Genomic DNA, 144,179 nt, shown 5'->3' with positions numbered 1-144,179 from the left:
GATAGAGTTAATCAGCTAGAATGTTTTGCTCAACCATTACTTTTCACATGCCCTTGGAAGAAATTAAGATAAAACAGAACAAACTAAGTTATTTATATAGTACACAATTTGTATGATTACAACACACATTGGTTTAAAATCATGGCTCCAGAAAGACTAAAATGTTAACTATTAAACCCCTTCATACACATAGGCCAAAACCACATGCCACTAGTTCAATATCCAAACATTAAAGCATATCGTATTAATATTTATTAATTCAACTATTTATATTATAAAATCAATTTGACCATAATCTAAACTAACTTAAGCAAAAATTGTAGCAAACTACTGTCACAATAATGTGTATAAGCCAGATATTTCTTTTATTGTTGAGAAACCAGTTTTGTATCCTAGCAAGCTTTATTGGTAAGAAACTAATTTTCCATATGTATTTACAAAGTATTTACAAAATAGAACTCAGTAGAGATGTGAAGGGTTGAGGACAACAGCTACTTTGGCTGAAACCATTCACTAATAAATTCAAATCATAGTAATAAGGTTAATAATAAATCCTGTAGAGTTTAGACAATCAAGTTCCATAAGAGATGTGAAATCTCCTTATTCTTTTTTAATAAATGGAATGAATTGTAATTGCTACATATTGTAGGGTTGTGTAGTTTTTTTTACATAAGAACAATGATTATGAAAGGGCACAAGGAAAAAATTATCCTTCTGTAGACCAGGGTGCATTTTACAGTTTATTAAAAATAACAATATCTAACAGCAGCATGTGTAGTGATGCGATAACACTTTTCACTCTATATATAATTAACAGTTTCGACTATATGTATGTGAAAATAGCAGTAAATTGCAAGCACAGGTGATTCTGATAATACTATTTTCTTTGCATTCCAACAGGCATGTTGTCAAGTGTATGGTACATGTGATGACAGATCAGTAATAATCAGTCAAGTTAGATGCATTTTTATTTCCACTTTGATTATATATCTATGGGTGGGCTATAAGATAACAACTGATAACTGAAGAATGTAGGTCGCTAGTTTTATATCTAAAGGCAATGTTATGTACATTGTTTTCAACTCTAAGATTACATCAGTGCAAATATGTACTAAACGGTTTTGTGTCATTCTGGTGTTGTATTTATTCATCAGTTGTGAGTTGTTTGTCCTCCTTAAATAAAGGTGAAATCCAGAATGCTTAATAGAACTGTGTTAAGAAACCTTTTGATTGATTATGATTGTACTAAATATTAAAATAAAGCAATGCAAGCACCCAGGCATTATACTTTTGTAAAATATCAATTGGTAGAGATTATTCATTGAATTACGATGCACAAAGAAACCCGATCCAATAGGCCCTGCAAAATCTTCCTCACTAATATCAGGAGACTGGGGCAAAATTCAAGAGACCTATTTTACAAATCTGTCAAAGATTTATGTATATCAAGCAACACTCTAGAGGTTTCTAACACCATCCCTAGGTATGCCCTGTTACACTGACAGGACAAATTATCCAAGAAGGAGAATATGTGATATACATCTGGGAAGGAATGGCTTTGGGAGTCCTCAGAATTGTAATCAGATCTTATATAGTTTATGACTTCAGATGAAATGACTACTGTCTTCCTTCACATGATCAATCAGTACTCCATGGTAATGTAACCTAAATAAATACGAAGTTGGCAAGGACACTGAAAATATGATGGATGGGGGTCTTGATATCTATAACTTTGACTTGATTAAGCAAGTGAGGAACTAAAATATGATTGAATGTGGTTAGTTGCAAATGTTTTCTGTAAGGAGAAAGCCATATGTTCTAGGCCAATTAATGTCACGGGTTTATGGTTTGATAGTTGTTCTATGGCTCAAGCTAACATAAATAGTTAAAATACTTTGAGGTAAAATCCTTTTATTTCATTGTATGACTATGTTTTAAAATGGCTCAGTTTTATTGCTTGAAGTTTGTGATAGGCCTATGTATATTAGTTTTGCTTATTTTGACCTTGTGATACATATCAACAGTTGTTGTGGAGTCACACATAACTGAGTTTTATCAAAATTGGCTAAGCATCAATTTTGAGGATGTTCATGGAGGGATTCTCTCCTTGAACTCGAGTGAGTTATACTCACAATTCTCTACTGCTCAAATTATTATATATTCTTCACACCTCTCTGGTGCCACCCTCATGCAATTTGGATTAGCACTTGAAATGTGGGCCAATGTTACCTGTGTAGACCCAATGAGCCAAATAATCTCTTCTATAATGTATGATCCTATGCTACTTTTGGATTTCTGGACAGCTGTGCAGCTGAGAGGGAACCAACACACAGTAGTAATGTATTTCACTTTGTACTCGTCAATTTTCTTGTTGCAGATGTGAATGTACATAGTAGCACTTGTGATGTTTGACATCCACCTTTACTCTGAGGACAATCATCAGTGTGCTGTGTTGCACCACTTCCCTGCTAAATGGATGGATTCAGAATAGACTAAGGAAGATGCAATTAGGTTTGCCTGAACTGCAGTGACCATTAATCCCAACAGAGTTGTATATCACCAGAATTTAAAACATCAGGGCCCAACATATTACTCATTTCTCCATCATCAAACCAGATGACCAAACTTGCTTCTATTTTTTTCCCTTTATATTCATTCATGGGATGAGAGTGTCACTGGATAGGCCAGTATTTATTGACCATCCCTAATTGCTCAGGAGGCAATTAAAATCAATCAGTTGCTGTGGGTTTGGACTCACATGTAGGCCACACCTAGTAAGAATGGTAGTTTCTTTGTCTGAAGAACATTAGTGAACCAGATGGGTGTCCAACAATTGACAATAGTTTCATGGTCATCATTAAACTCTTAATTCCAGATCTTTTTTATTATTGAATTCAAATTCTGCTGTAGCAAGATTCAAATCTGGGTCTCCAGAATATTATTTGAGTTTCTATTAACAGTCCAAAATAAAACTACTAGGCCGTCACCTCCCCCTTTAAATGTGAAGTGTAAAAGTGTATGACAAGTGCAGCACTATCTTACTCAGAAAATAGAAACATGTGATTAAAGGAATGGTAGTAATTTGTATGGATGATTGATTAAGGGACGGTGGGAAATGGATGTTTTACTTACTGGAAAGAACTATGCAATGGTGATCCCCAGAGGTCTGCTTTTCCTTGCTTTATGTAAATGTTCTAGACTCTGATATCGTGAGTACAATTTTGAAATTTATGAGGGATATAAAATTTGACAACACAATAAAGAAATGGACAGGATATTGCTGGACATCAGCAGGACATAGACTGCTGTAATTGGCAGGCATATTGCGGGTGTAATTTAATGGCAGCAAGTGTGAAGTGATGCATTGTGAGAAACAACATGGTGAGGCACAATGATCTCAATGGTGTATTTTGAGAGTCTTGGGGGTGTGCATTCATAAATACTTGGAGATGACACAGCAAGTTAATACTAGTAAAGGAAAAGGTGGCATAAATGTAATGTCACTGAATCAGCAATCTAGAGGTTTAGGCTAATACCCTGAGGCCAAGAATTCAAATCCCACCGTGGCAATTTGAAGAATTTAAATCAATTAATTTAATTTGTTTGAGACATCTGGAATTGAAACACCTGGTATAAATTCCCGTAAAAAATCAATTTGTTTCACCAGTACCCTATAACAAAGGATATCTTTGACCATTATCAAGTCTGGCCTAGTTAGTGTTGCTCCAGATTTGCAGCAATGTGGTTGACTCTTAAAAAGTTTGTACAAAGCCACTGGAGAAAAGCTACAGAGGAATAAAACTGGATGAACCACCTGACATTGATGTAGGGACAGGAAATAATAATGACAGATCCTGCAAAGTCCTCATTACTAACATTTGGGGACTTGAGACAGTTGTCTTAACAATCTACAGACTTCAAGAGCAGCCTGACACCATCAAATGACATCTTATAGCTAACACCCTGGACACCATCACCATCTCTAGATACATCTAATCCCCCTAGTAGGATACAGTAACACAGCAGCATACGGCCAGGAGGGAGTTTCCTTTGGAAGCCCTCAACAGTCCCTCTGAACCACAGCATCAAGTCAAATATGGACAAGGAAATCTCCTGCTGATATGACTGACTACTCCCCATCAGGTGATGAATCAATACTTCTTCATGTTGAATATCAAGAAATCAACACACTGATTCCATGAAGAATGCTTAGCAGCATCTAAGAGCTGGCACTCAGCACAGGTAACAGAAAGATGTCAACCTGATGAAGATACTGCTGGATTACTTGCATGCCAAATAACAGAAGCAGCATTAGTTGACAGAGCTAAGCAATCCTGCAAGCAATGTTAAAGAATGAATTATCAACTTATTGTTATTGGATCAAAATCCTCGAACTCCCTTCTTAACAGCATTATCAGTCTACCTGCACTAAATTTGCCATCTTCTCAAGGGCAGTTAAGGATGGGTAATAAAATATCCACTTTGACACCAACATCCACAGAGAACAAAATATTCTGAAAACAGTTGTGAGATTGGGCTTTGTAAATAAAGGTAATAAGCAGAAAAAGAAGAAGTACCTAGAAACACTTTGCAAATCATTGCTTAGGTCTCAGGGGCAATATTGTTTGGTAGTAGCACACTCAGGGAAGATTGTCATGGACTTGGAGAGTGTACGTAGGAGATTTACCAGAGGAAGATACCACTGAGTAAGTTCTTCAATTACAAAAATTAACTCACAAATACTCTGCTCGCTGATGCTCAGTTTGGGTTCTGCTCAAACTGCTTGGTTCCAGATCTCGTTATAGTTTTAGTCTAAACATGGACACCAAACATGAATTCCAGGGTGAAATGAGACTGATTGATTTCGACATCAATATAACATTCAGCTGCTTATGGCATCAAGAGAGGCTGGTAATATTGACGCCATTGTAAGTTAGCAAATACTTCTCCAGTGATTGGAGTCATATTTGACTCAACGTAAAGTAGTTGCAGTTATTGGAGTTCCAGAACATCACTGGAACAATTCCTCAGAATAAAGTCTTATGGTCAATTGTTTTCAGCTCCATCATCATCATTATGATTACATACTGCTCAACTCTGTTCATATTTCTCTAGATAATGAAACAGTCAATGCATACATACCACAAGACTTAGACAACAATGTACTACTAAATGCCAACTAATATTTGCACCACGTAAGTGCCAGGCAATGATAACTTTGAACAAGAGCCTCCTTAACCATCTTGCCTTGAGATTCAATTACATTGCTATCAGCAAACTTCTCCACTGTCACTACTGACCAGAAACTCAACTGGGCAAGCTGCATGAACTCAATGAGATCTGTACCTGGTTATTCTATGGGCACTGGTCACTTTGATTCCTAAAAGCCTTTCAATTACCTTGATCATCTGCCCCTCACAGATTTGTAGCCTTCATTACCAAAGAGTCCAAGGACAGATGCTGCATTAGAGCATCTGCACCTCAAAGTTCCCCACTGAATCACAAAACACCCTGATTTTGACATATATTAAAACTCCTTCACCACTACTGAATCAGAACATTTCATTTCCTTATGTAGCAGTCATGCAGGTACAGTTTCACCACAAAGGCTGCAGTTACAAAGCAAAATTTTTAGAGGATCAACTATCTTCTGATATCCACAATTAACTATGTTAGTACAATCACCAGGTGTTGTGGTCTAACTTATCCTTTAATGGTGTGAACACTGGTAGCCTTACTGTTGGTTTAACTGCAAAAATCATACCTTTACATTTTGGATAGAATTGGAAAACAATAAGGATGATTTCAAAGCAATTATCGGGCCAAGGAAACAAGGCAACTGAATTTACTTGACATTTGGTACATGATACCATTTACTATTTTGTAATTATTTGCATCAGTCCACCATTTGCAATTTGACTTTGAGATTTGAGTCTGTGTTATATACTCAACAACTTCCTTCATTCCTACAACCTACTGAGACCTTCAGAGTCTGGCCATTTGTACATCCATAATTTTTAACAATTACATCATTAATGGCCATGCTATCAAGGCAGTTGTCGTTTCGATCCACCTATATGGCTCAAAACTTCGAATGACATATATGCCACCTTAATGCCCTTGATAAGTACCATTAACTCTACTGAGATGGAGTCTCTCTATCAGGTTGGAGGTCCTGTGCTTTAGAATTTTCTGCCAAAGATTCTCTGCATCTGTAGCTCTCTCTCTTCTGCTTTGAGGCACCCCTTAAACCATATTTTATTTGTCTTAATTTTTTTATGTGGTTATATCAAATTTAATTTAAAAACTTTTCTGTCATATTAATTTCACTGCATTAAAGAGTGTATCTAAGGTTTACTAGATTGATTCCTGCATTTCAAAGGTTGTGCTGTGTCATGGTTGTCAAGAATCACTTGCTAACAAAGTATGATTGTCCACCTAGGAAAGCTCATGTCACTGATCCTGGCTTCTGTGTGCCCTTGTGTGGTTGATAAGGCCAATCCAGCTGTCATCTCCGCCCACACATTTGGCTGGTGTTTTTGGGAGATGGAAATAATACTTGGCCTTCAGATCATTGGCATTCCTTTCTCTGGATTTTTTTTCTATACTTCCTCTTACCAAGAGGTGTTCTCAAAAAAATTGTGTTTCTTCATGCAGAAGAGTCCTCCAAATTTTTTCTGAAGAATCCTCCTTTATTTCCCCCACACGTTGCATTTCTTATAGGAAGCCTTCTGGAAGTCTTTGAAATGCTTCTTGTATTCTCCTCATGTTCAAGTACCTCCCTTTGAAATGGGTGAAAAATATTGTTTTGATATTCCAGACTCAGGAATCCTAGGCATGTAGCCAGCTCAGTGAAGTTGGCTTTGGATGACTAGGGCCTTGACGCTAGTGCATATTTCTTGCTTCAAGGACGTTTAGTGTTATTATGCCTGTCTTCTCACCTGATAGAGAGACTCCATCTCAGTAGAGTTAATGGTACTTATCAAGGGCTTTGAGGTGGCATATATGTCATTCGAAGTCTTGAGCCATATAGGGGGATCGAAACAACAACTGCCTTAAACACAAAGATCTTGGTATCAACATGGATGTTATGGCCATTGACAACTACATCCTTGGATGCCTGAAAACAGTGCTCATGGATTGGTTGTGGCATTGGATCTCTGCACTGATATCGGCCTTTCATATGAGATTTGGCTCCACAGCTAAGGGAAATGTTCCATGTTTGAGAGGATTTTTCCACTCATCTTAATGAAGGGATGGACCAGGACTTGACCTGGGAAAGGTTGGTAAAGTATTTGAGTCTTCTTGAGATTCAGGCTAAGGCTCTTCAGTATGCTTACATAAAGATGTTAAATGACGTTTGAAGATTCTCTTCTGAAAGAGCAGTAATGACTTGTCACCTGCATTCTGAAATTCCACAGGTAAGGACAGTGCTGTTTTCTTCTTGGATTTTGACTAATTGAGATTGTTTTCCATCCAATGTCTAAACCACAGGGTCGTTGTTCTTGACAAGATAGAGAATGATAGTCATGAAGATGGAAAAAAATGGGGTGATCCCTGCTTGACTTCTGTCTTGAATTCAAACATATTCTGTCTTTTACCATCAGCAATGAGCATTGTTGGCATGTTGTTAAGGATCATGTTGATGACTTTTGCCGGTCTTTGACAGGGTCTGCCACATTGCTCCTTAACTAACTGAGTTGAAAACCATGGTCAGATTGATGGAAAAGCACAGCTGGTCACGCAGCATCCAAGGAGCAGGAGAGTCAACATTTTGAGCATAGGCTCTTCATCAAGAATGTGGGTGGGAGTGGGAGGGCTCAAGGGGGCTGAGAGATAAATGGGAGGGGGGTGGGGCTTGGGAAAGGTACCTAGGAATATGATAGATAGATGAAGGTGGGGGTTGATGGTGATAAGTCAAAGAGGAAGGAGTGGAGAGGTGAGACGGAAGATGGACAGGTAGGACGGTTCAAGAGGGTGGCGCCGAGTTGGAAGTTTAGATCTAGGGTAAGGTTTGGGGAGGGGAGATGAGAAAACTGGTGAAATCTACATTGATTCAATGAGGTTGAAGAGTCCCAAGGTGGAAGGTGAAATGTTCTTCCTCTGGTCATCAGGTGGCTAGGATTTGGTGGTGGAAGAGGCCTAGGACCTGCATGTCCTTAGCAGAATGGGAGGGGGAGTTGGAGTGATCAGCTACAGGGCAGTAGGATTGTTTAGTGCAAGTGTCCCAGAGATGTTCTCTGAAACGTTCTGCAAGTTGGCGTCCTGTCTCCCCAATGTAAAGGAGATCATATCAAGAGCAACGGTTACAGTAGATGAGGTGAAAGTGAGGACTGCAGATACTGGAGATTAGAGTCGAGAGTGTGATGCTGGAAAAGCACAGCAGGTAAGGCAGCATCTGAAGAGCAGGACAATTGACGTTTCGGGCAAAAGCCCTTAATAGGAATGAGGCTGGAAGCCTAGGGGGTGGAGAGATAAATGGGAGAGGGATGGGGCTGGGGGGAGTGTAGAGCAGATAGGTGGGAAGGAATGTGGACAGGTAGGATGGACAGATAAACCAGCAGACAAGGGGTGTGCAGTGGTAGTTTGGCGCACTGATCTCTACACCGCTGAAGCTAGGCGCCAGCTTGAAGCCACCTCTGCCTACCGCCCCCTCGACCAAGACCTCACCTCCCATTACCAAACCATCATCTCCCAAACCATACACAACCTCATCACCTCAGGAGATCTCCCACCCATAGCTTCCAACCTCATAGTTCAGGAACCCCACACCTCTCGGGTCTACCTCTTACCCAAGATCCACAAGCCAGAGTACTCTGATGGACCCATCGTCTCAGCCTGCTCCTGCCCCCCCAAATCCATCTCCACCTACATGAATACTGTCCTATCTCCCTTGGTCCAGGAACTCCCTATATGCTTTCGGGACACCATCCACTCTCTCCACCTCCTCCAAGATTTCAATTTCCCCATCCCCCAATGCCTCATCTTCACCATGGACATCCAGTCCCTCTACACCTCCATCCGCCATGACCAGGGCCTCCAAGCCATCCATATCTTCCTCTCCTGATGTCCTCACCAGTACCTTTCCACTGATACTCTAATTTGTTTGGCTGAACCGGTCCTCACCCTCAATAATTTCTCCTTTGAATTCTCCCACTTTCTCCAAATGAAAGGGGTAGCCATGGGCACCTACATGGGCCCCAGCTATGTCTGTCTCTTTGTTGGCTGCATGGAACAGTCCACCTTCCATAGTTACACTGGCACGATTCTCCACCTTTTCCTCCACTACATTGATGACTGCATCGGCGCCACCTCCTGCTTCCATGAGGAGGTTGAACAGTTCATCAACTTCACCAACACATTCCACTCCGACCTAAATTCACCTGAACTATCTCAGACACCTCCCTCTCCATCCTGGACCTTTCCATCTCTATCAACGGTAATCGACTCAACACTGACATCTTCTACAAACCCACCGACTCCCACAGCTACCTGGACTACATCTCCTCCTACCCTGCCTCCTGCAAAAATGCTATGCCTTATTCCCAATTTCTCCACTTCCACCCCATCTGCTCCCAGGAGGACCAGTTCACCACAGAACACACCAGATGGCCTCCTTCTTTAAAGACCGCAGTTTCCTTTCAACATGGTTGATGATGCCCTCCAGTGAATCTCATCCACTTCCAGCATTTCCACCCTCGAACCCCACCCCTCCAACAGCAATAAGGACAGAAGCAAGGTCCTCACCTTCCACCCCATCAACCTCCATATACATTGCATCATCCTCCATCATTTCCGCCACCTACAAATGCTACCCCACCACGAGAGACATATTTCACTCCCCATCCCTATCCACTTTCCATAAAGACCGTTCTCTCCGCGACTCCCTCATCAGGTTCACCAACCCACTCTCACCTGCCTACACCTTCCCCTGCCACCGCAGGAATTGCAAAACCTGTGCCGACACCTCCTTCCTCACCTCCATCCAAGGCTCAAAGGAGCCTTCCACATACATCAAAGTTTTACCTACACTTCCACACGTCACTTACTGTATCTGTTGCTCCCGGTGCAGTCTCTTCTACATTGGGGAGACAGGACGCCTACTCACAGAGTGCTTCAGAGAACATCCGGGACACCTGCACCAATTAACCCCATTACCCCGTGGCCAAATGTTTCAAAGCCCCTCCCACTCTGCCAAGGACATGCATTTCTGGGCCTCCTTCATCACCACTCCCTAACCACCCGAAGCCTGGAGGAAGAATGCCTCATCTTCTACCTCGGGAGCCTGCAACCCCAGGGCATCAATGTGGATTTCACCAGTTTCCTCATTTCTCCTCCCCCCACCTTATCCCAGATCCAAACTGAGATCCAAACTTCCAACTCGGCACCGCCCTCATGATCTGTCCAACCTGTCCATCTTCCTTCCCATCTATCCGCTCCACCCTCCCTTCTGACCCATCACCATTACCCGCATCTATTGCGCTCTCAGCTGCCTTCCCCCCAACCCCACCCCCTCCCATTTTTCTCTCCACCCACTAGGCTCCTAGTCTCATTCCTGACGAAGGGCAATTTCCCAGAATGTTGATTCTTCTGTTCCTCGGATGTTGGCTGACCTACTGTGCTTTTCCAGCACCACACTCTTGACAGTAAAGTCATAGAGTCATAGAAATGTACAGCATGGAAACAGACCCATCAGTCCAACCTATCCATGCTGACCAGATATCCAAACCCAATCTAAACCCTTCCTATTCATATACCCATCAAAATGCCTTTTAAGTGTTGCAATTGTACCAGCCTCCACCACTTCCTCGGCAGCTCATTCCATACACGTACCACCCTCTGTGTGAAAATATTGCCCCTTAGGTCTCTTTTATATCTTTCCCCTCTCACCCTAAACCTATGCCTTCTAGTTCTGGACTCCCCGACCCCAGGGAAAAACTTTGTCTATTTATCCTATCCATGCCCCTCATAATTTTGTAAACCTCTATAAGGTCACCCCTCAGCCTCAGACGCTCCAGGGAAAACAGCCCCAGCCTGTTCAACCTCTCCTTATCGCTCAAATCCTCCAACCTTGGCCAAATCCTTGGAAATCTTTTCTGAACCCTTTCAAGTTTCACAACATCTTTCCAATAGGAAGGAGACCAGAATTGCATGCAATATTCCAACAGTGGCCTAACCAATGTCCTGTACAGCCGCAAAATGACCTCCCAACTCCTGTACTCAATACTCTGACCAATAAAGGAAAGCATACCAAATGCCTTCTTCACTATCCTATCTACCTGCGACTCCACTTTCAAGGAGCAAGGAACCTGCACTCCAAGGTCTCTTTGTTCAGCAACACTCCCTAGGATCTTACCATTAAGTCTGTAAGTCCTGCTAAGATTTGTTTTCCCAAAATGCAGCACATCGCATTTATCTGAATTAAACTCCATCTGCCACGTCTCAGCCCATTGGTTGAATCTGATCAAGATCCTGTTGCAATCTGAGGTAACCTTCTTCCCTGTCCACTACACCACCAATTTTCATGTCATCTGCAAGCTTACTCTTACTTACATCGTATGCTTGCATCCAAATCATTTATATAAATGACAAAAAGTAGAGGACCTAGCACCGATCCTCGTGGCACTCCACTGGTCACAGGCCCCCAGTCTGAAAAACAACCCTCCACCACCACCCTCTATTTTCTACCTTTGAGTCAGTTCTGTTTCCACCTGGCTAGTTCTCCCTGTATTCCGTGAGATGTAACCTTGCTAACCAGTCTCCCATTGGGAACCTTGTCGAATGCCTTACTGAAGTCCATATAGGGCACATCTACCACTCTGCCCTCATCAATCCTCTTTGTTATTTCTTCAAGATAAAAAGATGAGGTGTTTGGATGTACAGGAAAATCTCTGCTGGATGTGGAAGAATTCTATAGGCCCTTGGATGGAGGTGAGGTGGGAGGTGTGGGTGCAGGTGTTACACCTCTTGCAGTGGCAAAGGAAGGTGCTGGGAGTGGAGGGTGGGTTGGTGGGTGCCATGGTCCTAACAAGGGAGTCGCAGAGGGTCTCTGCGAAATGTTGAAAGGGATGGGGACGGAAATATATCTCTGGTGGTGGGTTCTGTAGGTGACAGAAATGGCAGAGAATGATGCATTGTATACAGAGATTGGTGAGGTGGAAAGTGAGAACCAGGAGTCTCTCTCCTTGTTGTGGTTGGAGGGATGGGGTTCAAGGGCAGAGCTGCGGGAAGTGAAAATGATGCACTGGAGGACATCGTTGACCATGTGGTTGGGGAAATTGCAATCCTTGAAATAGGAGGCCATCTGGTATGTCCTGGAGTGGAATTGCTCCTCCTGGGAGCAGATGCGGCGGAAGTGGAGTAATTGAGAGTAAGGGGTAATTTTTTTATTGGAAAGTGGTGGGAGGAGGTGTAGTCCAGGTAGCTATGGGAGTCGATGGGTTTGAATTAGATTTCCATGTTGAGTCGGTTGCCGGAAAGAGGTCCAGGAAGAGGAGGGAGGTATCTGAGATGGTCCAGGTGAACTTGAGGTCAGAGTGGAAGGTGTTTGTGAAGGAAATTCAGACCAAAAGTGTAGCCATGGGTACCCGTATGGACCTCAGCTATGCCAGCCTCTTCGTCAGGTATGTGGTACAAATCAACTAGGTAAAAGTGAAGACTGCAGATGCTGGAAACCAGAGTTTAGATCAGGGTGGTGCTGGAAAAACACAGCAGGTCAGGCAGTATCCCAGAAGTAGGAAAATTGACATTTTGGGCAAAAGCCCTTCATCAGGAAGACAGGCAGGGAGCCTCCAGGGTGGAGAGGTATGTGGTACAGTCTATCTTCCGCAATTACACCAGCACCATTCCCCACCTTTTCCTCAGTTACATCGATGACTGTAACGGCACCACCTCGTGCTCCCATGAGGAGGTGGAACAGTTCGTCAACTTCACAAACACATTTGAGAAGAAAGAGATGTAATTGCAATTGAAAGCCTGACATTTTTGGGTTGAACCAGAAAGATTACTTCCTCCAGTTTGGTCGTCTAGATTTAGAGAACATAATCTCAGGATGAAGATTTGAAAATTAGCTCAGATGGTTGTGAATCCTTGTAATTCTCTGCTCAGAGGGTTGGCAGGTACTCATTTAATGTGATTATTCAAGATTGATGAATTTGGGGACACAAAGGAAATCATGCAATATCGGATTAAGATAGGAAAGCAAAGTTGGTATACTTGCTCAGCCATGATTCTATTAAAAGACAAATCAAATTCAATATGTTGCCTGGCTTACTCCTGCTTCTACTCCTTACATTCTTATATTTTTAATTTGTTGCGTAAAATACTTAAAATATGGAAAATGCACAAGTAGGATTTCTTCATTAAGAGCACTGCACGCATTTATTCTATGAAGCCATTTAAGTTAGTGTGGAGGGGTAGAAATGATACGAGGCATAGGTTCATTGTAATTGACATCAAAGTTATCACTGAACCAGTGAGGATTGTTGAAAGCAGGCATTACTGGTACAGCTCTGAGCTGATCACAGAAGCTTATCTGTGGATCTGGACTGCGAGAGGAGAAGCTGGTGCATTTGTACATAAATGATCTGCCTACTTCTGTTGCATAAGGTTGGCATAAACTACTTCCTGAAGATTTGTTTTTGAAAAATCTGTTTTGTGGATTATTGTGATTGAGCAGAACATGGAAGGTTTAATTTGAAGCAGATGAACGGTGGGATTTATTTTAACAATGCAGTAGGTTTTGGGAGTGGGTGACTGGTGGAGGTGGAAAATGTCTAATACACTGACACATGATAAATTTATGTGATCTGCTTAGTGACAGAGTGGGAGCTGTGATGTGGAAGATTCTAATTAAAGAACAGTGTGTTGGATGTCTGATTGTTTGGCAAGGTGCTGCATGGATAACTAGAACTAATTATGCAAGCAACGAAGGGAAAAATTGCATTTATTCCATACTTTTGCACTTATTTATGAGATAAAAAATGTTGCTTCTTAATAAAGAGCATTAATTTATGTAAAATATTGAAAATTCCATTGTGATATATTGCTATACTTTCCAACCCATTTCTTATCTGTAGCGTCATCTAGTGTTGACAACGTAACAATCACACATTGCAAATTCTTTATCAATTTGCATTGATGTAACAGATGAGCTGTCGTTCAAATAGCTAGTAATTTAAAAATCTCAGTATGCATTTTAAAACAAAAGATATATAATGTATATTTGCATAATTCAAAGATAATTACAAAAAACGCAAATTGGATAACAAATACTAAATTGAAATATTTGAGGTAAGAATAAGTAGTTGGTAATTGTAACCACATTTTAGAAAACCGGCTGGAAGATTTATGTTAAATTTTCTGAAGGTGTAATTTCCCTTCTGCTGTTTTTGAAAGAACTGAAACAATTACAGATCATTTTCTGTGAAAGTGACAAACTGAAGATTGAGACATTTCCTGGTGTGATGGTGGGCTGCTAATAATTTCCTGTGGTTCTGCAGCAGATGGACAAGCTTTCTGGCAAATGCATCTGTTCTGAGCTTGTGTTGTGTTTGGCATCAACCATTCCTGCAAAGTAGCTGAATTTAAATAAAAATAAAGCTTCATGAAAAAGCTACATTTTATGATCAAAAACTTGTAAATTTCTAGCATTCCATGAGTTGGCCTACAAGAATAGCTTTTGTTCTGTGTTATGCTCACCACAGTTGCAGAATCTAGAGACAGAAAACTTTTAATGGGAAAAAGACAACTATGGGGCTGCACCATTGAATGACATAAACTGGAAAATAAAGCAGACTGCATTAAAATTCTGTACATTATTTATTTGTAGAACTCGCTATGGATATTTTTAATCAACCTGTTCAGAGATGGTATGACACATTTCTGGAGTAGGTGGGACTTGAACCCAGACCTCCTAGATCAGAAATAGAACTCACAATATGCTTTTTGTGAAACATGTATGCTATTATTCTAACAATAGCACCACAAATAGCTCATGTTAACAGGAGCAAAAAGGTACCACATCCTGCAACCACTGAAAGCTGTGACTGGAAATTGTATCCATATAAAAGGTCTTGGATGTAATTTTCCCCTTTCTGAGGTAGCACAAAATAATGAGGAGTGAGATGACAATTTAATTTGACTCAAACAATTGGATTTTCACTGTCAAGTTAAAAATCTTGCAATTAAGTCCTCACACCTGGGATGGCAAACTCAAAATCTCACTGCCGGATGTTGACAAACCTATGTGCATGCATTTGTATCTCATTTACAGTTTAACTCACTGTATTAAGATCATAGCTATTGCGACATTTGGAAATTTAGATGGATGCAAAAATTCAACCAGGAAAGCATGGTTTCTTGCCAGTGCCTATTGCAGCTTGTGTGATGCCTGCATCAGTCATCTACCTTCCCTTCACAAGGAGCAGCTTCATCTGCAGAAGCTGCCTCAATGGTCAATGGGCATATTCCTCCAAAGCCCTTCATCCATTCATTAACTCAGCATCGGCAAAGCAGCATAGAGTCTTGGAGATGTACAGCATGGAAACAGACCTTTCGGTCAACTCGTCCATGCTGTCCAGATATTCTAAATTAATCTAGTTCCATTTGTCAGCATTTGGCCATATCTCTCTAAATCCTTCCTATTCATATACCCATCCAGATGTCTTTTAAATGTTGTAATTATACCAGCCTCCATCAGTTCCTCTGGCATCTCATTCTATACACATCACTTTCTGTATGAAAAAGTTACCCCTTAGGTCCCTGTTAAATCTTTCTCCTCTCACCCTAAACCTATGCCCTCTAGTTTTGGTCTCATAATATAATCTTGCTTGTCCTTGGGCCAGTCTAGCTATGGCTTGAGGGCTCCAAATAACTACTTTGGAGCTGAATAAGAACTGGGACTTGGATGTTTGTGCCAGTTTCTTTTATATTGAGGGAAAGCCAGGCATCTTATGAACATCTTCATGACCTTTAGTGCTGACATGGAGTCAGGCATCTTCTGTTTCTTAGCTCATATTTTAGCACAGGTGGTTACTTAGTCTGATTTGGGGGTATTCTGTTTCTAATTTAGCCTGATTCTTTGAGAAGAAGGAAAGGCAGGTGTGTTGTGGCAGTGGAGAGTACCACAGATTATATGTTTCAGTCAGAGCAGGGTGAAGATGTCACTGTATGGTGTGGTGCTGTATCAACTTCAGAACTACAGCAAGGTGCCAGGAGCTGATGTAGCAGATACACTGCATGGGCTTGTAGAAAATGGCAATGTGTGAAAATTATAGTGGAGGAATGTTTAAGGATAGACTCCAGTCAGTCAGGGTGAATCTCCACAGTCAGCCCAATCTGAGACCAGTCCAGGGGGTGGCCAAGGTCAGTCAGGTGCATGACCCTACAAATCCAGGGATTCATTCTATTGTAAGCTAGGAGGTCATCAAGGTCAAGTGAAGCAGTGTGAAGGTCACAGGCAAGTCAGTCAGGGTGCTGTTGTGAGATCAATCCCAGGGGTGGGCCACAGTCACTTCTCAACATTATGTTGTTAATTGTCAAGAGGCTTATCAAGGTGGAGCCAATAGTGTAATGGGGCAGCTCAAATCCTTCAATAGGCCTCATTATATTGGGTCATTGAGGAAATGGTGATAGAGATTGGGAATAATTGGAAACAGGGTAGAATGTGATCATGCGTCAGAGGGAACTGAAAGTTCTCAAAAGCGAGGGAGGGGGGAATCAAGCAGAGAATAATTATTCCGGTCACTATATGGGGATGGTGTAATGGCATTGGGGCATTCAGAGTCATGGGCTCTTGAAGTAAAGGTGTCATACTAATAATGAGGTAAAGGGGCTGAATTGAAATGGAGAGAGGCTGATCCGGTTACAAACAATGTTTCCTAAGCGTGGTTGCATACACAGCTGCTTCGATGTTCTGCGCACTATGATATCATCAATCCTCATCTCATCTGTGGGACAGCACTGGTCAACTAATCCATGAAAATTCATATAATGATCGAATCTCAACAATGCAGAAAGAGGACATTTGGCCATCAAGCCTGGACCAATCATCTGAAGAGCATCCCATCCCAACCCAACTCCCCCCACATCCTAACCCTGTAACCCCACATTTAACATGGTAATCCATCTAACCTGCATATCTTTGGGCTGTGGGAGGAAAGCAGAGTACCCAGCAGAAACCCACACAAACATGGGGAGAATGTGCAAACTCCACACAGACAGTCACTCTGAAGATCTGGACCCATGGGGTGAGGGGTGGTCTCTCTGCTCCATTATCGGTCAATAAACACTAGCAATTCAGTCTGGTTCTGTAAGATTTCACACTTTATTGAATCTTGGCAGGACCCAAGTTGTCCAGTAACACAGAGGTTAATCGCTTCCATCTTCCTCGAAGAAACTGCGCGCATGTCTTAAGACAAAGACATTTTTATACCTTTTTTGAGAGAAGTACAGGGCATCATTACAGAACACATTCAGACAATTACCAGTTAATTTTAATGAAATTACATTATTGACAGCAACTTAGCCCAATGATATTTCCTGGGAACCAACCTCGTTTTCCAACATTCAAGTACTCCTATCTCACGAACCCAGTCTCTGCACCTGCACTTGCAAGGTCAGTTAGGATGGCTAGTAATGTCTTACCTAGTCTAGTTATTTCTATGCTGTAAAGGAAACATTGCCAATCCTTGTTGAGACAGACTATGGTTAGTTCAGCTTTTAGCATTGTTAAAAGCCATTTTATGCAGCGTTAAGCAGAATTGTCCATTTGCAACCTAGAAGCCATTTCATCATGTTATTTGCATTAATAAGCCATTTTATTGCTGTCTATTTTAGTAAGAGCATGTATTAAATGGTTGTTTCTGACTACAACTAGTTTCTTCAGCTTGTATTCAGATTTCTGATACTCATCTCCCCACTTTGGTCATTCCATGACCACACCATAGGATGGGAGGATAGAGATTAGATCAGTCCAATTGAATGGACAATAGAGACGGCCATACTTTTCTCTCCTCTGGGGGGGAAGTAGGGGGAGGCAATCTCATCTCCTCAATCATCATTTGGGTGGGAAAGAAGCATTTTCTGGGGGATCCGATGCTGTTAAAGAAGTTATTAGCTAGGCAATAATGTACTTTACAATAGCAATACCAGCAAAAAGACAACCTAAAACAATACCAATCTACATGGCCAGATTTATCAACCAGTTGTGCCATGAGGCAAAGCCCCAATCTCCCCATCCCTGTCATTTCACTGAAGAAGGTGCAGATGTTATCTACATGCCTGGTAATATTCCCAATGAGGTCAATAACCCCCATCATCCACTTGCCCTTTACTATGGCTCAAACCACACCCTCTTTTACGAGTAGGTAGTCGAGGGCGTACCGGTTTAGTTGGGAAAATAGGAGTAATTCTGAGAGCATGTCCTTAACTCCTGCTAAGGCCACGCCATCTTGTTGCCCAAGAGGGTGAGGCTGCAAATGAGATAATTTCGGTTTTGATGGCTAATAATTCCTCAGACCCTCTAAGGAAAACATTCTAAGAAATGCTTACCCCACAGACTGAGCTTTAGTGATGCCCAAAGCCTTAGCATCCCTCCATTGTGCATAGAATTCAGGTGAGACTGAACGTTTGACAGGGAAACCCCAATCTCATTCCCAGGTAATTGGACAGGGCACAGTAGTCAGGAAAAGTGTCCCTACAGCTTCAGCACGGGGAGTACATATTTCATTAAGGACAAGGAAGTTGGTTGCTTTGCCTTGGCTGAAAAATAGAAATCAGGTTAAATATAGATAATGGAGGGAGCTTCCCAATAAGAAGCAGGCCTATCTTTGTGACTTCCCTGAACATATGGGTATTCCATGGCTACAAAGTATGGTCGTCCTAAGCGTTTATGGTGAAAGCTGCTCAATAAAAAGACATTGGTCTTTCGATAAGTGATGCGGTTATTATCCCAGAATGGTTTCTTCCATCCCACAACTGAGAAGATGGAGGTGCCATTAGGGGTCTCACAGTGAAGGGAGGTGGTGCTGTTACCCATACCACAAAGAGCCTGAATACCAGCAACAATAGAAACACACTCCTCCAAGAGGCATTCGCATGAGATGCGAGGTCCCATAGGGGAGCGGTAGTGGTTGCTATATTTGATCATAATGTATGGAATAGTCTTGGTCACATTCACATAAGTGTACCCCCATTCCTTACCGTTGTAATAATTTGGAGGGAGTTCACAAGCAACTAGCAGGTGGGGATGAGTAACAGTCAAAAGAAATATTATGTCCAGTAAATGCCTTAGAAGCATTCCATGCTCCTTTGTTGGGATTCAGGAGGGGGAAAGGGGTCAAAGAGTCTTTTGCTGATGTAAGGGCGTAGCAGCCCACTTCATCCCGGCTGAATATTTTATTATGACTCTGAAGAAACAGATTGTTAGTGAAAGATAATATTCCCCCTTTTCTCTTTTGCAGAGTGCAGATTTAGCCCTATTTGAATAGGGACAAAGCTTACCACGGCTGCCCATAGCACAACTGAAATCAAACTGGCACACAACACCCTGACAGGGTAAAGACCATTGAGACTTGTCCTGTAAATGAACTGTCCAATCTTCTTGATACAGTTGACCATTGCGACTGTAGGTCTTGGTAACGTTCCATGCATCAAGGGAATCAATACACTTAATGGTAAGATCCTAGGGAGTGTTGCTGAACAAAGAGACCTTGGAGTGCAGGTCCATAGTACCTTGAAAGTGGAGTCGCAGGTAGATAGGATAGTGAAGAAGGCATTTGGTATGCTTTCCTTTATTGGTCAAAGTATTGAGTACAGGAGTTGGGAGGTCATGTTGTGGCTGTACAAGACATTGGTTAGGCCACTGTTGGAATATTGCATGCAATTCTGATCTCTTTCCTATCAGAAAGATTTGTGAAACTTGAAAGGGTTCAGAAAAGAATTCCAAGGATGTTGCCAGGTTTGGAGGATTTGAGTTATAGGGAGAGGCAAACAGGCTGGGGCTGTTTTCCCTGGAGCATTGGAGGCTGAGGGGTGACCTTACAGTGATTTACAAAATTATGAGGGGCATGGATTGGATAAATAGACAAAGTCTTTTCCCTGGGTTTGGGGAGTCCAAAACTAGAGGGAATAGGTTTAGGGTGAGAGGGGAAAGATAAAAGAGACCTAAGGGGCAGCTTTTTCATGCAGAGGGTGGAATGAGCTGCTAGAGGAAGTGGTGGAGGCTGGTCCATTGCAATATTTAAAAGGCATCTGGATGGGTATATGAAAAGGAAGGGTTTGGAAGGTTATGACAGGTGGGACTAGATTGGGTTGGGATAGCTGGTCAGCATGAACGAGTTGGACCGAAGGGTCTGTTTCCGTGCTGTACATCTCTATGACTCTATGACTCTCGGCACACAGGACATCTTTTCAGCATAAATGGTACACAGCCTCTGGTTGTTCAAGACACACAGGTAAACAGTGCCTTCTTGAGCTCCAATGCCAGCGATGACAAGTCCATATAGCAGGGTAATTTCTATCTTCATCATCTCTCCCCTTGCAAGGGGCTCATCTGATGACTTTACAATGATGGAGGTGCCCGGAGACGTTATCAGCAGTAGGGGTGGAGAGGCAAACCTGGAAGGGCCCCTCCAATCAAGGTTAGAAACCACAGCTTGTCCGTTGTAATAGAGTACAAACCATTCCCTCTTGTCCAAGTGTGTACAAAATGCACAGAATCAACTAAAATAGGCAGCAGCAAAGAAGGAACACAAACTTGTCCAGCAGGGGTTACCCACATTTTGGTTTGAGTATCGAGGGAATAAGCGCTGAAAAATATGTTGCTGGAAAAGCGCAGCAGGTCAGGCAGCATCCAAAGAGCAGGAGAATCGACGTTTCAGGCATAAGCCCTTCTCCAGGAATGAGGAGGGTGTGCCAAGCAGGCTAAGATAAAAGGTAGGGAGGAGGGACTTGGGGGAGGGGCATTGGGAATGTGATAGATGGAAGGAGGTTCAGGTTCAGGTGATAGGCCGGAGAGGGGGTGAGGGCAGAGAGGTCGGGAAGAAGATTGCAGGTCAAGAAGGCGGTGCTGAATCCGAGGATTCGGACTGAGATAAGGTGGGGGAGGGGAAATGAGGAAGCTGGAGAAATCTGCATTCATCCCATGTGGTTGGAGGATTCCTAGGCGGAAGATGAGGTGCTCTTCCTCCAGGTGTCGTGTTGCTATGGTCTGGCGATGGAGGAGGCCAAGGACCTGCATGTCCTTGGCGGAGTGGGAGGGGGAGTTGAAGTGTTGAGCCACGGGGTGGTTGCGTTGGTTGGTCCGGGTATCCCAGAGGTGTTCTCTGAAACGTTCCGCAAGTAGGTGGCCTGTCTCCCCAATGTAGAGGAGGCCACATCGGCTGCAGCGGATGCAGTAAATGATGTGTGTGGAGGTGCAGGTGAATTTGTGGTGGATATGGAAGGATTCCTTGGGGCCTTGGAGGGAAGTGAGGGGGGAGGTGTGGGCGCAAGTTTTGCATTTCTTGTGGTTGCAGGGGGAGATGCCGGGAGTGGAGGTTGGGTTAGTGGGGGGTGTGAACCTGACAAGGGAGTAGCGGAGGGAGTGGTCTTTCCAGAACGCTGATAGGGGGAGGAGGGGGGGAATATATCCTTGGTGGTGGGGTCTGTTTGGAGGTGGCGGAAATGACGAAGGATGATACGATGTATCTGGAGGTTGGTGGGGTGGTAGGTGGGGACCAGTGGGGTTCTGTCCTGGTGGCAATTGGAGGGGCGGGATTCAATGGCGGAGGAGCGGGAAGTGGAGGAGATGCGGTGGAGAGCAGCGTCAACCACGTCTGAGGGGAAATTGCGGTCTTTGAAGAAGGAGGCCATCTGGGCTGTTCGGTATTGGAATTGGTCCTCCTGGGAGCAGATGCAGCAGAGGTGAAGGAATTGGGAATATGGGATGGCGTTTTTACAGGGGGCAGAGTGGGAGGAGGTGTAATCGAGTTAGCTGTGAGAGTCAGTCGGTATCGAGGGAATACCCTACTTGAGGCCATAGTTTGAGTTCTTCAGCAGGGGCCTTCCCCTAGAATTCCTATACCTTACCCAGGTCTGGTATACCTATCCCTATATTGTCTCTATCCAGGTTTTGCTGGGGGCCCAATGGAACCAGATGTTTGGGGTGTAAGGCTGCCTGTTTCCATTGCTTTGGAAACTGTATCAGTTGCCTCAGCGTGAGCCAAACACCTTGATAACTGTCAATTTGACTGGACAAAACAGCATTACTACAACGCTGCACCATGTGGATTATAACTCCTTTATGTTCCCACAAGGCTCCAAAATCGTGGATCACATCAAGAGCACAATGAAAAGTCCGTGTATATTAGCAGATTTTCCTTTAGGTAGGATGCAAGCATGTTGATTGCCTACGTTAGCTCCAGGGTAACATTAAAGACACATCACTCCCCAGTGGCTACATTTCCACAGTTAAAGCAAGGGCCAGCCATTTGTCCCTGGGGGATTTTGCTGTCTTGTTCTGGCCTACCTGTCTCCATTTTCAGAGTTCTTTCGGGAAAAGCTTATAGCATAGCCACAGCATAATCTTAAATCATTGTAGGTGTAAATACTCTTAAAAAGTATCTAATGTCCTAATCTGAGGCTTTTTAAAAATCCACTGCTCTTTAAATGTGAAAGAAGCAGTCTTAAACTCTCAATGCAGGTTGAAACAAAGCCTTTGCATTAATTGATGGGTGTATTTGCGTAGGTTTAATAAAATCTGGTGACCCAGGCTTAATAGAGTTCTTTGTTGCCATTTCCCCACTGACTACTATTATTTAACTATGAATACTTGGCTGAGTTTCAAAAGCCACAATCATCTCAGCTGTAGATTCTCAGTCTGCAGTTTGATAGAGAGTTTAATGTGAATGTTAGATAAGTATCTGTCTTTGTGGGGTCAGAATAAACATATTTTGATTAAGATTTAAAAGCTTTGCATGGATTTATTAATTGAGAATTTCCTTTCAGTGTAAAGTGTGAAGGAGTGAGGGTTGTATTAGACTGAGGTGTTCCTGTGGTGTAGTCATATTGGGTAGTGGATGAATGACTATGGAGCTGTCACGAGAGTGTGAAGGGGCATTTTGAGTGACTGAGACTGCCAATGAGGTGGTTTGACATGAGACTTGAAGTCTGAAGGCTGAGGGCGAAGTGCCTATCAGCTTCTAAAACAATAGGGATGAAGTCCCAGAAAACTGAAATATGCCCTCTTATCAGCCCGACTTGGCACTCAACTATCCCAATGACGACTGAGAATTGTTGTTTCCACTGAAGCTGGTCTTCAACGCACCCCTTCCTCTACACAGCACAAATTGAGTTGGCACATCTGCAAGCAAGTCAAACTGAGTATATCCATCTCATTAGTGAATAATAATTAGCTTTTGTTTGACCTCAAGATATATCTATTATGGTTAAGTTTTCTACAGCAAGAGTAGGTGAACAGAGATGCTTAAGCACAATCCAGGTTTAGCAAAGCTCTACATCAGTAGCTAAAAATCACAATTCTGCTCTAGTCAATGTGAATAAATATATTACATATTGTTAATTGGTTAAATTGCTTGTAAACTGTCTCCAAATTGTTATTTCGAATCTTAATTATGTTCCAAATGCAGAGTGCACCTCATTAACAGCCATGATTATCTGGACAATGGGTTATTGTCTGGTACAATACAAAATCAAGTATACCAGACTTGAAATACAATTAGAAAGTGCTCAAAATGCAGAAAATTTGGCAAAATCTATGGAGGCAGCAAGAGTTAAATGTTTCTGATTATTTTTCAGTAACTCAAGCATAGTTTCTCATGAACTTGTTCAGAGAAGTTATAAATGTTTCTGAAAAAGATAGGACTTGAACCCTCCCTAGCTCAGACATAGGGATTCTACCACAGCACCACATAATTTCCCGGGCATCATGTTGATACTTTGTTTACTGATATCTAGTGAGGCAATTAGGATGTTACTACTGGTTTGCACTAAAGAGCATTAGGATGAGGAAAATGTAATCATAACTCTCATGTTCTGATTTTTATTCAAGTAATAAGTGCACATCTGGGACCAGGAAATTTTAGATATTAGCCTGATTCAGAGATGCCAGTTCCCACCTCAGCAGCAGGTAGGACTTGAATCTGTGTGTCTCCTCACTTAGAAGGAGACTATCATTGCACCACAAGAGCCAAACATATGCAAACTGCCAATTTAAGGTATTTTCTAATCAACCTGTTCAGAGATGTTATTATATACCTCTAAAGAAAGTGGGACTAGAATCTTGGCCTCAGACTCAGAGATAGGGACACTACCACAGCAACCCCAAACATGTGGGAAATGCAGCTTAGAACTGAATTAGTCTCAGCTGTGAAGACTACTACAATCAATTAAACAAGTGTCACTACTGAGAGTGATGTACGTGAGATTGAGCATGTGTTTTTGGGCGTAATATCTGCAGTGCTCACTGAACTGAAACAAAATGCTTTAGATGAGGGCAAAAATTGGCAGCAAATCTAGGAAACAAGTGAACTACAAGGATGTAACTGAGAAAATAACATCATGATAGAGGTTTTAATTATGTAGAGGCATGACTTGCATGCAAGTGTTTAAAATGCTTATTTATGTTGCTTCTGTTTTGAGTGGCAGTGTTTTATCCTTTAGAGTTATAGAGTTGTACAACATGGAAACAGACCTTCAGTCCAACCAGTCCATGCCGAAAATAATCCCAAACTAAACTTATCCCACCTGCCTGTTCCTGGCCCATATCCCTCCAACTTTTCCTATTCACGTTTCTATCCAAATGTCTTTTAAACATTGTAATTGTACCTACATCCACCACTTTCCCAGGAAGTTCTTTCCACATGCGAACCACCCTCTTTGTAAAAACATTGTGTCTTATATCTTTTTAAAATCTCTCTCCACTCACCTTAAAAATGTGCACCCAGTCTTGAAATACCACATTGTAGGGAAAAGACAACAACCATTAACTCTATTTATACCTCTCGTTATTTTATAAACTTCTTTCAGATCGCCTCTCAATCTCCTGTGTCCAGTGAAAAAAAGTCCCAGCCTATCCAGACTTTCTTTACACCTCAAACATTCCATACCCAACAACATCCTGGTAAATCTCTTTTGAATCCTCTCCAGCTTGACAATAACTGGCTGTCCAGAACTAAACACAGTATTCCAGATGAGGCCTCATCAATGTCCTATATCACTTCAACATGACTTCCCAACTCCTATACTCGAAGGACTGAGGAATGAAGACAAGTGTACCAAAAATCTTTTTAACCACCCTATATATGTGATGTAAACTTCAAAGAATTATGTACCTACACCCCTAGGTCCCTCCGTTCTGCAACACTACCAGTTGGTGCATTTCTGTTCTTGGAGCCGAGATTGATATTATTAAATTGCTTTTGCTACAGACTGACTCTTCAGTCTGCTGTGGATACTCCCTTTTAGCATCAGCTATGGGTGTAGATTACCATTAATCTTTGTTAAATATTTTGATTTGATTAGCTTTTATTCCTTTTAGAGTGGCAAAAATAGGCATGTGTCTCCTCCCTCATTTATACCATTATCTGAGGGCCATAGGAATAATGTGATCAAGGATAGTCAGCATGGTTTTGTGAAGGGCAGGTCGTGCCTCACAAACCTTATTGAATTCTTTGCGAAGGTGACTAAGGAGGTGGACGAGGGTAAAGCAGTAGATGTGATGTATATGGATTTTAGTAAGGCATTTGATAAGGTTCCCCATGGTAGGCTACTGCAAAAAATACGGAGGTATGGCATTGAGGGTGAGTTGGAGGTTTGGATTAGGAATTGGCTGGCTGGAAGAAGACAGAGGGTAGTAGTTGATGGTAAAGGTTCATCTTGGAGTGCAGTTACCAGCGGTGTTCCGCAAGGATCTATTTTGGGACCATTGCTGTTTGTCATTTTTATAAATGACCTGGAGGAGGGGCTAGAAGGTTGGGTGAGCAAGTTTGCGGATGATACAAAAGTTGGTGGAGTTGTTGACAGTGAGGAAGGATGCAGCAGGTTACAGTGGGATACAGATAAACTGCAGAGCTGGGCAGAAAGGTGGCAAATTGAGTTCAATGTAGGTAAGTGTGAAGTGATTCACTTTGGTAAGAGTAACAAGAAGATGGGGTACTGGGCTAATGGTTGGATACATGGTAGTGTGGATGAGCAGAGGGATCTTGGTGTCCATGTACATAGATCTCTGAAAGTTGCCACCCAGGTAAATAGTGCTGTGAAGAAGGCATATGGCGTACTGGCTTTTATTGGTAGAGGAATTGAGTTCCGGAGTCCAGAGGTCATGTTGCAGTTGTATACGACTCTGGTGCGGCCGCATCTGGAGTATTGTGTGCAGTTTTGGTCGCCATACTATAGGAAGGATGTGGAGGCACTGGAACGGGTGCAGAGGAGGTTTACCAGGATGTTGCCTGGTATGGTAGGAAGATCATATGAGGAAAGGCTGAGGCACTTGGGGCTGTTTTAATTGGAGAAAAGAAGATTTGGGGTGACTTGATAGAGGTGTACAAGATGATTAGGGGTTTAGATAGGGTTGACCATGAGAACCTTTTTCCACGTATGGAGTCAGCTACTACGAGGGGGCATAGCTTTAAATTAAGGGGGGTATGTATAGGACAGATGTTAGGGGTAGATTCTTTACTCAGCGAATCGTGAGTTCATGGAATGCCCTGCCAGTAGCAGTGGTGGACTCCCCTCTTTATGGGCATTTAAACGGGCATTGGATAGACATATGGAGGATAGTGGGCTAGTGTAGGTTAGGTGGGCTTGGATCGGCACAACATCGAGGGCCAAAGGGCCTGTACTGCGTTGTATTTTTCTATGTTCTATGTTCTATGTTCTATGCATGTAAGATTTGTCCTCAATTTGCTTGTCATTGTTTTAGCTTTTGTTTTCAGTATCTAAGCCTTGCTTTTGAATACTTGGATATCATATTGCAGTAAGTCAATGTTTCTATTATTAACAAAAATAATTTGCAATTTCAAGGTAAAATTGATCACTTCTTGCCTTGAAAAGAAAAGATTGTGGGGGGGGGGTCCATTTGAGCAGTACTAGTTTAGAAGGAATGTATGTATTATTTCATAAACAATGATGCCCCAGAACAAGATCTAACAAAGGGCTTTCTCTCTCTCTCGCAGAGTGATACTAAAAATAGTAATCAACTGAGAAGCATCAACAAACTGCTAAGAACGATAGGAAAGAAAATTAAGAAATTTTCTTCTTGTACTTTCAGTTTTTACTTTAGTGCTACGTTGAAAATTTGCTCATAATGCATGGCAACCAGTTAATAAAACATTTTGATATATGATTAAATGTTTTCTTTCTAAGAGAGAAAGGGAGATTCCTGTTGCTGACTGTAAAAAATTGTTTTTTTGTAAGATTTTTATTTTACTCCAGCAGAATCCAAATAGTTATTATCAAAGATGCATTTTTTGTTAGTTTATTTAATAATAGACCACGTCTGATGTAATATGAAGTGCGTAAAGCTTTCTATCTGCAATATGAAACAAATATAAATATAACATTGAGAATATAATCAAAAGGCTTACAATAACTGAAAGCTGTAAGCTGAAAATGTTTTATGTACTAAATAAATTACTCATTAAAGCCTAGAGTTTCACTTTGACAGTCTGACATCTTTATTCGAAACCTGGTTGGTTTAGAAATTGGTCCTGTCTAAGCCCATTACATAAGTAAAATGCAAGGGTAACAACCAGATTAGCAATGTGCTCAAAGGCTGTTTGATAAACATCCAATACCATATTGGCCCAGAATGATTCTCAGGAGGCCTGGGCAGTTGGTTAACAGTTGGCTATGGCAGGCATCAGCTGCTTGCCTGTGTGATTAAAATGAAGCCTGAGGTCCAATTTCATGTAAGCCCCAAGCCTCTGGCATACACTTGAAGTCGTTTTATATTTTGGGCCTGAAAATGAGCCAGAACCTGTTTCTACCTGATTATGTTCAATTTGACAAAATTACCTTTAATGCTGTGGTACAGATGACTCACTGACTGGAGTAAATTAGACACGCAAGCCAATATTGTCAACCAAAAAGACAACAGAATTGGTAAACTATATGTATTTTGATTCTTTAAGGCCTACACTGAGATATTTCACAGGCCACAAGCATGATTGGCTAAATTGTCTCCTTCAGTGCTGTAAATTTCTGAGTCTATGAATAAAAGTGATTCATACTGTATTTTAGTAGAGTTTTCTCAAAACTTTCTTCACTAATTTTATGGGTGGCACGGTGGCACAGTGGTTAGCACTGCTGCCTCATAGCACCAGTAGACCTGGGTTCAATTCCCACCCCAGGTGACTATCTGTGTGGAGTTTGCATATTCTGCATGGGTTTCCTCCCACAATCCAAAAATGTGCAGGTTAGGTGAATTGGTTGTGCTAAATTGCCTGTAGTGTAGAGGAATGGGTCTGGGTGGGTTGCATGTTGGTGTGGACTTGTTGGGCCGAAGGGCCTATTTCCACACTGTAAGTAATCTAATCTAAGTTTTTATCCATTGTCAATTGATTGAAAAGAGATGAGTAAGGATAATGCTGGTTTGTTTTTACACCCAGTGTCACCACTCGAAGGACAAATAGGTTTGATGCAGAAGCATATCTTATTTTAGTCATTTCCCAATAATGTGATTAAATGTTGACCTCAAAACCCTCATCAGTGTTACATTTTTGGTTCTGATACTACACTACTTTCTGGGCATACACTAACTTAGATAAAACATGAGGGTTTTGATGTTGCCTGGCCTCTGTAATACTGTCTGGATGAAAATCCCATAAAGATGTTTCACATAGTAGGTAAAACCAAGGGGCAAATTTACTAAGCACGGAATCATATTTTTGCTGCCTCCTGATTATATCTGTCAATATATTTGAAGTTTTGTACATAATATGCACTTCATATAATACACTCTGCTCATCACTTTTTTCTGAGAGAGCTTCAGTCATTTCAATCTTCAGGGATGAATTTGTAGATGTCATTGTTTATCAAATCAGCTCTGCAACAAGAGAAAAATACTAATTGTACATTGCATATGGTATTAATATATTAAAACAAACTGATTTTAATGCAATCTGGAAATATTCAGTGACTGTTTTAAAAACATATTAAGCAGCCCAACAAAGATGACCACATCTGTAATCATGCGATTAAACTAAGCAGTAACTTTCCAGATACTGCTCAGAAGTCAAAATAAGCTGAACAATCAACTCCTCTTGCACTTCCTGATGGGACTGGAATGCTAACTATAGTGTTATAAGCTGCCACAGATACAAACTGTTTCCAAGTCTCTTAAGCCATAAAATTAGAAGCTAGTCAAATAATTTAAAGTGTGTTAATAATTTTTCACTTAACATCGGAGATGGGTCATGGACACTTATCTATCCACAATGCAAGCCCTGTGTCAGTGATAACTGCTGTGGTTGTGGGTTTGCTGAGCCAGGAAGTTGATTTACAGACATTTCGTCCCCAGTCTGGGTGACATCTTCAGTACTTCTAAGCCTCCTGTGAAGCGCTGCTGCTTCCGGTTGCTGGTTCCGATAGTTCATTGCAGTGGTTCGTATATTAGGTCTAGGTCTATGTGTTTGTTGATGGACTCAGTAGATGAGTGCGATGCTTCTAGAAATTCTCTGGTTTAGCTTGCCTTATGATTGTTGTGTTGTCCCAGTGTCGAATTTCTGGTATTTGTCACCTGTGTGTATGACTACTAGGGACAGCTGGTTGTGGCATTTAGTGGCTAGCTAGTGTTCATGGATGCGAATTGCTAGTTGACTGCCTGTTTGTTCTCTATAGTGTTTTGTGCAGTCATTGCATGGAATCTTGTAAATTAAATCAGTGATGCTTATGGTGGGTGTAGAGTCTTTTGTCATAGTGAGTTATCTGAGTGTGGCTGTCAGTTTATGGGCTGTCATGAATTTGAGTGGTTGGAGAAGTCTGGATGTTAGTTCTGAGAGTTTTTTATATAAGGTAGTGTGGCGAGTGTGTCAAGTCATGGCACGTCCTCATCATGTTGTTTGTCTGCAAGGCATCTGCAAATAAAGTTGCAGAGGTATCTGTTCTTGATGAAGATTCTGTAGAGATGTTCTTCTTCTTTTCACAGGTCTGGGGTGCTGCAGTATGTTGTATCTGCTTTGAACAGGGTTCCAATGCATCTTCTGTTGTGTGTGGTATAGTTCAGGTTCTGGTCCATGTGTGTTACTTTTCTGTACACTTCTGTGGTGCATTCACTATTCTGTGTTCTTTCTACCATCACATTTCAGGAATGAGAGTTGATTGTTGGTTTCCTCCTTTCTCATAAATCTGATCCCTGTGAGCATAGTGTTGATAATCCAGTGTGTGTTCTTGATTTTCATTCTCTTAATAATTACAAAAGTGTCATCCACTTATCTGATTCAGAGTTTTGGCTGGATTTGTGCGAGGGCTTTTGTTCCAGTCTTTGCATCATCGCTTCTGCTATGAGCTTGGAGATGGGTGAGCCCATAGGTGTCCCATTGATCTGTTCACATATTTGGTTGTTGACTGTGAAGTTTGTCGTCAAGCACAGGTCTAGTCGCTTGAGTATGCAGTCCTTGTTGATAGGTTCTCCTTCATGTTGTCTGTTCTGTTTGTCTAGGAAATTGGCAATTGTGTCTCTGATCAGAGTTTGGTCAATTGAAGTGAACAGTGCCATTGCATTAAATGAGACTATTGCTTCAACCTTGTCTATGTTTATGTTCTTGATGTTGTCTAGGAATTCCTGTGATGATTGTATGGAGTGTTTGGATCTGCTGATAAGAGTTTTCAGTTTTTGTTGAAGTTCTTTTGCCAGTTTATGTGATGGAGTTCCAGAGTGTGCCGCAATGGATCTAAGTCTGGTTTGTGTACCTTGGGTAATCAGTAAAATATTGGGGTGTTGTTGCTTTCTGGTTTCATCCTTTGTAAGTTAGACCTGGTTATCAGCCTTTTTTTGTAGGTTCCACAGTGTGTTGTTTATTCCATTGGTTAGCTGTGGTGTGGGATCATACTCCCTCTATAGGTAGGTGTCAGAATCTGCAAGTAGTTTCTCTGTTTTCTGAATATATTTGGTCTTGTCCATAATGACCATAATTTTGCCTTTATCCGCTGGTACTATGATTATGTTCTTATCCTTTTTGAGTGTGTTGAGGATTTCTCTCCTTAGTGTTGAGATTGTTCATTTTTTCTTTGTGAGTATAATGCTTGCTGTGTCTCTTAGGTTAGTCCGTTAGTCTTGAGCACACATTCTAGTGCAGCTAGGACGTCTGTAATTTTTATGGCCTTGTGGTTATAGTTGGGTCCCTTGGCTAGTATGGTTTTTTTCTGTGTCTGTGAGCTGTCTGTTGGAGAGGTTTCTTACCCATGTGTCTGTCATGTTGTCTTCTCTGCTGTTAGCTAATTTAGTCATTTTGTCTTGTAGTGCTGTTCTCTTTTTATATGTGTTCCGTTCTGTCCTATGGTGATGACCTGTTGGATTATTGTGGTCCCCTTATGATTGGTTGTTTTTAAAACTAACAATTTTTGGCATGCAGTTTCTTGTCTGTACCTGTGTAGTTTGTTGTGTGTGTCCATAATCAGCTGTACCTAGTAGCCATACACACAGACGACATAGATCACAAATTTGACTGGGACAACATATTGATCATAGGACAAGCTAAACAGAGGACAGCCAGAGAATTTCCAGAAGTATGGCACTCATCCACAGACTCCATCAACAAACGCATAGACCGAGACTCAATATACTGGCCACTATAACAAACTACCGGAACCAGCAAGCGGAAACAGCAGGAACAGAACTAAATAAATTCCGGAAGGTACAGCATGGCAGCACTTCACAGGAGGCTTCAAGGCACTGAAGATGTCACCTAGACAGGGGATGAAACATCTGCAAATCAATCTCCCAGCTCAGCAAACATACCCACAACCATGGAAACTGGCACCAGAGTTACAAGTCTTGATGTAAACCTTCAATGACAACTCTTCACCACAATGCTTGGGTAATTGCCACAATGCTGAACCCAACTGCCTTTTAACCATAAAATTTTGAAATAGCCATTAGTTAACAGGTCAGTGCTGCTTCATCAACTGACAATAGCAAAATCATAACTTTGAGCTAAAAAAGTAAAGTCTGCAGTATATAGAAAGCAAGCCAATAACCTTTATTTAAGCTCTCTGCAAGTAATACACCTTCTTTGGTCAAAACAGCAAATCAATATTCCTTAGAAGATGTTCCAAGGAATTTCAAACAGAACAAACTGTCTTAAACTCCATTGACTGAATGTTGGACAACCAATTGATCTCTGACATAATGGAATTTTGGTTGCCAAAAATTGATATATAGATATCCTTTAGTTATTTTGTACTCAAGTTGTTGCTAATTGAATAATCTTTTTATCCCTTTAGATTTGGTCTCCGCTTACATGTTTATGAGTGTACCTGTGCTGTGAAGCATATCCCCCATTGCATCAATAAGTGTTTTACACTGTTCCAGTGTTGTTGCGATCCTTATAAACTCAGAGCCCACAAACAGCCCACATTGTTCATAAGCATAACTTTCTTACACACCGGTAATGACAAAAAGAGAGATTTGTTTTATAACTTGCAATCTATTCACAACACTTTAAACATTGTACCAAACTCTGATAAGAAGAGTCATTTGACCTTCTATCATGACCATTTTCACTGTGCTAGTGAAAGGAAGTAATTTAAATTTATTTAGTGCTTTTTAGATTCATAGATTGTCTCAAAAATATTTCATGCCAATCAACACTTTTTAATGACTGAAGTATAGGTTATATAAGAATCATTTTCAAAGATGAACAAATTAAAAATAATAATGAGATAAATGACCAAATCGTGTTAGCTGTTTAATGGTCACGGAGTGCCAAATATTAGTTCTTTGATCATCTTTACGGAAGTGTCTTGATGTAGAGTCATAGAGTTATACTGCTTGGAAACGGACCTCTTAGTCCAATTCATCCATGCTGACCAGATATCCAGAACTGATCTAGTCCCATTTGTCAGCATTTGATTCATTTCCCTCCAGATCCTTCCTTCCTATTCATGTATTCATCCAAATGCCTGTTGTGATTGTACCCCTCATGCCCTCCTTCACCAGCTCTTCTGGCAGCTCGTTCCACACAGATTACCTTCTGTGTGAAAACGTTGCCCCTTCTAAATCCCCCCCCCCCATCTTAAACGTATGCCCTCTAGTTTTGGACTCCCTTACACTTTGACTATCCACCCTATCCATACCCCTCATGATTTTATAAACTTCTGTAAGATCAGCCCTCAGCCTCTGATGCTTCAGGAAAAATTACTCCAATCTATTCAGCCTCTACCCATAATGCAAACTCTCCAGTCTCAGCAACATCCTTTAAATCCATTCTGAACCCTTTCAAGCTTAATAACATCTTTCTTATAGCAGGGATACCAGAATTGAATGCAGCATTCTAAAAGTGGCCTCACCAATGTCTTGTACAGCCGCAACATGACATCTCAAGTTATACTCAATACACTGACCAATCAAGGCAAGTATCGATATAGCTTGCACTTTCAACTAAACAAGCAAATATTTAATTTGACACCTCATCCAAAAGACAACATCCTCTGCTTCCTCCCCATTTGTAGTACTCCTTCAACAGCAACAATCATTTCAAATTGAGAGGGGGAATCTACAATTGGATCTACACAAATGATTGGGAATCATAAAACTTCTCAAATTTCTCTCCCTTGGCTTATTTGCATATTGTACAGAACCTTTTGCCAAGCCCATCTGGAAGGCTGAGGGGTTAAGAGAGGTGGCTATCCTAGGTAGCAAAGGCATGCACGACAAAGCCTCCCTGTACATGGAAAAGCATTGCTGGCTTCTGCTCAGACGTGTTGGCATGTACTCATGAGAGTCTGCGAGTATGAACTGGTCAGTAGCCAAGATCACTCAAAATGAGAGCAATTGATTGATGCTTTGCTCCACCACCATCAGGTCAGACTGCATGAAGACACTGGTGATAGGAAGGAAGCACTAGCGCATGTACTAAAAATGGGTCTGATCCACTAATGTCCTTTAGGGTTGGAAATCTGCCATCCTTACCTAGTCTGGCCTATATGTGATTCCAGACTCAAAGCAATGTGGTTGACGGGAAACTATAGACCTGTGAGTCTGACTTCGGTTGTGCTTAAATTGTTAGAGGTCATTATAAAAGATAGGATTTATGGACATTTAGAGAGGCAAAAAATGATTAAGGATAGTCAGTGTGGTTTTGTGCGAGGATAATTGTGTCTCACAAATTTGTTTGAGTTTTTTTTGAGGAAGTTACCAAAAAGCTTGATGATGGCAGGACAGTAGGTGTTGTTTATTTGGATTTTAGTAAAGCCTTCGACAAGGTTTCGCATGGTAGACTAATTAGTAAAGGTAGGGATGGGATTCAGGATGAGCCTGCCAATTGGATACATTATTGGCTTAACAGCAGGAGACAGAGCGTAATGGTGTCTGGTTGCTTTTCACACTGGAGGCCTGTGATCAGTGGTGTTCCACAGAGATCAGTTCTGAGTCGTATTTTGTTTGTCATTTGTATAAAATTACTTGGATGAGAACATAGAAGGCATGGTTAGTAAATTTGTGGACAACACTAAAATTGGTGGCATTGTAGACAATGAAGAAGGCTTTCTAAGATTACAAAGAGATCTGGATCAAATGGGTCAGTGGGCTGAAAAATGGCAGATGGGAGTTCAATTTGGATAAATGCAAGGTACTGCATTTTGCTACAACAAACATGGGTAGGGCTTATACAATTAATGGTAGGGCCTTGAGTAGTGTAGAAGAGGGACCTAGGGTTGCAGGTACATAATTCTTTGAAGTCTGTGTCACATATTTATAGGGTAGTTAAAAAAGTCATTTGGCACGCTTGTCCTCAATGCTCAGTCCTTTGAGTATAGGAGTTGCCAAGTCATGTTGAGGTTGTACAGGACATTGGTGAGGCCTCTTCTGGAATACTGTGTCCACTTAAAGGAAGAATTTATCAAGGTGGAGAGGATTCAGAAGAGATTTACCAGGATGTAGTCTGATATGGAAGGTTTGAGTTATAAAAAAAGGCTGAATAGGCTGGGACCTTTTTCACTGGAGTGTAAGAGGTGATCTGAAAGAGGTTTATAAAATAATAAGAGGTATAGATAGAGTTAATGGTAGTTGTCTTTTCCCTAGGATGGGGTATTTCAAGACTATGGGGTACATTTTAAGGTGAGAGGAGAGAGATGTAAAAAGACATATGAGGCAATATTTTTCACAGAGGGCAGTTTGTGCATGGAATGAACTTCCTGAGAAAGTGGTGGATGCGGGTGGATACCGGTCTCATTCCTGAAGAAGGGCTTATGCCTGAAACGTCGATTCTCCTGCTCCTTGGTGCTGCCTGGCCTGCTGTGTTTTTCCAGCATCACGTTTTTAAACTCAACAATGCGGGTACAATTTCAACATTTAGAAGACATTTGGATAAATCCACAAATTGAAATGGATTGAATGGATACGGACCAGGAGCAGGCAGATGGGACTAGTTTAGTTTGGGGCTGAAAATGTGTTGCTGGAAAAGAGCAGCAGGTCAGGCAGCATCCAAGGAACAGGAGATTCGACGTTTCGGGCATAAACCCTTCTTCAGGAATGAGTTTACTTTGGGATCATGATCGGCATAGACTGGTTAGATCGAAGGGTCTGTTTCCATGCTGTATGACTCTATGACTCAGAAACTGTCCGTTGGGCAATAAATGCTTGCTGAACGAATGACACCTGCAACCCATGATGAAGAATGAACATTGTGTCCATTCTGATACGCCTTGAATCATGAATAATTCTGAATGTCTCTGCCTGATGGCACGACTACACCTAGGCATTCTGTACATCACCCTGCATCCTTCCCAATGCCTTCTAGATCTGCCAAATCCAATTCTGCTCCCTCGTTGTCGTGTGATGTGTGTACCCCTTGGTACATATCCATTGCATGGTCATATGACATTCAGGGAGTCTGCTCGACCCCTCCCCCCCAACAACAACAACACATGGAAATCACCGTGACTGCGCATGTCCCGCCTGGGTGACATGCGCAGTGCGTAGTGGATGTGTCGGGAAGATGGCGGCGGCCGGGTCCCCGGGGCGGCCAGAGCTCGGTTTGGTAACGCTGTTACTGTTGACCGCGTGGGCTTCAGTACTGGCCGTACAGGCCCAGAGGAGTCCAGTCAAAGTCATCACCGATCACAACTGGAGGGAGATCCTGGAAGGAGAATGGATGGTGGAGTTGTGAGTGACGGGGGGTGGGGTGGTGATGGGGAGTGAGCCTCCGGGACTGGGCGGTTCTCCCACGTGCTGTTTGCAGCAAGTTGTGTTCCTGGGACTGAGTCAGTGAAGGTTAAAAAAACCTCCGAAATTGAACCACATCCGGACCAGTAACCATCACCCAGGAAGGGCTGTCACTCTTAACAATCACATCCTTACCATCTTTAAACTTTTCTGAGTTACGATGTCTAAAATAACTTACAGATGTTTTGCTACCCAAACGATTTCTAAAAGTAAGAGTAATTTAAAACAAAAAAGGGGGTTGGGTTGCAGTGATTCGACTAAGTAACTATGCTCTTGTGTTAATCTGTATGTCCACTTTAATCTCCAGCTATGCCCCCTGGTGTCCTGCCTGCCAGCAGCTACAGTCTGAATGGAATGAGTTTGCAGAGTGGAGTGATGATCTGGGTGTTAACGTAGCCAAAGTGGATGTAACTGAACAGCCAGGTAATTTTCTGCAGTAGTGTCATTGCACTCAAATAATATTTTGTTGTGGGGAACAAATCCTAACTAAAATCTCCTGTAAAGAATGAATCTTCAGAAGTTGTGCAAACTAGAAGGACTGATTATTATTTCCACTCTTGAGAAGAATGTGATAGATTTTCACACTTGAGGGAGGTTTTTTTATTTTTTTATTCCGTGTTCAATAATTGCAAAAGCATTTCAGCTGAATGGAATATTTTGTTATTGTTCTCTGCACAAATGTTTCAAATCTGTATAATTGTGCCCTTCTGATTTTATGGCTGCGTGCTTTATTCTTAGATTTGATTAGATTACTTACAGTGTGGAAACAGGCCCTTCAGCCCAACAAGTCCACACCTACCCGCCGAAGTGCAACCCACCCATACCCCTACATTTACCCCTTACCTAACACTACGGGCAATTTAGCATGGCCAATTCACCTGACCCGCACATCTTTGGACTGTGGGAGGAAACCGGACCACCCGGAGAAAACCCACGCAGACACGGGGAGAACGTGCAAACTCCACACAGTCAGTCGCCTGAGGCGGGAATTGAACCCGGGTCTCAGGCGCAGTGAGGCAGCAGTGCTAACCACTGTGCCACCGTGCCGCCCACAAATGGTGTAATTGTAATTGTAATAATCTATATGAGGAGTATTTGTGTTTTGCATATGGAGGTAGTTGCTACATAAAGTGACAGGGATGTAGTTTTTATTCATTTTGTACTGGGGCAAGTGCCTATGTTTGGTAAGCATTGTTTTTATCAAATCTGAACCATAAATCTTTGGTCTTTGAAATATTGTGCATGTTTGTCACTTCAGAAATATCAATTTTAGTATTGCTCATCTGCAGAATCCAACTTGGAGTCATAAATATGAATCCAACTTGGAGTCATAAATATGAATCCAACTTGGAGTCATAAATATGAATCCAACTTGGAGTCATAAATACCTTCCAATCTGTATGAGTTATGTTGAAATAAAATTTTCAGTTTATCTGCTGAAAAATAAGAAATATATAGTAAGCTCTGCTTACCTGGGCAAACTGACTGGCAACAGTTAAAGACCCCTTTCTTAAATGATATTTAGTACTTTTTTTAATCAACTCATTGTTTTGTTCATAATTGATACAAAGGTTTCTTAATTATTTTGTTTTAACTGAGAATCCATTTTGTATTTTAAAATAGGTTTGAGTGGCCGTTTCATTATTACTGCTCTTCCTACAATATACCAGTGAGTATATAATACTTAGCTACAAATAGCACTGAACAAAATTATAACGTACAGTATATTTACTTATATATAAGTTCTTTTTATATCATTTTAATATCCACAAATACATAAATCTTTAAACATCATGCTGATCCTGTAGAACACATGATTGAGACTTTTGCCTTTTTCAAAACCATTTAAAATTACTTTGATAATGAGTTTACACTCCTTATGAATAAAAATGTGATTTGTCATACACATCTTGTGGTAATGTAGCATTGCCTGAAACTGTAATTACAATTCTTTCCCTTTTCTTAGGATATCAGATACGCATCTTTAATATGGATTACAAATCAACTTTTTTCCAAGTAAAAGTTAGACATTTGCAGGAAATCAATTTGGATCCAAAGGGTGTAAGCATCTTGGTAACTCTCAATGCAGAATTTGGGCTAATGCATCTGTAATGTGTTTAATCCACAATCTTTGTGTTATGAAGCCTTTAAATAACCTACTTTATTTAATGAATTATGTATAACTTGTCAAAAATGCATCTACATCTCATTGTCTGGGAAAGGTGCTCTGAGGCATTCCCCTGTACCCAGCGATGATCTTTTGAGATCTGTTCCAGTCAACTGACCTAGAAGATAGAAGATTCAGAAATCCCTACAGTGCTGCAAGAGGCCATTAGGCCCCTCGACTCTGCACTGACTTTCGAAGAGCATCTCACCCAGATCCACCCTGTCTTCATAACTACACGCTTCGCATGGCTAATCTCTCTAGCCTACTTCCCTGGACACTGTGGGCAATTTAGCTTGCTCAGTCACCTAATTTGCATATCTTTGGACTGTGGGAGGAAACCAGAGCACCCGGAGGAAACCCGGCCATACCCTGGGAGGCTGTGCAAACTGCACACAGACGGTCACCCAAAGATTGAATTGAACCCAGATCCGTGGTTCTGTGAGGCAGCAGTGAAAACCACTCATGAAGGAAGCATTTTGGAAATGGTTGTCAATGTTTGAAAGATGCAAATGTATTGGTGGTCTTTTGAGTAGCTGACTCTGATGGCCTTGCCACAAAGAATGGGGTAGGTATTTGAAACAACTCTTCTGGTGACAAACAACTATGCTTGTAGAGATTTAGTAGTCAGAATAGCTGAGATTATTGTTTATCCTCACCTGAGGTAAGAAAATATGAAAGATCTTTGTTACGTCATTCCAACCATAGAATAGGACTTTGAATTAATTGCCATCCAAATGATTAGTCTGCAATAAACAAAATGAAAATAAGCAGATCTCATAAATGGATGATTAGAAATACAAAGCTGATATTTACTTTGACAAAACTATTCATTAAAGGATCTTCTGAAGTAAGATTTGCTTAAGTATTTCGACAGAACTGTGATCATATTCATTGCTTATTAATGTTAAATGTTTTATTCATTTCCTGTCCAGTTTGTAGCTATTCCTACAAGGAAATCTGCTTTGCCATGACTAAGTATGGGGTTTATATTGTATGTGGTCCCAGGCTCCTCAGAGGTGACTGTCCACATTGCTTTACTAAACATAATAGCTGCACCCTAAATGTGTTACAAACATTACTCATCTGTGTCTTCTGAATCATTGACCTTCTGACTTGTTAGCATCATCTATGTTACCTGCCATTCCTTGTATTCATTCACTTTAATGGGATGGTATCCTGACATCACAACAGGTATGAATGATGGGCTGCTCATTTTGTTTTCTACAACTGTTGAATTGAGATGCCTAGTTATGGCCACAAGTGTACACAACCAGTTATTTGGAGTCAAAAATACATGTTGTGCAGCAGCCACTACACTACCCACAATCTTTCTGATTGCGTTGCTTATCAGGGGGATCAAGGGTATTAGTCCTTTCAAACACTTCTGAGATGTCTCAACATGATGTTATCATAAAAAGCAAAAGAAAATTGCTTTTGCTACCATAATACCAAAAAAACCTTTTAATATTACAAGTATGGTATGGCTAAATACAATGAGTTAACTTTCATTGTAATTATAAACCAACGTGTATGTTCACAAATAAAATGAAACTTCTTTCATATAAAGGTTTGAGAGCAGGGTTAAAAATAAAATTCAGATTCTTGGATTATAGCTGTTTTAAATGGCATTTAATTTGCTTAACTTTAACAATTGTACTAGTTTTGTTCATGTACAGATTAGTGAAAAGGTCCCTTTACTTAAGTGTTTATAGTTGCTTTTTGTTTTGTTTTTCAGCTGTAAGAATGGAGAGTTTAGAAAATATCAAGGCCCTAGAATGAAGAACGACTTTATTGACTTTATAGATGGAAAGAAATGGGAATCCATCGAACCAATGTACTCTTGGTTACAACCTTCCTCATTTTTGTAAGTTTAAGTAATCCAGATTACAATATAGTATTAGTTTTCTAATTCTGAGTAAGTTATATTTCTTAGTTTTGGTGTTATTTATTATTTCTTAATATTGTAAGTTACTTTACAAAATATTATTTAAAAAGTTTGACACCAATTAAAATTACTGAGGTCTATTTTATTGTTTCCCAGGGTCTAATCAGTATTTGAACATGATCCGAAACACTGGTTTTATTGTGACTGATAGCATTTATTATCATTCCTTAACTGTGCTTGAGAAAGTGGTGGTGAGCTGACTTCTTGAACCCATGTTGTCCTTGGGATGTTAGGAAGTGAGGATTTGGAACCAACACAGTGAAAGAATGAATGGTGTGGATGGCTTGAAGGGAAATTAGCAGGTGGTGGTGTTCCCATATATTTGCTGCCCTAATCCTTAAGTGTTGGCAGAGGAAACTTGGTAATCTACTGCATCTAGTAGATGACATACACTGTTGCTACTGACCATTGGCTGTGAAAGAAATTAATGCTAAAAGTGATGGTTGAGGTAAAGGTAAGCAGGTTCTTTATTCTGGATGTCGTCAAGTTTGTTGTGATTACCACTGCATCCATCCAGGCAAGTGGAGAGCTTTGTATCATACTCCTAACTTCTACCTTGTAGATGGTGGAACGATGTTGGGAAAGCAGCAGATGGATTACCTGCATTAGAATTTCTAGACCCTTACTTGATCTAGTACATTTAGTGTTTTTTTTTTGACTGGTCTAAATTCAGTTTCTTTTAACTTGTATCCTCCTCCAGGATGTTGATAATGGGATTTTCAGTGATAGTAGGTACTTATCATTTGCCAGTCCATGTCTGGATGTTGTCCTGATATTGCTGCATACAAACACTGGCTTCTTTGGTATCTGAGGTGTTTGTAATGGTGCTATAGATTTATGCAACCATTAATGAACATCTCCAATACTGACCCTATGATGGAGTGAAGATCATTGATGACGGAGCTGAAGATGATTTGGCCTAGCACACGACCCTGAGAAGCTCCTGCAGTGATGATCTGGGCTTTGATGTTTGACCTTCAACAAGCACAACCATCTTCCTTTTTGCTATGTATGATTCCACCCACCCGAGATGCTTTCCCCAGATTCCTCCAGTTTTGGTAGGCTTCGTGGAGTGCAATTGTTTTATCCATGTTTGGACCAAGATTTGGCCAGGAACTGAATGGGCCTTGTGGAACTTATTGTTCCTTTGCAAATGGCACTTGATAGCATTGTTGATGAGGAAGAGTAAACTGCTAAGATGGTGATTGGCTAGTTAGTTTTTGCTTGCATTTTGTGCATAGCACATTTCTGGACATTTTACTACATTGTTGGGTAGACACTGGTGTTGCAGCTTTACTGGAACAGTTTATCTCAGTTGTGGCTAGTTCTGGAGCACAAGTGTTTAGTCCTGTTGCTGGAATATTGTCAGGGCCCATAGTCTTTGTAATATCTAGTGCCTTCAGTTATTAGATTAGATTAGATTACTTACAGTGTGGAAACAGGCCCTTCGGCCCAACAAGTCCACACCGACCCGCCGAAGCGCAACCCACCCATATCCCTACATTTACCCCTTACCTAACACTACGGGCAATTTAGCATGGCCAATTCACCTGACCCGCACATCTTTGGACTGTGGGAGGAAACCGGAGCACCCGGAGGAAACCCACACAGACACGGGGAGAACGTGCAAACTCCACACAGTCAGTCACCTGAGGCGGGAATTGAACCCAGGTCCCTGGCGCTGTGAGGCAGCAGTGCTAACCACTGTGCCACCGTGCCACCTCTTATCTCTTGTGATCATGAAACTGACCTCACCATGTGCTGTTTTTGTCTGTTCCTCACCCTTTTCAATGTGCCAAATGGAGGATGGGAAAAATTTCTGGCTGTAACAGGCTGCTCTTTTTTTTTGAGGTATTTTAGGTGGTGGAAGTGATTTTCTTGAATTACAGGAGCAGTAATTACTGTTTTACAAGCTTTTGCATTGTTTTGGAACTTCGTAGGAAAAAAAAGTCAAAACAACGTCACTTTTAAAAGGGTAAGGTCAGTGCAGGAGAGACACAGAATGAGAGAAAGAAACCCACATTGCTAACTGACACAGCAGTGAACCTGCGCAGTTACTGCCTTTGCTGTTGAATTCATGTATCACTGGACATCGGAGTGCATCTGGGAAAATTAACAGACAGTGCAATTCACAACTGATATTGGAGGAATCTGTTTGAGAGAGTCACAGCACAGAAACAGATATGTGAATGGTTTTGCTGTAAGTGTCTTGCTGTAAGTCTGCAGTAGTGAATAGAGTGGGTTCTTTCTTGATTATATGTTTTATTGAGATATGTCTCGATTAAACTTAAAAATATGAGCCATTAGTATTAAGTTAACCTGGAACAGTGTTTTGTAGAGGAATAAGACGGTGCTATTTTCTGCTTCTGCAGATTGGAAGAAGCAAAAATGGCCCTTGGTAGAGTGGTATGCTCTTTTTGTCAGATGTGGGAGTTTAGGGAGAGTTTACAGGTTATTGAGGATTATATCTGCAATAAATGCCATTGGTTGCGAATCCTATCAGATCAAATTGAATGGTTGGAGCGACAGTTAGAGGCAATGAGGAATTTACAAGACCTGGGGGGGGGTGTGATGGATGGCAGTTATAGGAAAGGAGAAAAGTCGCAGATACAGTCACATCGATGGGTTAACTCCAGGAAAGGTAACAGAGATAGACAGGTAGTGGAGGAGGTCTTCTGTGGCTATCCCATTTCAAACAAGTATACTGTTTTCAAAAATTTAGGGGGTGATGGATTCTCAGGAGAATGTAGCATGAACAGCCAAGTTTCAAGTATTGAGACAGGCTCTAATGCAATGGTGGGTATGTTGGGTTCCAAGAGATCGATTGTAATAGGGGACACTCTAGTCCGAGGCACAGCCAGGTGTTTCTGTGGCCAGCAGCAAAAAAATCAGAATCATATATTGCTTTCCTCGTGCCAGGATCAAGGATGTCTGAGAGGGTCCAGCAGGAGGTCATTGTAAGCATTGGAACCAACGACATAGGAAGGGAAAAGGTTGAGATTCTGAAGGTAGAATACAGAGAGTTAGGCAGGAATTTAAAAAGGAGGTCGTCGAGAGTAGTAATATCTGGATTACTCCCAGTGCTACAAGCTAGTGAGGGCAGAAATAGGAGGAAGAGCAAATGAACATATGGCTGAGGAGCTGCAATATGGGAGAAAGATTCACATTTTGGGATCATTTGGAATCTGCTGGGGTAGACGTGACCTGTACAAGAAGAACAGATTGCACCTAAATTGGAAAAGGACTAACATACTGGCAAGGAGATTTGCTGTTGCTGCTCGTAAGGCGATCTCAGCCATCTGTAAGAATAATAGGGTGATTATGGTTGGGGATTTTAACTTTCCAAACATATACTGGGACTGTTACAGTGTTAAGTGTTTAGATGGAGAGAAATTTGTCAAGCATGTACAAGAAAATTTTCCGATTCACTATGTAGACATACCTACTAGAGAAGGTGCAAAACTTGACTTACTCTTGGGAGGTAAGGCAGGGCAGGTGAATGAGGTGTCAGTGGGGAAGCACTTTGGGGTCAGCGATCATAATTCTATTTGTTTTAAAATAGTGATAGAAAAAGTTAGACCAGACCTAAAAGTTGAAGTTCTAAATTGGAGAAAGGTCAATTGTGACGGTATTAGGCAAGAACTTTCAAAAGCTGATTGGGAGCAGATGTTCGGTTGGAAAATGAGAAGCCTTCAGAAATGAGATAATGAGAGTCCAGAGACAGTATATTCTTGTTAGGGTGAAAGAAAAGGCTGGTAAGTATAGAGACTGTTGGAAGACTAAGGAAATTGAGAGTTTGGTTAAGAAAAAGAAGGAAGCATATGTCACGTATGGACAAGATAGATAGAGTGAATCCTTAGAGTATAAATGCAGTAGCAATATACTTAGGGAAATCAGGAGGGCAAAAAGGGAACATGAGATAGCTTTGGCAAATAGAGTTAAGGAGAATCCAAAGGGATTTTACAAATATATTAAGGACAAAAGAGTAACAAGGGAGCGAATAGGGCCCCTCAAAGATCAGCAAGGTGGCCTTTGTGTGAAGCTGCAGGAGATTGAGGAGATTCTAAACAAGTATTTTACATCGGTGTTTACTGTGGGGAAGGACATGGAAGAAATAGAATGTGGGGAAATAGATGGTGACATCTTGAAAAATGTCCATATTACAGAGGAGGAAGTCCTGGCTCTCTTGAAAGGCATAAAAGTGGATAAATCTCCAGGACAGGATCAAGTGTGCCCTAGAACACTGTGGGAAGCTAGGGAAGTGATTACTGGGCCTCTTACTGAAATATTTGTATCATCGATAGTCACAGGTAAGGTGCCAGAAGACTGGAGATTGGCTAATGTGGTGCCACTATTTAAGAAAGGTAGTAAGGACAAGCCAGAGAGCGATAGACCAGCGAGCCTGATGTCAGTGTTGGGCAAGTTGTTAGAGGGAATCCTGAGGGACAGGATGTACATGTATTTGGAAAGGCAAGGACTGAGTTGGGATAGGCAAAATTGCTTTGTGCATGGGAAATCATATCTCACAAACTTGATTGAGTTTTTTGAAGAAGTAACAAAAGATTGATGAGGGTTGAAAAATGTGGTGCTGGAAAAACACAGCAGGCCAGGCAGCATCCGAGGAGCAGGAGAATCGACGTTTTGGGCATAAGCCCTTCTTCAGGAATGAAGAATGAAGCTTATGCCCGAAACGTCGATTCTCCTGCTCCTCGGATGCTGCCTGGCCTGCTGTGTTTTAAAGCACCACATTTTTCAACTCTGGTACTCCAGCATCTGCAGTCCTCACTTTCTCCTAAGGATTGATGAGGACAGAGCGGTAGACGTGATCGATACGGACTTCAGTAAGACGTTCAACAAGGTTCCCCATGGGAGACTGGTGAGCAAGGTTAGATCTCATGGAATACCAGGCGAACTAGCCATTTTCATACAGAACTAGCTCAAAGGTAGAAGACAGAGGATGGTCGTGGAGGATTGTTTTTCAGATTGGAGGCCTGTGACCAGTGGAATGCCACTAGGATCAGTGCTGAGTCCACTATTTTTCGTCACTTACATAAATGATTTGCAGATGACTCCAAAATTGGAGATGTAGTGGACAGCGATGAAGATTACTTCGGATTACAACGGGTTCTTGATCAGATGAGCCAATGGACTGAGGAATAGCAGATGGAGTTTAATCTGGATAAATGCAAGGTACTGGATCTTGGAAAAGCAAATCTTAGCAGGACATATACACTTAATGATAAGATCCTATGGAGTGGTGCTGAACAAAGAAACCCTGGAGTGCAGATTCATACTTCCTTGAAAGTAGAGTCGCAGGCAGGTAGGATAGTGAAGGCGTTTGGTATGCTTTCCTTTATTGGTCAGAGTATTGAGTAAATTAGTTGGAAGGTCATGTTGGGGCTATACAGGACATTGGTTCGACCACTTTTGGAATATTGCTTGCAATTCTGATTTTCTTCCTATCAGAACGATGTTGTAAAACTTGAAAGGGTTCAGAAAGTATTTACAAGGATATTTCCAGGGTTGGCGGATTTGAGCTGGAGGCAGAGGTTGAATAGGCTAGGGCTGTTTTCCCTGGAGCGTCAGAGGCTGAGGTGTGACCTTCCAGAGGTTTGTAAAATCATGAGCACGTATAGGATAAATAAACAATGTCTTTTCCCTGGGGTGAGGGAGTCCAGAACTTGAGGGCATAGGATTAGAGTGAGAGGGGAAAGATATAAAAGAGACCTAAGGGACAACCTTTTCACACAGTGGTGTTTGTTTGTGTGTGTGTGTGGAATGGGCTGCCAGAGGAAGTGGTGGAGGCTAGCACAATTGCAACATTTAAAAGGCATCTGGTTGGGTATATGAATAAGAATGGTTTGGAGGGATATGGACCGAGTGCTGGCAGGTGGGACTAGATATCTGGTCGCCATGGACAGGTTGGATCGAAGGGTCTTCCTCCGTGCTGTACATCTCTATGACTATGTGGAGTGAATTGAATTGGTTGGAGACTATAATCTGTAATACAAGGACCTCCAGAGGATCCACTTGTCCATTCTGACTGAAGGTGGATCAAAATATTTCAGCCTGGTCTTTTCCAGTGATGTGCTGGGTCCTCTCATTGTTGTGACATGGGATATTTATGGGGCCTTAACCTCTTATTAGTTTAATTTTCCATAGCATTCACAACCGAATGTGGCAGGACTGCATACACTTGATCCATTGGCTGTGGTATGCTGAGGTCTGTTTATTGCAACTCTTAATTCATTGTGTGTGATTCTTTCTTACAACAGAGAACAAAAAATGTTTGAGCGCAATCCTGAATGGTGGGTAAGCTTCTAAAAGCTAGAATGTGGCATATGCGTTGCACACGTCTGGAAAAAAGTGAATGTAATGTACTTGGGGATAAGAAAGCAACTTTAAAAGGTTTCCCTTTAAATTTATTTTGTGGTATGCTGTCATTACATCCACCTATCTGATTTGTAATTAGGTAAGAGCATTGATTGTTTAATGAAATTTGATGGGAGGTATATTTTTTGCCAGATGCTGTTCCTTATAAACGTCGGTGTCTTCAGCTACTTTCAGATGTTGTTTTGGAGCTTATGCATAATATTGAACTGTTTATCGTTCTCAGCATTTGGCAATTGATAGCTTTCCTCTGGTAGAATTCAAAACAAATGTTATCACAAATAGAATTTCTGTTACTATATGAATGTAGAAGGACTAAAAGAGTCACTGGACCAGAAGTGTTGACTCTGATTTCTCTCCACAGATGGTACCAAACCTTCTGAGTTTTCTAGCAATTTCTGTTTTTGTTCCTGATGTCTAGCATCTGCAGTTCTTTCTGTTTTTTTTAACCTAATTTATTAATCTCAGCCTTTTCCAAGGTGAGATGTGTTTGGTAATTGGCCCACATTCCTTCCTGAAGAAGGGCTCATGCCCAAAATGTCGATTCTCCTGCTCCTTGGATGCTGCCTGACCAGCTGCGCTTTTCCAGCAACACATTTTTCAGCCACATTCCTTTTACCAATTTATAGCCCACAAGCCGTTAATGCTACTGGAGCTTGACGTTAACCTTTCAGACTTCTGTATTTTTTCTAAATTTGTTCAAGTTGAATGACTAGCTATTTCTTTCTAAAATGTTTTAATCTTAATTGACAATTACTGATATCCTTGCTTTGATTTCCATTGCAGGATGACTGGCATGTCAGCATTATTTCAGCTGTCTATGTGGATTCGTGTAAGTTTTTAAAAAATTTTTGCTTCTACTATTAACAGTTGTACTGTTTAATACTGAATCATGGTTCTTACAGTTTGGATATCTTTTTTCCTGTACATTAAATTATTATGATTTGTGTGCATGGAGAGCTCAAATCTCTTCTCTCCTCCTGGTACCTTGCCATTTAAAAAATATTTCAATTTTTTGTTAAAGGATCTGAAGTCGATAATCTTGTACTTTCACATTATAAGCAAACGTTATGTTGCCCAAGCCATTGTTAAAGCACGTATAGTGTAATGCTAGGCCCTGGTGTGGATTTCAACAGCACTTGTCAGAGAATATTCCCCTTTATTATACCCTGACATTCTTCTCTCAACCTTCTACCAAGTTATTATCATTATTGCTATAAAAGATTTCAGTTGAAGGCTAAAATAGTAATCGTGTATTTTAAGAAATACAGAGGAATCTCGATTATCCGAATACCAATTATCTGAAAATTGGATTATCCAAAGGAGATCTCGAGGTCCTGATAGAAACATTACATCAAAGACTTGTTTACAACAGATTGCATCTTTTGCTTACAGTGATTAAACAGGCACTGTCTCCAAATGACTGACTGCCGGCCCTCACTCTCTGCCCAAACCTTCCCTGGAGTGTTTGGAGACTTATCCCACAAAGGCAGCTGCAGCGGTCTTTTTGTTGGTGTCCAGTCCAGCTGCCCTGGAGAGGGGGTGGTGCTGGACAGGGGGGTGGGCGGGGGAGGTTCCAAGGGGCAGTGGTGGGCTGGGTAGGTGTGGGCGGGGTTGGGTGCGGTGGGGCGTTGGACGGGGTTGGGGAGTGGGGGTTGGCGGGCCAGACTTGGGGCAGGGCCTCGTGCGCTGTGTGCTGTTGCAGTCTCCTGAACGGGGAGCAGGCTATTAAAAACTCCCAAGCCCCAGAAGAAAAGCATTTAATCGATTAACTGAATGATCGATTATCTGAACGAAATAGTGCCCGCCCATCTCGTTCAGATAATTGAGGTTTCCCTGTATTTTGGTGAACTGCAGTTGATATTTATATACAATTGGCCTCTCCTAATTTTGTTAACTCGTTAACAGGAGCGATCAAGACTACAACTGAAATGATTGTGTTTTTGTGTATAAGAATGCATGGCCCCTTTTGATAATATGCTGCTCTTTAGCAATTCAAATAATTTTAAAAATGACTCCATCGTTATGGGAAATAAATCCAGGCATCCTCCTACTTTTGTGTACTATATTCTTGTATTTGGGGGCCTTTTTTTTTATGTCATGTTTGGCCTCTGTCATTGCCACTAACTGATTTAGTTATATGCTTCGATGGATTGTGGTTGCGATTCAAAATTGCATTGGCATGTTTGTTTATTTTCTAGCATTGTCACAATTACTTCACGGAAGTTATCGGCATACCAGTTTGGGGATCATATAGCATTTTTGCTTTAATAACGCTTATTTCTGGTCTTGCACTTGGATTGGTAAGATTTACTAATTTGATTTTTACAGATAATCCCTCTAAATCATAATTCAGATATGCAAAACATTTTCAAATTTTTGCTGAAAATGATGTCAGTAAATGAAATTGTCCACAGAACTAAAGTGAAAAAGTTGATGGTAAACATATTATGTTTCTGCTTTGTTCCTATGGTTTCACAGGTTTTCAACTTCTGAATGGTAGCATCATATATATATCAGAAATAAGCATTTTACCATTAAAGAGTTTAATTGTCCTGGTGAACTGATGTCAGACTTGCATTAGTTTGACTTTTGGCTGTGACTGGAATTGAGAGGAGGTTGATTTTCAGTATTTCCTTTATCATGCAAACTGCTCACCTCAATGGGAAAAAAAGCTGTTCATCCTGAAATAATATTTAAATAATTTGGAATCAACTTTCAACTCCATTTGCTTCATATAGTTGTCGCTGATGGCAACTATATAAAGTAGACTTAGTGGTGCTTGTTTAATTAGAGGCATTTTATCTTGATGCCAATGACCATTGGCTACTGTGTGTGCAATTTATCAAAGGTTGCCAATTTCAGTACAGTCGAGCTACAAGTGACTGAAATTGTGGGCTGTGTGTGGATTTCCATAAAAATGGGGCAGATCACACCCTGATTGTAAGAAACCAGTATCTTTGCATTCATGCATAGGTAGGCAATTATCATTCTAAATTGTGACATGGACAGAGGATATTAGTCAACAAACTAGCTATATGGCAGAAGCAAGCCTGGCTTGGATAGCAATACTTCAGCAATGCAAATGAACACTTGAATATCATTTAATGCAGTTAAGTTATAGCATACCATAGAATTGTTAGCAATTGTCCTTTAAGAAAATAGTCAAACAAATTTGTGCAAACGCCATATCATAGAGTGCTATCTTGACTAAGAGAAACTGAACTACGTAATTTAAAAAGTGAGTAACTTTTGTTATGGTTCACCAGTGTAATTATTTGACGATAATTGGTTATTAGATTGAATTTTGTAAAAAAAAATCTGCTTTATTTTAGGTTCTGGTCTTCGTGGCAGACTGTGTGTTGCCATCACGACGATATAGGCAACAACCACATTGTTCCCAAAGTGAGTTTATCTTTTCTGTTTAACATACTTGCAGTAATGTTTGTGACTTTGAAGTAGCTGACTGTATAGTAAAGTCTCAAGTTCATAATGTTTGTGTAAGTTCACTAGAGGAGATTGGTTTTTGAAAATTGGTTATCTTTCAGATCTGGTTATCTTTTGGTTCCATTATGAATATCGTTAAAGATTCTCTAATAATAGCATTTAGATTTACGCATCCAAGATGATTGTATTTTGCCAACCACTTCAGATCTGAACCTATTGCGCTTGTTTCATTACCATCATCTCCCCTTGTTGTTATTCAGTATTTGTGCCCTTCATTTTATTTCCCCCTCATGCACTTTGTTCCCAATCCCTATCCCAATGAAGGCCTTGTGGCTATTGGTATAATTCTTGCCTCTAAACCAGAAGCCTGGGGCTTTGGTCTCACCCCTTGATTTCTTGGCTGTAGCAGGAGAGGTTGTGACATGGTTCAACAGTTTGATATCTTTCGCATGATATTCCAAAGGAGGAAAAAATGCATGTGTCTCATCACCCTTTGTAAGCACACACATTAACAACCAGCAGTTTTTTAAATCTCATTATTGAGAATTTAGTTCAATACAGTGTTTTTGACTACAAGTATTTCGAAATCCATTGTTTAGGTTAACTGAATGTGACAGCAGCAGCAGCCATAACAAGAGTTTTTTTTACAACAGACTTATTCTGGTCTTAAAACCACTTGCAGCTTTTTGACTTAGCAGAAATGGTTGAAGGGAATGCAGAATTAGGGATGCAATTACAATAAACCTTGGGGTAGAGGGAAGTGAGAATGCAGCAGAAGTAAATTATTGGGTAACCTTAGCAAGTCCGGCTGCATCTGTGGACTGTGGAAGAGAAAATATTTCAAGTCCAGTGTGATTCTTCTTTAGAACTCCATACAGAAGCAGAGTCATATCGGACTCAAAACATTAATTGTGTTTCTTTATCCACAGATTCTACCAGGCCTGAGTTTCTCCAACATTTCCTAGATTTCCAGCATCTGCAGTATTTTGTTTTCATTGGCTAGCCTCAGTTTAAATCTTAAGTCACTGTCTTTGCATTTATGGAGAATACAGAAGAGAAGGAGTTGAAGAATGAGGTGGTAGTGAAGGAAAGAAGCCAGATTTGTCTTTGCTCTCCAGGATGATCCCACAGTGATGATCAGTTTTGATGAGAAAAATAAGGTCCATGTGGCACTTCACCTAGTGACATATACAGAATGAAGTACCCTTTGTACTTGAAGGAGTGAAGTTGATGGATATAACAGGGTGGTGGAAAGTAAATATTCAGTGCAAGAACATCAAAGGTACTCATGAGTGAGTTGATCAAATACGGTTTTGAGAAATAAGTGGTAGTTCTTGTTGGGCCAAATGGCCTGTTTTCACACTGTAGGAAGTCTAGTCTAATCTAATGAAAGTTTCAATCATAGATAAGGATATGGGATTAGGGAGCACACTTGAGATGGCATAGAGAGGGGTGGCTGTGAAAATTAAGAAAATTAAAAATGGAAGAATGAGGACGTGGTAGTGAAATCAAGAGAAATAAAAACCCTGGTGAGTTGAAGTGAAGATCACAGTGGATGAGGAATTGCTCAGTGCAGAGGCTAAGTGAAGAAAAGGAGAAGGAAACCTCCAAACAAAACTAAGAATAGGTCAAGGAGAATGGAGTCATGTGGGATTATTGCAAGAAAGCAACAATATTAACTTATAAGAAATAATAAATAACTTTGAACAATATATTGCATGCAGTCTATGGTTGTATTATAATCAAACACAACTTTTGTTATCTCTTAGTACCATGATTTTGTTTCTTCAATTTTTTCTGAATGAAAATTTTACAATTTTTTTTGTTAGAAGGAAAAATGCCACCAACCAAGCTAGTGAAGCCAAAGGATTGGCAGTTTCAGGAAGAGGATGATGAAACTGAAGATGATCTTTGCTCACAAGCAGACGAAAGCAGTAGTAAAACATTTGAGAAGGCTGTGCTGAATGATTGTGGAGATTACTTGAAGCAGAATATCAGAAAACGTACTAAAGAGCACACTGAAAGAGCTGAAGACTCCTGATTTTAACAACAGACTAAAATGTAAGGTGACTGAAGCTGTAATGCTTTTGTAAGGCATTGACGACATTTGTTTAAGCAGTGGATTTATGAGCCAAGGCAACTGTACATTAAAAACTTGAGATCAGCTGAGATGGGTAATAATATTGTACTAAGATTGCTTTTACCGCTGCAGGCTTAACCACAAAATTGAGAAGCTTAAGTTGTGAAAACAAATTTTGCATGCTATTTTGAGTCTTCCACACTTTCTTGGTTATACAGCCAATTTGGTACTGAGTCCTTTGTACATTGTTGGGGAAGGCTTGAAGTGGAGCAATTATAACAGTACTATTATGGTAGTATCCTTGATGTAAATCTAAAAATGCATATCTCCCAAACTGCTTGCTAAATGGTTTTGTTTTCCAAAATGGCAGTTTAAAATGTGACCTATTAACTAATTATACTTGCTCATTTAGCAACTGGTTTCTGCCTTATTACTGAAAGTAGTTATACTATATGTTCCAGAACAATGCTATGTTTTTTCTCTGTTAATTTTGCTTTCTTTTATTTCAAACGATAAGCTGATTTTTAAAAAAAAACTCAAAAACAGCTATTGATAACATTTTTGGAATTTCTGCTTATTAACCAATAATTGGCTTTAAAAAATCCTATAATCTTGTATTTCAGTTGGGTCTAAACCTTTTATCTGTCACTGCCTCACATTTATTTAAATTTGCTATCCTAGGTTCAAAGTTTCTGTTCGTCAGTCGTTAATTGTATTGAAATTTCTTTCTCTCGAACCTTTTATTAATTAAGTCTTTGTCATAATATAAACACTTGGTAAACAAACCAGCCTATTTATCAATGTATGTTCAACTCGAGAAGCAAATTGGACATGAAAAGATAAGTTGGTTCATCATACCTGATTATAAACAGGTGACTATTTTTTAGAAATTATGTCAAAATAATCATTGGTGGCCTAAATTTCACTGAATTCTTGAAGTGTTGGTTGTAAGGGACAGGAGTTTTAATTTTTTTTTAAAAATGAGTAATAGCCCTTATGTTTCAATGAGCAAATAGCCAAAGTTGCACTGCAGTGAGCTCTTTAAATCAAGAAGGACCCTGGTCTGTGGTGAGTGACCTGACCTGTATGGGATTTGAAGTTTTGGTTTGATTAAGCACCAAAATAAGCTTCAGTGTTCCTTAGTTAGGGAGGATAAAAATTAGCCCAGCTTTCTCTCATGACTGCTACCAGTGATTCCAAAATATCTAGACTAATGTGGACTTTTATCCTAATGGCCTATGCTATCAAGTAACCCCATGATACTCAGGGTTCAACCTCAGATGTGGAAATTGGCCACAAATAAAAATTTTAGTAGAATGCTGAGGCCAGTAGAAATATATTGAGCATGTTACTGAGAGTCATAATGAACGAACCTTTTGATTAGGTAAAAAGTGCTGCATTTTAATCTACTATTTAATAAGAGATGGGATGCACAAAAGACCAAAAGTTTCAGGTATTTGTACTCCCATTGCCTGTTTATAAATAGTACCTTCTCGTGTGGGAACTCATCGTTTTTTTTTAAAATTACTGTAGTTTGAAGAGGGCTTGTGGTTTCAATTAGGAACCTGAGGTTCGCTATCAAAAGCACCAACTAGTTTACAGTGTTTTATTTGTGTACAGAAATATTTTCAATGGGCATAGAATTTGCTCTTAAAATGTTCTTTTTCTGTAAAATTGGTGAAAAATATGCCTTTTTGTACTTTTGGTTTAGAGTTAAAACTCTTTAACAGTGCCATTAAAATCTGGTACATTAGTGCTGTAGTTTTGAATGCCAGAAAGTAAATTCTGTTGCTAAAATTACACACTCAGTATGCAGACAATAAACATCTGTATGAATGTGATACATACACTGGATTCACTGTAAGTTTTGTTTGCTGTGGTATGACTTTCTTTAACCATGTCAGATGTATTTAGCTGTCAGAGGTGTGTGTGATACTTTTGAATTAATTATTAGACGTAGTGGAATAACAGACTAATTCCAAAATTCATTTATTATTTACAACTTTGAGAGTATATCTGAACGCAAGTTCCAGACTCTCAAGCAGATTTTTCTTTTTGTTGGGGAGCTTATGTTTGAAAAGGGAGGGAGAATAAAATTGAAAAAAACATTTGTAAATAGCCTTGTTCTGACAATATTGTTGTACGTTTATAGCAAGTGCCTGACAACCATTTGGTTATGTTAGGCTGACATATCTTGTAAGGTTTTTTTTTTCTTAATTTGTATAAAGCTGTTTCTTCCAATGATATTTGTTTGGTTTTCCTTTTTCCTTTAAATTCTCAAAAGTTTATAAAAACAAAATCAAAAAGTGTTAAATGATTTTACATTTAGTAACCACAAGTGAGTTGCAGTTAATATTCAGCTGAAAACTTCTGCTAGTTCAAAGTGGATTATTTGCAGTCTAATTGTTTGGATTGTACTCTGGATATGAGGAATGGATGACTCAATACCAAATAGTATGTTTAAATAACAATTTTATTAAATAGTTATTGAAAGTTATAAACATTTAAAATAAATGAGAAGAAAACTGTTTGTGTGTGTCTATATGTAAATAAATTAAAAGTATGAAAAAAAGAGACAACTCTATTATGGCATAAATAATTTCAAGTTGTACATGACAGCTCCCCAAAATTGTACAATTCCTCTTGGTATATATCCACTTGGTCCTATCTGCTCAGTGACATCGTTGATATTCCTTCCGCGGTTGCCTTCAGTGGTTGAGGAGATTAGTCCAGCTGTAGCCCTGAATACTAGAGGCTGTATACTCTTTAATTCCAATTTCTGGCTCTGTTCTAACCTTTTGATACCTTTATCCAGACCTTGTCAAAACAAAAGTCTGAAAACTACGAGTCATTTTTAAATTCATTCCACAGGCAATGCAAAACTTTCAGTCTCTGCTGAACTCAGACTGCTTTTCTATAGTTTAGTTGAAAAAGACATTTCGTTGAAGTTTTTTTTACTTGTCAGGACAATTTGCAAGAACACAAAGGAAAAATGATTTATACTGCAAGAAAGGAGACTGCTATTTGGGTGGCAAGTGGGATCTGATTGGTAGTGCCATTGCTATGAAGAATCCACATGTTAATTCTGGTTATCAAAGAACTGCCAGTCTTTATTTATATTTCTAATTGAGTGGGTTCTTGACATTCTGTGGTGGTGTCTCTAATTATGAGCCAGGATGCCTGGTTCAAGTACTGCTTGCTCCAGTGGTGTGTAATAACATCTCTGAATACATAAATTAGAAAATATGTGTTTTAAATCAGGTGGATTGACTGTGTTCAGCGTACTGCCTTGAGAAATGACCCACTGGTAGGCCATCTGGGTCATATCAGTGAGGTAATGTAGATAATCCATTGGGAGATCTAGCTTGTCCCGTAAGCTTTTCATTTAAAATATAGAATCTAGGAAAGAAATCAGATCAAATATTTCTCGAAATAACAATAGTTGCTGGAGCAACTCAGCAGGTCTGGCAGCATCTGTGAGGGGGATAAAAGAGTAAACTTTTCGAGTTCAGTGAGTCTTCACACTTTAGAAAAATTGGTATTAATGCTGAAACTGAAATGGGGAAAGGGCGAGGTGAGTAGATAGGTGAAGGCAGAGCTGAGAGAGTTATGAAAGGGGTAGGTAAACTAGATTATGGATTGCAGGCTGGAGCAGAAGAAAAGCTGAACAAGTGATAAGCAATATGTTGAATTTGCAAGAGAAAAAATACTGAGATCAGTGTTTTCAATCACTGAAGTTAGAGAAAAATTTTGAAAATGTGAGGGAAAGTATGACTCCAGAAGAATACCAGAATTGTATCCTAGGAGCTCTTAAAACATATTTAGATATGGATAAAGTATTGAAAATCTAAGCAGCAGCAGTTTTGGCAGATAGCCATGACGTCCAAGACAGTCAAGTACTGGTAGGGAAATAATGTTATGGGAATGAACATTGGAAGAATAGAAAATCTGGAGATGGAAACAACATTAGTTTTAGGTAGCAAGCAGAAGGACACCAACGCAATAAGACAGATACTAGCATCTAAAAGTGATGTGAAGAAAATGATATTGTAATAATAACATAAGACTGGGCATACTAAAGTTAATCGCTTATTTTAAACCAATAGAGATATTGCAAGATACTGGAGCAAGTCAGACATTGATGCTGAATGATAGGACTACGAACTAGGAGCAGGAGTAGGCCTTCGAGCCTGCTCCGCAATTCTGTAAGACCATGGCTGATCTTTTTTGTGGACTCTGCTCCACTTACCCACATTTTCACTGTAACCCTTAATTCCTTTGTTGTTCAAAAAATATCTACCTTAGCTTTAAAAACATTTTACTGAAATAGTGTCAACTACTTCACTGGGCAGGGAATTCCATAGACTTACAAGAAGTTCCCTCTCAATTCAGTCCTAAATCTGCTCCCCCTAATTGTGAGACTATGATCTGGTTCCAGATCAGTTCAGGTAGAGACTCCTGTTCCAAAACTGATGCCAATGCCCCATGAAATGGAACCCGTCTTGCCCATACTGCTCCCTTAGCCACGTGTTTACTTCTCTGATTTTCTTATCCCTTAGCCAATTTGCACATGGCTCAGGTAGTAATCCAGAGATTATGACCCCTGATGACCTGTTCCTTAATTTTGTTACTAGTGCTTGATAATCCCAAAACATGTCCTCCTTCCTAGCCTTGCCTATGTTGTTTGTCCCAATTTTGGACCACAACAACTGGATCCTTCCCCTACCCCCCCTCACTGCTACAAGCTGGTCAGAAATGTCCTGCACGCTGGCACCGGGCAGGCCATATGTGACTCCCGATCCAGCTTGCGAAGGATACTATCTGTCCCCCTAATTATAGAATCCCCAAAATCTACGACTTGTCTTTTTACTCCCCCCTTTTGAATGGCTTTCTGCGTCATGGTGCCGTGGTCAGCTGGCTCATCCTCCCCGCAACCCTTTTCCTCATCCACACAGGGAGCAAGCATCTAGTACCTGTTGGACAAAGTCAAGAGCTGAGGCTCCTCCATTCTTGAACTTAGAGTTCCCCAACCTGCCTCACTTAGCGTCACATCCCGTTGTTCCTGATCGCTAACTGACTTTGAATTACTTAGTCCTCCGGGTGTGTCTGCATCCTGAAACAAAGCATCTAGGTAACTCTTTCCTCCTCCGGGATGTGCCACAGTGTTTGAAGCTCAGATTCCAGATTATCATCTCGGAGCCAAAGTTCCTCAAGCAACAAACACTAGCTGCAGATATGTTCACTGCAGTTCACAACGGGATCAGTCAGCTCCCACATCATACAGCTACAGCACATCAGCCATTTCTATTTAGTTAATTACTTAACTCATAAATTTATATAAATTAGTAAAGTAATTTCTAATGCTTCTCTGCTATTCCTTTTTTCAAACTTACTGCAGATGTTACAATTTGTTTTCCAGAGGGGTTAATAATGGAGAAAAATATTAATTGGAAACAAACAGCGGAGTTTCAACCCAATCCCAAAATATAGACTTGGATTAAAGGGTGATTTAGTAAATGGAGGAGTTGGAATCAAAGTAATGCAACAAACCACTGTAGAAGAAATAGAGCAGGCGGATCCTGAATTTAAAGAGTTGTGCCATGCAATGTACTCATATACTTAACTAGAGCCAAACTTGTATGTTATCAGTTTTATTAGCAGTATTGTAACAGGTAATCAGAATCATTTAACAGTTGAGGATGTTTTACCAAGGTTTCCTGAAGGCATATATTTAGGAGAACTGCAACAGAAGTGACAGTGGAAAAGTTAATCTCATCTTTTACAAGACATAAGCAATACAATCAGGTCAAGGTTACAAATATTCAAAGAAATTATGTATAGTCTGGGAAAAAGCAATTCACATCTTCAGCTTATCATCTACAATCTCACAGAGCATTGGAAAGATGCCATCAAAATTTAAGATTCAGGTTTAGAACTTATTGTCAAAAACATCCTAATGATTGAGATAAGGGAATTCCTTTTTAACTGTTTGCCATCAGGGATGCCCCAAATGATTACATAATATTCGGTCCTTTTAAATTGACATTCTAACCTGTGTTGCGAGGAAATGTAAACAAAAGAGACATTTGTAAATCAAACCTTAGAGACCTGTGTCAAGTTTCTGAAATGATTTAGAGGTGCTGGTGTTGAACTGGGGTGGACAAAGTTAAAGATCACATAACACCAGTTATAGTCCAACGGGTTTATTTGGAAGTACAAGTTCCGAAAGGTTGTACTTGCAAATAAACCTGTTAGATTATAACCTGGTTTGTGTGATTTTTAAATTTCTGAGAAACCAACCAAAGCATGAGTTAGCCAAAAAAGTGGAAAAATCAGTGAGTGTATCATGTTAATGCATTAATGTTATTTCTTGTCAGGGATGACAGCTACTAGAAAATCATATTTGCAGTAGTGAAGGAAGTAGCGAGTGAGATTTTAATATGAGTGATTGGAGAGTGAATCAGAAATTGAAAATTCCAAAATCAATACTCCAGTAATCAGTTTGGAAAAAACAAGATGCATTTGAAATATTCAGTTGAATATTACGCCATGTCCCAGTAAACTATTGAAATGACTTATAAAAGCTACTACACACTCATAAATTGATTTATTTAAATAGAATAGAGCATGAGGTTTGTTATACATAATGTTATTGTAAAGGGTACTTTACCCATGAATCAATATCCTTGCAGATTCAACCCGAGGAAATTAGCTCAAGTGAGCAAAGAGATTAGGTTTCTGATGGATAATGATATTATTGAACTGAGTCATAGTTGCAGAAGCTCACTTATTTTGTCAAAGCGAGAGATTACAAGGATTATGTATAGTTTATCACAAATTCAATATTGTACTAAATGAGGCTTCCTTTTCAACTCCTTGATTGGAGAATTGCATTGAGAGGATTCTAAAAGCATAGTTCACTACAAAAACTGACATGTTACAGGGATAGTGGCTTTTATAGCACTGGCTGGACTTTATCATGGAAAATAAACTGGCATTAAAAAATTCACCAGCAATCTTTTAATGATTAGTCAACAAGGTCATCAAAGGATTATGCAACGGTGTTGTAAGTTAGATGACTATGTTGTGCTCTGCAATGAACAGTTTCATTTATTACAAAGAGCAATGTTTTGGTCAGACATTTGGCGAAATGAATTGTCAATGCATTGGTGGCTTATTTTGGATACACTGACAGACAAGGTTAAGTAGCACCCAAAGAAGCAAAAGAAGCTATCTTGATTTTTCCTGTGCCTGAAATAGAACAAAATTCGGTGGTAATTTAGTATGAGTGGGCTTTATAAAAAGTTACTTTGCGTTTCAGCATTGTGTTGGCTCCTTTGACAACTTTATTATAAAAAGGCAAGACATTTGAATGATCAAAAGGTTTTTTTTTGACAATTTGATAGTTATACTGGTGAATGCTACATCAGTTTTAGTAACCTCAAAATATGCTAAGCTAATAAGAACTAGCAGTTAGTGCCAGTGACATTGCAGTTGGCACAGTAGTGGGACAAAATGGCGATCAAACAGCTACAGTAGTCTGTTATTTCTGTGGAAAATTGAATTCATGTCAAGAGACATATTCAATGATTGAGAGTGAGAGACTGAGTTACAGGAAGATTTAGACGGATTGGTCAGAAGGGCAGATCAGTGGTAGCTGAAGTTAGCCCTGATAAATATGAGGTGATGCATTTTGGAAGAAGTGACACGACAAGGGAAACTCAGAGGAATAGAGGGATCTTGGGGTGTTGTTCACAAATCCTCGAATGTGGCTAGACAGGTTAATATAGTGCGAAAGTGAGTATTGCAGATGCTGGAGATGAGAGTCAAGAGTGTGGAGCTGGAAAAATACAGCAGGTCAGACAGCATCCGAGGAGCAAGAGAATCAACATTGAAAGCATACGGCATGCATGCCTTCATCATTTGAGGTGTAAATTATGAGAGCAGGAAGATTATGTTGGAGTTGTACAGAACTTTGGTTAGGGCACTGCAGTTCTGGTCACCTCACTATAGGAAGGATATGATTGCAATGGAGGGGGTGCAGAAGATATACATAAAGCTGGTGTTTGGGATGGAGCATTTTAGCTATGAGGAGAGGCTGGATAAGCTTAGGCTGTTTTCTTTGGAGCAAAATAGGTTGAAGGGGAAACTTGATTGTAGTATGTATGATTATGAGGGGTATGGACAGGGTGAATAGAAAGTTGTTCTTCTTAGTTGAACCATCAAGAACAAAGAAGCATACTTCTAAAATGACAGACAAAAGGTTTGCAGGAGATTGAGAAAAACATTTTGCATCCAGAGGGTGGTGAGAGTCTGGAATGCACTACCTGAGAAGGTCCTTGAGGCAGATAACTTTCTATCCATTAAAATGTACTTGGATGAACACTTGAAGTGTCATAACATTCAAAGCTATGGCCTAGAGTGGGAAAGTAGGGTTAATATAGGTAGTAGTGTATTTCTGAAGGGCCTCTTCTGTAATGTATGATTCTATGAGTCTGGTGTTAGCTTTGTAACATTTTGAAACCTGCATATCCAACAATATTGCAGAAGCAATATTTTAATAGGGAGCATAATCTTTCAGATTTTGTAAAGCAAGATTTCACACTGAAATTGTTTTGTGAAAGTTTAATGCCACTACCATTTAATTTGAAAATCATCCATATTCCAGGAAAAGACAATTTTAAAGTAAATCCTTAATCAAAAGGATATATGAAAGCAAATGAGTATCATGATCAAAATGGACCCTTACAGAATAAGCTTGTTATGGAAGCCATGTTAAAGAAAATATTATTACTGTCCAAATGAAATAGAAGTAACAATAAATAACATTTTCACTTAAAAGGAAAATGCCTTTTAAAGATATCTTTTCAGTTTTTTTCTGGAGGGGTGGCAAGGTGAAATTAAAGTTCATAAATTATTATTTAGGAACTTGGGTTAGAAAGTGAAAGTAGATGGGGTTTTCATTTTTTGGATCGATGGAATGTGACTCATCAAGAATTGGCAACTAATTTTTTTTTAGCTGGGGATCAATATAGCATTTCCAAGAAATTATGTGAATTAAACTAAGTGACAAGACTAGCTACTTGGTGGGATAATTCTGAAGTGTTTATTTAGTTTTACTTTCATGATGTGCAGAAGTAGAGAGGGCAGAAGTCAGAAACCTGTTAAGTTCAGTTTAAAAAGATCCATTCTAGTAGAAGAGCAAACACAGAAATTGCTGGAAAAGCTCTGCAAGTCTGGTGGCATCTGTGGAGAGAAATCAGAGTTAATGTTTTGGGTTGAGTGACCCTTCCTCAAAACTATCAAAAGGGTAGTTTAATTTTGGCAATCTCCAGGTCATCAGAGTTGGAAAGAAGCCTAACAGTCTAAATAGACAGGGCTACAAAAAAATCTGAGATTTTTTTTAAGAGTTCAGGGGGAATAAGTCACTGAGTAAGTCTGCATCTGTGTTTCTTGGAGAGTGACAGTAACAGAGAATCACATTTAGTGAATGTACAAAAAGTAATAAAAAGAAAAAGCCTGAAAATTACTTAAGTGATTAGGAAGTTTTAAAGTGAAGCTAGAGGTGATACTTCACTGAGGTCAGGTGTTTGTAAAGGATGGAAAAATTTCTTTTTACATTTATGATGAGATCTTTCCAAATTATAAATAGCTTTGTTTTGATTCCTTTTTTTTATGTAATAAACTAATGTCCTTTTGTTACAAGTACATTGGTAGCCACTATGAATATGCTCAGTGGCTGATCACCATAGTAGCAAAATTACAAAAATAAAACTTAGGGTCTATCATACCAGGTTTCACTCTGGAATCTGACTTGTCCACTGTTATAACATTTCAATAACTTAAGATTTTCTATTCCTTTTTCAATCAATATTAAGGCTGCAAAGTTCCTAATAGAACAATACAATGTGTTTGCCCTGTTTGATTGAACTTGAGTGCAACATTACAGGAGGCTGAGAACAGAAAAGTTAAATTGGGAAAGGTTTTTTTCCAATTACAGACAGAATGGTGGTGTTAGGAGAGCAGTTCTTGGTCTTGAAAGGTGCAAAACTCTGCACCATTTATTTCAAACGCAATGTTCATAATTAGAGAAAGGACACACAAAATTACTGTCTCACTGCTTGCCAATTTTCGTGATTACATACAATAAAATCACTAAAAATATTCTTGTCTAATGTAGATCCATTCTTTTCTAGTTTTCTTTGTAAAAAATGCTGTTACACGTTGAGGCAATGTGGGTAATGATCCTCTAGAGGGCACTGGTGTGTTGCAGAGTCCAAACATTTTCTTCCGGATGTAAAGTTAGAATGTAAGGAATTCTTATTATAGCTATTAGAAGCTGGCAATAACTGGGGACAGGGTCTAATTAATATCTCACATCATTACTAAATAAAAATACATGTTCTTTAACAAATGCTATTGAAATCATGGTGTGCACATGTCTGTTCTGATTTTCAGTCTGAGTTATGTTGTTTTCATTGTCAACTAGATTTGTAGGGTGGAAGCAGACCTGAACATTTTTAAATATACGGTCCAATACTGATTAAAGTAGTGAATTTTATAAACAATGTTGAGTATTTTCTGTTCTGTAAACTATTAAGGCAGGGACTGTTGTTTGAGATTGTCATCCAGATGATTGTGATGGTCATAATTTATCATAGTTAAGGTTTTTCATATTTTTAAACCTATTTACAGGTTCTTCTGAGGACTTGGTAAGTTTACCCAATAAGTCGCTGGACTATACAGATCAGGATGATCTCTGATTTCGCCCTGGGCTGTGTCGAATTAGAAAATCTGAAGTAAAGTGGTCTAGGAGCGCTACAACCAGCCTATCTATCTCCAGTAAGCTGATGTTTCTGCTCTTGATTCCTATTCAGAGACCCTTGCTGGAAATGCTTATGTAAGGCCATTGGATACATACAATGGGTTCAGTTCAACTAGGAATGAACAGTCCGCTAACATTTTCTGTCAACTTTTGTATCTGGGAATTCTCTGTGTCAAAGTCACTACCTTCAGGAAAGAAAGACAGAAAAATAAATTAAGCAATTTGTGGTATTTATTCCTCTTGTCTTCAGCCCTTGACAGAAATTCCACTCCTTAGCCACCAATGCCATCGCTTCCTTGAGCATTGTCTCAGGATGAACATGCCTGTTTGCAAACTGATTGTTTTGTTTCTGAAGTTAAAACTCCACCTTCCAGCTATTATAAAGATTCCATATTTAACATAGTTCAATTCACCTCTGCCTCAATCTATCTCCTGCTGAAAACCTCAACTGTGCTTTTGTTACCTCCGGTCTCAACTCTAATACCCCTTGGCCAGTCTCTCATCTTCCATCCTTCATAAATTTGAGCTCATACAAAACTCTGTTCCTGTAACCCAACTCTCACCAAATCCTATTCACTTGTTACCCTGTGCTTGCTGATCTAGATTGGTTCCATCAAGGCTTTAATTTTAAAAGCTTGCATCTTGTTTTTTAAGATCTGTCCAATGCCTTACACTCCCTATTACTGTAACCAAGAACACTGCGTTCCTCCAACTCTTGCAAATGTCCTTCACCAAACAATTGGTGGTCATACCTTCAGCTGTCAGTCCATTTTTCTTTGAAATTCCATCATTGATTATTTCCATCTCTCCTCCCATTAAGTTCTTCTTAACTAGGTATCCCTTTACACAAGTTATCAGTCACGTTTCCCACTGTTTGTTTTGTGGCTCATTGTTAATATTTGTCTGTACTTCTGTGAAAGACCATGGAACATTTTACCATGGCAAAGGCACTATATAGATTTGAGCTGTTGTAATAATGCTGATGTTGCTTTCTGGTAACCAAGTTATTTTGTAAATTGCAGCTTCAAATGTTTCTCTTCAAGATCCTACTCTGTTGTGATAACTCAACTTTTGCTGCTATTTGCACTTGTTGTAAAATTATTTGGGTCATTTGCATTCCAAGTCCATTTAGTTTTTATATAATGCTGAAACCATTCACTGCCTTCTTCTGCAGCTGGAGAACTGGGATCATCAAATTCTCAGAACAGCTTGGTTATTACTTGGTGACACATTGGCTATGCATCCCTTAATCATTCATCCCTGGAATGATCTATGTTGGCATTCATACAAAAGACTGGCAAAAAAAAGTCCCCATTGGTTGGTTTAATTACAGTTCAAGAGACTTGACAAGTGTTCTGAGTAAAATTGGAAAATTTGCAGCTGGCAATTGATCCATTGTTGTTTGTTTTCAATTCTGTTTGAGTTCAATAAGTGAAATTATTGGCATGAATGATACAATCATTGTTTCAGTTCAATAATTTTTTAATGTTTAATTACTCCCTGAACCACTTAACATTGTTGTGAAACAAATGTATTATAAAATGTATTTTATTTAAATAAATGGAAGTGTTATTGTTCTTATATTTTAAATGGTAAAGGAACTCTATCATGCCTTCAGATCAATAGTGCACCTTCTTATCTTCAAATGCCATTAACTATTCTCACTTCAGAATAGTAATCTAAACAAAGGCATTTGTGATCGGTTCAAAGAAAAGCTAGGAAATTCCTTTCTAACCTCGTGTTTGAGAAGACTGCAGTTATCATTGCCTTATTATAATCCCACTTAACCCCATTTTCACCGCGTCGTAGGCAGTATGCTCATAGATGAAGTAATAAATTATTTTCTAGTTGAGTACAATACTCTTCGTTTTGTACTTACAAAGTTTAGCAATGTAATATAAAAATATATTTATTTTCTATAGGCACTTCACACAACCTACGTACTGTCAATTATTAACCTAGCTTTCTTTCAAGACCCATGTATGTCAATCTACTTATTTGTAAAGTAAAATGTGAGAGTTACTCAAATGTAAAAGCATTATTCACCTACAAATGGGATAAAGAACAATAACGTGAAAAACTAGTATTGCAGAATTGTTTAAAGACTTGTCACTGCACTTTGCACATTTAGCAGAGCATAACAGCAGCAACAGCTGTAAATCTTCTATTTCTTTGACCTGTGATCTGTGATGAAGGATATATTTTGGCTTAAACCACAAGATATATAGCTTTGAAAGTAAGTAAAGTGATTTCATTTATTCAGATCAATTGGGTTCTAACCCTAACAATGGATTTGAATTTCTGCAGGGCCATTTGCTGTGATATTGCACTATCGAGCTGGTGATAATTCCCGTCACTGCTGTTCAGTGTTGATTCTGTTGTAACATGCAGGTCAGTCTATGTGCGGATTTATTGGCATTTTAGAAGCAGAATTCCTGTGTAACATTGGAGTAGTTTGTTGGAGAAGGGGATGTGGAAATAAAGATTGTAGAGATTTAAAAGATAAGAATGGTTGAAGATTGGGTTTGTAACTCCAGATAATGGCTTGTGTACTTTTGTAAAGAATGCCTTTAAATAGTGGAACAGACTTAGCTCCCAAAGAAGGGAGCAGAGAATTGATCGAGGGGAAATCGTGGCACAATGGTAATGTACTGGATTATGTACTGGGCAAGTAATCCAGAATCCCAGGCTAATATTCTGGGGACATGGGTTTGAATCCCACTGTAGCAGCTGGCAGATTTTTAATTCAATACAAGAAGTTTGGGATTTTAAAAAGCTATACTAATGACAACTATGTAATGATTTTTGTATAAAACCATCTGGTTCACTAATGTCCTTTAGGGAAGGAAATCTGCTGTCCTTATCTGATCTGGCCGCATGTGACACCAGACCCAAAACAATGTGGTTGACTCTTAAATGCTCTGTTGGCAACACTGGTTGAACCAGTCGTACTCTTACCTCATGAAAGAATAAAGAAATTCTTGGCAAAGAAGCAGCAAAGGGGAGAAAGGCAGCCATGTGCCCTTTTTGGGAAAACTATTTTGGGAATACTTTTCCATACCATTTGGAGAGAGTTGACAAGGTGTCACTTCCTATAATTCCAGAACTACACAACCAGTACTGAAAAACCTCCCATAGCCCGAGGATGTCAATTGACGTGACAGCCTGGTACTATCTCTTCCTTCTTGGGCATGAACACACCGTTCACCTAAATTTAATAGCTTCACAAGTAGGTACACAACAGAAACCCTTCATACACCAAAAGGGAATCAGTAACTCAATATCTTTAGTGTGTCATTGCATTGTCTCTTAACTGGAATAATCTTAGTTACAATGTACAATTTCAAACCAGCAAATTCATTACATTGACTGTTTGATTCCACCTGGGAGACATTCATTAAATGGCAAAGTTGAGCTAAATTGTAAAATTATTGCAGGCAATATCTGCACATACCCGGATGGGAGCAGCTCCAATACCATCCAAGAAACTTGACACCATCCAAGATAAAACAGTCAGCTTGATCCACATCCACAAGCATTCACTCTCTCCACCACTGACACTCAGTAGCAGCAGTGTGTACTATCTACAAGATGCATGGCAGAAACTCACCAAAGATCCTTAGACAGCACCTTCCAAACCCCCGAATGCTTCCACCTAGAAGGACAATGGCTGCAGGTACATGGGAACACCACCACCCTCCAAGGCACTCATCGTCCTGACATGGAAAAACATCATCGTATCTTCATGGTTGCTGGTTCAAAATCCTATTATGTCCTCCCTAAGGGCATTGTGGGTCAACCACATGGACTGCAGCAGTTTAAGAAGGCAGCTCACTACCACCTTCTCAAGGGCAACTAGGGACGGCAATCAAAATACTGACCAGCGATGCCAACGTCCCACAAATGAATGAGAAAAATAATATCAATGAAAGACATCAGAAATCTCATGCTTTAGATTATATATCTACTGTGTGGTCATTGTAATCTAGCTGTAGCCATTGTTTTGATTATCTGCTCCCAATTTGTTTCCTGGCTACTAACTCCATTTTTCTCCCTGGCACATGGCAACAATCTGAGGTTAAACTATCTGTTCACAACATTAGTGTCATATTTGACCCTGAGAAATACTTTGAACAATATATTCACATTATGACTAAGATTTTCATTGCTATGACATTGTCCATCTGTGCTCCTATTGATCATCTGTTACTAAACCATCATCCATCCCTTTGTTATCTCTAGACTTGTTCTAACATACACCTGGTGGTCTTCAAAAGTCCACCTTGTGTAAAACTTTGTTGCTGTATGTTAACTTGCACTAAGTCTCATTTACCTATAGTGACCTGCATTGACTTTCAGCCAAGAAGCAGCTTCTGGTCATTTGAACAAATTATATGGCTCAGAATCAATTTTGTTTTATAATGCTTCTGTAAAGTGCCTTAGAGCCTTCAACTATACTAAAGGTTATCCATAGATATAGATTGTTGTTGTACTTGGCAAACATTTAATTTTTACTATCATTTGACACTCACAGAGTTGATCTCAATTGAGTCATATTGCATTTAATTTGAAGGGACAGATGTCTCATTTAAAGCATTTTGACATTGAATAAAAATGCTATGATGTCAAGCTTGACTCTTAGCATTGTAGCAATGCCTATATTCACTGCTCATGAAATTGTAAGGAAAATGTGTCAGCCATGATCCTCAGGTCAATTGTATTTTATATGGAAGACCCTTCCTTTTTGCTTACACTGTTAATACAAAGTCTTTTGTTTCTTTATTGAGTATCTGAAGGAAAATACATTGTACATTGGTAAAAATATTTCTTATGCCCTGACAGATATATGACTTACGTTGAATGATATTTGAATGCATCAATGGGCAATCTGAAAGCCCTGAGTTCTGACATAAATTGCTGTCCCAGTTAATTTAGATTTAGGACACTAGAAATTTAGCTAAATGTTGGAAAAGTCCCAGGAAGCCAGTCCAGGCAGCCCGTATTAAGACAGATCTAATGTCAGAAATTGCCTTTCCTCCTTCTAGTGCTTTCTTGTCTGGAGTAAAGAGCACATATTATAGGATGAGACTTCGCCATTGTTTAAATTGTGTGAAGATGGAAAACAAATTCCACATACCCACACCTTGTTTCCTTTATATGCGCTTATCAGCATAGCAACTTTTCAAACTATTATAATTAGCTGTTATGAATTGCATTTCACTCAGTAGGCTGCAGCTTCCTAATTATCTTGTGTACATTCAAACGATTTCAACTGTAAAATTGATCCTGGTGTTCATGCAAAAAGAAAATGTTATGCATAATAATAATTTTGCAACATAAATAATGTAACAGATTTTTACTAAATACAAATGAAGGGGAAACATAACCTCTCAACCATTTAAAAAGATACTTCAGTGTTAACGCAAGTGAAATGATTCACTGATAGATGCTCAGTAACATTTGAACATGCCAACGACACAGTCTCCCTCTTTATGGTTGATTTAAATCACTGTTATCAGCTCTTGAGGTTATCCAAGTTACAAGGCAAAGCTCAAGCATGCACTCTATCAGGAGCTACAGAAAATAGAAGCATCTCTTTCTTCAGACATCAAGGAGTTAGGATGAGACAAAATATGTGGTATACCAGAAGCTGAACGTTCTCAGCTCTGTACTTAATAAACTGACTTTCTCATTAGTGAATTTAATGGTACCTTAGCTTCATTAGAAGGACCAACAAATATCACAAAAGCCATTATGAAATAGTGGCAAGAAGAACAAAGCAATTTGGCAATTAAAGATTGTGTAATGGTTATATTACTGAACTAATGATCTGGAGAATGTGAGATCTAAACCCAGATGGGAATTTTGAAATTTGAATTGCTTAAAACATGTCATGAATTATAAAACACCTTACATCAGTAAATGTGGAATGAGTCTGCCATATTAGTGTAAACAAGCTGCCGGTTCATGACTGTCATTTTGGGAAGTAAATCTGTTGCCCTTTCCAGGTCAGGATTATATATAATGCCAATCCCAGACTCAAGTGGGTTGGCTCAATTGCCCTGCAAGACTGGAACGGGGTCAAGTTGTAAGAGAAACAACATGACATTGTACTCAGGTTAAATAGTCACGTAACATGGAAACAGACCTTTCAGTCCAACCAGTCCATGCCGACCATTTGCCCAAACTAAACTAGTGCCACCTTCCTGTGCTTGGCCCAATCCTGCAAACCTCTCCTATTCATGAACTAATCCAAATGCCTTCTAAATGTTGTAGTCGTACCTGCATCTTTCCTGATGAAGGGCTTTTGCCCGAAACGTTGAGTTTGCTGCTCCTCGGATGCTGCCTGAACTGCTGTGCTCTTCCAGCACCACTGATCTAGAATCTGGTTTCCAGCATCTGCAGTCATTGTTTTTACTTCCTCTCTTTGACAGTTAATTCCACACACATGAGCCACTCTGTATAAAAAGGTTGCCACTCATGTCCTTTTAAATCTTTCTCCTCTCACCTTAAAAATATGCTACCTAGTTTTAAGCCCCCATATTGTTCAGATTGCTGAACAACACATTTACATTTTTTTAATACAAAGGCCTCAAAAGAATAGGGATGTTGTATGAGGAAGGCCAAAGGTATCAGCAGCACCCATTGCTCTCATTTCTTTTGCTTCCATTGATGCAACAGCCTCCCAGTATAGATTTCTATGCATGGAACATCGTCTGTAACCAGGAGTGATACTTCATACTGTCACAAGACTGAAAACCAAATGTAAAGTGGAATCAATGAGATTTACAGAAAAAAGTGCAAACTCATGTAGCGTGCATTGTTTTCCAAGCCACCAAAACGCCCTGAACAAATCTCCTTCCTCTCTTGGCCACCATGTCTTGGTGCACGTTCCTGGTTTTGCAGCTGCCTGAGATGGAACCTGCTCAGCAATGGAGCCCATTGGCCCTGTAACCTTCACTTGATGATTCCGAGAGTATTTGTGTTTGGACAGGCTAGATATACCAAGGTGGAGTCCAATGTGCACCAAATGATAATAGACCCCAGCAGAGATGCAATGTTATAAGGTACAACATGCACTGTGCCACAAAAGAAGGATTGAGAATTCAGTTAGGGCTGAAATACGTTACAACAATAGGGTTGATCATTTATGGTCATTTCAAAAGTTTTTTGGGGCCATCTGTAAGCCCAGGACAAATATGTTGTTGCTGGGAGGAAGGGTGACTGTGTGAAAGCACAAGTTGTCAACTTCCTAAAGGATGTTTGCACTCATTATATTTTGTGTTTCTGATTGACTCCTGGTTCCTGAATATGGATCTTCGTATCTGTTTTTGAGTGTCTCAGTTTTTCTTTCTCTTTACCTCATGGTTACAAAGACATTAGCTTATTTTATCCAAAATATTGGATCAATCAGAAATGGAAAGTCATATGGAGCAGAACATGGTGAAAGGCATGAAGTTAAGCAAGAATAGAATCGGCCACATTTTAAATTACTTGGCAACAGGGAATTGGAATACTTGGAGCCTGAGATGGGAACAGGCTGAAACCAAAAATAATGGTGTTTCTCAAATGGCGGCTCAGACTGCATTCTGGGATTTTTCTTTCTTCCTTATCTTCATTAATCTTTTTGAAGCAGGTAGTATATTTTCCACCATATTGACTTCATTTTTCTGCTTTTCCTAAATTATTTTGATTGTTTTGTTTTCTGTTTTTAGCTGTTTCTTTATATCCTATACGTTTTGTTTTCTGTTACCCACTCATTCCTTCCTCATCTATCTTTGCATTGCTGTTCGTACACTACTTTTGCAGTTTTACATCTGAAGTTTGTTTTCCCTAAATATTGGGGAATGAGGGGCAAACAATGTGGATTGCAGGTCAGGTAAATGCACAGGGGCCAATGCAATAGTTCTGACAGGAAAACATTTGATTTTTATTGTTGTCACGTACTGCGACACAGCAAGGAAACATTCAAAGCAGCCTATGAAACACTTAGATTTAAAGTTCACTTGTGAACTAACTGTGGCAAGAAGCAGCAAATATCTCAGCCAAGCAGCTGGCAAGACTGGAGTAGAAAGGTGATGACCAGTAAGTTACATTTTGGCGGTTGGCAAAGCCTGCAGAGGCAGTGGGCTCGTGACATTTTATTTTCCTCTGTTTGTCTGGTATGTGGAATGTGCCTCATGGGGAATGGGAGCAGGTTTCTCTTTAAAGACAACTAAAGAGGCTTGCATGGCTCTGGTCAGTACTGTACTAGGTCAGTTACAGGCAAACTCAAACTTTAGGTAGAAATCACTTATAACAGAAAATTAATTCTACAGGTGAGTTTAGAATTCTACATTTTCCTTTTTCTATCAATGTTTGTCTTTGTTTGTATGCACTTATCTGACTGAGAAACCAAGATAGCAACAAAAGATTTTTATAAAGGATTTGAACCTTGTCTCAATGATTCAGCATCTGTTTCTTGCTGCTAGTAGTAATGATTTATAGTTGCAAATTTTATTCTGGCTTCCTATGTGGTGATAGCTACATTCCATACTTGTCATAGCAGAATTCTGTCACAGCTTTACACATACAACGTTTCCAGCAGTGTGACACAAGTGTGTATATGAGCTGCACAGTGACAGAGGAAGTGTGACAGTTGAAAAAAAAAGTAGGTGTCACTTCTGTTGGTCATGGTGAATCAGAGTGTTTGATGTTTCCTTTTAATCTGAGTAATGTAACATACATCCAAGAACTTTCGTCAGGTTAAAATCTAAAATGAGTTTGAGTTTTTATTCTAAATCTGAATAACTGGGACATGATAAAGCAGATTAAAACCAGAGCCCAAATGATCTGTGTAATTTCAAATAGCATCACTAAACCTCAAGAAAACAAACAAGCAAATAAGCCTGGTTAGACAAGGTAGATGAGAGCACAAACCCTCCTCTTGCAGGGTTTAACCTTTCCTTAAATAATTTTGGGACTTCAGACTCTCATGCACTTCCTGGATGATATTCACCTTGCGCTTGAGACATACTTTCTGCCCCAGTCTGAAATTGGAAATGGCACTTTGATCTAGTTTGCTGGAGCTGCAGGAGTTGGAGGAGGGAGAGAGAAAAAGTGTGTGCGCGCGTATATGTATATGTATGAATGTATATATGTGTGTGGGGGGGTGCATATGTAGGTGTGTATATGTGCATATGTAGGTGTGTATATGTGTGTGTACATATGCGTGTTTGTGTGTGATGAGCATGTAGTCTAATAAATAAATAAATCCAGAAATAAACAGAAAAATCAATCTTAAATGGGAATAAAGTTATCATGTTACATCAGGGAAGACTGCAAATCTTACTCCCCCAAATGTTAGAGGCTATATTGTTGTACAGAAATGATTACTGGGGAAAATGTTGCTGCACCATTTGTAAGAAACTATCTGCTAAGTGAGCTGCATTGTTCAAAGGAGAAGCTACAAGGATCTCACTACAAAACATAATTTCTAGTTACCTTACTAGTTTAAAATTTTGGTATCACAAAAACTTGTACATTGCGAAGTAATGTCCACAGTCTATTTGTGTCCTTAGCTGTCAAGAATATATCCTTTGGGGGAAAGGTGATGGTGCTGTAGTGGTAATATCACTGGACTTGTAATTCAGAACCTCAGCATCTGCAGTCCTCACTTTCTGCTGTAATTCAGAACCTCAGACTAATATCCTGGGACATGAGTTTGTATTCCTCCTTGGCAAATAGCAAAATTTAAATCCAATAGTCAGTTCACCATGTAATAGAATCAGAGTCATAGACTCATACAGCACAGAAACAGACACTTCAATCCCACTCGTCCATGCTGACCAAATTTCCCAAAATACACTAGTCCCACTTGCCTGCATTTGGCCCATATCCCTCTAAGCCTTACCGCTCCAAATGTCTTTTAAGTGTTTGAACTGTATCTGCATTTACTACTTCCTCTGACAGTTCATTTCTATGAATCACCCTCTGAGAAAATCACCCTCAGGTCCCTTTTAAATCTTTCTCCTCTCACCTTAAAAAATGCCCTCGGTTTTGAACTCTTCTATCCTGGGGAAAAAGACCTTTGCTATTCATCATATCTATTCCTCTCATGGCTTTATAAACCTCCAGAAGGTCACCCTCCTATCCTCCAATGAAAAGCGTCCCAGCCTATCCGGCCTCTCCTTATAACCAAAAACATCCAGTCCCGCAACATTCTGGTAAATTGTTTCTTAACCCTCTCTAATTTAAAATCTCCTTCCTACAGTAGGGTGACCAAAACTGCATAAAGTATTCCAAAAATGGCCTCACCAATGTCCTGCACAACCTCAAAATGATGTCCCAAATGACCTGAGTAATGAAGGCAAGCATGCTAAAAGTCTTCTTAACCACCCTATCTATCTTTGACACAACTTTCACAGATCCATGTACCTGAACCCATAGGGCTCTTTGTTCACCAACAGTATCCAAGACCCTACCATTGACCGTATGCGGTGTACCCTTGTTTGTTTTACCACAATATAGCACCTTGCATTTATCCAAATTAAATTCCATCTGCTACTCCTCAGCCCACTGGTCCAATTGATCAAGGTCTCTTCATAATGTTAGACAACCTTCTTCAATGTTCACTATGTCACCAATTTTGGTATCATCTGCAAACTTACTAATCATGCCTCCTAAATTCCCATCCAAATTGTTTATATAAATAACAGACAAAAGTGGACCCTGTCAATTGTTATAAAAACCCACCCAGTTCACTAATGTTCTATAGGAAAGGATATCTACCATGCTTACCTGGTCTGGCCTACATGTGATTCCAGACTGACAGGAATTATTGACTCGGAAAATTAATGATGGGTAATAAATTTGGGCCCAGACCCTCACATTCTATGAAAGAATAAAAACAAAATCTTTACAAATAGCACCATTTTATATCACATTGTATGTTAGTAATTAACTTCAATCATGCTAATGCACAAAGAATTATAAACAGTAGTTATTTGTATAACTCTTACTTCACTGTACTTTCATGGATTAATAATTTTAATCACACACCAAGATAATAAAAGGTGAAATACCTCACATCACAAAAAATTTAGCATGTCTATAAGTGTAAATGAAACAAAACTATATAACTAAAAATGGTAGTGAGTGAACAGATATTATAGGTCAAATAACTAGATAAACTATTTTTTGCTTTATTCTTCTGATTTATGATGTTACAGCCTTATAACTGTTACCTCGATGCCTTTGTACAAGCACGTTGTATCAAAAGGTCACACACCAAGAGCAGGCATTTCAACAATACTGATAAAAGTCAGATCATGTTGAAGCATCTTTCCAGCATGACATGAAACAGGTACTGAACATTTATCTGTTACAAATCAGCTTTGATTGAATCCATGACAAGTCTATCTCAGCAATTAGGACAGCTGAAACTGGACACCTACTCGGATCTTGATTTCTCTTAGCAGGCGTCCTCCTGCGCATGTTGAGATGAATGAGAGATCTTCCCTCAATTTATTTTATTTGTAACAGATTCATTTTGCTGTTAGTGCTGCAGACTTCCTTTCTCAATTTGTTCATTTCATTGTGTTTGAGGTATGGTAATAAAAGTGAACATAATTGGTAAGGAATATGTCATGTCTTCTGGTTCCCTTCAGCTATAAATAATCACACTTTGGAGTCTAAATACTGGACTGTTGAATATGTTTCTTGCTGCTTTCTGTGTGACTAATGGACTGATATTATTATTCACCACATGACCATAGTGCAACAGTGAGTATGGCACCTGCAATGTATATTCACTTAACAAATCATTCTCACCTTATCACAACTAATATATCAATATAAAATCCCTCCATTTCTTGAAAAAAAGCTTCTTTTTTATGTATATATTTTTATTGAAAAGTTTTTTAAAAAATATTGCAACAAGTCCAAAATAAGACTATTCGAAACAGTACAAAGAAAAAGCACAGAACTACATTCACGTATAAATATGTGTGTATATATGTGTGTGTGTGTGTGTGTGTGTGTGTGTGTATGTGTATATATAAAATAAGAAAAAAGAAAACGACTCATTGAATACATAAATAAATAATAACCAACAACTAACCACTAGCTAACTAATAAATAATAATAATAATACAGCTCAGCAAGACAAAACAATAGCTCTCGACCATCGAAAGCATTAATTTATGTATATTCATATGTTCGTAATTCTTCCTCTCTGGGTATTAGATTCATTACTCACAATCAGCATGGCTATATAAAAGCCCTTTAAAAAGCTTCTTTATCAGTATTATCGTTCCAATCATTAATTTTCAACTTATAAATATATAACATAAAAAATGATATTTACAGCATGTTTCCTTTTGTTGAAAGTGTTGCGCTCGGTTGTGTGCCTCCATCTTGTGGATTTGGCATTCATTGCTCTCAGTGATGCGTTTGAACACAGCAAGGGTGATGTGTGTGTGTGTGTGTGTGTGTGTGTGTGTGTGTGTGTGTGTGTGTGTGTGTGTGTGTGTTGCAGCAGTCATACTTGATGTTGCTGACATTGTGTCACTTGCTGGTGACGTTGTGAATGTTGCACTGTATGGCGATGATTCTGTTGATAATGACTGGCTTGTTATAGTGATGTTGTTTGAAGGTCTTTGACACTTTTCCAACTCAGATGGTAGAATAAGAACTCTGTTCCTTCTCAATTGTTTACTGCGTTTGGTCTCAGTGACGTATGATCTTGGGGGTCTCATCTTCAGCAGCTATCTGGGTTGGGCTGGATTTCAATTTTTCGTGATTTGATCCTATACATGTATAGTTTCAGCAGCTCAGGCAGGGATTTAACATGCTTGGCAGCATTGTCTTACGCTTTCTTCAATTCAATAGCCATGAAGGCAATTTTGTATCAGCCTGGAGAGGTGCATGTTGTAATGACAATAGGGCGCAGTTTGTACCTTCCTGTGACTCTCTGTGCATGTTGTTTTCACTGACATGTGATGATGGGATAACGATGTTGAACCCCATATTGTTTGGTAAATCCCCTAAATTCTTTCAAAATGAACTGGTCTTCCATTGTCACATATTACTTTTCCAGGAATCCCTTGCTCTGGAAACAGAACCACTACTGCTGAGAAGATAGCTGTCAAATCTTACCTTTGGAATAAAAGGGAATTTTGAATATTAGACTCCAACTATGAAATACTATTCTTGATTGTATGTGAATATACTAACTCAACAAGCAACAATTAAAGGTTCAGTTGTTGATGATTTGGAGCTGAGGAATAGTTCAGCTGCAGTTTTACTAGCAGCAAGAAGTTGACTGGTGTATGGACTAGACTAGTTATCAATGATTGGTTCTTTTGTAACTGAACAGTTTTGAGCTGAGAGCATTTTAGAGCGAGGGACAGAAAGCAGCATACAGTTCTTCTCCAGCTCAACGTTGGTCTCTTTATTCTCTTTATTATAAGCGAACCTCACAGTAAACCTGAAGTAAATCAGTTTATCCTTTCTGCATCAATTGTTGCATGTTGTGAATTTCGACTGATAAATCAGAATACCTTCACAAGCAAACCAGCCAACTTGTGTCTCTCACCAACTAGTGGAAGCATCTGGAGAATGATGACTGAAGCAATGTGCTGATCAGCAGAAGAATCATTAAGATCAGTTTAACAACAGAGTCTGAGAACAAAGACTACTGAACTGTCTTTCCAGATTTTTCCCATTTACACAGTCTGTTTCTCTGTCTGTATTTATAAGGGAACAGATATTTTAATTTATAATGTTATATGCTGATGTTTTATAACTTTTAACCTGTAGTTAAAGTCTAATTATTTGTAATAAATAGTAATCATTGTTCAACACAGAAATCTGGCCCATACTTTTTATTAATCTGTGTCTGAACATCAAGTAAATTGGGGAACATTGCATGCTTTATAAACTCTTTAACTTTGAAAGAATTGCCCGGTGAGATGCAACAACTGTAGGCACCATTCTGTTGGTATTTTTTCTGGATGATTACCCAGTACACAGCTGATGTGGCTCATACTTTTCCATTCCAATGTGGCCTTCACTATTCTATTAGAGAAATCTTTGCTGCATATTTTTGGGTCTGACTATTCTGCAAGCAACTGAACTCTGTCTTTCAGTGAGATGCCTCCTCTAAAAACCGAGTTCTGTTGTATTACTGACTGTGACTGTTTCATCCTGCCTGATCATCTCTGGATCATTTGCTGAATACGTACCTGTAGCTTTTTTTGTTGGCTTCATCTTTAATACGACACAGATTTGATGGAATTACATTCACTGGGTGTTGAAACTAAGACAGGGCACCTGCTAGCACTATTTTATATTCCTGTCTTGTATTTCAGAGTGAAATCAAAACCCTGAAGCCGCAGGAGTAATCTGTGTACTCCAGCTGGTGTCTCCATTCAGATTCTGCTTGTAAATCTCCTCTAGTGGCTATGATCACTCTTCACTTTCTCCAATGAAAATATGTATGTAATTTCTCAGATCTATATAAGACTGTCAAATGTTTTCCTTTTTTGCTGCCATATTTGGCCTCAGTTGATTTTAGAGCTTCGGGCGTGAATGGTATTGACATTCCCTCTTGTATTAGAGGTATTCCTAGTCCTTTTGTAGAAGCATCTTTTTGCACAATGACAGGTTCTTTTTGGTCACAGAGTTTTCTCCTTGCATTTTACTTCCTTGAGTTTGTTGAATCACTTTTTGTGTGCCTTTGACCACTGGTATGCCACACATCCTTTAAAAATGGTATCATAGCTTCACTATATGTTGATTCATGTGAAGTTTGAAAGAATTCACGTACTGGATCAAGTCAAGGAAAATTCTCAACCTTTGATCCTCTGTCTCAGATACGGCTGTGACATTTTCTGGACTTAGCTTGACACTGGTGAATAGATACACCATCCCTAAGATCTGGAATTCTGGCAACTTCACAATGCACTTATATGTGTTTAACTTGATCCCAGCTTTCCTAAAATCTCTTCATGCCTTCATGTAGATGGTGGTGCCATGAAAACATGCCTTATGTCAGATAATAATTTTTCATCCTCCAGCTAGAAACATAAATTGAACTCTGAGAAAAGACATTTTTTTAAACTGAAGTTAGAGATGGCTATCCTAATTTGGATCACTCCACCTTCCTCATTTTAATAAATGGAACTAGTGAGAGTATGTCTGCAAAATCCCCAAAGAAAATGTCCTCTTGGGAATATGAGAGGCCCATATCTCCTGTCCCAATAGCAAGGCATTGAGGCAAACACCAAAGGTGTTTCAACTGTTGGAGAAGATTTGTAAAGGCTAATCACTTGGACAATGGAGACCTGGCCTAGTAAACTTCCAAGGCATGATCTAATGTTGGAACACATGCACAATTTAATTATTTAAATCTACTAAATATTTGGAGACAGAATGTCACATGACAACAATAGTGTAGCTGTACTTTATGCATTTGTTTTGTCCAAATGGCTATGGATGAAGAGCTGAGAAACTGTGAGAGGGGACTCAAATGGGGGTCATTCCTGTTCCCCTCGCTCCTTCAAAACAACCTGGCAAGCTGCAAGCTCTGCCTGCTGCCTGTGACCATTCAGAAACACTCCCTTTGCAGGCAGTCTCTTCTGAATTTAACTCAGCATAACTGGCTCCAGAAGAACATCCAAATCATCTGTCTGCAGATTTAAACATTTTCAGGAAACCTCAAAACTATCAAAAGAAACCTGCAGGACCACCAAATTCAGCCAAAAGTCAGATGAGCCACTACTCTACAGATTGTGGTTATTTCCCTGGACTTTAAGTTGACCAACCAGTACTCTCCCACTCTGTAATCAATATTCATGTCTGTGAGTTGGTGTGCCCATGCGCAAAAGTCGGAATGTATTTTATTTGTTTAGATAAACCGGCTCAAATGTTTTAAAGTTAAATTTCTTTTTGCTAAACTGAAGAAAACCTGTATGGTTACTTTATGATCAGAGCACGTGAATAGTTAAGTACTCACTATGTATATGTTATTCCGATTTCTATGGTCAAACAAAGAGAGAGGAAAGAAGCAAACCACTCAAATTCTCCTCATTTTGCTGTAAGAGTGGTCAGGGTCCTTTTCATCAACATCACAGGTGTGGATATCATCAGCTTTCCTAATTGCGCTTTCACATCCTCGGTATGTCTTCGCTGCCTTCTGCTGAACACACCGCAATTTTGGCTAAAACGTATCCACATGAATTAGTGCCAGTCAAAGGGAGTCTTGGGGATTGTCAACAGTGAAGATTGCTTGTCATGCATCATGTTGCAGTAGCCATTCCTGGCATCAAGAATGCTGACAACCTTTGCTCCTGCTGGTGTATTTATGATCTGTTATATTATTGGAGTAGGATAGTGATTCCACTTTATTGTTTGATTAAGATCTTTAAAGAGGTCTTGTAATGCAGTTGGTGCCATCCTAGACTTTGGGCTAGAAGGTCTGGTTTCAAGTCCCAGTCCAGGATTTTATGGCCAAGAAAGGTGTTTCAGAACATGACTAAGCAGATCAGGTAGTAACTTGTAAATGATTCCAACATGCATCATAGGGAGGTGATGGTCTAGTGGTACTATCACTAAATTATTAATCCTGAAACCCAGGTAATGTTCTGCCAGTCTGGGTTCAAATCCCTCCACGGCAGATGGAATATAGATTCAATAAAAATCTGGAATTAAGAGTCTGATGATGACTATGAATCCATTGTCAATTGTTGGAAAAATCCATCTGGTTCACTAATATCCTTTAGGGAAGGAAATAGCCATCCTTAACTGGTCTGGCCTTCATGTGACTCCAGATCCACTGACTCTTAACTGCTATCTGGGATTGGCAATAAATGCTGGCCTGGCCAGTGATACCCTCATCCCATGAATGAATTTAAAAAAAAACTTAAATAGGCAATAAAAGTGAGAGCAATTCCCAGTTATCTATGGAAACAAAATTGTAAAATTGGTCTGTACCATCACAATCCTAGCTCTGGACTATCATGCGCATATTGCCAGAGCAATTCAGACTCCTTGAGTGGGGTATGATGGCCAGGCAGTTAATGTAGATCAGCTTGATGTTAACAGCATGGGATTTGATTCTCATTCCAGCTGGAATAGATTTGGAACATGCCAGCATACCCCAGGGTGGAGATTCTGGTGTTTTGGGTAAGACATACTTGCTGTCAGAGAACTACTGATGAAGGAAGATCTTCAAAATTCAATCGATTTCTTAACAGTTTATTTGGCTTATCAGTGGAATTTAACCGAAGTATAGGTTCCGTATTTTTGGTATTCACCTTCTTTTCTTCCATCTCCTGAAGTTATTTTTCAAGCTTTGTTTAGTTCTATGACTAATTTTCATCGGGACAAATCATTGATCTTATTGCTGAGCTAAAATCTTCAAAGCATCCAACAGTCTTATCATAACATGTTGGGTATATTTTGAACAGATCTTCCTGGCTTCAAATCTGAAGTCATTTTTCAATGAATGTGCTATTTCCCCCTCAGTGTCACCTACTTCACCTCATGGTTTAAGGAGATATCCAACAGTTAATTGCAAACATTCAACTGTCGGAAAGCGGGGCCATATGTTTTATGCATCTCTCTGATTTGGCTTGTTTGTAGCTTTGACCTGAATGATGTTGCATTCTTGCATGTTGTTGGAACTGAACCCATCCAGGCATGTGGGGAATATGTCATCACATTCTTGACTTATATCTTGTAGATGATGGACAGGCTTTGGGGTGTGAGGGGGTCAGTTACACATCACCAAAGTTTAGCTTCTGACTGGTTCTTGTAGCCACAGTATTTATATAGATGGTCCAGTTAATTTTGGTGTATAAGGATGTTCATTGCAGGGGATTCAGCAATGGTAATTCTATTCAAAAGTGGATGGTTAGATTCTTTCTTGTTCAATGTGGTCTTGTGTGGCTCAGATGTTACTTGCTACATATCAGCATAAACCTGGATAATATCCAAGTCTTACTCATTTAGATGCTGGCTATTTCAGTACCTGACGAAACATGCAATTTTGTGATATTTCTGTGTATGACAGTTCCCAGAGAAAAGGAAGTCATATGACTATTTAATTTAGTAATAAAGTGAAAAATAAGCAGACAGCCATAAATCTGAAGCTGAAACTTGATACCAAAGCACAGAGTAATATCATCCCTCTCAAACTGTCCTGGAAAATATTGAAAATGTGAAAGAAACTGGTTATTCAAGGAAAGGCGCTCTGATACCAAAACCCATCATGCTAACAGCATATGGGAGAACTGAGATTGGACAGCTCGTGTAATGCATCTTGTAGATGGTACACACAACTACCACTATGCACCAGAGATGAGGAGGTGAGCGCTGAAGGCAGTATGAGGGGTTCAAATCCAACAAGCTGCTTTGTTCTGCACATATTTACCAAATAAGGTGGCTTCCCACAAGTTCTGCAGCTTAGTATGAATATGGGATATTTCCTTCTGTCTGTGAACTTGAGGTTGTCCACAGGTTTTGGATACCTATTACTCTGTCTGGTTTGCAATCTTTTGTTGCTGTTCATTGCATTAACTGGTGATAAAGAGGTAGTGTCCCAGAATACCTCGCTTGATACTATTGCATAAATGTGCCTCTTCCACAATTTAGGTCAGCTCTGATGAAGAAATCCCTAGACTGGAAAGGTTAGCTTGCTTTCTCTCCATAGATGCTGCCTGACCCATTGTGATCTCCATTTTTTGTTTCAGTACAGCTTTCAGAATCTGTAGTAATTTGCTCTGACAGGGTGTCAAATAGGTTGGGTATGAGGGTGCCAGAAAAGGAGGGTGTCACCTGAGTAGGCGTAGGACACAAGGTGGATAGGATGCTAAGTGGGATGCTTATTGGGTAAGGGATACAATGCTAGGTTAGGAGGATAGCAACTGAGTAGGGTGCCAGATTACCAAGTTAGTAGCATGCCAAATAGATGGGAGAGAGGGCACAAGCTAGATAGGATGCCAAGTGGGAAGAATGTAGGTGCCAAATGGGTAGTATACATGCATGTACTATGTCACTGATGCAGTGTGTAGAGTAAGTCAAGTTGGGTGGGAGAAATCAGGTCCATTTGCAAGTGTGAGTGTCAGGCCTGAGGGATTCAAGTCCATTCCTGAGATGCTGCCTGGCCTGCTGTGCTTTGACCAGCAACACATTTGCAGCTGTGATCTCCAGCATCTGCAGACCTCATTTTTTACTCGGATTCAAGTCCAAGAGTGTTGGGAAAATGTGATTGGATTGGGTCTAGCAGGGGGAAGTAGATTGAGTTGGGTTGGGTCCAGTGTGAAGAGTCGGGGTTTTTGGGTTGGGTCTGACAGTGGAGGAGAGGAGTTGATCTGTTAGAGGTGGTGGGGGGGGAGTGGGTTTTGGGTACCAGAAGGATGAGTGTTAGTGGATTGTTTATTCAGGGTCTGAAAGTGGAATAGGGTGGTGTGGTTGGGATTTTGTGACGAACTGCATGACAAATGTCCTCCATTCATTCAAATTCCTGCTTCTTTATGTTTATATTATTCAGAAGCATCTTGCTGCTTGTTGAACTCAACCTTTCAATTGAAATAATGAAATGCCCCAAACCTCTGCTGTTGTTGCAAATTTACATGTTGCTTTTATAATGTCTGTTGTCATTTAGCTTCAGAATTTAAAATTTTTTTAAAATTGAACATGACAGAGTAGCACACATCTTTACATATTATAGGTGGGTGTTATATTTCAAATTTGGCATTGTTTTAAGGACTATCAGCAACTTATCTTTAACAGGACTCCGGCAATTGGCAAAGACAATGCGCTGTGCTCAGTTCTCATATTGAAAGAGGATGAGGCATAAGATTTGTAATTTCTCTAGATGATAACATGGGAAGCGACAATTTAGTATCCTGAGGTCTTTGTCAAGAGATGGGAAAACAAAGGTTATGTTGTCTATACGTTAAGGAGACCCATCTCTGCTGATCTTTCTCCAGTTCCATGTATGGGCTGTCCAATGCTTGACTGGATTACCAAATATTTTTCAGTTGTTTTGTCCACATTTTATTCAGTGCTGCCTGTCCCCAGACGTTCTCATTAGGTACCCCTTCTCATTCTACTAATTCAGTTGATGTTTTTCCTTATATAAACAAAATATGAAATAAAAGAACTCTGAGCTCATGAAAAAGTAATGATAATAGTCATAAATCTGAAAGGTCAATGATTTTTTTTCTGCTTTCTCACACTCACTTCACCTCTTTTCAGCTCCCACTAAATCTCAAGGTCTATTACTTTCACTAGTGCATTCAACATCTTCCCTCCCTTGCTGTAACACTTCCCAACCCCACCCATTACATCTAATCCTGCATGGCCTCTGTGCTGTCTACTCATTCATTCAGGATGACTCAACCCATTTCCTCTCTCTCCACCAGCACTAACATTAGTTCCAACCACTTTCATCTCACTTGATTCCACATTTTCTCTTATTCCAGAAGAAAATGGCTCTCATTAGTGCAGAAAAAGTACAAGATGGGGGTGTTAGGTGTCTAGCATTTGGCTCCCCAGCCTCCATGTGGAGAGGAACTGACTGAAGACTACCTCCCTTGAGTTGACCAAGGATACGCCCCCTTAGAGTTGAGACATTCCCATTTGGTGAAGCACAAGCAGTGTGGTTGCCATGTACGCTGCTGGTATGTGTTACAGATGTGAGGTTGATGTAACATTGTGACAGGCAGTAACATGTCCACTCCCTTGATTCATCACTGCTGACAAGCATGAGAAACCACCTGGCTTTGTGGCTGCACTAAAAGGCAAGTCACAACAAAGCTACTGTGAGACTTTAACTTCTAGATGAGGGGACAAAGTGTAAAAATGCAAGTCAAGGCATGGTCTGGCAAGCAAAACAGGGCAGGAGAGACATGCAGTGAACATCCAAGTAGGTGTAAAGTCAGTGAGCACAAAGCGACCAATCAAGGAGCTCTGAAGGGGGGATCTAAGATGGCGGCGATCTGAGAAGTTCACACTGCAGAGCTTCACATCGCAGCAGGAGCAGGACGGTCCTTTAACCCACCCAACCCAGGACATCAGGATTTCTTGGGGTGTTGGAAAGATTGTGGAGCCCCAAAAAACATTTAAAAATTGACTTACCTGTATTTTCAGCTGTCCAGAAATGCCTAAAAAGGGAGGAGGAGCATCTGAGGCTGGGCCTACAGCTCAGCCTGCAGCAGCCTCGGAGCCGATTACTCTCCAGGACCTGGTGAACCAGCTCTCGAAATCTCACGAGATGTTGGGGAAACAGATTGAAGAGAAGCTGGCTCCAGTCTCTCTCATGCTGCAGAAGCATGAGCAGCAGCTGGGAGACCTGGAGAAGAGGACGGATGAGGTGGAGCACGGGGTCGCAGTGGTGGAAGCTGATGTCAGTTCATTCAAGGAAGAGATCCAAGCCCTGAAGGTGCAGGTTCGTAATTTGCATGACCAAGTGGATGATCTTGAAAACAGGGGCAGGAGAAAAAACATTCAGATCATTGGTCTGCCTGAGGGTAAGGAAGATGAGCAGCCTGCAGAATTTGTTGAAGATTGGCTTCCAAAATTCCTTGACTTGGAGACTGGCATGAGAGGATTGAAGATAGAGAGGGCTCACCGGGTTGCAGCATGGAGGTCGGGTCTGGGTCAACGTTACCGGGATAAGGAGAGAGTCATGGAGGCTTCCAGACTCCAGGGGAAGGATCCAAAGGCCCTCATTTATGAGGGTCTACGATCATGTCTTTTCAGGACTTTTCAGCGGCGGTGATCCAGAAACGAAAATCATATGATGGTGTCCAGAGAAGATTGAAGGAGCTTGGGATTTAGTACTCCCTGAGATATCCGGCAGTGCTTCGGAACTCCTTAGATGGATCCATGCATCTCTTTGACACATCGGAGAAGGCAAGAGACTTTGTGGACAAACTAACCTAATTTAAACAATTGTAATATGTATAAATATTGTTGCTTGGGCATGCGTTTATCATTCTGTAAAAGAAATGGAGGAAATCTGTTTGGAGCTTTGTTTTTCCCCTTTTTTTCCTCTATTGAGTATAATTTGGTTCAAACTATGTCTGGCGGTGGTTAAGATGTATATTTTAAATTTCTAGGTTAGGACATACCAAAGGATGGTTGGGTTATTTATTCCCCCTCTTTTTTATAAAATAATTTTTTTAAATTCATATTGATATTCTATGGGGTGTTTATTCTTTTTAGCTTGTTCTTGCGATGTGGCTCTAGCTGGGAGAAATGAAGGTGGTTGAGATGGTTAGATGCCTATTTATGGGCATTTTGGGACGGGTAGTTGCCCCCTCTGGGCAGGGGATGAGTTTCCCTACTCAGCGCTATTGGCGCTTTATATGTTGGTTTGTTTTCTGCTTTCTGCTGTTTTTTATTTTTAATAGTTTTGTATGTTTGTTAAATGTAGTGGTTTTTGGTTATGTGGTTTTTATATTTGATGGACCATGTGACACTAAGGCTCAGCAATTTGTGGTTCGGGTTCCTCGTCTCTGGAATTTAAATGTAATTGCAGAAGACTATGGCTAATGATTTGATTAAGTGGTGTACCTGGAATATCAAGGGAAGTCACTCCCCAATTAAGAGGAAGAAGGTACTTGAGTCTTAGAAAGGAGAATGTGGATATTGCTTTGTTACAGGAGACACATTTGGATGACAAGCAACATCTGAAATTACAGCAGAATGGCTTTGACCGAGTTTACTTTTCATCATTTAGTACCAGAAGTAGGGGAGTGGCTATATTGGTAAGGAAAAATCTCTCATTTAAATTGTTGGAATGTGTTAAAGACACATACGGGAGGTTTGTAATTCTTAAAGCCTTGATAAATGGGGAAGAATATGGCATTTTAAATGTTTATTGTCCCCCAGCTCATCCTCTTAAATTCTTGGTAGATGCTTTTTCTAAACTGATAAGTCTCAAGTCTCGGCATATCCTTCTAGGGGAAGATTTTAACTGCCTCATGGACCCCACAGTAGACAGGTTGCCTAAAGGTCCCTCGATACCCTCTACACAAATTAAACAGTTATTGGGTCTGTGTGGGGAATTAGGATTGGTGGACGTCTGAAGGTGTCTCCACCCTACAGGTAGGGATTTCACGTTTTTCTCCAGTCTGCACAGATGTCATACAAGGATTGATTTTTTTTCTGACCCCTGCAGTAACCCTGGATCTGGTGGCATCCTGTCCGATTGGTAATATTGCCATCTCTGATCATGCTCCAGTGTACCTCATGGTTAAAATAAAGGATGTTACAGTGGATTCAAAGTACTGGCGAATGGACCCCTTTATTCTCAAGTTTGTGGAGTATTTCTCGAGGGAATTTTGGGCATTCCTAGACGTCAACATAGGTTCGGTTGATAGCTCATCTGTTCTCTGGGAAACTGCCAAAGCTTATGCCAGAGGGTTAGTTATTTCATATTCCACAAGTAGGAAGTGGCAGAAGGGTGAGCAGCAACGTCTCCTTGAAGCATGGTTGAAGGCAGCCAAGAAAGTCTATTTTGACAGAACCTCATTGGTCAAACTACAGAGGATTGCGGCACTGCGGTCTGCACTAAATTCCGTGCTCACGCAGATGGCAAAGAAGGAGCTGGCTTTTGCAAAGCAAAGGTTAGATGAGCATGGTGACAAGCCAGGCAAATACTTAGCATAGCTGAAAATGTGTTGCTGAAAAAGCGCAGCAGGTCAGGCAGCATCCAAGGAGCAGGAGAATCAACGTTTCGGGCATAAGCCCTTCTTCAGGCCCATGCTCGAAACGTCGATTCTCCTGATCCTTGGATGCTGCCTGACCTACTGCACTTTTCCAGCAATACATTTTCAGCTCTGATCTCCAGCATCTGCAGTCCTCACTTTCTCCTCAAATACTTAGCATACCTTGCCAGAGAGAGAAGTGCCCCACAAACCATTACAGCGATTAGGGAAGGATCTGGGAACCTAACATGTGATTCTAAAAAGATTAATGTGATGTTCCACAGATTCTACTCTAAGTTATATCAGTCTGAGAATTGTGAGGAGGGGCAGGCCAAAATGGAATCCTGTTTTAGAGATCTGAAGCTCCCGGGTGTGACTCCCGAACAACTGTCCTTTCTCAATGCCCCATTATCAGAACAAGAAGTGCAGGAAACTGTGAGGCAGCTTCAGAGTGGAAAGGCGCCCGGTCCTGATGGACTTCCCAGTGAATTCTATAAGGAATTTATAAGTATACTGTCAGGCCCGTTGCTGAATATGTTCAATGATTCATACAGTCATATTTGTCTCCCACCATCTCTGAGAGAGGCCAATATTTCACTTATCCTTAAAAAAGGGAAGGATCAGGAAGACTGTGCTTCATACAGGCCCATCTCGCTCTTAAATGTGAACTTTAAGATCCTCTCTAAGGCTCTTGTGTTAAGGCTGGAGACTGTGTTGCCCTCTATTATTAAAGAGGATCAGACAGGCTTCATAAAGGGTCGCAGATCCTCCAATAACGTTAGGAGACTGCTTAACGTAATTCAAGCATGCCAACAGCAGTCAATACAGGGATGGGTGATTTCTTTAGATGCAGAGAAGGCATTTGACCAAGTTGAGTGGCCACACCTTTTCTATACTCTAGACTGTTTTGGTCTGAGCAAAGTTTTCATAAGATGGATAAAGGTTCTCTAAAGTGTACCTCTCGCTGCGGTCATTACCAACGGGGTATGATCAAGCAACTTTAATATTTCTAGGGGCAGCCGGCAGGGCTGTCCCCTTTCACCATTACTTTTTATGTTGGTGATTGAACCGTTGACAGAGGCCATTCGTGGGGATCTCAATATATCAGCTCCAGAAGTGGGGTCAAAATTGCATAAGATCTCTCTATATGCAGATGATGTTCTAATTTTCTTGACAAATCCAGCAGTCTCAGTACCTTGCCTGATACAATGCATTCAATGGTTCGGCGCTTTTTCAGGGTATAAGATTAATTTTGCTAAATCAGAGGCTATGCCTATGGGTGGTCTTATGAAAGAGTTGGCTCTTGAGAGTGACTATAGATTCCCATTTAGGTGGTCACAGGGGGGTTTTGTGTATTTGGGCATATTCATTACTCCAGTTTTGGATTGGCTGTTCAAAGCCAATTTTACTCAATTATTAGAAAAAATTAAACAAGATCTCCAAAGATGGGAGGCACTTTCAGTCTCATGGTTGGGTCAGATAGCATTTATTTAGATGAATATTCTCCCTCGTTTGCTATACCCTATGCGGATACTCCCCTTGATTTTCAATAAACAAACATTCAGGAGACTGAACAGTTGGTTCAGCTCCTTTATCTGGCACCGTAAACGCCACCTCAGTAAATTAGCCAAACTGGAGTTGCCTCACAGATTGGGGGGAGTAGACCTTCCGAACATTAAAAATTACCAATTAAGCTCGCTTTTGACCTACATAAGTGATTGGGTTTGGGGGGACCCTCTTTCAATTTGGCTAGATATCAAAGTCTCCCAGGCAAGGTGCCCCCTTACCAGTTTGCTGTTTTTGGACAAAGTGAGGACAGTTAGGGAATATTGCCATAACCCAATAGTCATCAATACTGTTGAAGCATGGAGGGCAATTCAGCAGAGGGAAGGTAATATTGGCAAAACATCTTTGTTTACACCTTTAGTGGGTATGCTGAGCTTTCAAGCAGGTATGATAGATTCAGGATTTAAACGTTGGGCAGCTAGGGATATATCTTGCATGGGTGATTTACTTGAGGGAGATGTAATGATGTCCTTCGATCAGTTAGTGCGGAAGTACGAGTTACCTAATAGAGACCGTTTTCATTTTTTTCAAGTTAGGGATTTTATTCAAAAAAGGACCACACTTTTGACTGATCCCTACAAATCTGACATAGAAAGAGGGGTACTAAGGGCTAAAAGTACACTCTCTGTCAGTACTCTATATCACCAATTGGGGGGTGCCACCTCAGATGAATCTGATCGACTCTGCAAGATGTGGGAGAGAGAGCTGGGTGTTGAAGTTTCTTCAGAGGCATGAGAGGATATTTGGGAGAGTGCAAGGACGATATCAATTTGCAATAGGACCCATGCTTTACAGTTGAAGATTCTCCACAGGGTCCACTTAGCCCCAAACTGTTTGTCAAAATTTAAACCAGGGGTATCTTCAGCAAGCCCCAAGTGCAAGGTCTGTACGGGTACTCTTACCCATTGTCTTTGGTCTTGTGACAGGCTTCAAACATATTGGAGCGCTGTGGTGGGTGCAATGGAGAGGATTTTAGGTGTAGGGTGGAGAAGGACCCTATTTCGCTCCTTTTGGGCCGACCCATTGTACTTCCTGCAAACTTACATAAGGCAAAACGTTTCAATATTCTTACATTCTGTGCAAGGAAGAATATCTTGCTAGGTTGGATATCAGAAAACCCCCAGGCCTGTCGGGTTGGCGGAAGATTGTTATGAAGCATATTCCCCTGGATTTTCTCACAAATATGGTACACCACAAAACTGAAATTTTTACAAGACATGGCAACCCTTTTTGAAATACCTGGACACTGATTTATCTGCTACACTAACAAGGGCCTTTATATAGCCGTAACGATTGTGTTTCATGCGTCTAATGTCCAGGGAGGAGGAACTGTGAATGTATGAGTGTTTTGTTTGGCTGGGCTGAGTTATTACTATTTATTTGTTTGTTGTTAGGTATTTATTTAATGAGTTAAATAGCTAGTTTAGGGTTTTTTAAAAATTTTACACTTTTCTATATATGTTTATACATTCATATAGGAGGGTGGGCTGGGGAATTTTTTTTATTATTTGGGTTTAGTTTTGTACTATTTTTGCACTGTTTTGAATTGCATTGTTTTGTATTTGTTGTAATATTTAAAAATCTATTTTTTCTTAATAAAAATATATTATAAAAAGAAAGGAGCTCTGAAGGATATTGTGGTCGAATCCATGATTTGGGTGCTTGTCTCTGAACACAATGTGTCCTTACAGCAACATTACAATGACAGGTGCTTGTACACTCCAATATGTAACATTGAGGTACAGACCCATCCTGTACATGGATTGGAAATGAGCCATGAGGGTGCAGGGAGGCTGGTGCATGTCTAAAGCCAATGCTTATGGATGGGGGATGTGGGTGGTCAGTGTCGATAGAACATCACCTGAGATGTTGGTGATTGCTATCCAAGATGGAGGGCTGAGGAGCAAGTGATCAGTTGGAGTCACCAAGTAACTGCTCTGACTTGCATGTCAGGAATTATCACTGTCTGTATTCATATGGTGGGTGTGAGAATGGGAAACTGCATATCACTGAGGTGAGATTAGGTAATAAATAAATGTTAATGCATGCAAATCCATGCATGCAAAAACATGCAAATAGTCTCTCATTGCTCACTAGCAAGCAATATTTTTTACTGTTCAAGTTCAACCAACTTGGTTGTTTAATGAGACTTTTTGCTCCTGACATTGAGAATCATCCCCACTTTTGTGTCAACGCTCCTGTCATTCAGTGTCTGTGAAGACTTTTCCCATTAATTTTGCTTCATTCCTGACTTTCTGAGTGTTTCCTGAATTTTCAATTTTTATGTCAGATTTTCAATATCCACAGTATCTATCGTCTCTTGTTTAAAATGATGGAATCCAGACATTGCAGATAAAGGCCACTCAGCCCAACAATTCTGCATCGACCTTCTAAGAGCATCTTGCCCAGACTCAACTCCCCCATCCTATCCCCATAACCCTGTAGTTACTATAGCCAACTCACCTCGCCTATGCATCCCAGAACATGGCGGGACAATTCATCACAGCCAACTTACCGAGCCTGCACATCTTTGGACAGTGGCAGAAAACTGGAGCACTTGGTGTCTCCATGCAGACACAGGAAGAACATGTAAACTCCACACAGACGGTAATCTAAGGCTGGAATTGAACGCAGGTCTCTGGTGCTGTGAGGCAGCAATGCTAACCACTGAGTTACCATGCCTCAATGGAATTATAATTCTTCATTTTCTCTGTTGTGGATGGTGTTGGATTTTCCCATGATTCCAAAAGTATTTTCTCACTGGTGGAAGTGAAAACTAGATAAATATATGAACTGCAGGAAACTGTTCTCCTATTAGTCACAGAGCAATTAGGTATTAGTTGGGATATAGAGGGACATTAAGGACAATTATTGTTTCCATTAGCTTCTATGATTTTTAGATCAAAGAACAAAGAAAATTTATAGCCCAGGAACAGGCCCTTCGGCCCACCAAACCTGAACCGATCCAAATGTGCTATCTAAACCTGTCGGTCAATCTGTATCCCTCTGCTCCCCACCTACTCAAGCATCTGTCCAGACGCATCTTAAATGAATCTACCATGCCTGCCCCTACTGCCTCTGCTGGCAACACGTTCCAAACGCCCACCACCCTCTGTGTGAAGTACTTGCCGCGTGTATCCCCCTTAAACTTTCCACCTCTCACCTTGAAAGCATGACCTCTCATTATTGAATCCTTCACCCTGGGAAAAAGCTTGTCTCTATCCACCCTGTCTATACCCTTCACGATTTTGAAAATCTCAATCAGGTCCCCTCTCAATCTCCTTTTTTCTAATGAAAATAAACCTTACCTACTCAACCTCTCCTCATAGCTAGCATCCTTAAAAACCTCCTCTGCACCCTCTCAAAAGAGTCCACATCCTTTTGGTAATGTGGCGATCAGAACTGTCCACAGTATTCTAAATGCGGCTGAACCAATGTCTTGTACAATTTAAACATGACTTGCCAGCCCTTATACTCAATACCCCATCCAATGAAGGCAAGCATATTATATGCCTTCTTGACCACTCTATCCATCTGTGCAGCAAACTTCAGAGTACAATGGGTGGCATGGTGGCTCAGTGGTTAGCACAGCTGCCTCATAGCACCAGGGTCCCAGGTTCTATTCCAGCCTTGGGCGACTGTCTGTGTCTCCCTGTGTCTGCTCCGGTTTCCTCCCACAGTCCAAAGATGTGTATGTCAGGTGAATTGGCCATGCTAAATTGCCCATTGTGATAGGTGCATTAGTCAGAGGGAAATGGGTCTGGGTAGGTTACTCTTCAGAGGGTCAGTGTGGACTGGTTGGGCTGAAGGGCCTGTTTCCACCCTGTAGGGAATCTAATCTAAATGGACCTGCACTACGAGATTCCTGCCTATCAACTTTTCCTAAGGCTCTTGTGTTCATTGTATAATTAGCTCTAGAATTAGTCTTGTCTAAGTGCATCACCTCACAATTTGTCTGGATTTAAAACCATCTGCCACTTTTCCACCCAACTCTCCAGTCTATCTATATCCTTCTGTATTCCCTGACAGTCCCTCATGCTTTCTGCTACACCACCAATCTTGGTGTCATCTGCAAACTTGCTGATCATACCAACAGTACCCTCTTCCAGATTATTTATGTATATTACAAACAACAGTGGCCCCCAATACTGACCCCTGTGGAACACCACTGGTCACCTTTCTCCACCTTGAGAAACTCCCTTCAACTACTACTCTCTGTCTCCTGTTGCTCAACCAGTTCTTTATCCACCTAGCTAGAATGCCTTGCACACCATGTAACTTCACTTTCTCCATTAGTCTACAATGGGGAATCTTATCAAATGCCTTCCTAAAGTCCATGTATATGACATCAACAGCCCTTCCTCCGCCGATCAACTTGGTCACTTCCTTGAAGAACTCTATTAAGTTGCTAAGGAATGATCTCCCCCGCACAAAACCATGTTGCTTACCACTGATAAGCCCATTCTTTTCTAAATATAAATAGATCCTATCCCTCTGTACCTTATAAATAGATCCTATCCCTCAGTACCTTTTATGCAGAAACTTGGGAGTAGAATCACAGCCAGCCAGTTTACGTTGAGATATATGTTTGCTCTCAGATCTACAAGTATCTAATGTTGTCAAGGGAGGAAGAAATGGGTGCTCAAGATGTTTGTCAGATTCTGAACTGCTAGTTATCCATTTTTGAGGCACGAGAAGGATGTTTGTCAATATTGCAACTAGCAGTTTCTCAAGATAATGAAGCAGTCCAACAAGCATACAGCAACTTTCACACCTGAGCTGATTAGTGGCAAATAACATTCACACCATACAAGTTTCAGGCAATGCCTGTTCCCAACAAAACAAAGGCTAATTACATCCCCCTTGACACCAATGGCGTTACCATTGCTAAAACACCACTATCAACATTCTGGGGAGGGGTGAGGGAGGAGGGGAAGGGGGTATCATTGATCAGAAGTGTAAGTGAACCAGTTATGTAAACACAGTGACTACAAGACCAGGCTGGGGATTTTGTGAAAGGTAATTCACTTCTTCATTCCCTAATCAGAGTATGATATACTACCCCCCCCCCCCACCTCTCTGGCTGAGTGTACCTTCAAAAATGTTCATGAAGCCTGACACCATACATAACAAAAGATTCCTGCTTACTTTGACACCCCGTCCAGTGTTCAACAATTACTCTCTATACAATTGGCAACCCATTGTTGCTATGTATTTCCATCTACAAGATGCACTACAGCAACACATGCAGGCTCCTTCAAAAGCACCATCCAAATCTGCAACTTCCACCACCTAGAAGGACAGTGGCAACAGGAAAATGGGAAACTGCACCATCTGCAAATCTTCCTCAAAGTCACACATCTTCCTGATGTGGAATTACATCATTGTTCCTTCATTCCTCTATAACCTGGAACTTCCTCCCAACAGCATTGTGAATGTAAATCACATGGACTGCAACAGTTCAAGAAGGCAGCTCATTGCTACCTTCTCAAGTACACTTAGATATGGGCAATAACTGCAGCCTTGCTAGCATTACCTGTAGCCAATGAACAAATATAATATGCAATATTTTACAACTGTAGTATTTTTTTATATGAATATGCATGTTGACAGCAACAAGCTAAGGGAGAATACTCCTTTCCTGTTAAAAGTGGAAGTGTAAGAATGCTTCAATTTCGCAGAGTTTTGTCAAGCAGAATCCAATGTGTTGGGAATGCAAACTTCCCATTGGGAACTGTTTGAACGAGTTGGATAGGAACATCAGTTTTTGGATCTACACCTTGTTAATTATTTATTTAATTGTTCATGTCATTTTGATTAGTGTGTGTAATCTTATGGTCTCCCCGTGTCTGCGTGGGTTTCCTCCGGGTGCTCCGGTTTCCTCCCACAGTCCAAAGATGTGCGGGTCAGGTGAATTGGCCATGCTAAATTGCCCGTAGTGTTAGGTAAGGGGTAATGTAGGGGTATGGGTGGGTTTCGCTTCGGCGGGTCGGTGTGGACTTGTTGGGCCGAAGGGCCTGTTTCCACACTGTAAGTCTAATCTTAAATCTAGATAAATGTGACTGTATTTTCATTAACAAAACATATCAATCGCTCTATGAGTTCAGATCATCTTCACACCAGAAATATTGCATGTGTTTAGCAATATACATTCAAATAAACTCCAGTTAAATTTTGTTGCTTTACAAAGTTTAAAATTCTAATACCAGTTGTTTTGTGAATCTAGAAGCAAGCAAAAAGAAAGCTCTACTTACATGCCACTTTCCATGGCTAAAACATATGAAATAATTTGGCATTTAATGATTCTGTACGTAAGTTACAAAAAATGTTGCCGTTTCTCCAATTTGAAATATGTTCCGAGTTAATGAATATCGCCCCATGACTTGGTATTATCAGTACATTGTTGATTATAGTCCACCCCATAAAACAAATTCAGTCATAGCTATTACACAGTATTTATTATTTTAAAATGTTATATCTAAATTATTTATACATAAATTATTCTGAGAAGTTATTTTTATACACAATTTCAATTCAAATTAACAGATGTTTGAATTGAACAATTGAAGTGCGCTGTCTGAGTTGATTTGAACTCTAAGTCGGTGATCAATGGGGCATTTGTGAAACACACTTACAAATGTAAAGTTGAAGATGGCATCCTGGTTTTGATTCACAATACTTAACAGTTGCTCACTTGAAACAGGCAGAAATCCACATTGGTTGATAGGCAGCAGAAGAGAATGTTTGGGCAGGCAATGTTTGACACTAAGGGGGAAGGCTTACCAGTCTGTAGGCAAGGTGCAGGACAGGGAATTTAAAAGGCTGCATAGGGTCCATAGGAAGGCCCTGTGTCTACTGTTGCTACTTAATTTGGACTCACAAAGGAACATTTTTCACTTGTCTTGGAGGGCTTCTGTTCTGTGTGGCATCTACTTCAGTTGATGTAACTAGCCAGTTCTTGTCCCCGTTAAATAAGCTCCTTTTAGTGCAGTTAGAACCCAGTTTATAATAAGTTCATGAGGCTTCTGGACTAAGTCGGTACAGAACCCTACAGGTTAAAATCAACAACGTCAGGGAAGAGTTAAATTTTGAGTGAATCACTAGTCCTTTCAATATAAACTGCCTACAACTCATGGTTTCTGCCAGGTGGACGGTGTTAGAATTGACTCCTCTGTTTCAGTGCATGTTCATGCTAATTTAGTGAGCCATTTTACAATTCAGAAGTTAACAAAATCATCAGGCAATTATACAAAGTAAAATTAGAAGGGAACAGATATTCATGTTGTATTCCAAATGAGATAATAAAAGGCATCCTGATAGAAGTTACAACCAGGTTGTGCAATAAATGGAAAAAAAATTAGATCAGAAGTGTCCATGCATCTGTTAACCTTCAATTCCTATAGATATCATATAGTTACTGTTTGATTCCACATACTCCTAAATACAATAAATGACAGCTTTGTGTAATAATCTTCCCAATTTTCCATCCATCCATACTGCAATTGTCAGCTTAGCATCTTGTTGGCTTGTGGGACATAAATTCTAGCTTCTGTCTTTTGTGCTAGACCACTATTAGTTATATTAATGTATATTAATTTCCTTTTGGATATAAGTTCCCAAATGAATAGAATATTGGGTTACATGTGTTTAGAATTAAATTCAGCATAGGAGGATACCAATTGGCTTTCTACACAATGAAGCAGATTAGGAAGGAGATAATGGAAGTATAAATTTTAATTTTACAAATATATTTGGAAACAGGGATAATACCAAAAGACTATAAATTCAACAAAATGGAAATAAATAAGTCGAGACTATCACCAGTTGATTTTATCTTGGCTGTGGATAAAAGTTAAATCTATAAAACAAGTAAAAGTTAGTAAGCATAAAGAACAAAATGGGCTAATTGGGAATGGATTGTGGATTTGTAAAAAACTGCCCATAGTTGACTGAATTATTAGAGCATTGGAGATAATAAGTGCAGTCTCGATAGAAGTGAAGGAAATTGATTTCATCCCTAATATCTGCTTTGGTGACATCCCATTGTAGCAAGAGGAAGGTTAGGATTTATTTTATGCAAAAGGCTTACTTAGTCTACAAGGAAGATGGGAAGTATGCCAGAGAATTAACCAATATTTAAAAGGGTGGATGATTAGCTAAGTTCAACTGTTGTTGAAGCATTGCTCATGTGACTATTGGAATGGGGGAAAATGAGGACTGCAGGTCAGAGTCAAAACGTGTGGCGCTGGAAAAGCACAGCAGTTCAGACAGCATCCATGGAGCAGGAGAATCGACGTTTCAGACATAAGCCCTTCACCAGGAATGGCAGGGGGAACCCAAGGAGGCTCAGAGATAAATGGGAGGGTTGTGGGGAGGGGGGGTGATGTTAGCTTGGAAGGCGAAAGGTAGATGAAGGTGCAGCGTGATGGTGATAGGTCAGATCAGAGGGTGGAGCAGATAGATGGGAAGGAAGATGGACAGGTAGGACAGTTCAAGAGGGCGGTGCCAAGTTGAAGGGTTGGATCTGGGATACGTTGAGGGAGGGGAGATGAGGAAATTGGTGAAATTGACATTAATGCCGTGTGGTTGGAGTATTTATTGCTTGTTGGCTGTCAAAGGTTTGTAGATGGAAAAGTGCATGCGATGCTACATGTTCCCTGACATGATGGTGATTGCTGACCAGGCTGGAGGTTGTAGGAGCAAGCAGTGGGCTAGAGCTGTCAGGTAACTGCTCTGACTTTCATGATGGATATTCTCAGCACCTTGTTTCTATTCCGTCAATGAGAGAATGGGAAACTGCATGTCAATGAGGTGAGATTAAGAATAGTTAGACAGAAATGCATGTTAATGCATACAAATAGGCCTCTCATACTCACCAGCGAGAACCTCTTCTCACTGTAAAAACATTGACTGGAAAATGGGACTTCGTGTTCTCAATATTGAGATGTTCATTGGTGGACATGTCACTCGATGTTTCTAACTTTCTTGCCATGGTCCAGGTTGTTCAGGATCCAGGAAGATTCTGCACAAAAAGTATGAGAGGTAAGGATTGGATGAATGGTAGGAAATATATATTGGCAATTGTGTCTTCCTTTACTTTGACTATTTGTTTAGGTCACTGACCTTTATGCATTGGTTGTAGTTTTTAGGATGGTATAAGGTGCACTTATTGCCTCTGTCAGCTCATGGTCAAATGCATGTACCATACTTCCACTGTATTGTACTTCTACTGAAACTCTTGCCTTTACTGTCCAAGATTATGCCTCTTCAGGCTATCAGTGAACTTACCAACCTCTCCAGCGAGACATCTGAGAGTCAAATCTTACTACTACTGCAGTAAAATATACCACTCTCATTCTTCTTGATGTCATCCTCTGACTGGCTGCAGGGCTCTGACTGGTCATTTTAGTAGGATATTTGCAAATGTATCTGGGTGGGAGGGATTCATGGTTCATTTCTAATAGAATAACTCAGTACAATATGCCAGGAGAAATAACTTATTGCACAGAAGGTAGCCAGTGTGGACTCTTTTGTCGTTGCCAGCAGAGCTCAGGAGGTTGGTGCTGAATATAGAAGAAGCCAGGTTGGAAGGGATTGAAGAGAGCTGAAACTGAGAATTTCACAATGGAGTCAAAACAAATGGTCAGAGAGAGTGAGACTGGAAGCCTGAACAAAACAATCGCAGCTCCAAGTTTTTTGAAGTCAGTGTGGGAGTTCAGTTTGGGAAGAATACATGAAATAGGAGCAGGAGGAGGTCATTTAGCCCATTAAGCCTGCTCTACAATTCCACCAGGTGGTGACCAATCTTCTATGTCAGTACTGCTTTCCTGAATTACCTCCCTATCCCTTGATATCTGTAATATTTAGAAATTTTGTTAAAATCTTGTTGAAATCTTGAACACAGGGCCACTCACGTATCCGCAGAATCATTTTCCACAGTTTCAGTTACCCACGGTTTATTATGGCCTGAACATATCTTAGGGAACCTGCAGAACTGGGGCTAAGGTGCTGCCGGGTAGGTAAATTTCCCATTAAAAGGAATGGGTTTGCTCCTATCCGTAGTTTTGGGCTTCTGCGGTAGGTGTTGGAATATGTTTCCCGTAGATATGGGGAGACTACGGTATACGCAATGAGTGAGCCACCATAGAAGCATGTCAAGGCAGAAGAAGTCATAGAGTCACAGAGATGTACAGCTTGGAAACAGACCCTTCAGTCCAATCCGTTCATGCCAACCAGATATCCCAACCCAATCTAGTCCCACCTGCCAGCACCCAGCCCATATCTCTCCAAACCCTTCCTATTCATATACCCATCCAAATGCCTCTTAAATGTTGCAATTGTACCAGCCTCCACCAGCTCATTCCATACACGTACCACCCTCTGCGTGAAAAAGTTGCCCCGTAGGTCTCTTTTATATCTTTCCCCTCTCACCCTAAACCTATGCCCTCTAGTTCTGGACTCCCTGACCCCAGGGAAAAGACTTTGCCTATTTATCCTATCCATACCCCTCATAATTTTGTAAACCTCTATAAGGTCACCCCTCAGCATCCGATGCTTCAGGGAAAACAGGCCCGGCCTGTTCAGCCTCTTCCTGTAGCTCAGATCCTCCAACCCTGGCAACATCCTTGTAAATCTTTTCTGAACCCTTTCAAGTTTCAAAACATATTTCTGTGTCTGCGAAGAAGCACAATTTTTCTTATCTTCTTTCTGAATGCATTTTTCACTTCAGAACTTTAAGCTGTAATCTGTACTGACATTTCATTATACAGGGATTGCTGCTCTGAGACTGTACTATGTAAATGCAGGCTGCAAGGGGCAGCATTTTTCTGTTCACTTCTTTTTAAATAGTGCACCAATGAATATGGGAATAATAATAACTTTACAAAAGTCAGTACACAGACATTAAAACTCTTTTAAACTTTTCTATTGTTTTGTTTTTGGTTTTGTCATTGACCTGAGCAGGTCATTAGGAATCAGAAGTGACAAACTAGTGTTTTGTTTAGATAAAAGTTTTTCTGAAAGATTGTAACTGCTGAGTGTAACCAGACCTTGGTTCAATGTTTATTCATCAGCCTGCAGCAAGTACAGATATCTGATAGATCACTTCTCAGTAAGGTCACAGGATAAATGCGTAAGTAATGACACACAGATGTTTATTTCCTGCTGTTTAAATGCCTTCAAGTCACAGACACTATATTAAAAATATTTGAATATGTATTAACAATGATAGGAGTGTACTGTGCATTCAATTGTTAAGTAAGAGTACAAATTAATTCCAAATGTCCACAACTGTAAGATGCTTATAATAACACATTCAATTATTTATCTTACAGCTCTCCACCAACTGGAATAAGGGATAGCAACTGCATTGAAAATAATAGAGAAAATCTGCAGAAATGTATGTTTAGCCAGATCTTATTTTAAATTTATCCAAAATCGAACAAAAACAAACTAGGTTAAACTTTTTAAAAGATTTATTATTCAAAAAACATCAGGTGTAATCCAGATTTCTGTTCTTGTTTTTAATTAGGAATATAAGTATTATGTAATAATACCTCCTATGTTATACATTGAAAAATTGGGAACACAGTCCATTAGAACTGAAATAATGCTCTCTCTCTCTCTCTTTCTTCACCACTGAATGTTGAAAAGAACAGAACTTTAATAGTAATAAGCATGTGGTTTGGGATTTGAGATAATTGTTACATTTGCCGAAAATGGTAACATCGCTGGAAGTCAGCTCCAAGGCACTTGCCTTGTTTTGGATTTAACTCTGGATGTGTGTGCGTGCATGCGTAACCTTCTCTGTTTATAATACATTAAGGAAGGAGGTTGTCACCAACATTTAACTTCAAGACCACAATCTGTTGAATGTGTGCAAAATATATATTTTTTTGTGAAATTTGGATCAGTTTAAAATGAGAGATGTATAAGGGTGGGGTTAATGCTGTGGAAATCTTTTTAATAAAATGATCAGAATGTCATACTGCAACAGTGACCTAAATGCATCATTTCCAAGAAGACATGTGACAGTACCTCATGGTGATAATGGAATAAGACACATGCTTTTGAGTTGATGACAGGCAGTGTAAGCATATTAACCCATTAGTTTTGTTTTCAGTTAAGTTCAGAAAAAGTTTTGGTTGGATGAATTAAGAAGTTCAGAAGCAAGTTTTTAGATTCTCTCCCAGCAGGTCTTACATCATTTTATAAGAAACTTGTCACTGCAGCAGCAGTGTTTTTTCTCTCTTTCTGAAGTTTCCAAGCCAGGAGAGAATGGGATAGCAATATTTGTTATTAGAATGAAGATTTTGAGGCTATCCAAATTTTGAAAAGTTCATGCCATCAGATGTAGAGCAGAATTGTAAAATTATCTCAACAAGTTCAAGAATGAGAAACTGGAAGAAGTCAGTTAAGTAGAAACTTTAAGAGTTTAGTCTCTGAAATGGATGGCATTGGTGAACAAGTTGAAACATTATTTTAATGTCTGTTTTAAGGTGTTTCTTATATATATGTAGGTGGCACGGTGGCACAGTGATTAGCACTGCTGCCTCACAGCACCAGAGACCCGGGTTCAATTCCCGCCTCAGGCGACTGTGTGGAGTTTGCACATTCTCCCTGTGTCTGCGTGGGTTTCCTCCGGGTGCTCCGGTTTCCTCCCACAGTCCAAAAATGTGCAGGTTAGGTGAATTGGCCACGCTAAATTGCCCGTAGTGTTAGGTGAAGCGGTAAATGTGGGGGAATGGGTCTGGGTGGGTTGTGTTTCGGTGGGTCGGTGTGGACCTGTTGGGCCAAAGGGCCTGTTTCCTCACTGTCAGTAATCTAATCTCAAAAATAATCTAGTATGTGTGTGTGTATATATATATATAAATAAAAATGTATGTGTGTTTGTAACATACACACACGCGTGCGTGCTTCATTTGTTTTCTTTCTTTTGTGGAATAAATTTATGTCAGTTTTTATAGAACAATTGCAGCCTCATGTGAATATATTTCAATGGCTAATGACCATGGTAACAAAACAAACAAGAAATTAAACATATTATCTTTCAACCTAGATTTCATTCTGAGATCTGGTTTATCCAGTTGTACCATCAACTGCAATCATGAAAAGTTGGAGGTTATTTGGGCTCAAAATTTTCTAAATTTAAGAAATCTCCGTCTCTTTTAAAGAAACAGATACAGATAGGTATTGGACACAAACAGGAGTGTTGTGATGAAATTTATTGCATTGATTAGACTTTCAACATAGCTTGAGTAGATGGGCCAGTGGGCTAAGGAATGGCAAATAGTGTTTAATTTAGACAAATGCGAGGTGCTACATTTTGGAAAGGCAAATCAGGACAGAACTTATACATTTAATGGGAAGGTCCTTGGGAGTGTTGCTGAATAAAAAGACCTTGAAGTGCAGGTTCATAGTTCCTTGAAAGTGGAGTTGCAGGTAGAAAGGATGTTGAACAAGGCATTTGGTATGCTTGCCTTTATTGGTAAGAGCATTGAGTATAGGAGTTGGGAGGTCATGTTGCAGCTGTATAGGACATTGGTTAGGCCACTTCTGGAATACTGTATGTAATTCTGTTCTCCCTCCTAATGGAAGGATGTTGTGAAACTTGAAAGGGTTCAGAAAAGATCCATAGAATGTTGCCAGGGTTGGACGGTTTGAATTGAACTGAATTTATTGTCACATGTACCCAGATACAGTGAAAAGCTTTGTCTTGTGAACAATACAGGCAGATCACATAGTTAAATAGCATCGATAAGTACATAGTAGGTAAACAGTGGTAAACACCAACACAGGTACAGGTGAATGTAAAGAGTTTGTGAGTCCATTCAGTATTCTAACAACAGTAGGGTAGAAACTGTTTTGAAACTGGCTGGTGTGTGTGTTCAGGCTTCTGTACCTTCTCCCCTATGGTAGAGGTTGTAGAAAAGCATTGCCAGGGTAGGATAGATCTTTGAAAATGCTGGCGGCCTTTCCTTGACAATGGGCGTGATAGATGGATTCTATAGATGGGAGATTGGCCTTTGTGATTGTCCAGGCCACTCTCTGTAACCATCTTGGATCTTGAGTGGTACAGTTGCCATACCAGGTAGTGATACATCTAGACAGAATGCTCTCAATGGTGCACCTATACAAGTTGGCTAGGGTACTCGCTGTCATACCAAATTTTCTCAGCTGCTTGAGGAAGAGGAGTTGTTATTGGGCCTTTGTAGCCAGTGCATCTACATGAAAAGTCCAAGAAAGCTTGTTGTTGATGACCACTCCCAGGAGCTTGACACTCTCCACTCATTCCACCTCCAAGCTGTTAATGTATAGGGGTCATGAGTAACATCACACTGAAAGTCCATAATGAATTCCTTGGTTTTGCCAGCATTGAGAGCTAGGTTGTTCTCATTGCACCGTTTTTCGGTAGTGTGTTTCATCGCCATCTGAGTTTCGATCGACTATGGTGGTGTCATCAGCGAACTTGTAAATGGCATTAGTCTGGTATTTGGCAACACGGACATGGGTATACAGTGAGTCCAGTAGGGGGTTGAGTACGCAATGTTACTGTTCCCAATTTTCCCTGATTGTGGCCCATGGATCAGGAAATTGAGTATCCAGTTACAGAATGGGGCTTAGTCCAAGATCAATAAGATTCGTAATCAGTCTTGAGGTGATAATAGTGTTGAGGGCTGAACTGTAGTCATAGATTCATAGAAATGTACAGAACGGAAACAGACTTTTCGGTCCAACTCATCCATGCCGACCAGATATCCCAACCCAATCTGGTCCCACCTGCCAGCACCCGGCCCATATCCCTCCAAACCTTTCCTATTCATATACTCATCCAAATCCCTTTTAAATTTTGCAATTGTACCAGCCTCCACCAATTTCTCTATCAGCTCATTCCAGACATGGACCATGCTCTGCGTGAACAAGTTGCCCCTTAGGTCTCCTTTATATCTTTCCCGTCTCACCCTAAACCTAAGCTCTCTAGTTCTGGATGCCCCAACCCCAGGGAAAAGACTTTGTCTGTTTACCCTCTCCATGCCCCTCATAATTTTGTAAACCTCTGTAAGGTCACCCCTCAGCTTTTGATACTCCAGGGAAAACACCCCCAGCCTGTTCAGCCTCTCCCTGTAGCTCAAATCCTCCAACCCTAGCAACATCCTTGTAAATCTTTTCTGAACCCTTTCAAGTTTCACAATATCTTCCTGATAGGAAGGAGACCAGAATTGCATGCAATATTCCAACAGTGGCCTAACCAATGTCCTGTACAGCCGCAACATGACCTCCCAACTCCTGTACTCAGTACTCTGACCAATAAAGGAAAGCATACCAACCGCCTTCCTCACTATCCTGTCTACCTGCAACTTCATTTTCAAGGAGCTATGAACCGCAGTCCAAGGTCTCTTTGTTCAGCAACACTCCCTAGGACCTTACCATTAAGTATATAAGTCCTGCTAAGATTTGCTTTCCCAAAATGCAGCACTCGCATTTATCTGAATTAAACTCCATCTGCCATTTCTCAACCCATTGACCCATCTGATCAAGATCCTGTTGTAATCTGAGGTAGTTTTCTTCGCTGTCCACTACACCTCCAATTTTGGTGTCATCTGCAAACTTACTAACTGTCCCTCTTATGCTCACATCCAAATCATTTACGTAAATGATGAAAAGTAGGGGATCCAGCACCGATCCTTATGGCACTCCACTGGTCACAGGCCTTCAGTCTGAAAAACAACCCTCCACCACCACCCTCTGTCTTCTACCTTTGAACCAGTTCTGTATCCAAATGGCTAGTTCTCCCTGTATTCCATGAGATCTAACCTTGCTAACCAGTCTCCTTACTCCCAACGCCTTACTGAAGTCCATATAGCTCACATCTACCACTCTGCCCTCATCAATCCTTTTGTTACATCTTAAAAAAACTCAATCAAGTTTGTGAGACATGATTTCCCACGCACAAAACCATGTTGACTATCCCTAATCGGTCGATGCCTTTCCAAATACAGGTACATCCTGTCCCTCAGGGTTCCATCCAACAACTTGCCCACCACCGACGTCAGGCTCACTGGTCTATAGTTCCCTGGCTTTTCCTTACCACCCTTCTTAAACAGTGGCACCATGTTTGCCAACCTCCAGTCTTCCGGCACCTCACCTGTGACTATTATTGATACAAATATCTCAGCAAGAGGCCCAGCAATCACTTCCCTAGCTTCCCTTAGAGTTCTAGGATACACATGATCAGGTCTTGGGGATTTATCGACTTTTATGCGACTTTCAAGACATCCAGCATTTCCTCCTCTGTAATATGGACATTTTTCAAAATGTCACCATCTATTTCCCTACATTCTGTATTTTCAATGCCCATCTCCACAGTAAATACTGATGTGAAATACTCATTTAGTATCTCCCCCAACTCCTGCGGCTCCACACAAAGGCTGCCTTGCTGATCTTTGAGGGGCCCTATTCTCTCCCCAGTTACCCCTTTGTCCTTAATGTATTTGTAAAAGTCCTTTGGATTTTCCTTAATTCTATTTGCCAAAGCTATCTCATGTCCTCTTTTGCCCTCCTGATTTCCCTCTTAAGTATACTCCTGCTGCCTTTATACTCTTCTAAGGATTCACTCGATCTATCCTGTCTATACCTGACATATGCTTCCTTCTTTTTCTTAATCAAACTCTGAGTATGATTCTTAGATAGCTGTTCTTGGTGTCAAGATGTTCTAGGGAGGAGTGATGGGGAAGTGATATGGCATCTGATGTGGCTCTGTTTGTCCAATAGGCAAATTGGAGTGGGGAGGCTGGAGCTGATTAATGCCTTGATCAGCCTTTCAAAGCAATTCATGACCACCGAAGTTAGGGCTACTGGGTGGTAGTCATTGAGCTATAGTGAGTGGATGAATAGGGTAAAGCTGTTTTCCTGGAGCATCAGAGTCTGAGGGGTGATCTTATGGAGGTTTATTAAATCATGAGGGCCATGGATAGGGTAAATAAACAAGGTCTTTTCCCTAGGATGGGGGAGTCCACAAATAGAGGTTTAGGGTGAGAGGGGAAAATTTAAATGGAACCTAAGTGGCAATTTTTTAATGCAAAGCGTGGTGTGTGTATGGAATGAGCTGCCAATGAAAATGGTGGAGGCTGGCACAATTATAACAATTAAAAGGCATCTGAATGTGTATCTGAATAGGAGGTATTTGGAGGGATATGGTCCAAGTGCTGGCCAATGGGACTAGATTAATCTGGGATATCTGGTCAGCATGGACAAGTTGGACAGAAGGGTCTGCTTTCGTGCTGTACAGCTCTGTGACTCTATGAGTATTGCTGGAACTTTTCGTGGAGTAGAAGACATGACAATGGATTATTTGAAATCATTGTGGTTCTGTTCGCCGAGCTGGGAATTTGTGTTGCAGATGTTTCGTCCCCTGTCTAGGTGACATCCTCAGTGCTTGGGAGCCTCCTGTGAAGCGCTTCTGTGATGTTTCCTCCGGCATTTATAGTGATTTGTATCTGCCACTTCCAGTTGTCAGTTCCAGCTGTCCACTGCAGTGGCCGGTATATTGGGTCCAGGTCGCTGTGCTTATTGATTGAATCTGTGGATGAATGCCATGCCTCTAGGAATTCCCTGGCTGTTCTCTGTTTGGCTTGTCCTATAATAGTAGCGTTGTCCCAGTCGAATTCATGTTGCTTGTCATCTGAGGGTGTGGCTACTAAGGATAGCTGGTCATGTCGTTTCATGGCTAGTTGGTGTTCATGGATGCGGATCGTTAGCTGTCTTCCTGTTTGTCCTATGTAGTGTTTTGTGCAGTTCATGCATGGGATTTTGTACACTATTTGAAATCGTTAACTAAGGGTAAACTGAGAAGTTAGCAGTTAAATTGAAGATAGAAATAAAAGCAGGATCTCATAAAAATGAGATACTTAAACTGATTGCCCAGCATGGAGAATTAGGAAGGAAACATTAAATTGAGATGTCACAGCTAGAATTAGCTAAGATTCAGTTAGAAATGAAAAATAAAACTATTAAGAGAGAAAAGAGAACGAAAATACCAATAAAAATGGAAATAAAATCAAGAAAGCTTGATCTTCAAAGTGGAGTGAGAAGTCAAATATTGTAAAATGAATGAATTCAGTTCATTCATTTGAGAATGTATATGAATATTAGTCTTTATTGTAAGGGAAAAAGACTTGGCGAGGCATGTTGTCAAAGGTCTTTAGGATCTTGGAGCAACTTGGTGATAATGTCACAGAGCTGCTCCTAACTGGGCATAAATACCTCAGTGTATGTGGAGTTCAGGAAAAAGAGAGAAACATATGCAGAGTTAGATAGGAGCTTAACATGCATCGATTTGAATGTTACTAATATGCTGAGAAGCCTGTGGTGTAGACTAACTAGTATTAAACAATAAAGTTCATGGAATAGTCTTCCAATTAAAAAATTGGAGTCTGGTATATCTCTCAGTACTATACATTGTTGTATTCAGTCTTAATATATAATAAGGAGTCTTCTGAAGATACCCAAGCCTGAAGGCAATTCTTGACTTTATTTCTTCTTGGCCAGTCTGTCATAAACCTAAACTAATGCTACAGCAGATTTGCTATAATAACCTTTGTAGAGTCAAATATTTCACAATGGATTTTAATTTTTTGAATGTGCTAAGTGAAAAAAAAGAAACAATTACTGCAATTTCTACTTATGGAAAAACCTTTAAAAGCTCTGCTTACAACAATATGATTAAGTCACTGTATGGTTTGTTTGTCATGATATCAAACAGAATAATGAAATTAGTTAAATCTCAGTATTCCCTGTGCTACTAAACGGTACAGTCAACATGATCTTACCAGACTGTAGGGCTGCGGTCTAATTAATAAGAGATAACTAGCGGTGGTTTAACCTGAAGGTCACCATACCTCAGGGAAGGGGAGAGATTGAGAAAGAGACTCCTTCATGGTAACCTTAACCAATACAGGAATTGAATGCACAATGTTGGCATGACTCCCTCATTGCTAACCAGCCAATTATTTCTGAAGTGTCATCAGTTTAGTAATGTAGGAAATGCAGCAGACAATTTGCACAGAGCATACTGCATTATGATAATGAGCACATTATGTGTAATATTGGTTGAAGAACAAATGTTGCTCAGGAGGCTAGGCAATTCTCCCCTGCATTTCTTTAAAAGAGTAGCATGAGATCTTTTACATTCTCCTGAGAGGACAAAAGAGGCTTTGATTTAATATTGCATCTGAAAGATGCTACCTTTGACTCTCAGTATTCTATCAGATGTGCACTGAAGTGTTTGCCTAGCTTTTCTGCTCAAGTCTCTGGGGTGGAGCTTAAACCAATCTTCTGACTAAGAGATGAGTGTACCATTGAATCAAGGCTGAACAATGTGAAAGGGAACATTTTGTATATTAGTGAGGGAGTGAAAATATAAGTATGCATATGCAGAATTCAATCTTGGTAGGGAGAATATGATTGATATTAGCGGCAGCTTCCACTGTAACATGGGTTTTGTTGGATCTTCTTTGTAATTTTCAGGCATTTATTTGTTTCATTAATAGGTCTTAATGCAAACGTGTAAAAGGTAACGTTGCCACAATCTGACTCTCCCATTAGAGTATTGAGTACAGGAGTTGGGAGGTAATGTTGTGACTATACAAGACGTTGGTTAGGCCAATTTTGGAATTTTGTGTGCAATTCTGGTCTCCTTCCTATCGGAAGAATGTTGTGAAACTTGTAATAGTTCAGAAAAGATTTATAAGGATGTTGCCAGGGTTGGAGGATTTGAGCTATAGGAAGAGGCTGAATAGGCTAGGGCTGTTTTCCCTGGAACATTGGAGGCTGAGGGGAGACCTTTTAGAGGTTTATAGAATCATGAGGGGCTAGCACTCTGTATTGCAAACCAACTGTCCAGGAGAAGGTGAGGGCTGCAGATGCTAGAGAGACAGAGTTGAAAGTGTGATATTGGAAAAGCACAGCAGGTCAAGCAGCATTCGAGGAGCAGGAGAGTCAACATTTCGGGTATGAGCCCTTCATCAAGAATCTGATGAAGGGCTTATGTTACATTGAATTCCTGATGAAGGGCTTTTGTCTGAAACGTTGACTCTCTTGCTCCTCGGATGCTGCCTGATTTGCCGTGCTTTACCAGTGCCATACTTTTCAACTTGAAACCAACTGATCTAACCAATCCGTTTTGTGAATTGTGTACAACGTGAAAATAGCTGGGGCCCATAATCATTTCTGAATTTAATTTGTGAGAATTTTTGTTTCTTAGATGGGCCTAAGCTCATCCTGAATGCTAACATATTGTAGTATTGTGTACTGAGAATTATATCTATTTGCAATCAGAATTGCAAAATGTTACATTCAATTTTACTTTCCTCTTTTCTATTTTAGTAACTTAATTTTGCATCGCTAAGTGCATTTTTTAATACAATGGGCTAGGTTTTACACTGAGATCTAGGCTAGATTTGAGCAAATTTTGAGAAGATTTGAGAAGGTTGAGGTTCTGGATGTAGGTTTGCTCACTGAGCTGGAAGGTTCGCTTTCAGTTAGGTTTGAGCCTGCCACTAGCTTGGCTGGCTCACCCTACAGCGTCTTCATGGTTTTCCAGCTGTAAATTGGCTTGAAGTGAGTCTTCCACTCCCCTGCAATGTAAGTCCAAGCAGCATCAAAATGGGACCAAGCTTGGCGTCAGTGGGCACTTGGCTGGATGGTGGGGTGGGGCAGGGAAAGATGTAAAGGAGGGTACTTTGGTGAGGGTAGTTCTGATGGCACAGAGGCTCATAAAGGGTACGGTGCCTTGTACGGTCACCAGCTCAAATTCACTGGGTGGGCTGGACCTTTGGTGCCAGATTCCCAGGCATGCAGATAAAACCCTGTGGCAGTAGGAAGAGGCACTTAGTTGACTATTAATTGGACTTACCAACATTCCATTCAATTGGCACCCTTCCATCCAAAGACAAAAAGTGTGAATGCTCACTGGTTGATTACAGTGTTCTACTCCATTTGTAACTCCTCAGATAATGAAACTGTCAAGGCTTGCATGCAGTAAAACCTAGAACATCATTCAGATTGATCTGATAAATGGCATGTAATTACAAATTATGCAAGCATCAGGCAATGACTATTGACAAGAGAAAGTCTAAGCACAATGTGATGGAAAACTCTCCAGTTGCCTGGAAGGACACAGATCCAAGCTCAACGCCATTGAAGGCAAAGTAGCTGATGTGATTTTCAGTCTGTTCTCCACCACCTTTAAGACTGCATTTTCTCGACCGTAGACACATCATTCCTGTGATGTACCTGCTTATGAGATGCAGCAATTTGCCAGGTCTTCCAGCCAAACCTGAGCTCTTGATCAACTGGAAGGTTAAGGGAGCAGGAGGCATAAGGGAACATCTACATCTGCAAGTTTCTCTCCAGGAACATACCATCTTGACTTGAAATTATTGGCAGAAACTATGGGGTGTTGGACCCAGCTCCCAGAAGAAAAGCTGATGAATCAGAAAAAAGCCCACTGTGCAGCCAGTACTCAGTGCGGGCAGGCTACGTTGCCTAATTCTGGGACTTGTGCCTCTCGTTTGGGAGGGAGCCTGCCCTCAAGAGCTGCTGGCCAATCTGACTGGTGAGCTGTGCCATCACACCTGGCAATGCCAGGTGTCAGCAGTGGACACTGTCACGAGTGCAGGAAGAGGCTCCAGGAGCTCATGGCAGCCTGGGATAGCTGGGCGTTAGAGTAGGAGAAGTCCTTAGAGTCCAGGGAGGAGGGTAGAATGTTGAGGTGGAGGGACAGGTTCTGTTGGCCAGGTAGGGTGACAGAATCCCCACAGTGCTGCCGCAGTGATATGACGCCTTGGTGGGGACATGCCTCTGATGAAGTACTCCCTCCTTCCATCCTGCTTTGTGCATGGAGGCCTTTGAAAATGGCCCATGCAAGGCTGTCTGACTGCCCACATCTTTATTTTGGTGTCGGCAGTGTGTTATCAGGGTCAATCAACCCAAAATGATTTATTTACATTTGGTGGGCAGGCTGCCAATTTCATCACTTACCCAACCTCTATATCATGGGATTGATTTTGTGGTTTTTAATTTTATTGTCATGCCTATTTTACAGCAAGACTACAATAAAATACAGTGAAAAGGTTTCATTTGTTGTCACGAAACAGCATCATTTTGAATAAGTTAAGAATAAGGGAAAAAGAAAGATAGAGCTTGAGTCATGAGCCAGTTCATCACCATCAATGATGCCTGTGATACCATCCCTTCTCAACTGCTCCACTGTCATCTACACCAGACCCAACCAACATTGAAGTTGCCAATCCTCCTCTGCTATCTTTGCTGCTGGGCCAATTCTCCTCCAGCAATGCCTCACCACCGCCCGCACCAGACCAACCAATTCCAGAGCTGCATCTTTCACCACTGGGCTCACCTCATGATATTGCCAAGATGCCCTTCCACCACCACTTCGCTGCCCCCAACCAACAACAAGATTACCGATCCTGAGGCACCACCTTTTTGTTGCTGGATTTACCGTGCCGATGTTGCCTCTGCCGATGTAACAGCCACCAGTTCCAGGTCCAATGCTTGCTCTGGAAAATTAAGTAGGCACTCACTCTCCTGCGTCTTGGGTCCATTTGAGGCCCGTGTCCTAGTCTTGCTCAAAGTCCAACTCTGGGTGTGCTTGAGCTCCGTGCCCTGGGCCCACTCAAAGTCTATGCCTTGGGCTCACTTGAGGTCTGTGCCCTGGGCCTGCTCGAAGTCCATATCCTGGACCTGCTTAAGGTCTGTGCCCTGTGCCTGCTCAAGGTCAGTATCCTGGGCTCTTGTCTCTGCTGATGCCATCCATACTCAGGACAAGGTTAGTCAGTAAGAAAGAAAAGAGATGGAAAAAAAAGAGAAAAAGCAAAAGCAAAGCAGCCAGAGTGGAGTAGCTCTGTCATAGGAGCCCTACTCCTCCGCCATCTTGGACAGGATTGTGCTCAGGACAAGTGGTGGGCTAGCATTTTAACCTATCTTAATTGCTCTCATGCCTGTGGGTACCCCTCACATCTGTCCCTTCATCATTGCTGGAACTACCACCCTGTCAACACTGTTGGCTTACACGCCACATGAATGTAGCCATTGAGGAAGATAACCGCATCACCTTCACAAGGGCATTTAGGGATGGGCAAGGAATGCCAGGAAAACCAGTAAATGAATGAATGAGAAGAAAGTGAATATAATACTAATGGAAAGCATATGAATCTGAAAATAATCAAAATCCACAAAAAGGCTCTTTTGTTAGTTGTTTCTGTTAAAAAGAACAGCTGCTGAAATGAGTTGGTAATAAAGAACAGATTTAGATAACAATCTGAAATAAAAAGGAACTTAACTGCTACAGGCTCATTTGGGAAAAGTACATTAACTGTAAGAAAGCTTTTCCCAAAGGCCATGAATGCTTCAGTACTGCTGTGAATAGTATCTTCTCTATTACATCCTGTAGGGCCATTGATTCTGAAAACCAAGGAACACATTAAATGAGTTTGTGATAATAGTTGTTTGCCAGTAACTCTAACTGTAACAACAAACAGACAAGGAGGATAAGGTTTTCTGACCTCAGCTCACTTGTCGAATGTAAGCACAAGTATATTGAATTACTTCTTGATTACACCGTTAACTAAGACTTTTCCTCATTGGGAAAGCTTCTAAGTGCAAATGGGTGTTGTGGCCCTTATGAAGGATCCATTTTAAACCTGCCCTCCCAGTGGGTTGGCTGGAAGGTGTGATCACTCCACTGACTGACCCATTCTAAATATGTTGAGCTACATCTTTCCAGAAATCGGCGAAGTATTATTTTTGGCTAGTTACGTGGAAGTTATTTCTCCATGTTCCACGTGAGATTTGTCACATTAACTTCCCAAACAACCTCATTAGCTGTGCACCACACCACAGTAGCATCCCGCTCTCCCACTCACCACAGGCAGATATACTGACCATTGCTGGGGCCTTCCAGGATTCCTAGAATTGGTGCCATCTTTAAAGGTCAGCCACGGACCTGGTCAAGTGCTGCCATCCTGTGCTGCCCTGCATTGTTCATTCGATTTGCCCTGCTTTATTAGTCAGGCAGAGGGTAATTGATACCCTGTATTGCCAACAGGAACTGGGAGGAGCGACAGCGAGGACTCAGCGCCTGCCAGGAAGGTAAATTTAAATTATATAAACTTACCTCGCATACAGACAGAGCACACGCTGAGCAGGAGTGAACATGGAACTGTTGAGTAAGTGAGGTAATATATTTGGGTGGTTGCTTTACCCAAAACACTAGAGTCATAGAGTCATATAGATGTAGAGCATGGAAACAGACCGTTCGGTCCAACCTGTCCATGCCGACAAGATATCCCAACCTAATCTAGTCCCACCTGCCAGCATCCAGCCCATATCCCACCAAACTTTTCCTATGCATATATCCATCCAAATGCCTCTTAAACATTGCGATTGTACCAGCCTCCACCACTTCCTCTGGCAGCTCATTCTATACCTGTACCACCCTCTGTGTGAAAAAGTTGACCCTCAGGTCTCTTTTATGTCTTTCCCCTCTCACCCTAAACCTACGCTACTTGGATAGTGTCTCCCATCTGTTCTCCTCCTCTAACCAAATCGAAAGGTTTTGTGCGCCAGATTGGTAAAGTAATTAGTTCTTAATTTTTTTTAATTGTCTCTTTGGAAATTTAAAATAGTGTGAATGGAGGTTAGGGCAGTTGAATGTTCCTCCTGCAGAATGTGGGAGGTAAGGGTCACCACTACTGTCCCTGTTGACTTCCTCTGCAGGAAGTGCACCCAACTGCAGCTCGTCGGAAACCATGTTAGGGAACTGGAGCTGGATGAACTTTGGATCATTCGGGAGGTGGAAGGGATTATTGAGAAGAGTTACAGGGAGGTAGTCACACCTCAGATACAAGGGAAAGATAGCTGGGTTCTCGTCAGGGGACAGAAAGGGAACCGGCAGACAGTGCAGGGATCCCCTGGGGCCATTTCCCTCAGTAACAATCATACTGTTTTGGATACCATTGTGGGGACCACTTACCAGGTGTAAGCCATGGGGGTACAGCTCTTTGGCACAGAGTCTGTCCTTGTTGCTCAGAAGGGAAGGTGGAGTGGAGCAGAGCATTAGTCACTGGGGACCCCGTAGTTAGGGGGACAGACAGGATGTTCTGTGGGAATGAGAGAGACTCATGGTTGGGTGTATTACCTCCTAGGTGCCAGAGCTCGTGATGTCTTGGATGATCCTTAAGGGGGGGGGGGAGCAACCCCAAGTCATGGTCCACATAGGCACTAATGATATTGGTAGGAAAAGGGATGGGGATTTAAGGGAGAAATTCGGGGAGCTAGCGTGAAAGCTTAGTGCTAGAACAGAGTTATTATATCTGGTTTGCTGCCCGTGCCATGTGCTAGTGAGATGAGGAATGGGGAGAGAGAGAAGAGTTGAATACGTGGTTACAGGAATGGTGCAGGAGGGAGGTATTCAGATATCTGGATAATTGGGCCTCATTCTGGGGTAGGAGGGATCTCTACAAACACCTGAACCAGAGGGGTACGAATATCCTGGGGTGTTCGGGGGTGTTGGAATTTACTAATGCTCTTCACGAGAGTTTAAACTAATTCATCGGGGAGATGGGAAACTAAATTGAAGTTCTAGCATCCAGGTGGTTGAGAGTAGTGAGGTCAGAAATAAGGTTTCAAGGTCGCAAGAGTACACCTGCAGCCGTGAGATGGTTTGAAATGTGTCTACTTCAATGCCTGGAACATCCAGAACTCACAGTATGGGTTGGCACCTGGGACTTGGATGTTATGGCCATTTCAGAGACATGGATAGAGCAGGAACAGGAATGATTGTTGTAGGTTCCAGGGTTTAGATATTTAAGTAAGAACAGGGAAGGTGATAAAAGAGAGAGATATGCGCCATTGTTAGTCAAGGACAGTATTACAGAGGCAGAAAGGACATTTGAGGACTTGTCTACTGAGGTAGTTATGGGCTGAGGTTAGAACCAGGAAAGGAGATGTCACCCTGTTGGGAGTTTTCTATAGGTCTCCGAATAGTTCCAGAGGAAAGGGTAGCAAAGCTGATTCTGGATAGGAGTGAGAGTAGTTGTTATGGGGGACTTCAACTTTCCAAATATTGACTGAAAATTCTACAATTTGAGTACTTTAGATGGGTCAGTTTTTGTCCAATATGTGCAGGAGTGACGCAGTATGTAGACAGGCCAACAAGGGGTGAGGCCACATTGGATTTGGTACTGGGTAATGAACCCAGGCCAGATGTTGGGTTTGCAGGTAAGCGAGCACTTTGGTGATAGTGACCACAATTCGGTTATATTTACTTTAGTGATGGAAAGGGATAAGTATATACTGCAGGGCAAGTGTCATAGCTGTGGGAAAAGCAATTATGATGCAATTATGCAAGATTTAGAATGTGTTGGATGGGGAAGGAAACTGCAGGGGGTGGGCACAACTGAAATGTGGAGCTTATTCAAGGAGCAGCTACTGCCTGTCCTTGATAAGTGTGTTTCTGTCAGGCAGGGAGGAAGTGTTCAAGCAAGGGAGCCATGGTTTACTACAGAAGTTGAATCTCTTGTCAAGAGGAAGAAGGAGGCTTATGTAAGGATGAGACGTGAAGGCTCAATTAGGGTGTTTGAGAGTTATGAGTTAGCCAGGAAAGACCTAAAGAGAGAGCTAAGAAGAACCAGGAGGGGACATGAGAAGACATTGGCAGGTGGGATCAAGGAAAACCCTAAAGCTTTCTATAGGCATATCAGGAATAAAAGAATGACTGGATTAAGATTAGGGCCAATCAAGGGCAGTTGTGGGAAATTGTGCGTGGTGTATGTGGAGATAAGAGAGGCGCTAAGTGGAACTTTTTGTCAGTATTCACACTGGAAAAAGACAATGCTGTTGAGGACAATACTGAGCTACAGGCTACTAGACTAGACAGGATTGAGGTTCACAAGGAGGAGGTGTTAGCAATTCTGGGAAGTGTGAAAATAGCTAACTCCCCTGTGCTGGCTGGGATTTATCCTAGGATTCTCTGGGAAGCCAGGGAGACAATTGCAGAGCCTTTGGCTTTAGTCTTTAGATCATCATTTTCTACAGGAGTAGTGCCAGAAGACTGAAGGATAGCAAATGTTGTCCCCTTGTTCAAGAAAAGGAGTAGAGACAACCCTGGTAATTATAGACCAGTGAGCCTTACTTCGGTTGGGGGTAAAGCATTGGAAAGAGTTATAAGATCGAGGATTTATAATCAACCAGAAAGGAATAATTTGATTACAGATAGTCAACATGGTTTTGTGAAGGATACGTTGTGCTTCACAAGCCTTATTGAGTTCTTTGAGAAGGTGACCAAACAGGTCAATGAGGGTAAAGTGGGGTTGATATGGTGTATATAGATTTCAGTAAGACATTTGATAAGGTCTCCCACAGTAGGCTATGGGATTGTGGGTGAGTTGGCGGTTTGGATAAGAAATTGGCTAGCTGAAAGAACACTGAAAGGTGGTGCTTCATCCTGGAGTTCAGTAACTACTGCAAGGATCTGAATTGGGGCCACTGCTATTTGTCTTTTTTTTTAATGACGTGGATGAGGGTGTAGAAGGATGAGTTAGTAAATTTGCAGATTACACTGAGGTCGGTGGAGTTGTGGATAATGCTAAAGGATGTTGCAGTTTATAGGGGATATAGATAAGTTGCAGAGCTGGGCTAAGAGGTGGCAAATGAAGTTTAATGCAGAAAAGTGTGAGATGATTCATTTTGGTTGGAGCAACAGGAATAAAGAGAACTGCGCTAATGGTAAGATTCTTGGTAGTGTGGATGAGCAGAGAGATCTTGATGTCATGCACATAGATCCTGAAAGTTGCCACCCAGGTTGATAGGGTTATTCTGAAGGCATAAGGTATGCTAGCTTTTATTGGCAGAGGGATTGAGTTTCAGAGCCATGAGGTCATGTTGCAGCTGTACAAAACTCTGATGCGGCCGAACTTGGAGTATTGCATACAGTTCTGGTCACCAAATTATAAGAACGATGTGGAAGCTTTGGAAAGGGTGCAAAGCAGATTTACTAGGGTGTTGTCTGGTATGGAGGAAAGGTCTTATCAGGAGAAGCTGAGGGATTTGAGGCTGCTTTCATTAGAGAGAAAGAAGGTTGAGAGGTGACTTAATTCGACATATAAAATGAGCAGAGGATTAGATAGGATGGACAGTGAGAGCCTTTTTCCTTGGATGGTGATGGCTAGCATGAGGGGACATTGCTTTAAATTGAGGGGTGATAGATACAGGACAGATGTCAGAGGTAGTTTCTTTACTCATAGAATAGTAGGGGCGCAGAACGTCCTGCCTGCAACAGTAGTAGACTCACCAAATTTAAGGGCATTTAAATGGTCATTGGATAAACATATAGATGAGAATGGAATAGTGTAGGTTAGATGGGCTTCAGAATGGTTCCACAGGACGACGTGACATCGAGGGCTGAAGAGCCTGTACTGTGCTGTAATGTTCTATGTTCGATGTTCAACGTCCTGTGAGCTGGGGTGCATGCAATTGTCTATGAGTGTCCTCTGAAATATTCATGACTGAGTTGGTGTTGCCAGGTTATCACTTTGACTTTCATGTCAGAATTTGTCAATGTTTGGTTTCTATCTGTTAGGTGAGAGGATTGGAAACTGCAAGTCAATTAGATGAGGTAATGTAATATTGGGGATGTTAATACATACTAATTGGCCTCTCACTCCTCACTAGCAGGAATCTTGTTGGAAAATAGCACCCTTCTCACCCTAATATAATTCTATCAACTTTCTTGAAAACCCCCATGTCAGTCAGCATCTGGGAAGCTTCTGCCAACTATCTTCTTCTCGGTTGAATTTTTTGTTAGGTGAAAAAGCCTCTGGGCAGAAGAAAATGATTTTCCATTTTCCAAGTTTGAAACCAAGTTAAGTGCTAGTACTGCATTATGTGGACCAGACAGATTGTTAGAGGGCATTGTTAATGATTGACTAACAACTCTGGCATGGTCTTGGAAGCTGCAATATTTAACCTTTCATTAAGAGGCTGCTGATTCTGATTCAGATAGTACTGCAAGCATAGCCTTAAAGACTAGTTTGACCTGAGATGGAATCTATGCTGGAAGTCTAGATAGTTTCAGCTGGCTAAACTTCAATAACACACCTTTGAGTAATCAGAAATTTAAAAATACTTAGAATTCAGGCATTCTAATCTCTTTGAATTCAGGTAGGCTTATCTTCCAAAGAGGGAGAGCAGTATCTGTTGGAGCAAATAAAAATACACCTTTCCCAGATGTTTTAACTAACCTGTCCAGAGATGTTATTGTGTGTCCCGGGAGCTTGTACGACTCAAATCTGGGTCTCCTGCCTCAGAGGTAAGGACATTACCACTGTCCCACTAGAGCCATAAGGATGGCACATGTGAAGGGTAGCAACAGATTTAACAACTTGAAGGCTTCTAGGGATGGGGGGGAGGGAAGGGGGTTCCCTTGTGGTGCAGTGGTAGTATTGCTACATCTGAGCCAGGTAGCATGGTTTCAAGTCCAATCTGATCCAGAGGTGTGTAATAACATCTCTGAACAGGTTGATTACACAATAGATACAATTTAAAAAAAAGAATTGAGTATTGCCTTGTGTTTTCTGTGGCCTAGAGGAGTCCATGTTTGATGTGTACACTGAACATGAGAAGGCATTGCATCTGAAGATTTGCTTGCACTTCAGCCCCATGCTCCTGATCTTTGGACATCTGTTGCAGACAAGGAGAGACTCCTGGTCTGCCCTGGACCTCACCAAGATGGATATTAATGGCTCGGGCAGCAGGTCGTCATGGGGGTTGTTAGACCTGATTGTCTGCCTCTCTTCTGGGATGAAAGCCACACCCAAGTGACCTTGTTTGGTGAGTGTATGGTGCCCACTCTCACCTGAGGTTTTCCATGGGCACTGGAGTGCAGTGTCCCATTCAGAATAACATTTTAATTTAAATTTAATTTTGCTTTGAATATACAATTTTCATCACAATATGCCTTTAATGGATGTCTTCCTTCTAATGTCATTTCATTTTATATAGTTGCATTAATTTAAATTACTTTAACAAATGAGCACAAGAAAGACTTCTAACACACTGGATGTTGGTTTGGGAGGAGGTATATATATATATATATAATTGAATCTTGCATTAAATAAAGGATTAGAATCTGGTTTACTATTTCACGATTAGGTTTTCTAATTAATTGACATAGTTTTCAGTAGTTTGATGTGAAGATGTGATGGAGTTTTGATTGGCTCGCTGGTTAGAGAAGGAGGGAATGCTTAAGATGAAAATATTCCATTTGTGTAGTCTCAAGATTTGAAAAATATGATACATGCTGAATCTCATATAACATTTGATCATTTTTATTCATTTGTATTGTTCTTTGTTCTTTCCAGAGGAGGTGGTGGAAGCAAACACAATAGCAGCATTCAAGAAATACCTGGACAAATACACGAATAGGAAGAGAATAGAGGCATCTGGATCCTGTAAGGAAAGACAGTTTTAGTAATAGAATGGCAAAATGTGGCAGTGCAGGCTTGGAGAGCCGGAGGGCCTGTTCCTGTGCTGTATTGCTCTTTGTTCTTTGTTCATGTTCTTTGTTCTTTGTTCATTCCCCTGTCAAATTATTGATCTAAATGTCCTGGTATTGTTTCAGTGACTGGACTATTCTGGAGAAGAGTCATACTGGACAAGAAATGTCAACTCTGTTTCTTTCTCCACACATGCTTACAGGCCTGCTGAGCTTCTTCAGAATTCTGTGTGTTTGTTATAGGTAAGGCCTACTCCCTGAGCCTTGTTTAATTCAGGTTGTTGAATTGATCAGGTGGCATGTCTGAATACAACATATAATAAATCATACAAATATGAAAGTCTGTTTATATTTTAAAGTACTTTGTAAATATGTTACTAGTTTCTAGGCTAACCAGGTCCATAAACCATAAGACCATAAGACGTAGGAGTGGAAGTAAGGCCATTCGGCCCATCGAGTACACTCCGCCATTCAATCATGGCTGATGGGCATTTCAACTCCACTTACCAGCGTTCTCCCCGTAGCTCTTAATTCCTCGAGGCAACAAGAATCTATCAATCTCTGCCTTGAAGACATTTAGCGTCCCGGCCTCCATTGCACTCCGTGGCAATGAATTCCACAGACCCACCACCCTTTGGCTGAAGAAATGTCTCCGCATTTCTGTTCTGAATTGACCCCCTCTAATTCTAAGGCTGTGTCCACGGGTCCTAGTCTCCTCGCCTAATGGAAACAATTTCCTAGAGTCCACCCTTTCCAAGCCATGTATTATCTTGTACGTCTCTATTAAGTCTCCCCTTAATCTTCTGAACTCCAATGAATACTGATCTGAGCCATGACATCTTATGGACCTTTGCTTGGAAGTGGTAGATGTGTAGGTTGAGGGTCTTGAGGTGGCTAATGTTGGAGCACAGGTCATTCTGCTGTATCAGGATGACAGGTTTGGACACAAACAATCTGCTACTCAGCAACAGATGCATCGTTGTAAGGTTAATGGCAGGGAACGGGTTTGATGAGGAATGTCAAGAGCTTCTGAACTGCAGAGATCATCATGTGAAGCCATTACTGGTCACTGCGATTTCATTCAAACTCTCCACAATTTCTAGTGATGGAAATTTCATTGAACTCCCATGGCAGGAGATCATGGCCCAGAAATAAAGAGAAAGCTGCAGAAAGTTAGGGAACAAGAGGATTTGGGGAATCCTTGACAATGAATGTCAAAAAACTGGCACCCTAGTTCAGTGACTAATAGGGAAGGCAAATGGAATGTTGGCTTTTATTTCAAAAGGAATGGGGTGTAAATGAAGAGAGGTCTTGTTCAAACTATACAAGGCACCGTCAGAACAATGGAATAATGTGAACAGTTTTGACTCTTTATGTAAGGAAAGAAACAGCGACATTGGAGGCAGTTCAGAGATAGTTCACTTAGCTGAGGGTGTGGAGGGACTGTCTTATAAGGAGAGATTATGTAGGTTGGACCGATACTTGTTGGAATATAGAAGAGTGAGAAATCTTATTGAAAAATTCAAGATTTTTAGGGGACTTGACAAGGTAAATACAGAAAGGTTGCTTTCCCTAACGGGAGAGTCCAGGCCTAGAGGGCATAATCTTAGAATAAGAGGATGCACATTTAAGGCAGAGATTAGGAAAGTTTCATTCCTCAGAGGGTAATGAATCTATGGAACTCTTTACCATGGAGGGCTGTCGAGCCTGGTTCATTAAGTATATTCAAGGTTGAGATAGACAGATTATTAATCAGTCAAGGAATCAAGGGTTATGGGGTAAAGGACAGGAAAGTGGAATTGAGGATTATCAGATCAGCCATGACCTCCTTGAATGTTGAAGCGGATTTGATGGGCTGAATGGCCTGCTTCTATTCTTATGTCTTGTGGCCTTACGGTAAAAGCCTGAGAAAACAACAGGCTGAACATAGTCAGGGCCTTGGTGCTGGTGAGGGGCACAAGTTCAGAGAAGAGGGAACTTGCTGACGGTTTCTATGACTCCATAGCTTGAGAACCATTGATTTAGATCTTCTGTTTGAAGATTATTGCAGTTTATACATTTCTCCGAAACATATAGACATTTAAACCATTTATAAGGAAGTAAAATCAAATTTCTTCTGCAATCATATCTACAATATTACTTTCTTAAAATTTGAATCAGGAATATTACTTTCCATTTAAAGTTTTGTAAAGTATTTTTTAAAAAATCGTTATAATATTTGAGTGAGATTAGAGCTTTGGTACAGACTACATCGAATCAATGTGAATCACGTATGAATCACTGTGAAAAATTACAATGTTGTTGAGTAACAAGCAAGTATTAGTTTAGTACGCAAGGAACCAAAAGTATATGTTTTTATCTTTTAAATATATGTTACATATATGACCTTAAAAGAAAATAATACATTACTATATTTTTCTTCCAGAATGCCAATTGCATGACATTATTATAACCAGCATTGTCTGGTATGAATGTTAATAAAAGATATTTTTTAAGTTTTTGCAAATCAGATTCTCTCCTAATACATATTATACAGAGTAATTCATTGAATTTAATTTTCTTTACTAACTGCCCTTGATATTTCATATTCATTTCCTTAGTTTTCTCTATTATTCTTGTAGCATGTAATGTTAAAAAGGTAGAGACATGTTATAGTTATTATTTATCAGTGAAATAAACTCAATCTTTGCATCTTAACTATCTGCAACTGGATCTAACCTGACAATCTCAAGTTTTACACCAATCCCTTTCAACTATTAAATCATTATACTCCACATTTATTACCCCAGTAAGTGGGACCACTAAGCACCTTTACAGCTGCTCTGACTTCCTTTGGTTACCCTTTCAATCTATGTTTTGAATGTATTGAAATCTTCTGTGACTAAATGAGTAATTGTTTCAGGAAATTGGCTCAGGCATAATGAGCCATCTGTTCTGTAAGATTCAATGATTCGATCTTAATGTTGGCAGTACTGAGCCATCCTCTTTAGCTTTGCTATCATCAACAAATAAATATGGTTCTGTCCTTGACTCCATCAACCTCTTGGGCCTAATTCTCAAATTCAATGCATAATTGCTAAGCCATGAAGTAAGCTTCCTTCTCCATTTGACCTACTATCAAGATTATTCTTCTCTGTTTATTAAACAAGGTCCTGAATATTATAACCTCTGTGCTGCACCAACATTGGTCATCTCAACACCACCTCTCTGTACCCTCCTTTCCACGGTCTACAAATAACAATTACCTCAATATGCCTTCCTTGTAACCATACCCAAAGTTCCACTACATTATAGACATCATTATTGCTAAACATAAGGCTCATTTTGTCAAAACTTTTATACTTGCACTTATAAGGACAATTCACAAGAATACAATATAAAGGGGAATAACATTTATACTATATAAGAAGAGCATACTGAGTGGGGTCTGGTAAAGGCATTGCCATGAAGAGTACACCAATTAGATTATGACAGTTAACTACCATTGTTTAAATTTAAATCTGGCAGTTTGCGTCTGATTGGTCTGAACATTTCCCTGAGGAATGAATCAAAAAAAACTGTCACTTATTTTGTGCAGTTGCATAGTGTGTGTACATGTTCTTTCTATCTGCAAAAAAAAACATACTTTTCTCATGCTGTAGAAACATGGTGCTTGCCTTTATATTGTTTTTCTTGCAAATTGACCTGATGTGTATCAAGTGAGAAGCTTAGACAAAATGTGCACTTTTACAGTCATACTCAAAATCTTAATGGCTGCATATGCATTGTTTTGTGCAAAACACTGCAATATTTTTCTGTAATGTTGTAGCCAATCATCACTATCATGGAATGATTGACAGTTAACTAAAGCTCAGTTATGTAATACTCCACATTCTGCTGACCTCTCTCTCAAACTATCTTTTGTTTAGAATAAAAATAAAAGTGATGGGTACCTAAAATGTAAGGACTAAAAGGTAGAAATGCATTGTAGATTGATAAAAGCAAAACCCTACATTCATATTTAAGTTGAAACAAAAAGCTTTATGTTATTTATTTTTGTCTGGCTGCAATTCACTGTTGCCTTGGCCACAAGATATTCATTTCTCACAACTTAGGCCTTTGAATATGTGAAGTGACCTTGGTCCCAATGTATAATGTATACAAAGCAATCTGGAATGATAACCTAGTTAAATATAAAGGTAGATTTGTCATTCCTTCTGCATTCATGTTAAGAGGTTAAATGTCAAAGAAACTGAATAAAACACAAACTTATGACATTCCTTACGACAAAGGTATTTATAAAATTTTTGCAGTCTAACCACAACTTGGTCCTAAACAAGTAAGCTGCAGTATTGCCTTCAGTGCATTAGATTAGTTAATAAAATGACAGAAAACCAAAGTGGCTTACCCCTGACAGCTTTATGATGGCCATTCCTTAGATTGTGTTAAGTGAATCAGGCAGTAAAACTAATGAACCCTTTGTTCCTGCATGTCTTCTTAAACCACAAAACTCTGAAGAATTTATTGAAAATCGTTGCTGTGCTTCAAGGTTGCAGATAATTGGTGACTGTCATCATACTTTTACTAATTAACGTCAGCAATGAATTGTGGTAAAAGTGGAAACATGTATGTTACAAGAATTTTATTTTTGATAAACCTGTTTTTGATGTTTGAAAAGGATGTAATTGGCAACATTATACATTAAGTTCTATCTGGATTACAGCATTGAAACAGGCCATTTAGCCCAACTGATAAATGCTCCACATGAGCCTCCTCTCAAACCTTTTCATCTAAGTCTTATTAGCTTATCTTTCTCCTTCATTCTCCTTCAAATGCTCCTTTAGTTTCCTTTGAGCATACATTTATGCTATTCACCTAAATTACATCTTCTGATAGCAAATTCTTGATTTATTTGTGGTATCTTAGATTTGTGATCTCTGGTTTAGATTCCACAACAATTAGAAACATCTTCTTTACATCTCCTCTATCAAACGCTTTCATTAATTTAAAGATATCTCTCAGGTTGTTTTTCAGCCTTTGCTTCAGCACTAAGCCCCAGCCTTGTCAGACTTTCCTGATGGGTACAGCGCAGACTGAGTTTATTCTGCCCATTGTGGCTGCATCGACTCTCTCAATGAACAATTCATTTCAGGTTGTGTTCCTGCCTTCTCTCTATAAACCTTTATTTTTCCCTTTTCAGATCTCAATCTAATTTCATTGTGAATAGTCCAATTGAACCCGGCACCACTCTAAGGTAGTGCATTTCAGACCTTAACCAATCACTGAGGGAACTTTTCTTTTCTGTTATCATGTTTTCTTCTTTTGCCTATAGTTTTAACCTCTGCCCCCTTATTCTCAATCTTTTCACGAGTGAGAACAGTTTCTCGCTATCGATTATGTTGATCTCTTGATTTTTAAATGTTAATTATATCTTCTTTTGGCCTCCTTTTCTTCAAAAAGCCCGAACTTCTCCAATCAATCTTCCTAACTGTAGTTCTTCATCCTCAGAATCGTAAGTCTTTTCTACAGGTCTGAATCAGTTCTGGTATAATCTCGTAAATATTTATAACCTGGACATCCTTTACTGAACGGTGCAAATCAAAAATGTGCACAATTCTCTATTATGTGCAGTCTTGAGTTTATGTTTTTGTCCTCCAGAATGAATTTTATTCTCATTTGATTGTATTAACATATCTGAGTATATTTCTTATAACAGTAGGATTGATGGAGGGAAAAATAAAATGCAACATGCTGCTGACCTGCCCATCGTGACTTCTTTCATGAATTGGACACTCATGCCCCCCTCCTCTGAGTTGGTAATTTAACTGCAGATGTGTTGTCTGACAGAGTTTACTGTCAGGCAGTGAGAGAAGTCAGGCAAGATGGATTGACTTATTTTGTTTGCACCTCCACAAGGTCATACTCCCCATTTAACCTCCCTTTAATCTTCCCACCCAGCCTCTCAACACCACCACCCTCACTGCAGCCTGCTAGCCAAGGTATACCAATGCCCTGACCTACCCTGACCATAGCCTTCTTTCTGGGGACTGATTGTAGTCCCAGCAGAGGGCACCACTTCAACCTGGCACTGTAGGGACTGCAGAGCTGTGGCAATGTTCTAAGGCAGGACTTGCTTCGTACATTGGGATTGAAATTTCAATCTTAGATAATTAATGTTCCGTCCCAAGCATTATTTAGATTAGATTAGATTCCCTACAGTGTGTAAACAAGCCCTCCAGCCCAACAAGTCCACACCGACCCTCTGAAGATATGCAGGGTAGCTGGGTTCCCTGGGATTGCATTCTCTGTCAATTCTTTAGAGGGATGGGGTGGCAAGGTATGCCATTCGAATACTCCTGCTCTTCAATTTGGATGGGCTGAGGCAGGTGGCAATCTATTCTGACCTTGGCAGTGTGAGGCCTTGTAGATTTTAAACTCCTGTGTGTTGCAGTCAGCTGAACACCATGCGTGAGATTAATGTTGGGTGACAGGTGCCAAAGGAGAAAGTGAGGTCTGCAGATGCTGGAGATCAGAGCTGAAAATGTGTTGACAGGTGCCAAACCTTTAGCATAGATTTCCTACAGTATGGAAACAGGCCCTTTGGCCCAACAAGTCCACACTGACATTCCAAAGAGTAATGCACCAAACCCATTCCTCTATCCTATATTTAGCCCCTGACTAATGCACCTAACACTATGGGCAATTTAGCATGGCCAATTCACTTGACCGGCACATCTTTAGATTGTGGGAGGAAACTGGAGCACCTGAAGGAAACACACGAAGACAGATAGTTGCCTGAGGCAGGAATCAAACCCTGGTCCCTGGCACTATGAGGAAGCAGTGCTAACCACTGAGCCACCATGCTGCCCCAAAACTTCATAACAAAGGAATGAGAAACAGTACTTAAAGAAAACCTCATAATCAAAGGAAGAGATACGCAGAGGCCTATCCTTTCATTGTCAAGTTTGAACACCATCCCTGATGCTCCTGGCACTGTGATGAAAATAAATAATAAAACAAAAACAGGTGTTTGGGCTTCTTTTGGTTCCATAATTTGTTATTACTCAGCCAACTTAGCACGAAAGCCACAACCCTTTCACCACTCAAATCCACCGTTAACATCACAGTCAGATCACAATGCTATAATTGAAGTCCGATCTGAATAGCTAAGTGAAGACCATGCCCAATTTCTAGTGGGTACCAGCTCAGAATTGCCTGCTCTTACCTGCTCAGAAGTGCAGGTTAATGCTAGAGGCTGGAGAATGGAGATTGGTGAGTGCTTCCCACTGACAATTCAAAATGTGTAGATTGACTACTTTTTGCCAAACAGGCAGAATTAAAACCATTCTTCCTGTTTTGTATATTTCATCACAAGAGGAATCGCTTCATGACCTGTAAACTTATATACTAGTTTAATACTAACTGGATTTTGTGGTCAGTGGCAAACAAGAGCATTTGACACTGACATCAAAGAAAGCTGCCTACCGAGATCTACTGATGGATCTGGGGTCTGAAGTTAGGTTTTCCCCTTTCCTGGTGCCAAGTCAAAGTGATGTCTTGGTGTGGAGCAAAAGTGATGGCAGTAGATGGCTAGGCAACCAAACACACTGAAGTATTCATATGAAGAACAATTTATGAAACTAAAATCTCATAAAAGCTTTTTTTTAATTTAAAATTTCAATAAGCAAAATAAATTATGTAATTTGATTTAAATGGAAGCTATAAGCATCCTTTTAAAATATATTTTAAAAATTTATGTTTCACAATTATGGAAAAGTTTGACATTTCACAAATATAAAATTAGCTTTACAGGGCTAATGTGCATCTTTATGAAGTTAGTATAAAATTAAACACTAAGTCACACCTCATTCAACAAGGCGTAATCTTTTTCATGGATTTTTGTAGAGAGGCAAACAATGCAAAAGTGGAAATTTTCATGAGTTCGCTGATTGCTTGAATATTGCATAGAGATCTCAACAGTACACCCTCTGGAGAGGCACAGAATCAGTAACAGCTGTCTCCAGCTTTCTGCTATTCTGTGCATGTGCATGCTGCAGATGTTGTGGTCAGTTTCAGTGAAGTAATGATGGCAAGTGCTGACAGCTTCACCATCATTACCACAGCAAAATCAGAGCCAGTGTTGCCTTGAAAACCAGACAACTGTGAGATTAATTATCAATGCTACCTGTCCAGTTTATCCTTGGGAAGTAAAGGGAGCTTTTGTTCAAATTGTTAGTCATTTTCCCCATAACTAACTTCTTTCTGGTAAATCATTAATGTTAACACAGATACACCTTTATTCATTTTTTTTTAGATTGGTTCAATTTATTCTGAATACTGCAAATCCAGGTCTGAAGTTAAATATAATACTTGTCTTTGTTCCTCTTGTGGCAAGGTCTCCTGGTGGAAAATGTTTAAGAACTTGCCAGTGCTGTATCCTATTAAAATGTTTCAAATGGCCTCTTTTGTTTTTCATATTTGAAGAAGAAACCAAAATACTTCCAATGGGCATTCTCACTTGCCTAACGTAGCATGTTAAGATCATAATAGGTAGGCAATGTTAAAAATTTGTCCTATTATTTCTTAAATTATGTGCATTGTTTTTATTCTAAAAGAAATGACAAACAATGAAGTTTTGGAAGATTTGGAAAGATTTACCACATGAACTATCCTTCATTGAATATCAGCCTGGATATTGTGGCATACAGGCCACAGTGGAATCTAATTCTACCCTCACAACTGCAGGAGACTTGCCTTCACAACATCTGACAAAGCTGAGAAGGTTGTTTTCTGCTGGTCCCAGATTAATCTGGCAAGCTAATCCACCATTACCTAACAATTCTGCAAACCATGCTGAGGCAAATTGCATATTATTTTGTAATAATATTATATGGCTGTGTATCTAGCTGAACCCATTCTATTGTCTAAAACCGTGATTGAAATAGATAATTTGGCCTATCAAATCTGCTTCATCATTCAATGAAAGTAGGACTGATCTGATCATTCTCAACTCCACTTTCATGTCTTTTTGCCATAACCTTTGATTCACTTAATGATTAGAAATCTGTACTTAATGGCATTGCCTCGATAGCCCTCTGCTGTAAAGAATTTGACAGATTCAGTACTTGCTGAGAGAATAAATTCCTCCTCATCACTGTCTGTGATGGGTGCTATTTTTCTGGATTATGCCCTCTGCTTTGAGACTCTCTCATAAAGAGAAACAACTTCACTGCATCTACCCTGTCAAGCCCCTTAAGAATTTTACACTTTTCAATAAGGTCTCCTCTCATTCTTCTAAACCCAAATGACCACAGACCCATCCTACGAAACCTCTCCTCGTATGAAAGATCCCTTTGTACCTGCAATTAACCTTGTAAACTTTCTTTGGACCTCTCCAATGCCAGCTTATCTCTCCTTAAACAAGGAGACCAACATTATTCTAGCTGTGGTTTTGCTGGTGTCTTGCAAATTTTAGCAGCGTGTCCCTATTTTTATATTCCATTCCCATTGAAATAAAGGCCAACATTCCTTTTGACTTCCCTGTTGCACACTGCTCTCCATCGTTGCCTTTATTCGTCCAGTTGTAAACACTATTTCCATTTATCTGCACTTGGTCCATAGCCTGCTGTGCCATAGCACTTTAAATGCTCAGCCAGATGTCTCTTAAATGTTGTGTGAGTACCTGCCCCCATTACCCCATATTTCTACCTCTGGGCAAAACAGAATTTTCTCATATCTCCTCTAAGCTTATGACTCCTCATCAGAAACTTGTGCCCTCTGGTCTTACACGTGTCTGTCAAGGGAAAAATATTCTCATGATCTACTCTGTCTATGCATCTCAAAATATTGTACACTTCAATCAGATCTCCCCCAGTCTCTTCTGCTGCAAGGAAAACAAACCCAGTCTATCCAGGAAACCCAGTCTCTTCTCATAACTGAGAGTTTCCATCCCAGACAACATCCTGGTGAATCTTTTCTGTAGCCCCTTCAGTGCAATCATGTCCTTCCAAAAGTGTGATGATCACAACTGCACACAGTATTCCATTTGTGTTCCAACCAATGTTTAATAAAGTTTTAACAAGACTTTCTTACTCCTATATTCTATACTCTGACTAATGAAGGCAAGTATCCCATATGCCTTCTTCACCGTCCTGTCTACCTGTGTTGGTACTTTCAGGGATCTATTGAATTGTAGACCAAGGTCCCTTTGTTCCTCAGTACTCTCTAGGGACCTAACATTTATTGTGTAAATCCTCCCATCAATAGACCTCCCAAAATGCAACATCTCACACTATCAGCATTAAATCCTTTGCTAAATTTGGGACAAGTGAGTCATTTCTATGCTCCAATGAAATGTTAATTGAATAACAAGTTTCTGGAAATCTGGAATTGTTCAGAAACCTTGAGATTTGTGAATAGACAATAGATGCAGGAGTAGGCCATTCTGCCCTTCGAACCTGCACCACCATTCAATATGATCATGGCTGATCATCCTTAATCAGTATCCTGTTCCTGCCTTATCTCCATAACCCTTCATTCCACTTGAGAGCTCTATCCTACTCTTTCTTAAATGAATCCAGAGACTGGGCCTCCACTGCCCTCTGGGGCAGAGCATTCCACACAGCCACAAAAAAGGTTGACACAAAAAAAGTTCTGGATAAATATATTAAGGTTGAAAAACTAAATCTTTGTGTGTGGTCCAAAATTCCCTCAGTACATTTCTGGCATTTAGTCTTTTTTTGTAGCTTGCTACATTTGTAAACCTTGCTGGGATGACTGCTTTTTCTGTAGGAATGAGACCCAAAGAACAACGAGAATTTCTGGCAAGAACAGTCTGACCGATTGAGTATCAAATTTAATTTGAAAACAACAGACTTTACAGGAAAGCGAAATGAAAAGATTTATGCAGTAAAACCTAGTACGTGCTTCTCAGAGTTAACAGTGATGGTCTGCCTCCAAAATTACATTTTTTGTAATCCATTCAGAGCACATGAGTTTAGTTGGCTGGATATTGTCCAGGCCTTGCTACATTTGGATAATTCAGTACCTGAGGTTTTATGAAAGGTGCTGAAGATTGTGCAATCATCAGTGAACATACCCGCTTCTGAATTTATGATGGAGGTAAAGTCATTGATGAGTCAGTTGAAGATGGTTGGGCCGAGGACACTAGCCTGAGAAACTCCTGCAGTTCGCATGTCTGATATTATTCACATTGGACTCCATTTTGGCATCATTTTTTAATTGTTTTGCTTAATGCCTACAGGATGTCCAATAAGAGGTATACAGAATACACAGGTCATGACATCAATCAATGTTTAGCATTGATGTGAAGCCAATACTGGCAACTATCACCAATAGATGAAGACATGTTCAGCTACAGCAAAGATCCCTCATTAACATTATTTAAAGTGATATTCAACTACTGAAATATTGCATCCTGACTGATTTTTCCTGGTGCTTGCAGCATTAATGTTGAGCATCAACTCATGCATGGTTTGAGTGTAGTGTGTTGAAAATTCCATTGGATACTTTGTCTATCTGAGGCTTCCACAACACATACATCAGCAAGGAAAGTTGAATAGGAAGGATTGATAGTAAAGGATCTATTTTTAAAAACTTGGTAGTACTAATACTGAATATTTTTGGCTGAATCTACTGTTTCTTCCCTAGGACTTCACAACAGCAGTGAGGATGGTGAAAAATAGAAAATCGGTCAATAAGAAATTTGTGAAGGTATTTCGCATTGAGGTTGTGTTAGAGGTACACATAAGAGACACTCCATTTTAGGATAGCAACAGGAAAGCCTGCAGTGTATACCGAAACAGACACAGAAACAGACAAATACACACAGATCTTACCAAAATAACTATACTATCAGAAAAAATGTCATCAACAATTTCAGGAACGTTTCATTCCTGTGTTGTTGATGGTATGTTATTGTCCATGGTCAATTGACCACCTTTCAGTGAACGTTTGGATCTGCTACCTGTATTTCCAGTAACTGTGACAATTTGAAAGTACACTTGCAGATTTTGAAATCACAGATGACAAACAAGGCCTTATTATGTAAGTGAAGAATTGCAAGATTTATTTGCAGCACTTCCATCGAAGTAAAATTACACTGACTCAGATTGTTAGTGTTTTTTATTGCTATTGCATGCCCCCCAAAATACAAAAAAACAGAGCAGTTGTCTTCCAATGCACTAAGGAAGGAGGAAATGAATTTACCAACACTGTATTTGATTAGGCAATGCACAAAAACTACAACTTTGGTGATGTTGAACATGTCAAATAGGGATTCAAAACATTCATAATCAAAGGTTGTCATGCTAGGTCTGAATCCAGTCACTCAACTCAAAAAGTTCATTCTGCTTTCTCTCCACAGATACTAAAAGAGACCTGCTGAGTTTCACCAGCAATTTCTGTTTTTATGTGTCACTAACTGAAAGCACTCAACAAAAGCCAGGAGTTAGACAGGCCATTGTTCATTTCAGACTTCAGAGTTACTGAATTTGAGGTGTCAACAGTAACTAACATGCTCCAAATTTGACACATGTGATCAATGGTCATTGTCGAGACCGTGGTGCTGGAAAATCGCAGTAGGTCAGGCACATCCGAGAAGCAGGAGAATTGACATTTTGGTCATAAATCCTTCACCAGGAAAGGCCAACAAAGCTCATTGTCCTAGTAACTGGAAACCACTTGTGAAACAGCAGTGGGAGTCTCACAAACAGTTGTGGCTTGTCCAATATGACTATGTAGCTGCAAATCAACACGTTTCACCCTCTCCCAGTCACCAAAGATCTTCCCTCCATCAAACTTGACCATCCCCCAACACTGTTGCTTTGAGCCACCCACCATCCCTCTTGATCAACTGTCAACCTAGAACTGCCAACCATCATCCTCACTCAGTTCCCCCATCAAATTTGACCTGCTAGCTGTCACGCTAGACCCTCCCCATATCGCCAATGACTCACCCTTGGTTCCTATTGGGTCTCCTGTCCTCCAGACTGACCTCGCCCCAGTCACACTTGATCCCCCCTTTATCATACTTGATTACCTTTGGTAGAGACTGGCCTTCTCTGTGTCATTCAGCTCCCTTCCTCTGCCCCACAAACCCTCTTAGGCCCACCATGCCCCAATCACTCTCTCAGAAGCAGCCAAGCTTGACCACTTGAGATAGCTGCCATACTCAATTCCTCGCTCAGCCACGTCCTGAGCGCCTGGGACAGCTGCCACAGCCCAGCCTCCTTTCACGTGGTGCCAAACAGTGTCCAAGAAAGAAAAGTAACACAAATCCACCAGGAAGACCATCTCACCTTCTATAACCCACCTTTAACTAGTTATGAATCTGTAACCATTTGTTTCTTGTTTACTGCTGGATTTGTCATACAGGTACAATCTAATCTGATAACCATGTGTTTTAATGACTATATGACATGCTAATACATTAAAAATAGGTTTCTGCCACTTTCTATCAGAATCTGCAATCTGCCTTTAATCCACCATCAACTTAATATCCAACTTTCATCCTGGTGTTGGAAAGCTATAACGCTATTAAAAGCTCCCACTGTCTCTTTTCCTGTTTCAAGACACAGCATAAGGTTTCTTCCCATGAGTCAATTGATAACATTTTTATCTGTGAGTTAAAAAGTTGTAGTTTGAAGTGCTATTCTATAATTCAGACTAACATTTTACTGCAATGTTGAAGGTGTTATTTCTGTCAAGAAGCAGAGACCCTTCTACAAGCTTAGCTGATGTAAAATATTTCATTCTACTCATTGAGGATGATCATGGAGAAGCTCCAGCTAACACTTCTCATCAACAACAAGAATAATTAACTTACTGTCCATTTTGTTTCTCTGTACAAATGGACTGCTGTATTCCTTGAATAATGAGAGTGAATGCACTTCAAAAATAACTTATTAGTTACAAACTGTTTTGCAATGTCACTGAAGCCTAAGATACTATGTAAATCAAAGTTCTTTCTCTTAAAACAAAACATTGGTAAAATCATGAGATACAAGACTAAGTTAGAAGACGTAGAATGCAAAAAGGGATTTAACTATAAATAAATACAGAATAAGTTAACAGCTAGAGAAACAAATTACAGAGCTGACCAAAAGGAGAAGCCAACACGGGTAAACAGAACATAACAAATTAGGAATATATGTGTCAGTAAGAAGTGATTGAAAAAGATAAATGAAAGATAGTGGAAGTAGGGATTTGTACCAAATTACCGAGAGTTAGACTAGTGGGAAGGTGTTATTGAAATTGAGGGGGTCCTAGCTTTGCTGGCAGATTGTTTGATTTTTAGTACAATGCACTATTACCAGCACAAGTTCAATTCCAGTACAGCCTGTGATCATCATCATCATCATCTCCAGTTGTGTCTGTGTAATGGGAGAGCAGCCTCTCTGCTTATTGAAATTTTCATTTTTCTCCTCCAGTTATCAGCCTTGCAACAATGTTTTGATACTCTGATTTCACAGGTAATGTGTATTCTAGCCTGACATTCTTGACAAGCTCATATTAATGTGAGCTTAAATTTACCTGAAAGTTGGTGGAAACAAAGCTTTCTTTCAAAATCATATTACTTATAATTGATTCATTTGCAAAACATGTAAATATGAGGAACTTCCTTCTCAATTCTTCAGCAAGTGAGATAAGACCAATGTACCTGGCTTAAATCTAGATGAGTAATTGGTCTGACAAACAGGTATATCATTCTGTCAGTCTATATAGTAATTTATCTTGTTAAATAGACAGCCAGTTTGCCAGTGAGAACATTTCATTTATGGTCAGATTACCCAGGCACCTTGCATGACTCTGATTTATACTTGCCTGCTATCTTCAACATTATTAATAGGCATAACAATTGTGTCTTCAAATTAATTCTGAAAATGTCACATTCCTGTGACAATGAGCTTTTTCCTCTTACACTGATATTTCTTTCTTCTTCCCCGAACTTCTGAACATGAAGAAATGTTTATAAAATACTTCTGATTTTGTGTCCCATTTGGGAAACAATTTACTCTGTCTATTGAAAGAGCGGCTGATGGGATTGTGTGCTTTGTGGGTTATGTGCCCTCTGTGTGATATCAGTTTGATAGTGGGAAAGCATTCAATTGGACAGTTGGCTAGTGCCATATTCCTGCCTCTTCCCTGAAAAGGCCATGCAGGGAAAGGCCTGCAAATTATTTTCCTGTCCTGTCATCAAATAAAGCTCTTAAATGGCAATGACTATCCTTTAAAGGGTCTCATTTCATTGCCAATAGGTACTAACTTGGCACCGGGTAAGAGATTTGCTGTGATGAAAGTATGACTGGCAAACTTGTGGGTGCTGGATCAGGTTCCTGACTGGTGGGGAGCAATTCCTTGTTCAGAGGCATTTCCAGGGAAGTGGCATTGGGAGAGGAAGGATGATCGTGACAGGTGCCTTTAATGCCAACCCTCTTCCCTGTGATCCAGCAACATTCTCGTACCTCAGACATGAGCAATACTGGCAGCAGCCACTGCCTACTCAGCGGCAGGGCCATTCAGTAGAGTTGATAGCCTCTGATTGGCCAGCAGTTATTGGTAGACAAGACACCTGTCCCCCAGAGACCAACTACTGTCCAGTAAAATGCTTGTTGGCACTTATTAAGGAAGGTTTCCCTAAAGAGACAAAGCAAGTTCTATGCAAGACCACCATTGCCACCTTTAAGTACTGCAATGGGTGTGTGCGTGTATGTGTGTGGCGGGGGGGTGGGGGGAGTGTGTGTGTGGGGGGGGGAGTGTGTTTGTGGGGGGGGGGGAAGTGTGTGTGTATGGTGGGGGTGTGTGTGTGTGGGGGGTGAGTGTGTGTGTGTGTGTGAGAGAGTGTGTGTGTGGGGGGGGGAGTGAGTGTGTGGGGGGGAGTGAGTGTATGGGGGGGTTTGTGGGGGGGAGTGTGTTTGTGGGGGGGGAAGTGTGTGTTTGTGGGGGGGGAAGTGTGTGTTTGTGTGGGGGAAGTGTGTGCGTGTAGCGGGGGGGGAAGTGTGTATGTGTGGCGGGGGGAGTGTGTGTGTGTGAGTGTGTGTGTGTGTGTGGGGGGCGGGGAGTGTGTGTGGGGGTGGGGGTGGGGAGTTTGTGTGTGTGTGGGGGTGGGGGTGGGGGTGGGGAGTGTGTGTGTGTGTGTGAGTGTGTGTGTGTGGGGCGGGGGTGGGGGGTGTGTGTGTGGGGGGGGGGAGTGTGTGTGTGGGGGGAGTGTGTTTGTGGGGGGGAAGTGTGTGTGTGTGTGGGGGGAGTGTGTGTGTGGCGGGGGGAGTGTGTGTGTGTGGGAGTGTGTGTGTGTGTGTGTGTGTGTTGGGGGGGAGTGTGTGTATGTGTGTTGGGGGGAGTGTGTGTGTGTGTGGGAGTGTGTGTTTGTTTGTGTGTGTGTGTGTGTGGGTGGGGGGGGGGTGGGGGGGGTGTGTGTGGGGGGGGGGGGTGTGTGTGTGTGGTGGGGGGGTGGGGGAGTGTGTGTGTGTGGGGGGAGTGTGTTTGTGGGGGGGGAAGTGTGTGTGTGTGGGGGGGGAGTGTGTGTGTGTGTGTGGTGGGGGGAGTGTGTGTGTGTGTGTGGGGGGGCAAGTGTGTGTATGTGTGTTGGGGGAGAGTGTGTGTGTGTGGGAGTGTGTGTTTGTGTGTGTGTGTGGGGGGGGGGGGGTGGGGGGAGTGTGTGTGTGTGTGTGTGTGTGTGCGTGGGGGGAGGGGGGTGTTGTAATCTGAGGCACAATCCGTGATGCATCAATCCTGACATCACAACTAGTAATTGCAGGGACTTCTGCTGACACCAGAGTAATGATTCTCACCTGTTATTTCACTGTTAAGTGCACAACATTAACCCTATTTCAGTTCCTCCTTCCCAAGCTCCTAATGAAAGGATTAAAAAGATTTTGAAATGTAGCTGTTTGTGCCTCCTTTTTATTCTCTTTGCACTACCTTCATCCAGAGGTGAGAAGAGAACAATGATTTCCCCACTTGGGTCTGTTACACGTGCACTCAGGGCCTGATTAAATATGTTGATTCAGTTTGAAGATGTCAAAAACAGCACTGCCAGCTGCTGTTGTAGGGAGCTGGGAAGTGGAAGATGTTGGGGGGTTGGCAGCATGCACAGAGCCATATCATGGCTGATTTTAGCTGTTCACCTAACCAGCTCCATTGACTAAAATTATCCCTTAAATTGCCGTTGTAGTCTTATCATTGATCTTGATGTTAAATCTGTCACCTTTTCCAAAAATATCACCTACCTCCTGAACATTTGCAGTTTTTCTGTCATGTGACCTTGACATCCACCAGCTGTGTCATTCAGAATGCAGAATTCAGATGTTGACTGGATGAAAGTGAGGACTGCAGATGCTGGAGATCAGAGTCAAGATTAGAGTGGTGCTAGGAAAGCACAGCAGGTCAGGCAGCATCTGTGGATCAGGAAAATCAACGTTTTGGGCAGGAGCCCTTCATCAGCCCTCCATCAATTCTATGGTAGATAGCACCATGTAATTCCTTATTCTTTCCTCACCCAATGTTTCCTATATCTGATCTCCTTTCATCCTTGGGTAACTTTTCTGAAGGCATTCTACCCAGAGTGCAGGGTGTTCACCTTATGCCTTTGATTTGATTCTGACATGCCTGCTCTTATTTGTCTTCCTTAACTGGCTCCAGTGCTAAAGCAGTGCTACATGTAACATTGAATAATTAACTTTGGTCTGCCTTGTAAAATTGATCCAATTTAAAATTACCTTAAGAAATATTTCTCTGACTACAGCTGGTTAGATACAATGGCAAAGAAGCCACAGTTTTTTTTTATATACGAATTCGATTTGTGAAAACATTCACATATTATATATGTTACAATCTCAATGTATTTTGATGACAGCCTATCATTTAAATTGAAATGTTGTGATGTTTCTTTCAACTAAAAATAAAATTACCATTCTACATAATGTCTGTTTGAACATGGCTGTTAGAACAAATATGCAATGTTAGTGAAACTTTACAAAAATACATTGAAATATATAATACAAAATCTAATTTGCAATCAATGGTGCAATCCTCTAAAGGTCTGAGTGATATGGACTATGGCAAAATGCGTGGCAACAAATATGCCAAGGCTCATCTCCATGTCGAAATTATTTTGATTTATCTTTTAATCTTCTCACAAGTGATGCATGAGATTCTAGCTAGGCCGTGAGCAGCTGCCAATTGGAGGGATTTAGTGCTTGTTAAATGCCTCATTACTGCCACAACTCATCTTATTAATATTCAGACTTCAGTCATGCCCAAGTTGCCAAACAAATTAGACATTGGGAAAACAAGAGTGGGTACCTAGCAGATTGAGCTCACCACTTGCTCGAAAAGACCTTCATGCTAGATATTGTGCAACAACAATTCAGGGCATGTTCCAAGGGCATTGGCCACATATAGTCCTCATCTGTGGCCAATGGCATTTGGCATCTGCTAACACATCATGATCATCCTGGCACTTGGATGCACTGGCAGTATGTTCTATGTTATGAACAAGGCCAGACCCCCTCAAAACACTTTAAGAAGGTAGCCCAGACCTTAACTTATTCTTATTTTAAAGGCAGATGTGAAGTGGATAATCCAGAGTGATGCAGTTGGTCAAACCACTCAGCTTTAAGCAAAATAGAATTTATTTAAACACTACAGTTGAAATATAGACAAAAGAAAGCAAAATTTAGAATAACTTTACTTGAAAACCCATCTGACTCAATACCACAACTTAATGAAGGAGCTGTTCCAATTCCCATAACATCCCATAAACACACCCCTTGGCAAGAGACAAATTCAAACTTGGGTTCTTACAGACAGGAGAGATATCAGAGAGAAAGCCAATCTGCTGAAGGTTGGAACCTTTCTCCACTGCAAGCAGCGCTGACTGTTACAGCTAAACCAGACTAGAAAAATCCTGAACTGGGAGAACTGGCCACTCCCTTGCCATTATTAAACTAGGCTCCTCCCAGACATTTCGGCACCACTGCCTTTACGACTGAAAGTGACAGCATAATCACATCTGGAAGCACAGGTTTGCAATGTAGGGTGCAGCAGTAATCAGCATTGGAAAGCTGCACTTTGAGGACAGGCACAGGTGTCCAGCTTGTAAACTGGTCTAGGCTGCATCTCAGGGCTGATCTCTTACTTAATGCCCACCTGCATACTCAAAGCATCTCCACCTCATTGTGCAGTGCCAATTTATGAAATTACAGAAGCAGGCAGCTAACCTTATTGGTCAGCAGTCCTTAGTCTAGGGAGTGTGCAGCTTGCTTTATGGCAGTGTGCTATATCACTCTCCCATGTATCTGCACAAAGAGGCAGCAGCTTACCAAACACATAGCATATTCTGCAACAATGCAGCCATCTCTTCGAAGGGTAGTTCTTAACGAAGTGCATGGAGGCACCCTTCAATAGGTGGTCCTGACACAGTAAATCAAGGGTACCTTCTGATACATATATCCATGGAGCGTGTCAGGTAGCCGGTCAGAGGGTCTGTGCCTCTGCAGTCTAGAAAGTACGTCATGGCAAGTCATTTGCCTCTGTAACAACCTGTTTGGGAAATAGGGTAGTTGGGGAAATAAGCATTCATCAGTCAGATATCTGAGCACATTTTGCCCAGGACTGTCCAATTATATTGATCAGGGTGTTGGGTGCAAGTCAGTTAATTGGGTTCATCCACAGAAATTAAAGGATAGTGTGCTGTGAATTAGACTGACAGTAGGGTTAACATGGGACCTGGAGTAGAATGGAGAATGATATTTACTCGGTTCGCGGAACATGGATGTCTCAGCACTCTCACAGGACTTGTGTCCTGTGATGACCTGGATTCTCTCCTCATAAGGATGAAGACATAGATCCTGGGTACTTCTCCACCTGCCTTTGCTCTCTCTGTTATGGGCTGCCTTCGCCTGTAGTGGGAAAGGTTGGGCACAGGGGAGGGTGAAATGAATGAGATTGCAGTGGGTGCATGGCTGTTAGTGTCGGTCCATGTGGGAGAAAGGTGATAAAGTCTAACAAAGTCCTGAGAAGGCAGGACAGAAGGCACACAGCATTAGTGATGTGGGATGTTTGTTGGGGTGGTGGAAAACAAAAGCAAGTGAGGGAAAATGTTGCATGAAATAATAAGTGTGGCAAACATATTCTTTGGTGTTAGCAAAGAGGAATTGAGTGTGAGGTAGCAGAGAGATAGATGCATCACTTACACTTGTTCAACAGAGAAGGTCAATGACTTTCTTTCTATGCTGAAAGCCATTCTTCTCCAATGGCACTGACCTGGCGGTGACTTCAAGTTGGCAATGTCTGGTGTCATGCCATGTTCTGCCAATCCTCTGGCAAAAAGATGTCCACCCTGTACACCAGGGCCGTCAGAGCCCTATCAGAGACCCGCATTGTCACGTTCCAATTCTCTGACATGTTGAGACTCTACTTGTCAATGAGCTGGCCAGCTTTGGAATGCCAGTGCTTGTCAGGGTGTGCAGTGACCTTGTCAAGATGGTGCAGCTGCAAGGGGTGCCAGTCTTTGGGCAGATATCTACTGAGTGATGAGTTCTTACTGGGATGGTGCAAGATGGGGCAAAAATTGAGTGTGCAAGAAGTCGTAGAGGTGTATTGTTGATTAATGTGGTGAGTTTCATAAGATGGACTGAGAAATCTTGCTAGGCACTGTGGCAAAAAACTCCTCCAAATGCAACTTGGACTTAGGCAAACAAAACGTAAGATTCAGGGTTAAATGAAATTGGGAATAGTGAACATGGAAGTGAAACTTTATTGTACTTCAGTGTGGAATTTTTCAGGTGAAAATAACTATGCATAACATAAAATACGCACAATGTTATATTTTATAAAAGCGAAACATTGTGCATGCTGTCAAACTAAAATAAAGAAAAGCAGAACGTGCTGGAGAAAGTCAAAAAATTCTGAAACGGAATCTTATTGGATTCAAATCATTAATTCTGTTTTTCTCTCCACAGATGCTGGCAGAACCGCTGAGTTTGTCTAGCACCATCTGTTTCACTGTTTCATTTTCAAATTGATTTCAATTAATCGAACAAATGGCAAAGACGTTTGCCACCAATGGGGAAGTTGAGGGGGGAGCGGGGGGAGGATGATAGAGGTGTTCAGAAGTTAGCTGTTTGCAATTTCACGATATGTTTGTTCCCAGTTGAAATGCGGAATGGAATCTGTGTTTTTTTAATCCCTCAATTCAGCTTTCACCTTGTTAATCCTTTACACCTCTGACGACTATACTTTTGTATTTGTTATTGCTACAAAAGCCACTGTTCTGTAACTTAGAATTCAAAGCTCTATCGTGATCAAAGAGGTTTCCATTCTAAAGTGCTTAACCTAAACAGACTGTGGCTGATAAGATACGGGTCAGGGAATGTTTTGCAGGTCTGGTGTTTGTTCCAGTTACATGCGTATACATTATATCTGGTTAACTGTTTATTTTGATCTGGTTTATAGGTAATATTAGAATGGATCTGCTGCCACCCATTAAGAACTTCAAAGATAGAGGTTAACTCCAACATTTGGTGATAAAGTAAATCATTGTTGGCTGAGGAAAGGCACTTTCACTACAACAAGATGTGTTTATTTCATTGATCTGTATTCACTGAATGTAATCATTTACAGTGCCAGAGCTACTTACATCTTGTACATCTGACACTTCTACAGTTCCCAAAGCTTTAATATAATATTAGTGGCCTGTTTGGTCAGAGACATTGAATTGTATGTTTATTCATGCTCGGGTGCAGCCTTGCCAGTGGACCATTTTCCATCAACTAAATATAATAATATTTATGATTTACAAAGTGTTTGCTTGATGATTTATCTTTGTGGTGATGATTTGGATGATGGTTTCTGAAAAGGTTATCATTCACCTAGCTACCCGTCATGGCGCAGTGGGAGTAGTTTGACTCTAAGACTTGTACTTCAAGCCCCGGTTCAAGGACTCAGGCTGAATCTTACCTTTTTTTGAGTAATTGTGAGTTGTGTCGCATTCTTTTTGGAAGGAGCAAAGTTTTTCACCACATCTTATCAAACTCACCTCTTTATTTGTCCCTTGGTGCCCATCTCATCCAATTCTAGCCCCAATTTACCATGTGATGTTGCTGGAACAGCTTGGCACTATTGGAATATCCAGAATTGCCTGGTAACCCTTCTTCTGGCTCCATTTTTAAAAGGCTGTTGCACATCCAGACAAGGACTGTCAGTCCTGACATGTCTCATCCAGTTCCTGACATTCAGCCTGGCAAGGAAGAGTAACTGATGCATTGCGGGCAGGGTCTCAGATGGATGGGGCATTGCACTGCTGGGACATCCTCTTGCCTCAGCAGACTAGGTGTTGACACTAGACCATGTCAGCCTGGTCCGTGCTTGCCACCCCAGCTAATGAAGTCTCAGCTGTCTGGATGAATGCATAGCACTGTTGGATGTAGCTCAATCATCTTTTTCACTCTACCAACAGAAGTGCCAGCATCTTCTCTCTGATACATCACACTCACTCTATCTCTGCTATTGTATCCATCTACCATCAACCCTCTTGCTCTATCACTCTCATTACTGTCTGCAATGGGGCAGGAAGAGTCAAGATGGGTGGGGGATTGCCTGACGTTCAGATCCTTACCCCTTCTGAACAGAGGTTCCTGACTCTGGTCACCCTGAGCTGACCTTGTTCAAGCCGTTGGATTGGTGTTAGATTCCCCCCTTGACTTACTATGCTGGGAGCCCTGATCAAAGGCCTTCTCCCTTACCTTCACTGAGCACTGCTAGCAACCATGACAAGATTCCTGGCTTTGTGCCTGTGCTAAACAACATGGCAATACAGCAATACTGTGAGCCTGGTACCTCTGGCTGAGGAGAAAAAATGCAAAAAGACAAGGCAATGCAGGGACTCAGAGCTCCAGTTAGGCTCTAAGTGATTGAGAGCAAGACAACAAGTGGATCAGAAATGTGTCATGACAGTTCCTAGAGGCTGAATGTGCTGGTTGTAATTGTCCATATATGTGCATCTGGCCAGTATCCACGTTGTTGTTATTGCCCAGTGTCCAACATGGAAGTCCTTTTGGAGAAGACATCATGTTGACGGGCTATTTCCACATCTCAGGTGAATGTGAAGATGATGTAGCACCATTTCAAAAGGGGCAGAATGGTATCCCCAATGTCATTACTAATGTTTAGTCCCTAACAAATATGATAAAGTATATTATCTCATCATCTTACTATTCATGATATCATCTATGCACAAATTGGGCATTGCATTTTCTACATTACATCACTGAACAAACTTAAAAGAAAAACCTTCATTGGCTATAAAGTCTTTTCTGATGTCATGGAAGACACTATATGCATGCAAAACTTGTTTTACATATAATTTGAGGGGAAATTATTTATTATTGTTTTTAAATTGTACACACAGTCTACAGCTGAAAATGTGTTGCTGGTTAAAGCACAGCAGGTTAGGCAGCATCCAAGGAACAGGAAATTCGACGTTTCGGGCATAAGCCCTTCATCAGGAAACAGTCTACAGTTTAGCAACATTGGCAGTCAAAGCTTTTCATTTTGCATTCGTCAACCAAACCTTAAAGGGAATAACAACTGTACTGATTGAGTGGCAATTGAAAAGAAAAAAAATAAAGAAAAATAAGAAGAAGCATGTTCTACTAATAAAGATTTGTCAGTGGCTCTGCAATTCTCTATTGGAGAATTACTGAAGTTTAGTCAAAAACAGGTATTAAAAAATGAAATCTGAGACATCTATTTATTGTTGACCATTTTGTTGGCCTAATTTTTTTGTGACTTTTGTTTTTTTTAAATTCTCAGTTCATAAATATGCCTTAATTGGAAATCTGTCACAACTTTGTGCATCTATATGCTATTGTTTATTCTTGTCACTTAGGGTAGATACAACTGCTTGCGTCTCCTTGGAAATTAGCAGCATAATACTTCACAAATTTGCAATGGTAATTGCATCAAAGACAGTGGATGTGATCCACAGGGAGCTTCCTGCACCTTTTTTGAATGGGAAATAACATTGTAACTAAAGCCAATTTATGTCTATTGCGACATTTCCAGTTTTAAATTGATGACAACCTAGCAAAATTATTTGAAGTCTCTAAAAATAACTTGTGACACATTTGTCTTGTGTTTATTCTACAAGATATATTGCAGCAACTCTCCAAGGATTTACGAACAGCATGCCCCAAACCTGGAATCTCTATCATCAAGAGAGACAAGGACAGAGCGTCTATGGGAAGATCAGCCTCCACACTCCACCCCTCACCCCCACCATATCAAATTATCTGAGTCATACACAAAATTCTTTGGAAATGTATCGCCATTCCTTTGTCAAAATGCCATCATAGCCCAACAGGAATGCGAGAGCAGCTTCACTACATGACTGAAAAGGTCCAAGAAATCAGCTGACCAAGCATCATTTGACAGTGAGGGATGCCAACTTTGTTAATGACACTATTGTCCAAAGAATGAAGAAAAATATGTCTTGAAGATGAATTGTGATTAAAAACAACTCAAGGAACATTCTGTTCTTGGTCAGTAATGAATCAACAATGATTTCAGCCTGTGATTGCTTTCACTTGTATCCATTGAGAAATTATTGTTGCTGCCTTTTTTGAGAGAAAAAAATAATATTATAGCAGAATAAAGGAGCCATCAGAAACAGGTGGGGTGGGGGGGGGGGGGGAACTGTAAAGCACAGTGAGAGAGCAGAACCTTTATAAATAGAGAAGAAATTACTGGAAGTGGAGACAGAATAGCGAAGCACTGTGGGAGAAAGCAGAGTTAGCGAAGGGGGTGGTTATGTTGAGAAAGGATGTCACAGGATTTAGAGACACTGGAACGCTTTTAAATATAACTTATTTAAATTTTACTATACAGTATTCTCTAAAGTAAAGTTATTATCAATTAAGCTAAAACTAAATCCAACTTGACAGTTCAATGAATCAGTGTTCAGTAATTTAACCAAATCTAAAGATAAAGTTAAAATTAATTTAACCTTGGGTTTGGGATCCTGCTCCTGAAATACTGCTTTCCTCAGAGAACTTGGTGCATTGGAAGTGATGTGGGAGGATAATGTTGTGGCCACTGGTG

General features: G+C 40.5%; 1 protein-coding gene and 1 long non-coding RNA gene across 2 annotated transcripts; both read left to right on the top strand.

Annotated features, from left to right (window-relative positions):
- The first annotated feature begins 36,131 nt into the window (after positions 1–36,131).
- tmx1 (thioredoxin-related transmembrane protein 1) lies at positions 36,132–54,942 on the top strand. The gene is made up of 8 exons (XM_060828455.1): positions 36,132–36,325; positions 36,693–36,808; positions 38,009–38,054; positions 40,288–40,416; positions 47,674–47,719; positions 49,089–49,190; positions 50,223–50,292; positions 52,164–54,942. Exons 1-8 carry the CDS (start codon positions 36,159–36,161, stop codon positions 52,373–52,375), a joined length of 888 nt encoding a protein of 295 aa, XP_060684438.1. The 5' UTR covers positions 36,132–36,158; the 3' UTR covers positions 52,376–54,942.
- A 10,665-nt stretch (positions 54,943–65,607) lies between these two features.
- LOC132817916 (uncharacterized) lies at positions 65,608–143,517 on the top strand. The gene is made up of 4 exons (XR_009644932.1): positions 65,608–65,630; positions 118,945–119,034; positions 119,205–119,321; positions 143,230–143,517. It is a non-coding gene; the product is annotated as an uncharacterized LOC132817916 (long non-coding RNA).
- The last annotated feature ends 662 nt before the right edge of the window (positions 143,518–144,179 follow it).

This window comes from Hemiscyllium ocellatum, chromosome 8, assembly GCF_020745735.1.
Source record: "Hemiscyllium ocellatum isolate sHemOce1 chromosome 8, sHemOce1.pat.X.cur, whole genome shotgun sequence".
NCBI classification, from domain to species: domain Eukaryota; kingdom Metazoa; phylum Chordata; class Chondrichthyes; order Orectolobiformes; family Hemiscylliidae; genus Hemiscyllium; species Hemiscyllium ocellatum.
This window is presented reverse-complemented; position numbering and strand designations above follow the sequence as displayed.

Bases quoted from the DNA above. Each gene is read 5' to 3' on its own strand.
- tmx1 (XM_060828455.1), top strand. From the start codon at position 36,159: ATGGCGGCGGCCGGGTCCCCGGGGCGGCCAGAGCTCGGTTTGGTAACG. The intron at 38,055-40,287 runs GTGAGTATATAA...TTTGTTTTTCAG, and splicing joins GCTCTTCCTACAATATACCA to CTGTAAGAATGGAGAGTTTA. The intron at 40,417-47,673 runs GTAAGTTTAAGT...TTTCCATTGCAG, and splicing joins TTACAACCTTCCTCATTTTT to GATGACTGGCATGTCAGCAT.